This window comes from Haemorhous mexicanus, chromosome 30, assembly GCF_027477595.1.
Source record: "Haemorhous mexicanus isolate bHaeMex1 chromosome 30, bHaeMex1.pri, whole genome shotgun sequence".
NCBI lineage: Eukaryota > Metazoa > Chordata > Aves > Passeriformes > Fringillidae > Haemorhous > Haemorhous mexicanus.
In genome coordinates this window covers 322,404-465,491 of record NC_082370.1, presented here as the reverse complement: position 1 = coordinate 465,491, position 143,088 = coordinate 322,404, and the positions used below count along the sequence as shown (strand labels likewise).

The window sequence follows — 143,088 nt, the reverse complement described above, 5'->3', positions numbered from 1 at the left end:
CAGAGCTGGATTTTTCAGCTTCAGCTTTGCAAAGTCAGAATTAAAGCCGTGTAGTGTGTGAGGGCTGGCCAGAGCTGAAGCAGTTCTCAGATATTTTTTGCAAAGAATGGGACATAAAAATCTCTTTGTACTTGCAAGACTTTTAGGTGCTGCGAGTTAGTTGGGTTTGAAGTTGTGTGCTTGGAGTACAACAGTCTCCTTTAGGATTCTCCCAGAGAGCCTGGCTGCTCACCTCTCACATGAGGAGGCTGCAGCACTACCAGGAGGCACCCCAGACTTGCTCCCACAATGTGCCAATTGCCATTTCATTTCAGAGTGAGAAGCAGCAGACAATGATAGCTGCTGCTTTCAGAGCACTGTCTGACAGGTAGAAGAGATCTCTGGGGTTTCAACAAATTGCTTTAATAGCTTCAGCTCATAAACAGCTTTATGTGCCCATTTCCTGGTAGACAGCAGCTGCAGTGAGGATCTCTGGTGTAAACAGGGCGTACTTGCAAGCACTGCAGTTTGCCCCAGTCTGATGCTGGGCCTTGTTTCTGTATGCTAAAAATTAGGCCTTGTATAGTTAAGTTCACAGGTATCCAGGGAAAGGCAGAACACAGAATCACTGAGGTTGGAAAAGCCCTCCAAGAGTATCCAGTCCCAGCTGTGCCCGATGCCCACCTTGTCCCCAGCCAAGAGCACTGAGTGCCACCTCCAGCCCTTCCTGGGACACCTCCAGAGCTGGGGGCTTCAAACCTCCCTGGGCAGCTCTTGCCAAGGCCTGAGCACCCTTTCCAGGAGGAAATTCCTGCTGCCGTCCACCCTGACCCTCCCCTGGCACAGCTCAAGGCTATTGAACCCCACCTTTAAATTCTCTGTTGTCTTTTCACAGCGCTGCAGGCCCGGTTGGGCTCTCTGGCTGGAGCTGAATTGCTTTTACCGCATTTGGGATAGAAACCCAAAGTCTGTAGGCTGCATTGTTATAACAACGAGTTAAAAGCGCCAGTGACTAGGAGGAGGAAGGTTCTTCCTCCCACTGAAATCCCTGAACAGAAGTAGGACTCCCCAGCAGCAACAGCGGCAGGAAGCTCTGATGTGAATCACTTCCTGCAGTCTGATGCTCAGAGCGGGGTTTTGCTGTGCAGGGCTCTTCTGCCTCGGCTGTGCTCGGTGAGCCAGTGTACGAGCACTCAGCTGGAGCGGCGAGGGGAGAGAGGGGAGGAGTGGCAAGATAAGCATCGACAAAACAGGATTGAGTCTTTCCCGTGTGGAACATTCTCCTATAGGCTCCTGTGCTAGGTGAGAGGGACGGCAGCGAGAGAGCCCTCCCCAATTGGCTGCTCCCGCGGTGGCACCATCGCTGATGTCACCCTGGCAGCCTCCACACCAGACTCTCTTTGGGGGCTTTTCTTTCCCGGCAGAACGCGCTGAGAGAGAAAAAGAGAAAAGAGTGATGCTGAAAGTGCTGCCTTCCATCCCCTTCTGTGAGAGCCGCTGATAAATCTCCAGAGCTCCTCCCAGCAGTGCAGTCGGAGCGAAGTTAATGCGAAATTAGTGTGGGGGGGGGGGGGGGGGGGGGGATTAATTAGATTTCAGCGCTTGTGCACGAGAGTGACGGGTTTGTGAGGAGTGGGCGGGGAGAGCTGCCGCACATCCTTGCGCTGCTGAGTTCATGAGGAAGGGAGATGCAGTGGCACGGGGAGGATTGGGTCAGTCGGGAGCATTTGGAAATAGATAATAGGATAAATGTAAGAAAAAAAGGAGAAAAGGCAGAAAAGAAAAATTTTCCTCCCAGCCCGTGTCTGCCAGAACTCTCTGACTGGGGTTTGTGATACTGAATGCTTGAAACATGGGAACATGTGGGTTTTGCCCCAAAGCACTTGTACGTTGTTGCTGCTGTACGCACCCAGCTGAGCATCACATTTGCATAATTTGTATAATTGGCATAGCCACTGCCAGCAAAAACCACACAGACTGCACAACATCCCCTTTCTCTTACCAGTTTATTTTGCTCTCCACCCCTTTCTGCTGCATTTGATCTCCTCCAAGTGTTCGGGATTTTATTTTTTAATTGGGCTAGAAATGGGAATTGTGTTTTTGTTTTCCAGGATGAGTACTTGAAGCAGCAGGTGTCTTTATGTGGAAATATTAATGTGCTGTAGAAAGATGTTAATGACCTTAGTTAAAAGCAAAGGATTTCTATAATCCTTTCATGTAATGATTCCAAATACCAAGGATATTTTTTCCAAATTCTCAGCCAGTGGAGATAATTTTAGTGTCAGCCAATTGCATGCTAATGTGTGCTCTCTAACCTGTTCTGGTGTGATTTGTTTTGGATTATATGCTATGTCTGTCTTAGTTTATAAAACCAGCTTTAATGACCCATGAAGCAATTACTGAATTTATATTCCTATAGAAGAATATTCCTATGAGACTCAAATTTGTGTGGAGTTCCATGATTTCTGATGGGCTGGTTTTCTGGGCCATATCTTATGGCAGTAATGAGGTGATGGTCTTTAGTCTTAAATTACTGAACTGAATGCGTCAGCATGCTGAGTCAGTGAGCATATTTTTAATCTCTGTTTTTCATAAAATTAGTATTTCCCATTTATCTCTAGTACAACACTATGTTTATTCAGTGCGATCAGGCAATGGGAATGCTGCATGAGCTGTGCCATGAGGATAAGGATCTGAAAATCCATTGTGTCATTTCTGCAGTGAGTTGATATGGAGTCTCACTGGAGAGCAGTGGGTCTGTGATATCAACTTGTTGGTGTGACCCAAACTGGGATTGTGCCAAATTCTGCTGCGCAGGGGAGGTGGAGCCTTGGACATCTCTGTGCACGGGGTGTGAGTGATTCCAAGTGGGATGAGTGATGCTGCCATGTTCTGATGCTTTCTCAGTGCACACACAGAGCCTGGGATAAAATCTGTCCCTCAACATTCTTATCAGCAAGGAAATGTACATTGTTTTCCAGGCAAAATCCCTTGGCCTTCCCAGGCCTCCCATGGAGAGCAATGAAAACCTTGCTGGTAAGCCCCACATGCTTTTATCGCATGCAGCGGGGCAGTGAGCCAGAAACTCAGTGATGATCTCTGGAGGTCAGGCAGAGCCATTAGAATATGGGTTGGACAGGATCATTTAAACCTCCTGAAGGCTTTTCTCCAACACACCAGTAAATACCTTCATGTTTTGACTTGAAAAGAAATGGGGCTTGATTAACATTCACATGCACTGGGCTGCTTTCTTCCTTAGAGCTTCCATTATATTCAAACAGCAGCTGCTTTTCCTTTTTCCTGAAGGAGTTTCTATGGGTTTTTGGTCAGCCTTTTAAAATCTGCCTAAATATTTGCTTTTCCCATCTCTTCCTGGATTTGCTGACAGCCTGGCACACCAGCTTTTGGATGGATGAGTTGCCTCACGCAGGAGAGCTGAACTTTCACATGTGTTGGCTGTGACATCACTGTGCTCCCTGGGCTCCTTGTGACAATGTCCTCAAGCTGGGTCACATTCCAGGCTCCTCTGAGGGTCCTGAAGGAGCAGTGGATGCTTTCCAGCATCAGCATCTGTCAGAGGACAACCGGTTTAAAGCATGAGGAAGAGAAGCTGACTCTTGTGGACAGGCTGGGTTAGAGTCCCAGTAAGCCCAGTTTGTGCTACACCTCACCCTTCACTGGGAGTTGCAAATTCAGCAGCACCAAGCAAAGGCTTCTTTCTGTAGGAGGTGTGTGTGAAATATCAGCAGCTGGACTGATAAGGGACATGGCTCAGGTTCCCCGTGCACAGTCTGTCCTTTGTGGAACCTGAGGCTGCCCAGGCCAGCTCTCTGGACCTCAGTCAGAGCCTGCTGAAGCACACAGCGAGCTCTCCTCTGTCCCCAATGACCTCTGGGGCTGCCATGGCCATGCAGAGCCTGGAGCAGGGCCAGGGGGAGCTCCCACTGTCCCAGTGCAGGCGTTGGAGTGAGGGACAGAGCACTCACAGGGAGGGACAGAGCCCTGGAGGCTGAACTGGCAGCTGTTGTTCCTCCTGTGTCTTGCTTGTGCTCCGCAGCTCCAGCCTGGAGTGGGCTTTGCTGCATCTGGCACAGGGAGCTTTCAGTCCAGCTCTGCCTGCAGGTAATCTCAAAATCATGGAATATCCTCAGCTGGAAGGACCCACAGGGACCATTGAGTTCAGTCCTGGCCCTGCACATGCTCAGGGTCATGGCCCTCCCTGGTTCCTGCTGCACCCTACCACTGCATCCCTAGCCAGCCCTAATCCAGAGATGGAGATTTCCTGCCCCAAGCACACATTTGCCTTTTGTTCCTTGAACCTCTATCCCCTAGCAACTGCTCACAGGGATTTTCCCCCACCCCATGTGTGTTCTGACAGATAATTAACCTTTCAGAAGCTTGATTAACCAGGAGCTGCAGCAGCCCTTCCTGATAAAGCTGCAACTTCCCTGGAAAACCACAATTTCTCTCATCCCAGCTTGATTTTTAAAAGAAAGCGTCAATCAATCAACACTGATTCTTCATCATATGACCTTTGCATGTGTTGATTCTGGGTAACATGAAGAAAAGACAACATTTGGCTTGTGACTAGTGGCAATTTATTGTTTTTAAAAGCTTTTTTTTTTTTTTTTTTAAATCACCTATAACTTGGGTAAAACTGACACTGTATTTTTTCAGAGCTGTGGAGATATTTTAGTGCTCCTATTTGGAATGGTTCAAGGGAAGTCTGCAATTCTAGTGGTGATTTTTCCTTTTTCCTGAGATGGGGGATACTTTGAGATAAAAGAAAATTTCCCTCAGTGCATAGACTATATTGTGTTTCACTTTGAGGATAAGAACAAGGAGATTTAGCTCAAGATGAAGGGGCATAAAATGAGTAAAGTCTCTATCTCTTTGCATGGTTGTTGGAGTAAAGAAGAAGGTGTGATACACATTTGTAGCATTAGGCTCAGACAGGGAAATAAGAAATAGGATTTGGCCTAAAGATGCTTCTGTAAAGCATTTGATCACAGCAGCCTGGACAGCCTTGTGTCATTAGGTCCTGGTTTTTCTCGCTGTATTTTTCCTCTGTAAACACTGTAGGGTGGGATAACACAGACTTTTATAAGGCCATTTATACATAAATTGGATATAAAGTTTGTCACAGCTGTCTGTGCTGAGCTTTAGTCTCTTGCAGGGTGCTGGTAGATGCTTAAATATTCTGACCTATGTTCTGACCTTTGATTTTCCCTGGCCAGGAGCAATCACCCAAAGTGTTTGCATTGCCAAAAGTATCACTGTTGCTTTCCCTGGGCTGCAGCTGTATTTATCCTCCCACCTCTGCCACTCCAAGCTTTGTTCCAAGAGGGATGTGGAGTCCCCTGGCTTTAACCAATGAGCAGCTTCTTGTGTTTGTGCTTTCCCAGGTGCTCTCCTAGCCTCAGCAGCATCTCCCAGCTCCTCAGAGTCCTGAGGCTTGCCCTGAGCTTGCCATGGGCTGTTCTTTCACTGGCTGACTGCTAAAATAGCTCTGCTTCAGAAAGGTCATTTTCCAAGGATTTAAAGGGAAAATTGCAGCTATATTCTGATAGGTTAGAATCTGTTATGCCCCAGGTTTGCTGAGGAAGGTGAACTCCTTGAGGTGGCTGTAGCAGAGCCATGCCAGCCCTTGAGCTTCTGTGCTCTCAGTTTCAGCAGATCAATGCAGGCTTTACCCCCCCTGCCTGAGGGTCTCTCAGGGCTTTAAAGTTCCTGCAGCTGAGCCCCCTCTTTAGTGGCTTATTCTTCTCTCTATCAGGGTCTGTCTGACAAATCATAGAACGTTTTAGGTTGGAAGAGACCTTAAAGATCATCCAGAGCCACCCCCTGCCATGGGCAGGGACACCTTCCACTATCCCAGAGTGCTCCAAGCCCCACCCAACTTGGCCTTGGGCACTTCCAGGGATCCAGGGGCAGCCACAGCTTCTCTGGGCAACTTGTGCAAGGGCCTCATCACCCTCACGGGAAGCAATTTCTTCCCAATATCCCATCTAACCCTTCCCTCTGGCAGTGGGAAGCCATTCCTCCTTGTCCTGGCACTCCATTCCTCATAAATTGTCTCTCTCCATTTTCTTGTCAGTCCCTTTAGGTACTGGAACAGCCCAATTAGATCACCCTGAAGCTTCTCTTCTCCAGGCTGGACAATCCCAATTCTCTCAACCTTTCCTCACAGCAGAGCGGCTCCATCCCTCCAATAGGAGGATGAGGAAACAAAGAAAAATTAAAAAGCAAAGCCTTCTTGCCCTGGATCACACCTCTGTTTCCTTGCCATGGAACAGGTCTCCATTCCCATGTGCCAGGAAATTGGATGCACAGCCTGCTGGAGGCAGGCACACCAAGAATTTGGGCCTCTGTAAGATGTCTCAAGTTGGGAATCTTAATTGCTAAGCCCTTTTGAAACCCTTGCTGTAAACACTTCAGGGTTTTTCCTGTCAGGAGGGGCGTCTGGCCAGTGGATTTCTATTGTGCCCCCTCCCTTTAACATCAGGACCTTCAGAAGAGCCCTTCCTGACAGTGGTGGTGAGTGCTGGGCTTCTCTCAGCTGTTATTTCTAGGATCAGCTGCCAGATTTGCTGATGCAGAAATCCCAGGATAAACAAGCAGGCTGGCTGGAAGGTGCTGCCCTCCAGCCCTGCAGCCGGACTATCAGAGCCAGTATTTCCAAACGTCAGGGGGATCCACCCAGTCTGGAATGTGAGGCTGTTTGCTCTGGCTTGCTGCTCCCTGACCAGACTTGTGTCTGGGGCTGGGCTCCTCTTGAGTTTATCTGTGCTTAGGTGTTAATTCAGGGGTAAAGGATTATTTTGTTCAGAATCCAATGGAATTTTCAAGACCTGAAGGTTTCAGAGCCTCCCAGTCTCCTGATGGGGCTGAGCTGACAGGACTGGTCCAGCTCAGAGCCTCTGCTCTGTGTCTGTGAGCAAGTGGAAGGAGGGCACTGCAGAATGACTCAGTCTGGATGAATTGTTCTGGCAGGGCCTGACCCTGATGTATTCAGGTTTATCCAGGCATAGCTGAATGAAATGGAATGGTCTGGAGTCCTATGATGATCTTTGCCCAAATTACAGTGAGGTTTCTTTCAGTGGAAGTCTGATATTTAAGTCCCTTCTATTACCTTACTTTATCCAAGGCTTATTCCCTTCCTTTCTCCCAATTTTTAAGGTTGGAGGGCCATACAGGTGCTGCTTTATCTTTCCACCAATAAAAAAGAAATAAAAAATTAAAACATAGAAGAAACCAGCATGTTTTCAGCATCCACAAAATCCCAGGCAAAACATGTGTACCTTCAGCTGTTCACTGTGGAGTTCAGTAGAGAGCATCAACCCCCCCAAAGTGTTTTGGAAATAAATATGTTGTGAGGTGTATAGAAGCCTTGGGAAGATGATTTCAGAGATTGCTTAGGATTTCTCCTTTTCTTTCTGCACTAGAAATGAAATAACATTTGTCACTAAGGTGGAAGGAATCCTTCTTTCCTCACAGACAGGCTCCTGCAGGAGCATTAGTTCTCTTTTTTTGTTCTGCAATAAAGGAAGATACTTTTTTCCTCAGCTGTGAGGAGTGAATAGCAAAGTATGGCTGTTTGCAGTAGTTCCTCTTTTGGGATGACTTCCAAGGGTTTTACTGCTGTGCTGCCATGAGAGAGGGGCAGCCTAAGTTAAAGAGGGAACATAAAAGAAGGTCAGAAGCTTCAGTGGACTAAAATAGGAATAGAGACTTGGCATCTGTCAAGGTCAGCACAGCAGCAGGAGACAGTCTGAGGAAAGCACCGTGTGGGGACAGCAGGCACTACCAGAGCTCTGTCAGCAGTGGCTGTTCCATCAGTTGGGGCTCATGATGTTTTAAGGGGTGTGTTTGGAGCAGGCTCAGCCTGACTGTGGGACTGTCACCCCCCATGCCACGGGTTTGCACTTCCCATGGAGAGTACAAGCAGCTGCAATGAAAGTGTGAATATCAAACTGGTGGTAGCACAGAGAACTCAGCAGGGCCTAGTTTTGGTGGAGAAGATATGTCCTCAGTCAGTGTAGATGAGTAATTGTGGGGAGGCCGTTGCACAAGTTGCCCAGAGGAGCTGTGGCTGCCCCTGGATCCCTGGAAGTGTCCAAGGCCAGGTGGATGGAGCTTGGAGCACCCTGGGATAGTGGAAGGTGTCCTTGCCCATGGCAGGGGGTGCCACTGGATAATTTTAAGGTCTCTTCCCATCCAAACAAGGCTGTGATTCCATGATAACTGCGTTCTCCACTGTGGTCCTGGCTAGAGACTTGAGAGCAGCTGGGCAAGGCACAAGTGGCAGCAAGGCCAAGTGTTTGTCCACATAGCAGGGACAAGCGTGGCCAGCAGCCCATGTTACCCCCTCCAGAGGGGCCCCTCATTGTGTCTAGGACGTCATCACAAAGGGGAGGTTTGTGACACTGAGGAGGATGGGGAAAGGACCCTGCTGCTGTGATAAGTGCATAAGAACGATCAAAAGCTGGCCCTTCTGGATAATTGATTAATTACTCTCATTTTATTAGGCAATGTATTAAGTAGGGTTCAGTGCACTAAAAACTCATTAACAGGGGCAATCAGGGACAAGCACAAGGAACACATGCAATTTGATTTTCCCAAGGGTTGCAAAATACCCTCACATACACAAAAAACGCCTTTGAAGTCCCAAGGCATCCTATCCTGCAACCTGGAGGAGCAGCACAGCTAAACTGCTCCACCTAGGTCTGGCTGCCCTGCAGAAGGGCTGTCAGGACCCTGCCTTGGGAATTATTGGGATTTTACTCTGGCATTGGGATGATCACAAATAAAAGATACTTGTAAAGTTTGCTTTAAAGCTGTGGGAAGAGTTGGGAGTCCTCTCCACAGCCCCCTGAAGGAGCAGGTGTTGTAGAGAGTCCAGAGAAGGCACCAGGATGATCAGAGGGATGAAGCAGCTCTGCTGGAAGGAAAGGCTGAGAGAGCTGGGATTGTTCAGCCTGGAGAAAAGATGCTTTGGGTTGGCCTCATTGTGGCCTTCCAGTGACTGGAGGAACATAAAAGAAAGATGGAGAAGGAGTTTCCAATGGCCTGGAGTGCCAGGACAAGAGGGAATGTCTTCCCACTGCCAGAGAGAAAGTTTAGATGGGATATTGGGAAGGAATTCCTCCCTCTGAGGGTAGGGAGGGGCAGGGGTGGAATTCCCAGAGAAGCTGTGGCTGCCCCTGGATCCTTGGAAGTGTCCAAGGCCTGGCTGGAGCACCCTGGGATAGTGGAAAGCATCCTTACCCTAGGCAGGGGGTGGAATGGGTTGATCTTTAATGTCCTTTCCAATCCAAACCATCCTGTGACTCCATGGTGGGAATGGACACAAGTCCTTAGCCCAGGCTTGGAATATAGTTCTGCCAAACTTAATTTGGGTAGGAGGTTCTGACAGGGTCTGGGTAATACCATAGTGCAATAACTCCCTAAGAAAGCCACCCTAATCCCCATCCTCCCAACTCATCTTCATGCCCACCAGAGCACTGCCTGCTGCAGCACAGACCAAATGGGAGCTGGATCGCAAATCCTCTTGGCAAATCTTTGTCTGGCTTGTCAGGAATTGGGGTTGGCAGCCTGTTGTCAACCGCAAATATTCTGTAGAGACTGGGACCATTCCTGATGGAACTGATGAGCTGCAGGTTGTTTGAGTATGCAGGGTGGGCTCTTCCCCCATCGACATCCGTGCTCTGCAGTGGAGAACCATTGACTTAATGCAGTGCTGAAAGGTAATTTTGCTGTTCAAGGTGATGGATACAGCTCAGGAACAAGGGTAGAAAATGGTGTATATTTATAGGCCTCTCATCAAGCTATATGAACTATAGAATGAAATGTTTTCCCAGCAAAAAAGCTGAGTGTGAGAACTGCTGGCAGATTGGAGCAGGGCCTGTGCTGGGGCATGGAGAGGCAGCAAAGATGGATACAGCAATTATGATGAAGGCAAAATTGGCTGACAAATTGGCTGGTTCCCCTTTTTCCTCTCAGTTAGGAGTGACAAATGGTTTCATTTGTATTACTTCCTACATTAAACAACGACATGGCTGAATGCCTGAAGATCCATCTATGAATGGATTTTAATGTGTTTTCTTTTGAGAGGTTCCCAGTGAATTTTGCCTTTGGTTCTAGTCTGTTAGATCCCTGTAATGTGGCATTTGCAAGAAGGAAGGATTGCAGTGCAATTAAAATTCCTTGTTCTTTTTCTTTCTCCTTACTGGAACTCCTATGTGAGAAGTGGATTGTTTCTGTTTGGAAGATCCAATTAAGATTCAACACTGAAAACCTTAGAGGTGGCCTTTACAAATCAATATTGGTGGAGCAAGAGTGCTGCAGGATATCTTATTTATTTCACATTCTTAAAGAATTTTCACTTGATATGACAATTAGAAATATCATAAATATATATAGGAATAATCCTTTGGTTTACAGTGCTGAAAATGTTGCCAGTACTTTCCGAAAATGGGATTAACCAAATATAACTTGCTCTCTACACAGAAGGATGCAGAGATTTTTCTCAGTAAATATTAACATTTTAGTGAGCTCTGATTCAATTCTCGCAGACAGTGTTGAAAATTTTAATCAGGTGTTATTTTTAACTGTGGCTACAGAAAATAGCTAATTTCTAGGAACAGGAGGATAGTGAACAGAAACTGTGAGCACTGCTTTTGTTGGATTTGGCTTTGTCTTCTTCTTTGGATTTACCCACTGACACATCCAAGTTTTTCTCAATGTGTCTGTTTATCAAAAGCAGCCCATGATGAATCTCCGTGAGTAATTTTGGTCTGTACTGTGTTGATGAGTGTTCAGCACCCTGAACCCACCCTGGTGTGAGTCCCTGCGCCAAACACTCCCCATCCCTTTCTGGAGACCTGCTTGTAACCCTAAAATCTGACAATCATGAATATCCTGCTCTCCTCCCTCTGTAAAATCGGCACAAAGGGATTTTTTTCCTCCCTTGCCTTCTTTGGACTGTGGAGATTTGGGCTTTGGGGCAGGGGCAGTCAAGGGCTTTGGGCACAGGCAGCACCAGTGACGGCCTAGTTTCAGTTCTGTCTCACCACCAATGGACAGCAGAGTTGTGTCAGCTCCAGCTCCTCAGGAAGGGGACACGGGCTGAGCCTAGAGTGCTCTGAACCTCCTTTGTGGCCACACTGATACAGCAGTGCATCCTCTGATGCTGGTTTTGTTGTTTCTGACAAGGATTTGTACAAGACTTCACAAATGGTGCACATCCAAGGGCATTCCCCTCAGGTTTTTCATTTATTTAATTGATTCATGTAAGACCAGCTCTCTGAGAGCCGAAATTCCTCAGTAACACAGAAAACAGAAGCAATGCAAGGCAAAGGCCGATTTCGGGAGAGGCTTGGCAATGGGTAACCAAGGCAACGTGGCCTGCTTGGAAATCAGTGCTTGCAGCAGCCCCCCATTTTGTGTGCAGAATGGTCAGCAGCCCCCCATTTTGTGTGCAGATGGTCACCTTGTCTTCCCTAATTAAAAATTAGGGAAGACAAGGTGAGACATCTGAGGCAGACAAAATCATCAGGCAGGGTGTCAGCGGTGCTGTGTGGGAGCTGGACAAGGTAGGGATAGATGGTCATTGCTGGTGGAGTCATTGCTTCACAAGTGGTGAAAGAGTCTGGTTCTGCTAATCCAGAAATGAAAACAGAGATTGCAAGATTTTTGGCTAAAGTGGTCCCAGTCTGCTCTGTTTTTACAATGTGAATCTTTGGCAGAACTCAGACAGCAACTGTTTATTAACAGAGGGTGGAAATGCAGCCCAAAGCCTTCCCTGAATGGGAAAATTCCTCTGGGTCTGATTTGAATAGCTCAATTGGACATGGAGATAAACAGGAGGGAGACACAAGGAGTGTTTTAAGCCATTTTTGTATTCCCATCATCTGTTAAAAGCCCTGGGGGTAACAGGTATTGTGGCTGCTTTAATTTACATTCACACTGTGATGTTCTTTGGCTGATCATGTATTTCTTATCTCTGAATTTCCCTTCAGCATCTCTCCTGGTCAATACAGAAGTTGTGATTTTAGGCTTATAGGGAATGATCTGTGGAGTAGGGAGATTATCTTGTATGGATGTATCTGAACCAGACCTTAGCTTTGGGGTTTCCTACAATTGCAGGGGGTTCCTCTCTGGCCCAGCCAGTCCTTCTGAATCAGCATTTCCCAGGGCTTTCCCATGTTTATGTGGGGACAATCAGATCTCCTGGGAGATGGGCTTAGCTTTGCAGCAGCACATATGGAAACTGTGACCCCTGGAGCTGACCCAACAACGCTGAATTCATTTCACACGAGCCCCATCCAGGTGCTGCTGAAGTTGTGTCAAACCCAGGCCCAGGGGCCGAGTCAGAGACCAAGTACAGCTCTGTAAGTACCTCATGGCCAGGTTGAGCTGGTCCTGGACACCTGAGAATCCCTTGTCACACCTTTGTCACACTGCTGGCCAGTGGAATAACATGCCACCAACAGCACAGCTTTAGCCTGCTGGAAGTGGATAAACAACTGATAAACTGCCTGGAAAAAGGCATTAGGGGAGGAGTCTGTAGCCATGGATGGTTTTATTGCCCAGTGCTTTTGTCACATAAATTGAGCCCAATCTTTCATTGTGCAGGAATGGGTAACTTTGGCTGCTTCAGCACCTGGAGAGCGAAGGGGTGGATGGTTGTGCTTTGTCTTCAGCTGGGCCTCGTTTCAGTGAGGTTTAAGCTAAAATTCAGTGATCTACAGTGAGAATTGCATGGAGAGGAGGGTGTGTTGGTGCAGTGGAGCTGATGGGAGCTCACAGCCTGCAGGATGGCGACACTGAGCCCCGATGGCTGCAGGAGCTCTCTAGCCTCTGAAGAACTGCATTCTGCTGCCATTGCTATAGTAATTTTCTGCCTCCTGATTTTGTTATGAATGGCAGTGGGAAAGCCTCCGTGCCGGCTCCAGCTGATGCCCTGCTGTTCCAAACATCCTCACAGCTCGCTTTCCTTTTTAACCCCTGAGTGCCCGGCGCTTTTTAGCCGGGGCTTCCTTTGTGAGCTTGTGCTTTCTCCCTTTGTCTCCGCGCACTCCACAATGAACCATATGTGCACGGCACCCAAAGAAGGGAAATTTGGGGGCTTTGTACAGTTGGATCTTTGCAGGAGGGAATGCTGGTGGGCATTCTGGGGAGGCAGCAGCTTACAGTGGTGTTTTTGCAGGATGAACTAGAGCCAGTAGGTTCAGCAGCTGCCAGTGCTCTGAAGATCGACTTTGTGCTCCTTCATCACTGTGCAGACCTCCCCGCTCCAGGCACAATGCAGCTCTTTTCCTTCTGCCAGCACTGCTCTTCCTCTGGGAGCTTCTGCTGCTGCCATGCAAAACATTAGAGATCAGGGATGTGGGTCCTGTAACCGGTGGGAGCAGAGGGTCGATGTCATCTGTGCCATTTAACAGACGTGTCCCACCGAAGGGATGAGGCTTGTTCAAGTTAAAGGAGGAGAGACTCCTCCAGAACTGGGGAAGGAGCTCAGAAATTGGCCCTTGCTGTCACATTAATGGCCTTTGTTTAGGACAGAACTCAAATAACCTTGAAAATGACCCAGTGCTAAAGGCTGCACACACGCAGGGACTCCCAAAGAACCGTGATGGGAGAGAAAGTCACAGGTGAGAGAGACTGAATCATCTCCAAGGAGGGGACAGGTTTCCAGTGACCACGTTCCTTGTGTTCTCATAAGGAATCAAGCCCAGCCTCCCAATTTAATTATTCTTAGAGATAGTGGTGACTGTTTCTTCCCAGTACCCTGTAATTTATCCTCAGTCAGAGCATCTTTTCTATCAGACCTGATCATTTATTCCCCCCAGGTACTGGTGAAACGTTCTTCAGTATTTGCCTTAACTTGGTTTCTGCTGCTGTTTATTAAAGTTAGAGAGTGGGAATATATTTTGGGCTCAGGGAATGTGTCCTGCCTTGAGTTGAACAAGAGAGATACACTGAAAAATTATGTGCTTTAAAATCCTGCTCCACCAAATTGACTGGACTTTCATGGATTTTCTGATGGTGATGATATTTCAGGTAACTTCATTGGTGCTGAGTTGTGTACGTGTTCTTATTAGTAAATAACTGCTTGTCTTAGCACTAATATTCTTAAATCTGATTTTTGAGGTGCTGACTAATTAGTGCCTAATGCAGTAAACATCTTAAGTAATTAATTTTGTTATTGTGTCTTTTTGTCTTTAATCCCCACATCTAATTTTCTAACCACTAAAGAATTAATGGATTAAAAGATTGATGTATCAATTTAGTCAAGTTATCCAAATATTTATAAAATATTTATTCAAAATATCTTTCCAGGTAATTAAGTGATTCTTAAACTGCAGCTCTTAATTTTGAAGTAAGAACTTTCTCTGCAAACATTTTCTTTGATCCTACAAAAGTACAATTCAACCTGCTTGGCCTCCAGAGGAGATGATCCCTATCAGATGTAAACCTGAAACTTTACATTTTGATTCACTCAATTTTATGTAACAAATTGTTTAGGGTTGACCTCAGATCTTGAAAACAAAATCCCAGCACACCAGGTCAGGAAAGGCTGTTTTGCCCAAAATGTAACAGAAATTCTGCATCTCCTGGTACTGCTCCCCTCCAAGAGTTAGTGATATCCCCTGTTTTCATTTCAACAGGGGTTTTGGGTGATTTCAAACAAATATTTCCATGTATAAAGCACGTATTGAGGGGAATATACAAGCAACTTGTACTCTTTTTGAAACACTGCTACCAAGTTTATGGGATACTAAGGCAGCATCTGGATACTCCCATCCTCTCTGTGGCCCATTCCAAGTGCTCCAACTCGGCAGCAATGGAATCACAGGGATGTCTGGTTTGTCAGGAGTGCTCTCTGCAAGGTTATGGAGAGGAAAAGCAGAGCCCAGGCAGGAGTTAACTCTCTGGGTGATCTGGGAGGCAAACAGATTTATGAAATAAAAGCTTGTAATGCAGTTTAATAAGATTAAATTTATTTAATAAGTGCAACATGAGGACGCTGGTTCATTGCAGCAGCAACAGCAATGCCCCAGGCTTTATGCAGAGCAGCACAAAGAGATCTGAGGCTTCAGGGCTGTTAGTCTGTTTAGTCCCTTTTCTTACCAGAGCAGTGGTGGAGGAGGATCCCCAAACAGGGCTGGCTGCACACAACAGGAGCCTGGCCCAGTGTCTTGCTCTGTCCCAGGCTGTTGCTGTGGTTGGAGGTGAATTTGAATTTCTATGCCTGATTTCCCATGTGTACAGTGAGGCCAATAATGCTGCCTTTGTCTGTGGGACTGTTTAAAATGTAATGAGATGAGATTTTCAGCAATGACAAATGGTTTTTGGGGCTGTGTGCAGGTCTGGGATGAAGGCTTTGCAGAGGGGCCTGGGCTCTCCTGCTGGGCAGTGTGGCCTGATTGAATGTTCAAGCTGTGTCAGCAAAATGAAGAACCTGAGCAGTGCAGAGACAGCCCAGGGCACATCACTGCTTGAAACTGAAGCTTGAAGCTTCTTCTTAGCTTTACATCAAAATTCAGCAACACTAAGGTATCTTTCCAGTTAGCACTGGCTCTCCCAGACATCACATGTGGAGAGGAGAGAAATCTTTGTGAAACAAGAGAGAGAAGGGAAGTTTTCCTTTTATGGGGTTTAATGACTTGGTTGATTTTTGCTTTGATATTTACAGTACAAAATTTTCAGCATTAAATTTTCAGCATGAAGTTTTTGTTTAACTGTTTGTCATCCCTGTTCTTCTTTCTGATATTGAACCAAATCCCAGTTCCCTGGGAACACTGATCATCAAGAAAATCTTTGATTGAGACCTTTGGAAAAGGCTACTGCTTCTTTGTATGTTTATAATATTACACAGCTCATGACCTGCTGCAATAATAATCTGAAGCATATATGAAGTTTTAATTCTTTCTGTTTCACTTGAAAACGTTGCAATGCTTGAAAATGCTTTGTGTAGTTATTTCCCATTTTTTCCAGTTGAAAAAAAATATATCTATCTGGCACTATGGCCCAGTTTAGCTACAGCCATTGGATTTCCAGTGTAGCAGTTCTTTCTTCTCTATTACTGCCTCTGGTTGGCAGTAATTTTTATTGCAGAATAGAGCAGAACAGTCTGTTTACTTCTATTGACGGAGTCAAGACATTTTTCCTCTCCTTCACCTAGGTTCACCAGGTCAGTGATTGTGTGCATGTAAGCTGGCAGGGCATCCAGTGCTGTTTTTCAGAGCCTACCTGTGCAGACAGGTGCCCTGTGTTTAAAATAGGCTCTAAGCCATCCCCAAACACAGGTGAAGCTGCTTAATGCAGCTTAATGGTAAGATGCTTTTGCACTATGAACTGGTAGAGATTCCAACCAGTGAAGCTGATAAACAGAACCATGAGCACAAGAAACACTTTCTGAACTCACCTGGGCATTTTCATCCCTTCCTCCCCTGGGACCTGATGGGCCCACCCCCTCTTTTCTTTCAACTTGCAGAGCTTAGATATGCACAATGAATTCCTTACAAGAGAGAGGGGAAGGATTTCTGTGCTGGTGGGATGTGCCTGTGTGAATGTGGGATGAATATTCTCAGCTCTGAACCAAGTGTTGATTCTGTCGCTGCCTCTGCGTGCTCAAAACTGGCTCCAGTGCCCAAGGAAGCCTTCCCTGAGCCCAGCATCCTGTAATGTTACTATCACATGGCAGGTGATGTCCCAGGATATCATTCTGTTATATTTAAGTATTTTTGTTCCAATAAAAGGTGAGGTGATTTCACTGAATGGGAAGTGCTGCTCTAGAATTGAGAGGGAAGAGCAGGGACAGGAGAGAGTAATTCTAGAGCAGCTGAAAGGAAAGCTGAAGCTGGGCTTCACCCCTGATGAAATTACAGTGTGTTAATCCAAGAAGAAGTTGTTTTTCATGAGCCTGGGCTCCTTCTCCTGTTTAATTTACATCTGATTTTTTTTTTTAGTGCTGTTGTGCCCTGTCTCAGAAGAACCCAGGGAGCTGCCAGCACTCAGAGTCAAGCAGGTGAATCACAGGCCAAGCTGTGCTTTATGACCCTTGCTAATATTTTTGACATCATTATTTATTAACTTGGAAGGTGTGTGAAGTCACATGCATCATAGCTCTGGCATGACTGCAATGGGAAGACCTTATCGGGGAGATGGGGAGCAGTCGGGAGACCCCAGTTACAGGACATAGACTGATATTCACTCACTCCTCTTTGCTTTTTGGCCAGAGCTCCCTGTCTTGGAAGGTCAGATTTTAAGCCATGTTCCAATAGTAAAGGTTGTCATTATCAATTCTGGGTTCTTTTGACACAATGGTGGAAAAACTTCAGATAATTTCCATGCCCGAAATCAATGGCTATTTCTTGCCCAGTACCAGCTCCACACAAATGTCAGTGATGGTGAACCAGAAGCTGTCATATTCTAAAAGAGGAGTTTAGAGGAAATGTTAATATTTAATGTTGCCTTTTTGTGGTTAGATGGGTGAGTTCTCTTAATGACACTGTCTGGAAGAAGCATATCTCAGTCATAGGCTGTAATTCAGCTGTGGTGAAAATGCCACAGGACATTCATGGATCTCAAGGAAATCAACACTTTTGGAAATTCTGTCTTAAATACTGAACACTTCTGAGAGATTCCTCTTTCTTCTGTCCATGATCATCCTGGGAATAGCAAAGAAAAATCTGATTTTAGGGTGAGCTGGTGCCTTTCACATGCTGGATTAGTGAGGAGAGATTTTGACAGCAATGAGGCTCTCCACTCCCTCTGGAAGTCACTGAGAATTGTGGGCATCATTTCCATTTGGGCCTTTGGAAAATCCTCTGGTAATTGTCTCCATATTTGTACTATTGCATGGACCAAAACTGTTTGCATGGACTAAAACCCACTGGCAACAAAATCTGAGTGGGAGAAATTTGCCAGGGCTATTTTATGTTAGCTGAGGTCGCTAACATAAAGGAAAAGTGAGGCATAGGATAAACAGAAATAAAAAGGACCGTGGAAAAAAGAGATCTTTGTCTCAGCATTTGAATGGACTGTATTCATTTATCAAAAGACTTTCTGCTGGTCTTTAATGTTCCTGAAATAATGTGTCTCGTCTTTGAGTGCTTACTGCCAAGAAAAGCTGTCAGCCACTCCAGCAATTATCATATCCCAAAGGGAAGTTGGTTAATGATTTCTCTGTGGACAACTTGGTCTTTCAGATTTTATGCTCTGCCAGAACAATTTCCAATCCAATGAAGCATTTTAGGATTTGGTTGGATTTTTAATACGCGAGAAATATTCTGGAAATGGCAGTTATTCAGTGCCACGTCTTGATCATGAGCCTGTGCCTTAGAAAATTCAATTTCAGGGTGGGATGTGGGGAGCAGCAGTGGGTGAAGCAACACTCAGAAAGAGGGAAGGTGGCTTTCCCAGTTTCTGGCCAGGCAGGGGAATTATTATTGCAATGGCACATGCAACAAATTGATGCTTTTAAGGGCTCCATAATTTTGTACACAGTGCTGGTTGCAGAGTTCAGCACAGCCTAAAACAGATCCTTGCTCTGAGCATTGCTAAAATGTTCATTTACATTCAAGCTTTGTTGAGCTTCTCTTTGAGAATCAGAGTGGTTTGGGTTGGAAGAGACCTTACAGATCATCCCCTACAGAGATCCAGGCTGGAACTCTCTAAGCCATCCCTCAAACTGCCACAGTGGCTTGTGCCAGGCTTTCTTTGTACATTTTCACTGGAGAATTGACTCAGTGGAGTTCTGTTACAGAGTTCTGCTTCTGCAAATACCCAAATTTCACTGGGATCCTGCTCTGCATGATAAATCTTGCACCCACTGGAAGCATTAATAATTAATTATTTGCAATAGGAAGAGCCCCAGATTTGGAAGTAGTTGCTGTAATTTAGTTTAATAATGGCAATTTAATGGTGGAATTTACTACTGTAATTTCTGTCTGGGTTCTTAGTTGTTAAATAATGAAGAAAATTCTGGATTTGCAGCAATTATCTCACCTAAGGATGGAAGACAAATAAAGCAACACAGAGCTTATGTTGCCTTGTTTCTTATTCAAATCAAGTTTGATTGTTCAGCCTTGGAAGTAACTGTGAGAATGAAATGGAATAAAGCACCATTAGACATTTCATTCATGAGGAGTGGAATCAGAGAATCCCAGAATAGTTTGGGTGGGAAGGGACCTTAAATCTCACCCAATCCTACCCCCTGCCATAGGCAGGGACACCTTCCACTGTCCCAGGTTACTCCAGACCCTGTCCAGCTTGGCCTTGAACACTTTCAGGGATCCAGGGGCAGCCACAGCTGCTCTGGAATTCTGTCCACTCCCTCACCACCCTCACAGAAAAGAATTTTTTTCCTAATATCCAATCTAAAACTGCTCTCTGTCAGTTTAAAGCCGCCTCCCTTCTCCTGTCACTCCAGGCTCTTGTAAAAGCTGGGATTTCTTTGGAAGATGGAACAGGAGATGAGAAATCGATGATCACCCTTGGTGTGACACAGGGATCAGTCCTGTGCTCCTGAGTTTTTCCAGTCAGATTCCAGGGCTCTGTGCATGAAGGAAGTCTCAGTATGAGAGTGAAGAGACAATTTTCCCCTTGTTTGACAAGGAGCCAGCTCAATGTCTATCTTTGTGCTCACATTTCCTTTCTCTCAGTGTAAAGTTATTTTTGCAAAAGAAAATTGTGCAACCCAGGCTTTTCATGCCATCCTTCTCCTTGTCTCTGCCAAGGCAAATCCCCAGAGAGGGATTGTCTCCTCTCATGGGGTGCTGAGTGCTGAAGGCAGGGAGTACTTATGGCACTCAGGACTTTTGTGCAGGAGCATAAAAGGGTCTTAAATTAGGCCAATTCTGCCACTCTCCTCTGCAGTTTCAGGTAAGCGCTCTATTCATCACTTTTCTGGGGTGTTGTTCGTGATGGAAGTCACTTGCTCCAGGGTGTGCGGAGTTTTAGGATGTTAACAAAATCTCAAGATATGTTTCCACTTCATTTCCCTCTTTTGTTCCTTTTTCCAATTAATATATCCACATACCATATTATAAATTTAAACCATTTTCATGTGTTGTTAAATGGTTTATCTGCAAATAAGCATTCAGCTGATTGTGCTCTGCACACCCCTGTGACTGATATAGCAAGAACTAATTAATGCTCATAACAGGAGCAGAATAAAAAGCTGCTGTATGGAGACTGAAGCTACCAGTGTGATTCCAACTGCCCTGATTAATTTCTAAGGTTTTGTTTAGGTTTCGCCAGTGTTTCCCCACCTTTGTGGGGCCAAGTATGAGCAGTTTTCTGAGGAATTTTCATATTGACGCCAGGTTTATGAAATTCAAATGAGGGTCAGTGTAATTCTCAAAGTAATTTATGTGGTTCTCAGTGAAAATAGAAACCCTATGGGATTATTAAACACATGGATTATCAGCTCCCAGTAATTTTTCAGTAAAATGTTGTTATTTCCATGCTTAGAGCATGGGCATATCAAGTTGCTGGTTTAATATGTTACTACTCAGGAATTGTTCTGTGTTATGTAGCTGCGAACTCAAATTGAAAAATAAATTCTATCATCCCATATTTTCTTTATGATAACAAAGTTGATGGAAATCTGATAATACCTGACTGGGAATTTTGGAATCTTAAACGAGGCTTGGGTGTCAGGCATCATAGAGGTTTAATGGGACTCATGTAGGCAATAATTTCAAGTCTGGTCCCAAACCCAGAGCGATTTTGGGGGTCTGAGTTCTCACTGCACTGGTTGGTGCATCTTTACTCATGTTAAGACTTTTCCTGGAGCAAGAAATATTTGAGGAAGAAAGCTGTAGAATCATGTAGACACATTTAAGTGTTTCAGTTCAAGTGTAACAGAATAAATAGAATTTGCTACAGTTGGGGGTTTTGCAAGATCTGATACTTGGGTTTCATAGGTGGAAATAAAAATTTGTTTATGGATTCGCATCCAGCTGGGACTTTTGCCTCAGCAGCATTTACAGAAGGGATCAGCCTGATGCCATGGGAAACAGGATGCTGAGGGGGTACACCTAGCCAGGTCAGAGTGAGAAGAGAGGAGTCATGGGAGCCACGATAGAACTATCCTGTATTGGGTCAGGCTTCTGGTTCTTGTTCTCAGCTGGTTCTGGTAGATATAAAGTAGAGTTCTGAGCTGGTGATTGGAGCCTGCCCTCAAAGATCCCTACACCTGGTTGTGTTTGCCATGCCCCTGGCTCTTTGGATCTTGCCCTCAGATGATGCATTTTCTGCATTTGTTATTTGCCATTAAAGATCTTTATTTTTGGGCAAGTTCATTGTACCCCTTCCTGTATTTTATGCCACGCTTCCCCCAGCCGAGCCAGATTAGGGATCACAGCGAGCTGGACTGTGTTACTTTTTTTCATTGTTTCCTTTTTTTCCCCAGCGTCCATGAAAGGACGATAAAAACAGAATTAGTAGACAGACACTGTGAAATACCCAAAGAGGAGAAGAAAGCCAAAGGAGGATGTATTTTAGCAGTTCAGTAATTTTTTAGAATGCCTGAATTTCCTCTGGGTGATTGAAATCATCTTTGGTTTGATATGAGAGACCAGCCAGAGTCTCAGCAGATCAGCAGACATGGGTGAGTTACCATAAGCCAAGCTGGAAATACAAACCCTAAATAACTGAAATTCTGCTGAGTGTGTCCTCAAGTGCCTGTGGAAAGGGGAAGCACTTGGAGATGGATATTCAGTGTGAGGTTATCTCTATGTGGTAGGGTTATTGTAAAAGTGACTTTTACCAGCTCTGAGACATTTGGAGGTTTAGTCCTGTCTGCAGGATTTCATTCCTGTCTGGATCCCTGCACAGCCTCTGGCTTTCCTGACAGATCCTTCCCACCCTTCCACAGAGCCTGTGCCTGTGGCCATCTGAACATCTTCCAGGGCTGTGCCAAAGGATGAATGAGCTGGATTCCAGGCTGTCCCTGAAAGCCACTGCCTTCATCTCAGCAAATTGCAGAATGTGTCAACACAATCACTCCAAGGCTTTCCTCTTCTGGAGCCTCCACCAACACTTGCCACAGCTCCGGTGCTGCTTGATCAGCAGTGCTGTGGCAATTAATATTTATAAACCTTGAATAAAGCATCACTTGTGTGTACCTGAGAGACCATCTGTTGGGCTCCAGTCCCCAAGCAAGCACCTGAGATCAGCATGGCTGTAACCCTGCTGGCTCCTTGGGGATGATCCCAGGAGAGGAAGGAGGTGGGGCTGTTTCCCTGGAGAGCCCCTGTCTTTGGACTCCCCCCTCCTTCATTAGTTACCAGAGCACATCATCCTCATCCTTCAGGGCCAAACTGCAGGCTTTTTTTTTTTTTTTCCTTTTAGTCTGGAGTCTTTTATCACTGCACTGTGCATTTATTACTGGGCTTTGCTCAGCTGTGACCTTGGCTTTGGTGGTTTTCCACCTTTTGGATACAAATGCCTTGATTTGGGTGTGGTTTGCAGGGAGAGCTGGCTCTGGGATTATTATTTTTAAAATATACCTCAATTTATTTCTTTTAGTGTTTTTTTGGGTTGTTTTTTTTAATCATGCAAAGGTGCTTGGTAGCCATTTGGACACAGATGCCTCTCAATTACCAGTTAATGCATGCATATGCAAAGATGCCTATCAATGAATAATGCATGGGAGTAAGGAGCCCCGCCATTGGGTTTGGCCTGCACAAATATCACATATGGATTATCCTGAGGGCCCCAAATCACACATGAAAAACGTATTATCAGGTGGAGACGGCCACGTTCGACCTATTGTGTGCTGCACTTCTTACCTTTGTAAGCAGACCGGCTCTGCTCCCACATCCCCAGAGTCTCCCAGGCTCACAGGGTCTGGTGGACTCTGCTCGAACCAGCCCTTTGGGAATGACCCCAGACCTCCATCCACCTTGCCGGCCCTGGAGCGGCTCGTTTAGGTACAAACCCCGGGAATAAGTCCCAGATGATGCCAGACTTGCGTAGCAGGCGCTGCGTTGGAGCCCAGCAGCGAAGGGGCTGCGCCGGGCAGCGAGGGTCCGGCGGGCTCTGACCCGCACCGCGCCGGGCGCGGGTGGTGCTGAAGGGACAGCGCCTGGGGCCGAGCCGGGAGCAGCCGGGGCCCGCGTCTCTTCCTTGACTTCAACCCCTCTCCCTTGCCGCTATCTTCCCTCTTCCCCATCTCCTCTGCGCTGCATCTCTCCTCGCTCTCTATCTCCGCTCTGCTCCCCACTCTCGCTCTGCCCTCATCTGCTCTCCATCCCCCATTTTCCCTTTGCCTCCATCTCCTCTCTGCCCCCACCTCTCCTTGCCCCCATCTCCCCTTTGCCCATCCCCCCTGGCCCCATCTTCTCTCTACCCCATCTCTCCTTTCCTCCTCATCGTTCCTCTGCTCCCATCTCCCTTCTGCCCCCATCTCCCCTTTGCCTCCCTGCCCTCTGCCCCCATGTCCCCTTTATCTCCATCTCCCCCACCTCCCCTCGTCCCTGTCGCAGGGTCACTGTCGCCACGGGCAGGAGCGCGCGGGGCTGCTCTGTCTCCTCCTCTAGAAACCTGCCCTCAGCCCTAGCCGCCTTTGGCTGCCTCCTCTGATCTCCCACAGGGAGGAACCGGGGTCTCCTGGCACTGCAGAGGCTTAACTGACTCGCAAGGTCAATAATTTTGGCTACCGGAGGTAAGTCCCGGTTACCAGCTCGTTTTCCTCTCTCCCCCGGTTCCCACATCCCTCTCCCATTTGTGTCTGTTTCATCCTCTCTTCAGTGCCATCCATCAGCCCTTTTCCCCCCTGAAGAGGGTCTGCACCAGCGACGCCCGAAAGCCCAAGAAGCTGAGTCAGCGTTCTGCTCCGGAGCCCCACTGACCCAGCTGCGATCCCAGCTGCTCCCGCCCTCCGGCTCCGCGGCGCTGGGAAAAGTGAGGAACAATGGGATTCCCGGAGCACTCCACCATTGCTGGGCTGGGGGAGGCAGGGAACAGGCTGGTGGGAGGAAGGGAGGCACAGAGGCAGAGCCCCTTTCTGCCCTGCCCGGGCAAGGGGAGCAGCCGGAGGGGAGGAGGTGCCCGGTCCCCATCAGCCTCCTGGAACAGCGAGATCTGCACGCCGGGGAAGGGGAGGGGGAGAGGGTGGGTGTGAAGGGGGTTGTTGCTCCAACCTGATCGAGTCCATTTGCCAGTTCACCATTCGCATCACTTCCGGAGCAGTCCTCAGTTTCTGCTGCAGAGTGAGCTTTTTTTTTTTTTTTCCTTCTCTCTCTCTCTCTCTCTCCTTTTCCCTCCCTCCTCATCTGGATGCTGGGAACTTGAAGCCTCCTCCCTTTATTGCAGCAGGATCTGCCCCATCCTTGCTTCAACTTTGAGCTGCATCAAAGAGAGAGAGAGCGAGCCGCAGGCTGGCTGGTGCCGATGGGGGCAGGGGACCTGCCGGGCACAGCCCTTTGCAGTTGATGTTGCCGTATCTCTAGGACCCAGATCTGACTCTTTCCTTTAGCTTTCCTTTTTCCCCCTCCCCACCTCTTCTCTTCTTGTGTGTGTGTGTGTGTGTGCAGGATCCTCCTGGTTACCGCTGTTGTTATTCCCCCTTAGCAGGGAGACCACCCCAGCCATGGCTGAGAGGAAGCAGAACGGGCGGCAGGGAGAGGAAGAAGAAGTGCCAGCCTTCTTTAAAAACCTGGGCTCGGGCAGTCCCAAGCCCCGGCAGAAATTCTGTGGCATGTTCTGCCCGGTGGAAGGCTCCCTGGAGAACAAGACCATCGACTTCGACTCGCTCTCAGTGGGCCGCGGATGTAACAAAGTCGTTGCAAAGCAGAAGGATGTTGCCCACCTGGGTCCGGATGCTCAGTCCGTCTATTCCAAGCATAGCGGGAAGGGAGGGGAACCATCTGTTGAATTCGGGAGGAAGGTGGAGATCAGGAGTGCCACGGGGAAGGAGGCGCTGCAGAACCTGAATGACAAGGTGGGTGCATATATATATAGAGATATATATATATATATATATATATATATGTATATTGTGTGGGGTGAACTCGGGCACGTGATAGGCTGCAGAGAGGACGGATCCTCTCCACCTGCAGCCGCTGGCTTTTATGTCCCCTGCATCCGTGTGGCAGGCCGTGTCTTCCCCTGGGCAGCAGCATCTCTCACAGAGCCTTCACTCCAGAGCTCGAACGCTGTCCGTGTGCTCTCTGCAGGTGTACGAGAGGGGGGCACAAGAAGAAAGAAGGATCCCGCTCCCCCCCCCCCCCCCCCCCCCACCCGCACTCACAAACACCCCGCCCTGCCCTCCTGTCTGGGGAGAAACAGAGACTTTTTTCTTTCTTAGGCGATTCCCCCAGCACGGAGGTAGGGAAATGCCCCACCCAGGCAGGGAATGCAGCTCACGGAACAGAAGCGCGATTGTGAGCAAAAGAACATCAATGAGCCTCCTCCTACCGGGATCAAATCCCTGCAGGCTTCTTCTAGGGGAGACTCCTACCCCTGCTCCCAGGGGAGGACAGGCGCCGGAGCGACCCCGGGGAGCTGCATTTCAATGCCAATTTTCATCAGGGCTGCTGGCTACAGTGGGAATTTTTGACTTGGGAAAATCTGGGACTTTCACAGGAATGTAGGATCCTCATAGCAACCCAGAACTCCTCCCAGGATTTTGACTGCTGCAGATATTTCTCATTCTCTGGATTTGTCAGGGTGTAATAAAGCCCATCTTCTTCCAGAGGCAAAACCCACTGAACCTATAGATCTGCCTGACCATGCCCATCTGCTTTCCTCAATAGATCGACTTAAACCAGCTTTACTCAGCTGTGAGCCATGAAAAACTCAGTGCACACCTCTGACAGTGCTGGCAGAGGTTGGAAGAGCAGAAAGGAATGAATGAAGTACCCACCAGCAGCCTGATAAACTCCTGGCATAGGGCAGGAGTTTCTCTGAGTAGTCTCCCAGTGGGTATAGAGCAGCCCTTTCTTCTGGAAGCTGCTCCTAGGATGTGCCTTCTGGTTTTTAAATCTGATTTGGATTGTGTATGATGGGCAGGAATACAGAATATGGGCTAGTTCACCACTTTCTCCTGCTTTCAGAAATGTGAAGTATTGCTGGAGGTAATATAAAAATATAAATTAATCAAATGTGTTACTTATAAAAGATGAACTAGAGGCTTATCCTCCCCAAATCAGGCCCCGCTGCAGTGACCTAAGGGCTCCATCCAGCCATATTTCCACATGTGAACCACTGGTGTCACAAAGAGCTTACAAAGGCAGGCACAGATTTTTAGAATTCCCACACACCAGACCCAGTGAAGGGGAGGATATGCTCCACACTGCTCCAAACCTGGTTTCCCAAACCCAGACAAAAATTTGCCACTACAGATGCCTAAAGTTTACTCTGATCATGCTGAAGTGTCTACTAATGGAGTAACTTTGCATGATTAATTAGTCTTGTTGGACCAATCAAGGTGTATTTCAAGAATAAAGGGCTTTTTCATTTTGGGGAGTCAAAGGTTCTGCAATTCATGACATTTTAAGAGCTAATTTTGGACAATCTGATGTCCTGTGGAACATAAGTATAAGCAGGATATACATTAACTCTGAAAAGATAAATTATTTTCTGATTAAATGATACCAGTATAACAAAAATTTAAGTATGACATTGTGCAAAATCAGAATCCATGAAGAATATTAATAATATTTTAAAGTGTTTTTTTGGTTCTACTTTAAAGATTATTGTCTAAATGTTAACTGAGAGGATGAAATAATGGGATAGTACAAAACATTTGAGTTGTTTCTCATTACCTTTACTTAAAACTGATGCCAATGGATCGTGGTGTGAGGGGTGGTAGGCATTGGGGTAAGTGAAGTCTCTTGGGATAAATGTCATGCTATGCATTGGGAATTTATTGCAAGCTTTTATAGCTTTGGTTTTCCAGCTGACTGCACCCATAGCTTGAATCAATGGTTAAATCCTCAGCAAGTAAAATTGGTTTTATGGGTTTAAAACTCAGTCATCCCTTTTGTCACATTTAGAAAGATCTTGTCTTAAACCCCTTTGAAATAGTTAACAAAGCAATACGGACAAGCTATTTTTTATATTTTTCTCTGAGGTCTCAGCTGTCAAGAGGATAAAAAAGGCCATGTAATTATTCCACATTAAATTGCAATATATTGTTTTTTGGGGCAAGATAAGGGCAATCAAATCTCTCTGTGTCTCACTTGCCTGGGACATTCTGTAGCCATCTATCATGTGTTGCCCCTGGGCTGTGCTGTCTCATAATTCAGGGTTAAGATCATCTCTGGAGGCACCAGGAAGGCTCAGCCTCAGTTCCAGCAGCATTTGCAGCTCCATCTCTGGTGGCCAATTCAACAGGTCTGCAGCTCAGCTCGGAGCCAAGCTCTGCTGCTTGCAGCTGCCAGGCCTTGGAGAACTGACTGTGCTTCTGTTTCCCATCTGAACTTTCTCATCTTCCCTGTTTGGGCTGTTCCTGTTTCTGGAGCTGCTGGTTCAGTGTCGGGGCCCTGCTCAGTGCTCTGAGGTCCTGACCCCAACACTGGGATGTGCCAAGAACATAATCTTCAGATGTGGGATTCCTTAAATGAGGCAAGAGGTCCTTGGCCTGGCTCTCAGGAGCTGCTGTGCACCTGCAAGATCAATTTCTGCAGTGGGATTTACCCACAGGATAATCCAGGTTGGAAAAGCCGTCCAAGACCACCAGGTCTGACCTTCCCCAATGGCCACCCTGTCCCCAGCCCAGAGCTCTGAGTGTCATGTCCAGGCTTACTTTGGACACCTCCAGGGATGGGCACTGCAAACCTCCCTGGGCAGTTCCAAGCCCTGAGCACCCTTTCCATGGGGAAACTCCTGCTGTGTCCCCCCTGAGCCTGCCCTGGCCCAGCCTGAGGCCATTCCCTCTCCTCCTGTCCCTGTTCCCTCCTGGCAGGAGCTGTGCAGAACCACAAGGGCCCCCCTGAGCCTCCTTTTCTCCAGGCTGAGCCCCTTTCCAGCTCTCTCAGCCTCTCCTGGGGCTCCAGACCCTTCCCCAGTTCTGTTGCCTCTCAGCTCTGCTTTGTAGTCAGTGCAGAAGCTGGAAGGTTCCTGGTCCCAGAGCAAGGACTGCTGGAATGGCATCCCAGGACAATATTCCCCTTTTCCTTACATGACAAGTCTTAAATGAGGGGCATTCATCTGGGTTTTAAAAAACTTTGGCCATTGATTGAGCTGGGTCATTTCTCCTAGTGTATTTCTCAGATTTCCCATATCTGTAATTGCTATTCCTTCTGTCTTGATTTAATTGCAAGAAAGATCACAAGGGCTTTAATCTGGTTTGCAGAGAGAGCCTGAGTAGCTGCTCAGACCTTACAACACCAGTACAAGACCTGGGATTCTGGATCTCTCCTTCATTTGCCATCTCATTGTTACTCCAGTGGTTCAGGTTTTTCCCCTGTGCACTTTTACATTCCTTTTTTGCCTCCCTTAAAACAGTTCCTGGTCCTTTGGGAAGCACAGAGCACTGTGTATAAACTGCTGGTCTAAACCAACAAAGCCTGTTGTAACAAATAACGACAATGAATAAACAGACAGTAGGAAAATATTTTTAGTTTGGAATTGATAGGAGAGGACTCACTTGCAAAACACTGCCATGAAGCTTGCGACACAACTGGACTTTTCCCTAAAACCTCAAAGCTCTCAGGATCATGGTTGTTCATTCCTGGAGAGAAATAATGAGTAACAGGATGTTGTTGAGAGCTCAAATAATCACAGACTCTGGAACATTAATGGAACTGTTGTCTAAAACAAAGGAGCTGTTTCCAGACAGCTGGAAATGCAGTCCTGAGTTTAATTTGTTACAATGCCTGCAATTTTTCTAGCCTTGTTTCGACAATCATTGCTTGCAAAATAATCATAAGGAAGGATGACTTGCATGTTCTTCCAATGGGTCAGGATTATTTGTGGAAAAAAACCCCAAACCAACAGTGAGGAGCAAAAATGCCAAGATCCTCTTAACTTTTTCTAAAAGCCATCATTCAGCACAGCTGCTGTTCTATACATCCAATGGGTGTCCTGTGGAGTGGTTTCATATGCAGAATTTACTAATACCACACTTCCATGCAGGAATGAACAAGAGATTTTTATACAGGGTCAATGGATTATTTGGGGTAAAGATCTGATGGAAAATTTAAACACTTGGAGCCAGATCTCCCTGCTTGGCTTGGAGCTGATGCAGGCTGCATCCCAAGGGATAAATGCAATCACTGGCACATGGGAGTGGCAGTTTGGTGTGCCACCCTTAGGCCACCTCCCTGGACACCATTTAACAGGCCCCATCTGGTTTTAGTAGGTGCTGAGCAGTCATTTAGGGTCTGCCTGAGATTTTCTACCTGCAGGGCCGTGTCCGACTTCCTGTATCACACCTCTGTCTCGTGGCACATCAAATCTGGGTGTATCTCCCAGATATGTTGTGAAGTTGGAAAATGATGTTGTTAACAAAGTTCAGGTGGGGGCATGTGTCCTCATGAACTCTCTTAGCTTATAAAACAACAGCATTTGGGAGCAGAAAACCACCAAAAGCCAAATCTCTTTGCACTTCTGTGTGGTTATGAATGTCCTGTCCTGTGATCCCCTCCCAAAGAGCAGGAATGACTCAGGGTAGGAGAATAAAGGTCAAAATTCCATTTTTTCCAAGTCATGATCATCCTGCACCTCAGAGGAAGGCAAAGCTGGCTGACACAAGCAGGGACAGCAATGGTTGAGAGCCTGGTGCTTTGCCCTGTAGGTTTTTGGGGAAGGAGAAGAGATTATAATCTTAAGAAACTGTACAATCACCGAAAGCAGCCATTTCTTAGCACCTACCCATGCTTCCCATAGGCCTGGGGGAGAGGATGAAAGGGAGAGGCAGCGACAGTGAGGCCTGACTGTCCCATGCCTTTGTTCCAGAAATTCTACATTTAGCTGTGGTGCAGGTCAGGGCAGGATGTGGCTGTGAGCGGTTTGGAGAGAATAGCACATTTTTTCTGTGAATTGTATAACCCCTGACAGAACAATCCCTGTCTAGAACCCTGAAGAGAGCCTGGCTTGTTCCCGGCTACATGATGGGGAATTGTTTAATTGCTGAGATTGTTTAAGGATAATTCACATCATGGTACTCAGGACATTTCCACTAAGAAACACACTCCAACACTAACAGCCTTCTTAAAATGCTATTTTTGAGCCTCCTGAAGGGTTCTCTGGATATTCAAAGGAAGAAAATCAATTGGAAGGTTAATTTTAATTTGCAAATCGAATGAACATTTTGATTGACCTGTTTGTGTGGCTAGAAAGTGAATCTTATCCTCAAAAAAGGAGATGGTCTGTATGCAAAAAAATATCAAGCTGTTTCTCTGAGAGGCTGTATGATTTTTACCTCCTCATAGTAACATTTTACCCCCATGGTCATTTCTATGCTGTGACTCTTAATTTTAATTTTCTCCTCTAAGATAATGAAGCAAGAAATGCCCATTGTCAAGTACAACTCCCCTCAGTAATTTAATTTACAGTAATTAATAAAGAACAGTTCTTTCATAATCTTTTGGGAAGGACAGATGTAACTCCTCCTAGCATGTATCAGCCTGGATTTAATTCTCCCTACACTTCCTAGGATGCAGGACATTCCTGGATCCATGGAAAACTCCTTTAAAATCATTGAGAGTTGGAGCTGATGCAACAATTGGCATTGGCAGGATCATGATAGAAAATTAGGGCCTGATGGGTGAACTCCTGAAAGCTCTTTTGGCCCAGTTTATTTAAATCCATCTCTGATCCCTCTTTTCATTAAGTTTTAAAATGGATATTTCCATTTGCAGTTTTTTTAATTTCATGGCAAAATGCCATTGTGGACACACCTTTAAATATTCAGTAGGAGTAGAAGCAATCTGGATATTGCAGAAATTCTGTGGGTTTTGTTGCCATTACACTAAAATTCCACACAGGAAGAAACTCTTTTTAATAATTCTTTCCCAAATCATCGAGTAACTCCACAGTGGGAATAAAATTCTTCTCCAAGTGCTTTATGGTAGTTCACAGAATCTCAGAGTTAAGATTCAGAGCTGATGTAAATTGATTTCCTCTGATGCCTGTGCTGATTTATTTCAGCATAGATTTATTTTGATGATTTTAGTATAGATTATCACTGCATAAAGATTCTCATATTCCTGTGCCATTTTCCCTCTAGACCTTTGCAGGATATAAATTTAGACATATATATGCTCCTTTAACATGAAATAAGTTTTTGCTGCCAAGAGCCTCCCAAGTGCTGCAGCAGCTGGGCAGGAAGGGCTGCTGATGATCCTGGCCAATATTCCCCCAAATACCTGAGGATGGGTCAGGGACACTCTTGTCCTTCCCTTTATTAGCATTGATTCGACAGTGCTCATTAATGTGACACCTTTAATTTTATCCTGTTCAGCCCCCTGTGTGCATCAAGAGACCTGTGGAAGACAAAGAGCATCAGCATTATCCAGATATCCCATCACTTCTCAAAATATCCTGGCACTGCTATAGGACTGCTACATCCAGCCCTGCCGGGATGTAACAAGGAAGTTCAATTCTCTTCTTTTAACAGAGGACCCAACTCCTGCCTCTGATGTTTCATAAATAGTTACTTTTCTTCATTTAACTTGTGGGGGAATTTATGCAGGAACTAGAGATTTACCAGAGGAATTACTCAGAGAATCATGGAATGGTTTGGGTTGGAAAGAGCCTTAAAGCTCATCCAGTTCCAACCCCCTGCCCTGGGCAGGGGCATCTTCCACTGGACCAGATTGCTCCAAGCCCTATCAGAACCAACCAAAAAGATGCACTTAAGTAATTCCAGGCTGTTCCCCACTTGTTCTCATCCCAACATTGTCCATTAGCTCCACCCCTCCCCTCCCCTCATGTGAGATTATGCCATAGGCAATTACTTAGCTTTTTTAAGCCAGGCTAAATAAGCCAGTTTGCAACGACACTAATTTAAAAATTACGTATTTTGACAACGTTTTAGCTCATTGTTAAAAGCAAAGAGAATTGGGGCACGTTGGTGTGCTGTAATGGAGCTAGGAGACATGTTTGGGAGCTCATTTCTTGTCCTAAATAATGGAAGTTTTAAAAATTTGGTGCTGTGTAAATGTTGCATCTCCAACAACTGTGGTTTTCCAACCCTTTAATCTCTGAATTTATTTCATTCTGTATTACTTAGGTTCTTGCAACAAAGTGATGAGAAAGACAAGCTAAGTCACCTGAAGATTGGTTATTGCTTTCTGACCCTAGTCACTGCTGGATCCAAGTTATGGAATATATGATTATGGAATACTTAACATTCAAGAACTGCTGCCCTGAATTAAGCCCATGTGCAGTAGGAAGCCTTTTTAAATCAAAAAAAGAGAAATTGTAATAGGTATGTTTGGGCAGCTGACATGGGCTCTAGATGTGTTGGTGATCCACTGCCCAAGGCCTGGGTGCCAGCTCCCAACCTTGGGCAGTGTGTGATTTCTCTCTGATACTCTCCTACCTTCAAATAAAAGGCATGGAACCGTTCAGATATTAAACTGAGGAGGAAAGCAAGCATCAAAGAGAAAAAAAAAGGAACAGTTGCACTGTCTAAATTTAGAGATGTGGTGTAGATTCCTGGTGCCATGTTCTGAGCAAAAATATGCTAAGGTTTCAAAACTTCTTCAAGCACACATCAGAGGCTCAGGATAAGTCATTCAGGGTTGTCTATTCTAATCATTAAATCAAAATAAACCCTACAGGCTGACAAATTAATCATTTTGTCACTCTCGTAATGAGCCACTTTTTCATTTGTTGCTAGTTGAATATTAACAGATTGACATATCAGCTCCTTAAGTGTTGTGTGATATCCTACCTATACCCAGGAAAAAACACTTCCCTATATTCCTTAGAACTTCCTGTGAAGAAGTGAACATAAAAGGTCCTGATAGGAGTCTGTTTGAACAGATGCTGTTTTTATAATGATTTATTACTCTCCTAGACCAAAGGTTTCATTTCTTACTGGCTGTGCATGGTGCATTTGGGTATGTAGAGATCACAATTTTGAGGCAGGCAAATATGCAGTTTATGTGATGTGGAATTCATCGTGAGTGAGGGAAGAAGGTAAGTCTTTGATCGTTAATTATTAGTTATAATCTTCAAGCAGAAGTGAGTTTGTGGTATTGAGTTCTCCAAAATTTGTGTTGTACCTGACCGCAGCACAGCTGATGTCAGAGGAACCTGCTTGGCCACGGATTCCACCTCCTTTCCCTGCACTGGGACAAGTGCATTGAAAACAATGAGGAGATATTTATGCCATTTAATGCATTTCTTTCCTTGAAGTACCAGCTTATGGAGTTCAGGGACTGAGAAATTTGACTCCAAGTGTGACTGAAACATGGAACACGGAGTTGGCAGCACTGGAGTAGTAAGGAATGGCCCGAGGGACGATGGAGAGGACCCCCACGCCCGGGTGCGTAGCTCTGAGTCCACATTTTCCTGGCACTAAGGTTTCAGGTTAGTGACCATAGGTGTCTGTGGGGGGTTGGATCCGGGCTGGATTTTCTGGACGAGGTGTGGGAGAAGGCAGACTGGGAAAACAAAGCGTCGGGAGTGGCTTCAGATCTTCATTCCCTTCCCTCCCCCCCGCCCCCCCAATTTGCTAATTGGGAGGGCCAGGAAGGGTGGGGTAGGACAAAGAAGATCGAAAGCAGCGAGGTCCCCACCGGGCATCCTCTGCTCTTTTCGTGCGGGGGCTCGGATGGGGGCTGTCCGCAGCCCTGGGAATGGGGGATGGCTCCCGCTCTTCCCGGGATGGGGTACAGCCTCAGCGGGGGCTGCATGGGGGTGTCCGCACGCCCGGGAATAGTGGGGTCGTTCCCGCTCCTCCCGGGGATCTCGCAGCCCCGGCGGGGAATAAAACGGGGCGTTCGCATCCCCCGAAGGGCTCATTTCGCAGAGCCCCGCGGCTGCCCCGCCCAGCGCTGCAGCTTCACTAACCCGGGGCCCCGGGAAGCGTTTCGGGGGGGGGGGGGGGGCGGGGGGCGGGCGGGCAGTGCCTGGCGTGTCCTGATGGATTCCGGTCCGTGTATCCCGAGATATCCCGATATATGCCGAGATTCATCCCGATATAGCCCGAGATATCCCAACACCTTCAAGGTCCGCATCCCTGCTCCCACGCCCTGTCGCCGGGACCGAGCAGCCCCTCCTACCGCTCATTTGCATTCCGGTGCGTTCCCCGCTCTCCCATTGGGCGGAGGCCGCTGTTGATTTGCATCCCCGCGGGCACTCAGCCAATGGCGCGGCGCGCTGGGAGGACGGGACCCGGGAGCGGCGGGGGCCGCATGCGCGGTTCCCGCCCCGCCGCTGCTCGGGGCTGGGCCGGGCTTGGCTGGGGCTGGGCCGGGCCGGGCTGGGCTCCGGGCACTGGGAAGAAAGAGAGGCGCGCAGGGTTGGCTGCATCTCCCGTTCCTGCCATTGCGGAGAGCGCCGATCACCTCTCGTGCCGCGCCCCCCCCGCCCCCCCGCTCCCCTTCCGTGAGATCGCAGTGATTTGGCCTCGGGGAATTTATTTTTTGTTCTGTTTTTTTTTTTTTTTTTTTTTTTTGGGGGGGGTTTTTTTGGTTTTTCTTTTCTTGATCTACATACTGGTGAAGGGGAGGTTGCGGAGCAGTTGCTGCGCGGGAGACAATAGCGGTGTAGCAGCCGCCGCGCTTCTCTTTAAAAAACGTATAACATTACTGAATAAATACATCGGGGGTTGATTTCTCAAGATGTCTTATCAGGGGAAGAAAAATATTCCGCGGATCACGGTGAGTGGAGCGCAGGGGAATAGCGTTGGGGAAGGGGGAGGGGTGCGCGGGGATGGAGCCCTTTGTGTGCCGGAGCGATGCGGGGCTGGGGCAGGATAATGGGATCAGGGATAATGCGGCGCTTCCTGTGCTGCAGCGCCGGGGGGGCCGGGGTCGGCGGAGCTGAGCCCGGCCGGTGGCGGATTCAGCGGCATGGCCCCGCAGCAGCGCAGCGCCGGCCCCGGGACAACACCGGGGACCCCCGCCCGGGCGCTCGGCGCCCTCGGGTTGTGCCCGGGGAGGGGTCCCTGCCCTCGGGCTGTGCCCGGAGGGGCTCTCCCCGCCCTCGGGCTGTGCCTAGGAGGGTCTCGGTGCCTTCCCGGAGGCTCCATCCCCGCCCGCCCCAGCCTGGCGAAGGGCGGCTCCGGCTCCGGCATCAGCTCGAGACTCCAATCCCCGCCGGGCTGGCGCTGGGGATTTTCCAGGATAGTCTTTTCTTCGCCAGGAAGCTTCTGGCAAGGCGCAGGTTTCGGTGCGGTCCTGGGGGAGCAGGGAAGGAGCCGTTATATAAACTCCTCCCTCGGTCTCCTTGTTGTAGGAGCCGATTTAGGGCAGGTATTGCAGATCCAAGGGTACCAACTTTAGGTTACGTAAGATATCCTCGACTAACGGGCTGCTGGAGCTGCTTGTTTTTTTGGACACAGGAGTTTTTCATCCTTGGCAGCGGTTCCTCACCTTCCCCACGGACACACCCTTCCCCGTCCTCCTTCCTCATCCTCGGGGGCAGGAAAAGGAGCTCTGAAACGGGGCTTTGACGTGTCGGGTTTGGGCAGGAGTCGCTGGATTGTACAATTGCAGTGCTTAAGGAAGGCAGGGGATGTGCAAAATGGTTATTGCTAAATGGTGCATTCTCATTTTTTTAAATTATTTTTTCTCTGGAACGGGGAGTCAGTTTCCCTCCAAGAGTCCAATGGTAAAGAGTTTAAAAAGCTGTCTCTGTTTAAAGGGCGATGGAGGTTCCTGCTGAATCCCTGTCACGGGCCAGGAGTAGCATGACGCATTTTTCTTCTGGCTGAACGCTCTGATTTATGTTCTGTGCACACAATCCTCCTGCAAAGAAGTAGGAAAAATGAGATTCTGCTTCTGTTTACTGTTGTGCAAACCTGGGATTATCAGCCGAGGCTAACACTGGAAAAAGGAGGATAATGGATGTGTGGCTGCCCTGATTTTGCAGCTGAATAGACACAGATTTGGTGGCAGGCCCTCGCAGGGGTGTGAGCTGCGTGTGCTTTTGTCTCCAAGGTGATTGAGATGAGCAAGAGGATTTGTCCTGATCTCAGAGCCCTCTCAAGAGCCCAGCAGCAGCCCTGGTTACTGCCAGAAGCATCATTAAAATGTTCCAGGCTTCGTTTTTGTGGTCACTTTACATATATTTTTTCCCTTCTTCCCTAATTGATGCCCAGTGTATGAAGACTTGGGCTGTTGGTGACATCCATGGCTAGGCTTTCCCATTTTAAAGGCACGAGGAGTCTGCAGTGGAGGTGGGCATCAACACTGCAGTATTTCTGGAAATGGTAAACATGTAGGACAGTTTGCTGGAGAGGCTGGTTATTGAAAGACAAGTGGGTTTTTCACACCCCACATTAATTCACTCAGGCTTATTGGCATTTGCAGCAGCTCCTAAATTTAAATTTTGGGGGTTTCTTTGTGTTTGAAATCAGTGGCATTATCCAGGGGAACTCTCCATTGCAGCAGGAGGAGGAAGGAGAAGCAGAGAAGGAGGGAGATGGACTTAACATCTCCTGGATGTTAAGCAGTGATACAAAAGATGGATCTAATGGTATAAATCGGTGTCTGATGCAATTCTTGGAGCCCTTTTGGTGTTAAAAGAGCCGTGTCAGTTGAGAATTGGGTGCTGCAACTCTTCAGTTTTATTATGAGGAATTTGGGAAAATGCCTGATTGTTCGTTCTTTCAACGAGTGGAGTTGGCGCTTCAGAATCAGGGCCCTGAGCACCCCTGCCGCTGTTTTATATGTATTTTTCTATAAATTCTTACATATATTTTCTCTAAGTCCATGGCACCTCTAATTTAAAAGTCCAGCTTTTGATTTCCCCAGCCTTTGGCTGTGCTGGTATTGCTTTGTTCTCTTCCAAAGGTGTTTCTGTGAGAAGGGAAAAAAGAATCAGAGTAGGTACAAGCACAGATCTGAGGGCCAAAGGTGTGGTTTAAACCAAAGATTCAGAGCATGTATGTGCTTTGCTTTAAATATTCATCTGCTGTAAAAAGGCATCTGTAATGTGGGGAATGAAGGAACCATGGGGATGTAGCAGCTACTTTTTAACTCTCCTCCCCATCAGGAGCTCTGCAATGGGTTTCACGCTTGTTTATGACTACTATGCAAAAAAAAAAAAAAAAAAAAAAAAACACCAAAAAACCACCACAAAACCACAAAAGCCAACATTTGTTTTTGACCAAAAATCTTGCAGAAGCAAGCTGTAACCTGGGCTGGGATAAAATTGTGCTGCCTGATAGCTGCCTTTTTGTAATTACCTTCCTGTTCCTGCCAAACTGTCTTCTAATTTAAGGAGATTTTAATAACTGTTTTGTATATCCTTCCCTTAACCCTAATTTGCTAAATACGTGCACATTTCCATCTGGTTCTGCAGTTCTGCTCGGATCCACTGCAATGAAACATCGCTGAAGTGGACCAAAGGAGTTTGTTTGTGTTGTGTAACCCCTGGCAACAGACTTTTGGGCCATTTCCCTGACAGCAGTTGTCTCACGTTAAGCCAAGCAGTGAATCCGCTGTGTGGATGCATATAGGAAATTTTGTATGACCAAGGCAGAAGGAAATAAGAGATGTGGTTCTAATGCATCCCTCCAAGTGCTATTTAGTGCTGCTGCTGCAGGTGATGGTGGCAGGCTTCAGGTAGGAGTGAAGCTGCCAGAGTAGATAAGATCACTGGAATCCACCTCTTTCCTCGTTCTGATTTTGGATTTTTTTTGCATCATCAGTGATGAAAACCCTTGCAGATGAAATAAAGCATTTTATCTTTCCAGTTGAAAGTGCAGCAGTTGACTTGTGTTTTGATGTGTGCTGGTGAATAATGCAGAGGTTCTTGCCTTCCCTCCTCTTTCATCTCTGGAGTGACACTGCAGACTGTCAGCTCTCCCATTGAATAATTGTGTCTTGTGCTGTGCTTCTTTTGTTGTAGAGCGATCGTCTTTTGATCAAAGGTGGTAAAATAGTTAATGACGACCAGTCCTTCTATGCAGACATTTACATGGAGGATGGGTTGATAAAGTAAGTGAAGCCTCATGGTGGTATTGGGTATGTACAGAAATGCACTGCAGATTGGCTGGAATAGCTTAATCTCGGAGAGATCTATTAAATTACATTGAAAAATGAATATTTCCACGTCTATCTTGGTGTTTAATGAAGGAGCTTTAAAAGCAAGGTATTGAATAAATAAACAACCGGGCCCAAACCCTGCTGTCTCCAAGGAGGTACTTACATGCGCTTAATTTTAGCCATGAGAGCAGCCCCATGCTGAGATGACACATGTGTTTGAAGTTATCTGTGCTGTAAAGTTTCACTGAGTTATGACTTCAGATATTTTGAATTCAGAGTTCAGCATCCTAACACAATTCTCTTTTAGACTTGGAGGCTGGACTTAGGTGACCTCTGGAAGTCTCTTGCAGTGCTGACTTCTCTGGGTCTGTGATGCAGAGATCACTCCAACCCCCCTTCAAGTAAAAAAGGATCCTGTAGTAGAGGAGGTTCAGATCTCTTTCTGTGTTTTCAGGCCTGGAACATGTGTTTCTGGCACGTTAAATGTGTTACAGATTTCTTTGGAAAATTACTCCTTGGAAAAAACAGACAAGCCAGAGGTTACAAACAAGGAATTTTCCTATTCTGGCTAAACAGCCAGCACATGTGCTTTTTCAATCAAGGTTAAAAGTTAAAGGAGCCAGCCAGAGACAGCTAATTAATTGCATCCACTACTGCGCTGCTAAAAATAGGTCTGTGAAGAGCTGGACTGGAGAGACCTCTGAGGGTCTCACCAGGAATTTGGTAACCAATATCTGCTTGAATTTGTTTGTGTAGGGACTCTGTAATGCTTACATATTGGGTAGAAAATAAGGAAGCAAAAATTCTTTCAGTGTTCCCAAACCAATTTGCTGTTAGAGAGCTGGAATCAAGTGTTGAGCTGCTGCTTTAAAAAGTCCAGCCCCTGAAAAGCTATGTAGGGTGCAGTGATCATCCGTGACCTGCACAGCCCCTTCCAGAGGGGCTCCTTCTTTTTCTTCCTTTAATGTTATCCCAAAGTCCTGAAGGAGTTGCACACTTAACTCACCGTTAGGCAGCTGCTTCCACGGGAGGAATAAACCACCCTCAGCCCTATGTGCGCTGCTCCTGTGCCCTGCTTTATATGGAAAAAGACAACTGCAGCTAGGCTAAGTAGCACAGGGGTGTTTGTTTACAGGCTGCTTACCTGCGTGTGCCTGACCTGCTCCTCAAAACCTTTTTCTCCAGGCAAATAGGGGAGAACCTGATTGTGCCAGGGGGAGTGAAAACTATCGAGGCCCACGGCAGGATGGTGATTCCTGGAGGGATCGACGTCCACACCCGGTTCCAGATGCCAGAGCAGGGAATGACATCTGCTGATGATTTCTTCCAAGGGACCAAGGCGGCATTGGCTGGGGGCACCACCATGATCAGTAAGTACCTGCTTTCCTCTTCCAGCAAAGCTGGGCTTTTCTCTTTCCCAGATAAGAGCAGGAGCTGTGGGAGCCACCATGTTCTGAACCAGTGGGTGATGCCTGGCCAGGTTGCCGGGAAAACTTGTGGGAGTAGGGGTGGAAAAGCAGGACCCCAGGATTTCCCCATCTTGCAGTTTTCACTCATTTCATTTGTTTTCCCTTGCTGGTGGTGTGACTTCAGCAGGCTTTTGGGTCTGCTCCTGCTGGAACCAGTCTCTCTGTGACCTCTGGCTCCAGAGTGAGGAGCAGATCCCCCATTCCTGTGCCTTGGTCCCTTGTCTGTGGAGAGATATCTGTTGTGTTTCTCACACCCAGAAGCCTGATGCCAATGTTCAGTGTGTCTTTGAAAACTGGACCACTTATGTCAGGATCTGCTTTAGCCACCAGGATTTTTTAGTGTAGCTCCACTTGGGCTCATCTCCTCCTTTGGAGAAAGAGAGGAATTGTGAAGTAAAAATACCTCAAAATAAAAAAGGCAGACTGTTGTGCTTCCAGCAGGATTAGATACTTTTGGTATCTAATCTAATCCCTTCTGCCTCTAAAATGCCTCAGGAATGACTTCCAGGCTCTCTGTCCCTGCTTATGTTGGCCACAGGATCTTAAAACTCCACAAGCAAGTCATAGTCATAACCTTGTAGCTTTGTTTGAACCAGAGGAAAAAAACAAACCCCTCTATTGCAGGGCAGCTGATCAGGTGTAAAAATCTGCCATGGTGTCCCAGGCTGTGTTGCTGCATGTAGGAATGAGGAATAAAGGTGTGAAGTGATCCAAAAGTGATCTGAGCATCTCACAGTCTTTCATGTACTCTCAGGTGCTGCCATTCCACAGGAGGAGGGTTCAGATACAGAGTGATAAAAGAAGCTGTTTCAGAACATGTGTCTGTGTCTCTTGTCCAGTCTGTGGGTATAAGGAGATCTTAGGCACAGCCAGGAACCAGCTTAACTCTCCTCAGTTCCAACCAAGCTCTGCATGGACTGGAACATCCTCATCCCCCAGAGCGTGGCTGTGAGCAGTCCTTGATCCCTCGCCTGGTGGGTGGACTTGGATGGATTGACAGGAGGCTGGAAGTAGGTCTTAGTCGGATGCTTCAAAGAAATAATCTTAAAATAACTCGGGAAATTATTTTTCGTAACATTTTCACTTCAGAGTGTGAGGTTTGGGTCTGAAGATAACCTCACCCGCACAGAGATGTGGCTGTGGATGGTCCCTTTGTGCACACTAATACCCAATTCTCCTTCAAATCTTTGCTGTCAATTTAAATCCATAGCACTGAAATGGTTTTTTATTTTCAGCCTCAGTTCATTGACTTTGTTTCACTGGTTGTTCCTTTGTTAGAGTACCTGGTTCACACTTGAATTATCATTTTGTTCTTCCTTGTTAAGTTGAATTAGATCAAAATAACATTCTGTCATCTACATGTGACCTTTCAGCAGCACTGTTCCCCTCAGTGGCACTTTTTGAAAGTAGAAATTGGTTTGGCAAATTTTTTATGGAGTAGCCCTTTACTTTGGGTGCCTAATTTTACCTCGGCAGAGCCTCCTGTTTCAGAAATCTTTTATGTGTGTAAATATTTATGGCCTTTATGCCTGTAGTACCCAAATACTTCACTAATGATAATGTAATGCTTTTCTGAGTTAGGGAGGTGGGGGGAGAATACTCCATTTTACAATTTCTCCTTTTACAGCTGTGAAAATGAGCATAATTTGGATTATGACCATGAGCAAACCATTTAGAGGAGGCTAGGGATTAAACTAGATCCTGAGTATCTCAGATAAAGACACCAAAATACAAAATCATCTCTGAACAACAAAAAAATCTTCCCGAGACTGCAGCAAGGACTAATTGGACTAAATAGGATGATGGAGAGATGTTTCTGGTAGGTGGGAATCAGGAACTGGACCAGCAGAAAGCAGGATGAATGATCCTGATGAGTAGACTTCAAAGCTTTGTAGCCTCTGCCCTGTGTCAGCTCAGCTGTTTCTCTGAGCAAAATTACAGCATTTGGAAAAGTTCTTCCACAGTGAAGCTCTGGTCAACACTCTCTTGGTGGGTGGCCCTTGGGCTTCCCCAGAGCAGGTGGGAGTTGTGGTGGATGGCAACATTTTTTCTCTTATGATTAAGAGGACAATATTTAGTGAACTGGATTCACAATATCACAAATTGCAGCCTGAAAATGACACTCTTATCTCATTGTGTGTTTTAAATGCTGAGATTTTGCAAAGAGAATCTGCTCCTCTTGTGGACTTCTATCCATCTGTGTCTCTGTTCTTCAATCTTTTTTAGGAAAAATCACCTCTTTTTGGATATGAGATCTGTGGAAAAAACCACCCAATTTCCTTATTAGTGCTTTAAGCAAACTATGTATGATTTATTTACAAATACCTTTACTCCATCTGTTTCTCTGCTCTATGCATAACCCTCACTTTGGGCACACAAACCGCTTCCTTAGCTTCATGCTTCAATTTATTTCACATTTTTGTGCTGGAGGGCACTTTAAAGCTGTTAACTTTGCAATCATTTCAGGGAAATATTTATTTTGCATGTGGTTTTCAGTAAAATTGAACTGAGAGCCTTGGGTAGGTTTCCGCTGATGGTTGGTTTATAAAAATTGTGGGTCAATTTCTGACTTAGGTGAGTTTTTGCATCGATCTGCAGTGCCAGGAATTCATCTGGAGGATGTGCTTTGGTGAACCTCATTTTCAGCTCAGATCAAATTCAATGTTGCCCCTTGAATTCTCATGGCAGACACGTTCAAGGAATGCACAAGAATGTAACCTGCTTTTTCCAAGCCCTGTCCTCATTTGCTTGTTCCCCCCCTCTAAATTCATCCCTGCAGCATCAGGGAGGGGGAATCAGATGGGTCCTGGTGTCAAATGGAACAATTGTGTGTTTTTTGTGGCACAGGGGACATTTATCCTGGTGGGAAGCAGATCTGGCTCCAATCCAGGGCTTCCCAGCTGAACAGGGAAAAGGGGCTGGGGGTGAGGATCCAAGTCTGCCCTTTTGTCTCTCTGTCTCTTGCTTTCCTGAGCCCTCCCTAGGTTGCTTCACTTAGGAGTCAGGGCTGATTTCTTTTTCTGCTGGCTCCCCTGAGGCCATCTGAGCAGGAATTCCAGCTATGATCCTTCTGTCTCTCCCCTCTGCAGTGCCAGAGGCAAGGCTCCAGCTGACTTTGCTAACAGAGGAACAAACAGAGTTGGTTTTGCCTGAAATGACGTATTGTGATATCTTTGTTTTTCTGCAGTGACAATTTGCACAGTCCTTTTCTTGGTCCCCACCTTAGAAAAATACTGGTGTGGGTATGTTAGCTGAAAAGCTGTCCCTCTGGGTTTTAGGATAACATTGCTCTGGGAAAAAAACTTGGATTCTCGCCCTTCTGAAATGTCAGAATGCAATGTTTAGGCATTAAGTTGAAAGGAGAATTCCGGAATGCTCCACAGAGAATTTTGATGGAGAGAAGAGTATTAGATACGCTCCAACCTGTTCTAGTTGCTTCCCTAAACTTTCCTGAGTTCCATGGAAAGAGACCAGTCCTTCCAGAGTTTTGGAAAAGGACTCTGTCTGAAGTTGCCCTTTACAAGAGGCTAAAGTTTTGTGAGCTAAAAATGGCATTTTTCATAGACTCACAAACCATCCTGAATTGCAGGGGATGGTCCCCAAGGATCACCAAAGCCCAGTGCCTGGCTTTGCACAAGACACACCTATTTTTGAGTCCCTGTTTTCCCAACCTGAGCTAGGTAAATACTCCGGTATACAACCCAATCCCGGGAGCTGTTGGAGGAGGAAGAATCCCTGCTAGGAACAGGGTGGCCTCCTGGAGCCTGTTGATGATTTGGTTGCTGATTAACTGTGATGGGTGAAATCCCCATCAAAATCAGTTGAAGAGCTCCCCCTGATTTGAGCAAGGGCAGGATTGCCTCTCTGCTCCCAGCCCTGCAGAAAGGATGAAAAAGTTAAGCTCTGTATATTTACTGGCTCTGTGATCCCTGAGCCTGTTTAATGTCCCAGTGAGAATTCCATCCATCCAGGCCAGCTCCCACACACATTTGAGCCCCTCCTCCCAGACTCTGCTTCTTCTCTGGTATCTGCTGTCCTTGGGTGAAATCTCTTGCTGACATTGCCTCTCTTGACTCAGTCAACCACTGTTATAATCATACAGAGAAATTACAGTGGGAGAAATGATAGCTTTTTCTGGCCTGGTGGCTTGGAAGCCAGCAGCCTTTTGAACTTGAGCAGCAGTTATCCTAATGACATGGGGAGGGAAGGCTGGGGAGGGGAGCCTGTGTATCTTGGGAAGTTCAGGAAATGAAGGGGAGCCTCGCATGGGCTGCTGTTGGCTCCCTAATTCCTGACCCTGCTATTAAAGAGCTCCTGTGGGCTGCATGGCAGGGATTTGAGCAGAGTTTGAGCTGCCCAGCCACAATCCAACTCAAAGTGAGGTGACACCAGGTCTCCCAGGTCATTCTGAAGATCACCACCTTGCTGGAAGGAGATGTTTCTAGTCAGGAATGATTCCTCACTGCTTGGGTTTTGATCTAAGTGTGACAGAGAATGCCCCAAAGGAGATCAGACTCTGTGATAGTCTCAGCTTAAAGTGGGGTTTAGACAGGATGAGGGTGTGGGGTGGTATTTAAACCCAGCAGTGGAGATTAAATTCTATTCTACCTGACTTGGTGCATTTATTTGTATTATTAGGGTTAGTCCTGTGCTGCTCTATAGTCTAAATGGTGAGAGGAGGAGGAGGGAAGCAGAGACAGAAGGAGGTGACAGCAATGGTCAGGCAGGGACTTGTGGCTGAGCTGGCATTATAAAACCAAGTATTTTGCATCCAAGAGCAGCGACCACAGAGCTGCAGTGTCTCTCCAGGTCCCTGGCTGTGTGTACACAGCACTGCATTGTTCCACGGGCACCAGCCCCAGTTATGTTTCTCTTTGCACCCAGAGATGAAAGAGGAACTGTGCACTGGGAGCAGCCCTGCAGATGGGCTGCCCTGACTCTGGAACTCGTTTCTCTTTCTGGCAGCACTTCTTCTGCCCCAAAGCAATGTTTAATTCTCTAGAAATGTAGTGAAAATGTCTACACATTATTGGGGATTTCTGTGAGTGGGAATCCTTGCTCTCTGTGACTGGAATAATGACATCGCCACACAGAGGTGCAGAGTCCCTCCTGCCCTGTCCCTCCTGTCTCCAGCTCCCCTTGGTCCTTTTTACACCTCCAAAACCAACCTTGGCCCCGATTCACCCTAAATCTCTTTGCTTCACCAGCTCCCAGCTTCCTGCTGCTGTGTTTGTATCTTTCATTCAGGGCAACCTTAAAATCCTTAATGAGAAAGTGGGGCTGTAAGCAGAGCTGGGCAGTTCTCTGGTGTGAGCTTCTCTTCCCGAGCTTTTAAACCCCTCTAAGTCCATTAGGCTCTGCCTGCAGTGGATTGTGCAGCCTCTGTCCAGGGTTTGCTCTGCTCCCAGCATCCCAGCAGTGCTGGATGGGATCCCCCATTGTTCTGGTGGGGATTCCAGCGGGGGCTCATGGGGATCTGCCAAGTCCTTGATGTCCCTTGCCAGAGAGCACAGGAGGAAACAGCTGTGCAGACCTCAGATGTGTTATGTGTTTCCGTGTGTGCTGAGGGGGCATTTTTTGACCCTTTGGGCTGGAGCTATTGTTTGCCACCTCTCTGTGCTGTGAGGAACAGGATCCTGTGAGGAGCACACAGGGACTCGGGGACTGTATGGCTGTGTCTGGGATGATGCAGGAGACCTGTGGTGTGGTGAGTGTTTAATGCTGGCTGTCACATACTCAGCTGGGACATCATCCCCCCTCAGTGCTGAAAGGTGAAATCATTCTTCCTGGTGTTGGGCTGTAGTCCTGTGAAACCTCTGCAGTCTAGGCTGGCTTGTTTTTGAGTCAATCAGGAGATTTTTCCCTATTTTCCCATCTTTTCCTTCCCTAGAGCTGCTGGGGATCCTGCCCCTTGCTCCTCTCCATCCTTCTGCCTCTTGGTAGCAGTGACTTTTTTAAAAAGCAGGTGAGGGGTCCCTTTGTTTCTTTTGACCCATTCTGCTCCAGCCTCTCTCTGTGCAGGAAGGAGGGGATGGAATCAATTCCACACGTGCTGGAGTTTGGTTTAGTTTGGAACTCACGAGTGCCAGAGTGGCAGCAGTTCTGACAGTGCAGATGTGACTGACCTAGATTTTTTCATGCATCCAAAAAGAGATTTATTTCAGGAGAAGTTAACCTGTATTGTCTGTTGATGCAATAGCACTTAATGCCTCCTATTCCATTTAATGCTGGGGATCAATGACGCTGCCTTCCCACTGTGGGGGAAGAGTTCTTTTGCTTGAAGAGCTGCTTTGAAGTGCTTTTCTTACAGAATCACTGAATGGTTTGGGTTGGAAGGGACCTTAAAGATCATCTTGTTCTACCCCTTGCCATGGGCAGGGTACCATCCTCTACCCAGATGGTTCCAAGCCCTGTCCAGCCTGTTCTTAAACACTTCCAGGGATGGGGAACCTGAGCCAGGGCCTCACCACCCTATAATAAAGAATTTATAAAATAATAAAGAATTTCTTCCTAATACGTCATTTAAACCTGCCCTTCTCCTGCTTAAGACCACCTCCCTTGCCCTATGAGTACATGCCCTTGTGAAAAGTTCCAAAAATCCCCAAATTCTTGCTTTCTTTGTCCAGTGCTCTCCTCCCCAAGTTGCAGGCCTTAGAGATGACACAGAAGAGCCAGTGGCTCTCTCTGATGTGCTGTGTCTCACCCAGCCACTTACATCAATGGAAAATGTACATGATGTTTTCATGGGGCCTGGTGTAAAAGTTGGCTCCTCCAGGTCTGCTGTGGATGGAAAAAAAAATCTTAAAAAATAAAATGAAATTATCCACCTTGCTTCTTATATCATTAACTGCTTGTGATAGGTTTTCAGAGCATGTGTGTTAGGCCTTGCTAGAAGTCTTAATCACCTTTGAGTCTTGACAAGATCTTCAAAGAAGCAGCAGGAAGTGGTACTTCCAGCGCTTTTCTTGGCCTGTTTTTCTGGGCAGGGAATTTTCACCTCCCCACCAGTGTTCAACACCTTGGCTGCTTTTGCCTTCCTGTGGGCTTGACTCAGCAGAAAATGCCCTGGTCAGGCAGGACCTTTCAGCTCTCCACGTTGGAAATTAGCTCTGTGTGCCATGGGAGGGAAGCAAGTGGAGCCTGAAAGAAGCAAAGGCTGTAACCAACTGCAGGATTCCCCTCTTGGGATGGATTTGGAGTGCTGCCTGTGGAGTGGGATTTGATGTCTTTGATCAGCAGAGCCTTTTTTCCCCCCTCTTTCCTTCAGCCCCAGTGCCTTTAGAGTTCGTAGATCCCATCTGTTTCTTAGAAACTGGATTTCTTTTTTTGATCTTTCTGGTGAGAGGGAGAATTGTTTGAGGAATACAAATGAGCTCCTCCTGTCTGGCACACTTTAATCACACTCAGGGACTGCCAGTTGTTAGCAGCTTGGGGCTGTGCCTGCATCTTTTCACAGCCCTCACTCCCATGGAAGCCCTGTGCATTTACAAGGAATGCAGGGATGGACATTTACAAGTTATGGCTTCTGGGAGAACTCTTTTCTTCCCTTGATACCCTGCAGTTGGTGTTGGGACCTCCTCTGTGACAATGGGAATGTCGTTCCATTTCTCCATGCTGGTTGCTGCCTGTCTATAATGGGAGGTGGCTTTGTTGCTGAGGGGTTGTGGTTTTAATTCAAATTAATTAAGCTCACCTAGAGCCTCATATCATAAGTAAAAAGAGATTATTTTTGTGAAGAGCTATCTGAGGAGCTGGTGTGGGCAGCACTGGAAGTAAGGAGATGATCCCTGTCCTTCCCACTTGACATCTGTAGATCCAGAGGAGAGTGCTTTTGGTTCCTATTGTAGGTAAAAGAAGGAACTTGTAAATATCACATGCAAATGTGAGCTGGGAGTTGCTTTGGTTGGTTTTCAGAGCTCAGCAAAAAGGGCTCAGCTTTCAGAAGCCTCCCTTTCAGCCACTTGTCCGAGTGTGTTTCCAGCACATTGCTTTTGTCCCTAGAAGCAGCTACATATGTACAGTGTGGATATTTTTGGAATCTGGGGGACTCAATGGGGGTGTTTTACATATGAATGAAATTCCCTTGCACAGCCTCCAAGCAGCAGGAACTGGGGAAGGAGTTCCTGGAGAACCCTCCCAAATTATCGCACAGCACTGAGTTGGTGCAGGGAAGGGGGAGGGCTCCTAAACTGCAACAGCCTGAGTGGTTTGTGCCTCCAAACTGGGGCTCTTCATGGGCCTGGCAAGATTCCAGACTCCTTGAAAAGCCAGGCAAGGCCAGTTCAGCAGCCAGGGGCTTTGTCACAGGATTCTCTATTCAAATATTCCAATATTCAAAAAAATCTCGTTCCAGAGTCACTGTCAGTTAATGATACTTTCCAGCAGGCTTTTCTTTACTTCAGATAAGATTTCTGAGGATTAGTATCAGTGTCCCAAGAGAAGAGTTCGGCTACTGATGGGCTACAAAGGACTTTTCTGCCTGATGGGTAGAGACTCTTTTCACTGTGAATGGAAAGAGTTCTGGAAAGCCTTTGTAGCGCAGCTGAGAAAACACACTTCTGCAGCGTGTTCTTAGAAGCAGAATTGGGCCATGGAACCAGGACCAGAGCTGAGGACTCTGAACCAGTCAGTCCTTCTGCAATGCAAACACTGTCATAAAGGGAAAAGTGGCAGCTCTATGGAGCAACTCCCACTGAGCCATCCTGCCCAGATCCAGGGGCAATTCTGGCTGTCCATGGAATCCCAGAATGTTTTGGGTTGGAATGGACTTTAAAGTCCATCCAGTCCCACTCCCTGCCATGGGCAGAGACACTCCCACTATCCCAGGTTGCTCCAACCCCTGTCCAGCCTGGCCTTGGACAGGAATGGGGCAGCCACAGCTTTTCTGGACAACTTGTGCCAAGGCCTCCCCACCCTTATAGTAAAGAATTTCCTTCTAATACCACATTTGAGACAGGAAATTAAGCCGAGGTGTAGAAAGTAAGAGTTGCCCCTAAAGGCTTGGTGCATGCATAAAACAAAAGTTAGATCTTGTGTGTAGGAGTTTCCCAAACCAGTTTGCCACAGGATGGGTGTCTCTCTTTGGGTGGGCAGCTCGTGTGCTGCCTAGGAGTGACGCTCTGTGCCCCAAACCTTGGACTCTTTGCAGATCTGGGAGGACACCAGCCAGCTTGTGAGGCCAGGCTGGGCTGGCTCAGAGCTGGAAGGGGAAATTCAGCAGCTTGGGGAACATGCCACAGGAGTCTCTGTTTAAACAGGGGATAACCTAGTTAGGACCTCCCACAGGTTAATGATTTCAGCAAGCACAAGAGCTGATTTGCAGGCAATATTAGTGCCACAGAGTGGAGAGAACACCTGCAGATGGGCAGGTGTGGTCAGGAAATGGCTGTGTGAGGGGCAGATGTGCTGCTTGATCCTTGTCCTTCGGTGGAAACCAGGTTTTGCTGCACCTCCCACCAGGTTTTCTCCATAAACATTTAGGTCTGATTCAGCCCTCACTTCCCTGCCTGCAGTTGTGTGTGAGAGTGGTTTGAGTGGGAACAGGACGGGGACTGCTGGTATTGTAGCAGAAGGGGCTGTGGTTTGATGGTGGTGGGTGACAACTTCCTCCGTGGAACATGATGTCACCTTGTTACAGTCATGAGGAGAGGAAGTGTCTGGTTCTCATCCGGGCAGGGGAGATGTTTATTTGACAAATACAGGGGTTTTATTTTCCCCATTTCTCTCACAAGCTGTATTAATAAAAAGTGCTTGTGTAGAATCAGAGCTCTTCACATTGAGTCTATTTTTGGGGGGGAAAACCACCAACTTTTCCAATCCCAAACACACAAAGCCCTCTCAGGACCACTACAAATTTCCATTGTAAAAACTGGCATCCCACAGTCATGTTCATCTTCATCTCCAACACCCCTGAGACAACCCTGGGCCATGAAATGAAGGTGAGAATCCAAAACTTAGTGAGAAAATTGCAAATCCAGAACTGTTCCAGCTTCCCAGTGAGTGGAAAAAGCCTAAGGGGCAGGACACATCTCCAGTGACCTGAGAGGGACAGGGCTGGATCATGGCACGTGATCTTTTGCCCTCCTGTGTCTGACCAGCTCTTGCCCCTTGGATGTGTTATTAATTCTTGTGTTTTGTGTTGACTTGAAAGTCATGGCTACAAACCGAGGTTTTTTTCCATCTCGGTCCCTCAAGGTTTACAGACCAACTCATATGGAAGCCTTTGAAGTTCTGTGTGCTCTTTTCATGGCCTTCAAGTGTGGAGTAATGCCTGAAAGAAAGGATAAATCTTGGAACCACTTTCATTTCTCTTTTGAACTTGGTTCCCCTCCTTCTCTGCCATGGTGACCTCCTGAGATACAATAAATACACAATGAATATGTACTGGGAAGAGATGGAGCCTTTTTTTTGATCTGACCTTAATATGCTGCCATGCCACCTGCAGGGGAGGGTTATTAATTATTGTGTGAGTTCTTTATGTTTGTGTCCAGCTGGCCTCAAATTCTTAATTGTATTTTGGATGTAATCAGCCAAAAGGGCAAGTGAAATATCTGTATGACATCAGTGAGGGAATAAGGGAATGTTGCAGTCTGAAAATGTAATCAGTGGAGCACGGATGTGTCTGATTCTTCTGAGCCTGGTCCAGCTTCTGATTTCTGTGCATCAGGTCTTATAAGCTGGATCTGAACTGACAGAAAACAACATGTGATGTCATTTAGGCTGCCTTTACTATGAGTTTGGCAGGCGTGTACAGGAGACCATCCTTGGGTAGTTGTATTAGCACCATAAATGCTGTTCTGTGCAGGGCTGTAACTCTTCAGAATAATCTCTTTATTCCAATATCTTTTCTTGGGGAAGGGGGGCAGGGGGAGGGGAACAAGAATAAAACATTGTGCGAATAAATCCCCACAAATACACAGCAGGAAATCTGGTTGCTGGAGCCAGGGTGTGAAGAAAATCCTTAATTTGATTTCTCTTTAGCTGAGGTGCATCAGGTCCATGGAGCAGTTTCCTTCAAAGTGATTTTGTCACTGTCCTTCCTTTTCCCAGATCAAACCCACCACCCAGAGTGTGGTTTAGAGGAAGAATTGGGATGGAATCAGAAAAAAGGAGGTGTGAGGCTCTTCTGGATTGCTCGATTTGGGATTTTTGAGCTCGGAGAAGGGCTGTGGTCTCTGGATGGGTGCAGGGCTGCTTAGCTGGAAATTGGGGTTTAATACTTAAATCAGAATTTTTGCTGTTGAAAAGAGCTATTTTTACTGGATGAGACAGCTTTTGGTAGCTCAATTCATTGACACATAGAAGGGCCATGATGCATAAAGGTAGAAGAAATTGTGATATTTTACCAGCTGAGAATTTGAAGCCCCTGGATGAAATAAGGTCTGTGATTATGGGATAATCTATGGGTCAGTCAAGGGCCTGATTTTCAGGTCACAGAGATTGATTTTATTCCTCTTGCTTTCACAGAATTACTCCCACTTCACATCAGTGCCAGGAGAATATTCCTGCAGCCGCAGCCTGACAACTCCAGACTTCTAAGTAGGGACCTGTGCAATTACCAGGGCTGAATTTAATTACAGCCTCTCAATAAAATGGCTTGTGACAGAATGTACAACTCAATAAATTCACCAGATTTCATCACACGCAGTTGCTGTGGGGATTAAGTAGTATTAAAAAGGCAGATGTGTTTATAGTGATCAAGCTGCTATTTAAAGTTTTGGGTAGGGGAGATCTGCCTGCTAACAGTTAAGCTTAAATGTTAAGGATTTTCACCTTATAAACCCCTCTTAAACAATAGGCACATTTAGTGCTGGTAGGAGCAAGAAATAATGTGTAAAACTGCTGTCCGTAATAGCAACTGGAGCCCTGAATACATGGTTTTTATTACATACACAATTTTGGTAACATCTGACCCTAACTCATGTTTATTTTGTCCATTTCAAACAGTTTTTCTCCTTTCTGGTAGTGGCATTCATGAGCTGAAGCCCCAGAAAATTTTCATGCGTGCTTTGGATGACAATTAAACCAGTTGAAAAAAATCCTTTCCAGTGGAAAGCTGGAAGCATGGGCTATTAATAGAAGCTCCAGGAATGGGTTGTTTGCAAGCCAAGGCTTGCTCAACTGAGGCAGGTTGCAAAAAAGAAAAAAAAAAATGCACATGCCACAATGCCAGGAAGCTATAAAAGCCATTAATCCCCACCCATGAGCACATCCATCCCAAAAGCAGAGTTTTGTTTTCAAGGCAAGGCAAAGAGCTAGATCCAGCTCTCTCGCTGAAGCAATAAATTCACTGGAGTTTAGCAAGGGGTCAAAAATATAAAGGCATTGCTCTTCATTTTTTTTTTAATTTGAGAGAGATTCCAAGTGCCAAAAAGAGATCATATGAGGATTTTTCTGACTCTGATCTCAGAGCATCCTGCAGGCTGTTGGGTAATTCCCCTGCCTTCTGTGCTGGATTCCTCTTGCCCATCTCCCTTCTTGCTCAGGGTGCAGGTACCACTCTGCTCCAGGAAAGCTCTTCAGGAGCAGAAAGCCCCTGAGTTTGGAAAAGGGAGCCAAGATGTGATGCAGCATTTACTAAAGCCACTGTTTAAAGCTGAGATTGGCACCGTTTTCAGTGGGCTGTGGAAGTGATTTTAAAGTCTGGGAGCAGCTGGATGAAGACAAGGAGGTGTTTCAGGCCAACCTTAACTGTAGTTCAGCTTTTAGGCTGCCCTTTCTGGAATCACTTGTTGGATTTGATCTGTGTGGGTCCCTTCCAGCTCAGGGTATTCAATGATTCTGTGAATTGGGCAAAAATGCAGTAGGAGCGATCTGAACTTCAAAATGGGATTGTGCTGGGATCTGATTTAAGTAAGGTTTTATGTTAATACATGATAAGGATGTGTTAATAATGGGTGATGCTAGCACTTTATATAAAGTGCTGCTAGCACTTCTAACCTTTTTTCCATTATTTTTCCTTGCTTATATTAAAACAACACTGCTTTATTTTCCCCATCCTTGGAGCATTTCATCCGTTCCCCTAAGTTTTTGCTTCCCTTTTCATTTCACACCCAATTATCTCCCCACCAGCATCTAACCAGTTTGGCCCATGAGATACAGAATATTCCAGCGTGGCTGGGTGACTGCTTTGGTGCAGAAGAGCCACATGGATCACCCAGTGTTGTTGTCTCACTTCAGCTCATTGTCTGCCTTTAATCCTGAGCTGATTAATCTGCCCGAGGAGGAGTGAAGGACCCTGAGCTGAGCGGGGCAGGCAAGAAAACAGCCCTGGCTGGTGGTGGGTGGGAGCTGGAACACTGGGAAGCAGGAGCAGGTGCACCTTGTAAGCCTGCTGTATAATGACAGGAGAGCCAAACCAGGAATGGGAAGGGTAATTTAGAGTCTGGATGATTAGGGCTGGAGCATTTGTGTTCACAGGTGCTCAAATCCCACTGCCCTCAGAGGGAGGTTAGAGCTTGGATTGTCTGAGAGAAAGACTGTCCAGGTATTTTGGAGTCCTGCCAGTGTTTAACAAGGAAAAAATTAGAATATTTGTAATGTATAAAATAGTTTTTCTAATTTTTTTAAGGAAGTTCCTTTGCTGGTGTAACAGCCTTGTTTGCCCTCAGCCATGGGCTGCTGCATTTTGGGCTCTGCAGCTCAAAAGGTTAAAAGATAATCTACAGAATGTTTTCTGCTCTTAGCTGAGAAACCAGTGTAACCCTGAGCTTGGCTTTGCCCTGTGCCTTGCTGAGAGTGTGTTAAATAAAGAGAAACATTAGGGTTAGACCTGAATTTCACTCAGATTCAGGGACCCCCTACAAGGCCCACAAAGCTATTTAATTTCTTCTTTGAAGATTTCAGCACTGGTGAAGTGATTCTTACATGATCTTTTCTTTTTGGTTTTTTTTTTTTTCCCTCTCCGTTTTGTTTCTGTTTTTGGAACAAGCTTTTAGTTTAAAAATGAGCTGGCAACTTCCTTCTCAGACCTCAAGTAACTGAATTAATTTGCACAGCACAAAAAATCAACAACAGGAAGAAAATATCTGGGCTGGGAAGCACACCAAATCAAGGCTGTGGTGGTGGAGGGAATAAAGGGGTGACAACAGCCTGTGTCACTGCAGTTTGTCCTAAGTGTGCCCTGCAGGCGTGGGGTCACCCAGGGATTGAACATTCCTGGTTCCTGAGGTGATGGAAGGAAAGATGGGGCAGTGGGATGGGGTTCCCAGGGAGAAGGAGCACTGTGGGGTCAGGACAGCGCTGCTTTTCCCATGGGAAGCCTCCTGGGAATTTTCCAGGAGGGAGATTTGCTGTGAGCTGGGGTAGGTCAGCCCTTTGTCCATGGTCCTGGGACAGATCATCCCCAGGGGTCATCCTGGAAGCCTGGGGCTGTGGGAACGTGGTGGGATGGAGCCTCCATCAGCTTCTTGTGCTGCTCTGGAGCACAGGGACCTGAAAGAAAAAGCTTTTTGTTTTGCTCTGAGCTCTTGAGGGCAGGAAGAAGCTTCTCTGAGCTGCATTTCCATCTGGCCATCGCAACAGGCAGAAGCAGTTTCAGAGCTCAGTCCTTTCAAGAGCAGATAAGGAGTCAACCTTGACTACTCTCCTTTCCAGGATCTGGGCTCATTTTTATTTATTTGGTTTCCCCCAAAGCCCACCCTTGCATGGAGGGATGTAGGCCATGATCTTGCAATGTGTTGGCCCCTCCCATTGCACAGAGGATGAAGAATCTAGGAGACTGCCATTCATGTCTGAGTTTCCTCCAGACCAGGGTTTGGTATTACATCCATTTTCTCCATGCCTTTTGTGCAGCATCCGCTGCTCCTGCTTGCTCTGCTGTGGCAGCATAGCTTCCCTCCTGCCCCAGGGTCAGGTACAGGACCCCAGCTCTTGGGCCCCTCTCCAGGGATGTCCCTGTCACCATGGCTGTCTCTTGGTGTGCTCTGCTGGGTCCTTCCCCTGAGTCTCTTCAGACCAATTCAGTCCCAGGGTGCAAAGGCTGTCGTTTACCTTGCACTCTCAGGCTGCTTTCCTGCTGAGTTCTTCCATGTGGATGGAAGTGGTTGTTCACTGAAGTTTGCCTGGCAGAGCTACTGTAGAGAAAAAGTGTGCTGTGTTTTGAAGGGGCTAGAGAGTGATTTGGCTGTCAGGGAGCTCAGAGGTGCTGCCACAGGAGATATTCCCAACCCCTGGAGCTGACTTTCCTGCACACTTGCACCAGCACTTCCATGCCTGACTCTTATTGCCACCAGCTGTGGTTTGGCTTTGTCAGAGAGCTGACAGAGCTCCCTTACCCCTGGTTCCACTGCCTCCAGAATATCCCATTTGTCATCCTTGGGCAGTGCATGAAGTGAGGTGGTGATAAAGCTCTGATCCCTGACAGCACAGTCATTCCTGGGAGCTCCAGAGCACTCCCAGGGGCTCAGTGCTGGGCTTTGAGGACTCTGTATTAACCCCTTGGTGCCTTCAGGCACGATTTCCCAATGCCCACAACCCGTCCATCATCTTGGGGCTGACAGAGCTCTGAGGGCACCTCTAGTCTCAAGTGGAGATGGATTTATTCCTGTGATGTGTTAGAGATTAAATGGACTTTTTTTTTTTTTTGCTTTTTAATTAGACATTTGTGTAAACCTGGGCTTTCTCCACATCCCATTGGAAAAGCAAAGGGAATGTTATTTTTCTCCTTGTTGTTCATTCTACTTAAGGAAAAGATTAACTTTGACAGAGCAACAAGGGCTCTGTACTGGCCAAGAAACAATTCAGGCTGGAAGTTAGTGTAAGGTTTCTGACCACTGGGGTGGAGCAGATAATGGAACAGAAATTGGATGATTTTTTTAAAAACAGGTCAGTTTGTTGTCTGCTTATATTTAGGCTGTTTTTTGCAGTGGTGGTGAAAAGCACATCCTTGGTGTGGTGCCAGAAAAGAGGCAAATTTCCAAGTTTTCACTCACAGCACGGATTTCTGTGATGGGTATGGGGGGAACGAAGACAGAGACCCCCAGCCACTCCTGCAGACCTGAGCTGATGGAAGCTGCAGCTGCCAAGGCAGTAAGGATGTGCATATTGTGTCCTTGCCTTGCTGTGATTCTTCCAGGGGAAAAGCCTCTTAGAAAGCAGAAATATTCTAAGCTGTCTCCCTTTGCAAAAGGGAGAGGGTGGGCAGAGTTCTGCAGCAGGGATGTTGTTTTGGGTGAGCTCTTGGCTTTCTGCAGTGTGTGCGCAGCTCAGGCAGCTGAGAGGTCTCTGCTGACTTTGGTGACTGAGGCTCGTGGCTGCTCAGGAGAGCTGGGCTGCCTTTCCCAGTGTGAATCTGGTTCTTTAGGCAGTGCAAAACCAGTAAATCTTGGCTGCTGTGTCTGTGTGGGGGTAAAGCAAAGCTTTGTTTTGCCCTGGGGGTGAGTGGAACCCAGGGGCTCTGTCTCTCATCCCAGCTGTGACTTAGAGCAGCTCTGATCGTCACCATAAAGTTAAAAAAAAAAAGCTGCTGGGATTTCTCTGCTGATAATTGAAGCAACTTTTTATTTTTCTATGTATTTTAATGTAGAATCAGGCCGGGCCCTCTCCTCCCCAGCAGTGCTTCCCAGTTTGTGACCCCCGAAATCCCACAGGCTTTTCCTATTCTCTCAGTTCGGTACTGGAGATGCTGACTTGCTTTTTCTTATTTCACTGTGTCTTTTGAGGATCTCCGAGACTCCATGTGCTCAAATAAAAACCAGGAACACTGAGCCTTCAGATCCAGGTCCCTTGCATCACCTATTGAGGCTGTCCTGCAGCTGCCTGTGAATCCAGTTGCTGCTGGATTTGTTGTGAGGATCAAACTAAGCAAGTGCCAGAGGCAGCAGGACCTTCTCAGTGTCAGAGAGATCTCTGCAGCCACAAATTGTTGGTCCTGCTTCCTCCCGTCCTCTGGAAGGTGCTCCTGGTTGGGATGTGTAGCACCACCAGCTGTAGTAAACAGGCTGTAATAACAACTCATTTTCCTTCAGCTGCTGCTCCATAATCGACTTCCGTGGCTGCATTCTCCAGAAACCACTGAGAAATGGCAAACTTAGAACTATTTTAAGGGGAAAGAGGATGCCTTGATTTTGCAGCAGCCTCTCTACAGCTGTGCTTGCTGTCCTGGGCACCCAGGAAAGCTTCTGCACCAGAAATTTACCAGTGCTTTGGTTGTCGTTCCCAGTTGACCACGTGGTTCCCGAGCCCGGGACAAGTTTGCTGACGGCGTTTGACCAGTGGCGAGAGTGGGCAGACAGCAAATCCTGCTGTGACTACTCCCTGCACGTGGACATCACTGAGTGGCATAAAGGTGTTCAGGAGGAGATGGAAGCGCTAGTTAAAGATCATGGTAAGCTCAGGGAAGCCTTGCCCCTCCTTGTTTTTCAGGATCCCCTATTATTTAGGGCTGTCTCTCATGCAGTATTTTACTTTTATATCCCAATAAAGCTGTTTTAGGCCCATTCTGGCTCCTTGAGAAGGCTTGGGCAGTTGGGATTGCAGAGGGCTCAGGGGTTGGGGTACACTGGTGTTGCAGCACTGATTTTCCAGAGGTGAATCTCCTGCTTTTCCCATGCAGAGCAGCTTCTGTGTTCAGTGAAGGTCCTTTGGGTTCATCAGTGCCCTTGATGATACCTGGAGCCATTAAAGTGCTGTAAACAAGGGAAATAGGAGCCCCAGGAGGACCAATCCAGCTCTGGATGCTAAAAGTGAAGAGCTGAGTAAAACGACCTCATAAGTTTTCCCTCTCTTTATTTACCCTTAGCATTTCATCCTCAGGCTGGAGTAATTTTCCATCCTGTTTGTAGTTTCAAAACCCAGCATTTTCTGCCATAATGGGAACTTCCCACACGTGCTGGTTGAGAGCTTTTAGTGGTTCCAAAGGCTGGAGAGGAAAAGCCAGCTTAGGATCAGTCAGGGTCAGTTTGGACACGTCACAGACACAGATTTCCCATTGTTCTCCCTGGAGGGTGAGGGGGATCAGCCAAGCAGGCCCAGTCTCTGTTTTTGTGTGAGGTCCATTTTTGCTTTTATTTTGTTGCTCAACCTCCTACAGTGAATTCATGGAATTATTGATGGGGGCTGATTTAGGGATTGTAGTTCATGGCTTTACTGCAATGTGCTCTCTTTCCCCCAGGTGTGAATTCCTTCTTGGTGTACATGGCTTTCAAAGATCGCTTTCAGCTCAGTGATTCTCAGGTAGAAAGGAAGGCTTTGTGTTTAATTTGTCACAAATTAGTGTTTAAATTCAATATCCTGGGATCTGACACTCTATCCTGGTTCCAATCTTTATGTATGTAACAGTACCTGAGATTGGCAGCAGCACCCATAGCTCTGCTGTGAAGAATATATTTTTAATTAAAACTAAAATGTAACCAACAGCAAACCCTGAAAGGCTTGGCTGAAGGAAGCCATGGTAAAACTCTCATTTTGAGAGGTCAGAGGTTTTTTTCTCAGCTCCTTTGGGGTAGAAGCAGTGGCAGTTCTATGAATTGCTGCTTTATGCCTCTGCACAGGGCAGGACAGGGAGATCTCTGGGCTAATTATAATTATTCTGTTTAGAAGCTAAAACTTATCCTGGTCCAGAGGTGTGTTTTTGGTGGTAGAATCACTAGGACCTCAGAAAGGAATTAATTGCCCTCCTGTTTGCTGTTCTGGTGGGCACATTTGGGCACATTTAGCTGTTCAGAGGAGCAGTTTATGTTTTTGAAGGTGTGGGAGGAGAGGAATGCCTGGGAGTGTTGGTGTGTGAGTTATCTCTGAGGGCTCTGGAAACATTTTGATGAGGGAACATTGATGGCGCCAGTTGGGGGTTACTGGACCTGAGCCCTCTCAGACTGGTTGCTGGAGTGGGAAATCACACTGCTCCTACCTCCAGATACTGGATTTCCATGGAGAACATGCCCCCACCATTCAGATATAAGGGATGTTTTTCGTGCCAGGCACCAGTAAATGAGACATCAAACAGGTACAGCTCTGCAAGTCCTTTAAAATCATCCAGCTGTGGGGCTTGAGTTGTTGCTGTTTCTTCCTCCCATACTCCAAGCCTGCCGCTGGATAATCCTTCTTTGCCACATCAGCAGCATCCAGCTATAGAATTGGGAAATTCAGTGATAGGCATGAAAATGGTTTGCGCCTCTCCAGCAAACCGCATCTTATATTGCTTAGTGCTTCTCTTTCTCTTTTCTCCTCTGCAAAATTCTGTTTTCTCTGGGGATCTGGGGTGTGGCCTTCCCAACAGGTGTGTTCCTGTTGTGATGTGTGTTATCTGTCCCCCAGATTTACGAGGTCCTCAGTGTGATTCGGGACATTGGCGCCACAGCCCAAGTGCATGCTGAGAACGGTGACATCATTGCTGAGGTATGGCCTGTTTGTTCTCTGAGTTATTGGCTTCAAATGCTGGCAGGGGTTTAAATTCTGACTCCTTCTTTGCAAACTGAGAGCCACCCGAGCTTTTGAGAGTGTGGCATGGCTGTATCAAGGGCGTAAGTGGGGCTGTGCAGCAGTTTTTAACCCCTTTGACGCTGATAAAATAGGTTTTTGTGGCAGCTTACTGTTTGGGGTGGATATTGGGCATCTCTGCCTCTCTCCTCAAAAGTGAAAAGCTGGGTGTGACTGTCACTGTGTGGAACAAATTGTTCTGCAGGAAATAAGAAGGGGGGAGTGGGAAGGGATGTAGCTTCATACAGTACATGGGGGTGCTGATGTTTGGGGTCTGTTTATCCTTCAAACAGCAGCAAGGGAGAAATGTTAATAATGTATTCAGTTTAATCTTATCTCCAGCTCATTTTGTACACTGTGTCTCAAGCACCCAGAGGATTTCTGTATTCTTTGGCTGGGCAAGAACCCACCCCAGTCCTTGAGCCCAGTTGCAGGACAATCTTTTACATGAGTTATCATTTTGCCACATCTTAAAGATGATTTTATAGACGCAAATGAGTGCTGAAAGTCGAGGGGCTATGAGCCCAGTGTTAAGTGAATCCAAATAAAAGGTTTCCTTGGCCTCCTGTGAACAAATCAGCAAGGTTTTGTGAGCTCTGGTTATTCTCAGCAAGGGGAGTTGGACAGGACTTTCTTGCAGGGCCCTTATGCAAAGCCCCATGTGATTTTTAGCCAGCACAGATGCTCAGGATCTCACTCATGCCCCTTTCCAATAGCTGTGTGTACTGCGAGAAAAATTCCCTGTTGCTTTAAATCTCATCCATGCTCTTTTTTCTTTTCTGCTTTAGGAGCAGCAAAGGATCCTGGAGCTGGGGATCACAGGCCCTGAAGGGCATGTGTTGAGCAGACCTGAAGAGGTGAGAACTCCCCTGCCTTTGCATTTACTCCCCTCCCCAATTTGTAACATCTCTGCATTGCCATTAAGTACTTCAGGTTGGGATGAATGTGGCTGGAAACAGGATTTTTCTGCATTTAGGGTTATGTTGGTGGAATTTTGCTACTGTCCTTTCTAGGTCTACTGTCTTGGGCTTCTCTCTTGGTCATTATTTTGTCAGACTTCCAGTGAATTAGCAGAATTTTTTAATACATGCCCAAATCCTAACATTGTTTTAGGTACTTCCATAACTTCCATTACTGTGCTATTTGATATTCTGATGAAATTTTACCAGTGGGGTGGGGGTTTTTACAGCAATGGATGAAGTGGTTTGCTGAAGGCACAGAAAATGTGTACCAGAGAGAGGAGGTCATGCTCAGGCCTTAGTGCAGCACTTTAATCTAGTTACCCTTCATATTTCCCCATGGATTTCTCTAGGGATGAGCACTCCAATCCCTCTAAGCCTTGGAAATAAATCCCAGAAGTTTTAAAAAGCCTTAAAACTTTGCCTTTGAGGTTGGTTCCCATTGCATTCTTCACTCACAGTCCTTCACTGTCTCTAAGCTGGACACCTCACCGTGGCATTCCAGGTTTGTGGGGTTCATCTGTTCTGTACAAGCAGCCCTTTTTGTTCCTCCAAGATCCTGGGACTTTGCTGCCTTCCAGATGTGACAGCTGGGAGCTGGAGCTGTGAGATCATCCACACATGCCCCTCATGCTTACTCTGCATTTCCTCCCCTGGATTCTGACAAACAGCATCCAGAGGCAGTTCAGTAGGAACATAAATCATTCTGTTGCCTGGGGGGGAAAAAAAAAGCTCCACTTATAAGTGAATCCCCACAGAACACAGAATCTGTGTGTGGCTCCCAGAGCTGGAATCTTTTGCTTCCTGAAATTGTGAGCAAACACTTTTGCACTGAGCTTTCCAGTCACTCATCCAATTTGTGGTTTTTTAACATATTTTTTGGCCTGCATCAGGGGAATGGGAACAGATGTTGGTGCAACACTTCGTGGAGTTCAATTTGTTTTCAAAGGAATGCTGCTCTTACCTTAAAGGGTCTGGACATCAAACCAGCCAAGTTGTGTCTGGCTGTTTAAGAGCTCATCCTTCATGGAGCAGGAGCTTTAAAGTGTGAGTTGTGTGGTTCCCAGGCGTGGATGGATTGTTAATCTGTGCAGGACTGTGCTCTGCCTCAGTGCAGGGAGGAAAAAGGCAGCCTGAGGACATGTGGCTGCTGCAGATAAGGCTCAGTGAAGCCTCTCCCTGATGTCATATGGGGCAGTCTCTGTGCAGCTGAACTCAGCTGTGCTCTGCCCAGGCTTGGGAAGCATTTGGTCCAACATTCTCTGCCTTGAAAGTCATAAGAAACAGAGCAGGAAACGATGTCATCTGCTTCCCTCCTCCCCCTTTCTGCAGCGTGGGAGTGACTATGTGCTTTTAAAAACATCCAGCTCCCCTTGAGCTGGCTGCTGATAGAGGCCAAATTCCAAGGGTGGCAGCAGATCCCTAATTCCTGTTGACTTCAGCAAAATGGATTTTTGTTGTATCTCTCTGGGGTGCTGTTGACACTAGAATTGTCTTTTCCTGCTGTCCTTCAGGGAATGCAAAGCCTGTCCTAAGGATGGTTGGCATCTGACTGGACAGCTCTGTCATTCAGAACTCCATCTACAGCAAACCAGCAGGAGTTGCTGAGCAAATCTAAAACATTTATTAACTCAAAACTCCTACTCCTATTTCAGGTAGAATACATCAGAGTGAAGCATTCAGGGGCTGGCCACATGTACTTGTGTCTTGGAGTGCACACATCTGAATTCCCGGCTGGCAGGAGGCTCAGATTGAGGCTTAAGTTTCACTGCTGACTCAGGGGTTTAGCTTTGCTCACCTGAGTGTTCAGCACATTATTCCAGCCAGAAAACAGGGCCTGGGTTAAGACAGCACCATCCCAAGTCAGCCTTACCCATCACTTTCTGGAAAACTATCCCCCTCACAGCTCTGTTCATTCTGTGATGACTTTTCAGAGCAATCCATCATTTTTTTGTTTTTATTTCAGCCACAAAAATGCTGGAAGCACAAGCAGTTGAAATGCTCCAGGAAATGTCATTTTGTTTTGGTTTTTTTCCACGAGAACTGCTGTGTTAGGGCTTCTAATGCATCTTGATAATTGCAAACATTCCTCTTTGGACTACTTGTTGGGTTATTGTTATATGCCTGTCACCATAGCATCTGGGCACAAGGCAGCCTTGTTCAGAAAATATTCTCCTGCTGCTTCACAGCTGCTCAAACGCCTTCTGCCCAAAAGTCTGGAGGTGTGTGTTGTTTCATCTCTGCCTGAAGGGAAACTGAGGCATGGAGTGGAAATGTGGTTCCTAGGTGCTGCAGAGGCAGAGCTGTGCACAGACCCACTCTAGTGAGGAGTTTGCAAAGGGAGGCCATGGCCTGGAAGCTCTGGCCTGTCTGAGTCCTCCCCTTGTCTCTCAGGAGGGACAACTGGGCTTTTCTTGGCTCCTCCTTTCAGCCTTTGTGAGTGCTGCTGGCTGTGACACTTCGGGTCTAGCATCCTGGACAAAACCCTCCCTCACAGCCTTTCCCATATGTCTGGGGCATCTGGGTGAGAAAATACCCCCTTGTGAGCATCCATTACTTGGGGCTGTAACCCTTTGGGTCCCAGAGAGAACCCCACTGACTCTGGGGGGCTGGTTTGCTGTAAAAACTCCTGGCTGTTGTTTTCCTTGAGCATTTTGGCTGCAAAGAGGGCATGGGTGCAAGTGGTGGCATTGCTGGCATGAGCAGAGCTGTTCAGGACACTTGGACATCAGCCTGGCCATGGTTCCCTAAGGTTCTTTTCCTCCAAGCACAGTGTTGAGAGCCAGCAGTCACAGAATCCCAGAGGGATTTGGGTTGGAAAGGACCTCAAAGCCCACTCAGTCCCACTCCTGCCAGGGGCAGGGACACCTTCCACTATTCCAGGATGCTCCAAGCCTCATCCAGCCTGGCCTTGGACACTTCCAGGAATGAGACACAACCTGCCTGGGCAATGTATTCTGGGACAGGTGATGATGATTTGAGGCACTTAGGCTGTGATCAGTCACTGCAGAGCAGATTTTCACAAGTGCTGAGTGTGTGCCAACGCCACCAGAGTCCATAGGAGAGGTTCTGGGAGCCTCTTGCATTGGGGAATCTGGTGGGGATTGCTCTGGGTTTGTTTCCTCTGTTGTTCACTTGGAAAATGTCTGTGGCATTGCTGGCAGCAGGCACAGTAAGCATCACCCAGCTGCTCAATCTGTCTCTGGATCCTTTGATTAGGACGTGTGATCCATAAAATCAGAGCGATGCCCATCACCCTGAGGCTGCAGTTACAACCTGACCCTCAGCTTGGCTGAGGTTAATTCTCTGTACACATGCAAGGAAAAGCAGTTCATTTATGGGGTAGTTCACACTCTCTCAGATCCCAAGCCGGAGATTGTAGTGGAGGATACAGTTTAGGAGGCTTGTTTGCAAACGTGGTCTACCAGAGTATGTGGTGCAGCATCTCCCTTCTGCGTGGGCTGGAGGAGGAGCAGGTCTGTTGAGTCAACATTTAGTTGCTTATTTTTGTCTAGGTTAAAGAAGGGGCTGAATCATTCTGACCCTGAGCACCTGGAGTGTTGTTTTAGTTCAGGCAGAGGCCTCTGAAGAGGCGTGGGAGAAAAGGTGGTAATGAGAGGGAACTGCAGCTTGATGTCATTTAAGTGCTGTGATTACACTGTGCCTTTTCAGGCACAGAGGTGGGAAATGCCTTGTTGCTCCTTGTTTTCTGGGAGAGCAGGGTCTGTGATTTCTGAGGATGAGTGGGGTGCTGTTGGATGTCCCTGACCTGCTGCTGCCTCTGTTTCTCAGGTGGAGGCAGAGGCTGTGAACCGGGCAATAACCATTGCCAACCAGACCAACTGCCCCCTGTACATCACCAAGGTGATGAGCAAAAGTGCTGCTGATGTCATTGCTCAAGCCAGGAAAAAGGGTAAGTTATTTCCTCCTTAGCTCATGCACTTTAGCTCCTGCCAACATCAGCTTCATCCCTACAGGAAAGGTTTCTTTTTCATTTCCAACACACAAGGATTTGGTGGTTGGGTCAGAGCCAGGAGCTGCTTGTTTTGCTCAGTCCTGAACCTGTCTATTCACACTCATCCTCCCCCACCAAGCCATGTGCCTTCATGATATCACAGAGTCATTCCATGCTCTCTCCATGTAGTGAATTCCCCTGGAGACTGCAACTGGGTCCTCGTTCCAGCTGCTTTGGTTTTCCCTTGGTGCTTTCTGCCGCGCTTCCTGGGGTCAGCACTGATTCCTGACGGAGTTCCTGACTCACAAGCCCTGTTGTATTTAGCTGGAGTAGCCAAAAAGGCTCACCGGTTCCAGCTGCCTGCTGTGCTTCTTGCTAGTGGAATAGATGCTTTCCATGTGGTGTAACTCATAGCCTGACATCTGTGCAGGGATGAGAATCAGCAGGCTGGGTTAGGTTAGGGAATTGTGACTGCCTCTGATAACTCTGCCTGGGGAGACTGCAGGAAGCAGATCTGCTGTGGATGCTGCTGCTCGTGTCTCTCCTCTCTGACTGAGGCTTGTGAGGGAGCTGAACTGCTCTGAGGGATGAAGGAGCTTCCCCCAAGCCCTGCCCCTGTTGCCTGGCCCTCAAGGAGTCAGGATTGCCCACAGCGTGAGTGCTGTCTGCTGCTTTATCCTGTGACTAAACCTTTCACTTCTATTTAAAGCTGCTTAGGTTGGGTGAGTAACCAGGAGGGATGATTTACCCCCTTCTTTCGTCACAAGGCTTGGATTTAATTTTCTGCAGCCTAAATAAGCCTGGATGGGTATACAAATGACATCACTTTCTGTCTGGGTGTTTGATGTGAGAGGAGCTGATTTCCAGCAAACAGGTTGGTGTTTGTGCATCAGCTTGGGAGTATTTTGGTCCTGTGATTCCTGTAAAAGGAATTGATGAGGAGGACTGATTTTCAAGGCTGTCTGTGAAAGCAGCTCAAGCCATTTGGAATAAATCTTTCTCTCCCAGCTCCGTCGGAGGGGATCATCCTGTAGGAAGATGCATTGACCTAGCAATGTGGCTGCATGCTGCATCCCCCCAGGAAAGAACTTGATGTCGTAGTGCAGTTGTATCCTGAGAGCCAGGGAAGTCTTTCTTCTCTTTTCCAGATAAAAATATTGAAGGCATGTGCCTCACAAAGTTGGAGCACCAATAGAAACACCTTCTTACTATACTCAGTGTCCTGAGACCACCAGTTGCAAGTGGAGTGAGGCTTTGGGATGAGGGACCGCACACCTGGATCACAGAAAGCCATAAAACACAACTTGGCTTGGGTGGATGTTACCCTGCCTGTGAAAGGTGCTGGGATTGTCTCAGATGAACGATCCACAGGCATCACTTCAGTCAGTCTCCTGAGCGAGCCAAAACACGCAGTTTTCATTCAAAATGTGTTTTCTCCTTATAAAGAGAATTTGGGGTATAAATGGTGCCCCATCCTCTGTTCCTTTATTCAAATAACTCAAGTTAAATGCTGTGCAGTAACTGAGAAGGGCCACATGCACTGGCTCTTGCCCTCCCAAACAATAGAGGAAACATAACTGAAGACTATCCAAGGCAAAAACAATCAATCCAAGGATTGATTTGCTAAATGGCAAAGAACAGACATTATTTAAAGCCAGATGTTCCCAGTGGCTTTTGTATGGTGAAGATTCCCTGCAGACTCTGTTGCTGGCAGATCTGGGACTCGAAAACATCACTCCTTGCAGAACAATATCCCCAACGTGCTGGACCACAAGAGGCCTCCCATTAATAGCCAGCATGTGTTTGGCCTTGTTTTGATTTCAGAACCCTATTTGTGGCCAGTGATGTCAGGGAGCTTCTTCCTCTGCTCCTGGAAACTCTCTAGGAAAGGCTGTTCCTGGACTTCCTGCATCAGCAGGGTCCTGGTAACAGCATGGAGCCAGTTAATCATTGTTCTGCCTCAGCTAGTAGGCTCTTCCCGAGCTGTCTTGAGACCCCAGAGATGTAACAGTAGCTTTGGCCATATAGTGAAAGAAATATCCTGTCTTTTTACTCTGCATGGTGAGGTGTGTGACCCTGCTGACCAGCTCTGGTTGTCCCTCTGCCCATATTTCCTGACTGAAGTATTTAGGGTTGGCATCTCAGCTGCCCACATCTTTGGTAGGCAGATCCAAACCCATGAAGTGCTTGGGGAGGCAGGTGGGTGGGCACAGAGCAGCTTTTGGCAAGGTTGCATTTGGTAAGCAGATCCCTGGGACTGCTGCTCATGCTGCTTTTGAAGTTGCAGCATCTGCTTGGAGTGCAGATGGTGCTGGTACGTCCAGCTTGCAGAGTATCCTGGCCTTAAGCATCTGCTGATCCTTCATGTGGTTCCAAAAATGTTAATGAGGAGGAAGCATGCACTGGTGGTAGGCACACTGGACAGAGTCAGGAGATGCAGTTCCATTTCCCAGTTCTGCCACAGATTTGCTGCGTGCCTTGCGGGGATCACAGAGTTCCCTTGCATTGTGTTTGTGAACGAGCAACTCTGATATTTCCCCTGTGATGGGTTTTCTTTGTATGCAGAAAAACTTTCCTGCTAGGAGTTTTCTCCCAACTGGTCTATGCACAGACCCTACTCCAAGAAATCTGGCCTTGTTAGAAGGTCTTTTAATTCATACTATAATTTATAAAAACTCTTTTTAAAATTCTTTTTCTTGCACATCTCTTCTAGATCACACTCCTCACTCCCTTACAGTTGCTCTCAGGTTCTTCCAAAGTTCTTGGCTCAGGATAAATAAATAAATAATAAAATGAATATAGACAATAAAATGAATCTTTACAGTAACCATTTCAAGAACAATTAATCATGCCAACCTCTGCAGTTGTGTAAAGGGTTGTACACATTTTGCTGCTCCCAGCTCTGGTCAGTAGCAATATCTTTATTTAATGCTTCAGAAGAAGTACCAGGCAGCCCTGCTGCACGTGTCCTTTCCCAGGAGGATGCTTTCTGCCAGGAAGCCAGGCTGGAAGTGCACCTTCCTTGGTGTTCACAGAAGGTTTATGTGTGTCCCTGTCCCACAGGCACCGTGGTGTATGGAGAGCCCATCACAGCCAGCCTGGGCACTGATGGATCCCATTACTGGAGCAAGAACTGGGCAAAGGCAGCAGCTTTTGTTACATCCCCACCACTGAGTCCTGACCCGACCACTCCTGATTTTCTCAACTCACTACTGTCCTGGTGAGTAGAGCTTTCTGTGTTCAAACAACATGTGATTCATCATGAGGAAATGGATGATAAAGTAAGGGATGTTGCTGCCACAAGCAAAAAGCTATTTTACCTTCAGGAGCATTCCTGTTAAGTAAAATATCTTGAATACCTTTTGTTTTTCTTCCAGTGGAGACCTCCAAGTGACTGGCAGTGCCCACTGCACCTTCAACACTGCTCAGAAAGCTGTTGGGAAGGACAACTTCACCCTGATCCCTGAAGGAACCAATGGCACTGAGGAGAGGATGTCCATCATCTGGGATAAGGCTGTGGTAGGTCACACCTGTCATGGGTTTACATTTCAGCTGGACATTGAGTGTGGAAGGAGCTGCAGGAATGTGTTATTTTCTTGTCATGGTCCTTCCACTTGGCATTTTTACCCCTGTGGAGATCCTTGGGAATCTGCTGCACTGCCAGCTCTTAGCTGGCTCATGCATTTACTCCTGTGGTGTCCCCCCAGGTGACTGGCAAGATGGACGAGAACCAGTTTGTGGCTGTGACCAGCACAAATGCAGCCAAAATCTTCAACCTGTACCCGCGGAAGGGCCGTATCGCTGTGGGCTCTGACGCTGACCTGGTCATCTGGGATCCTGACAGCGTCAAGACAATCTCTGCCAAGACTCACAACATAGTAAGGATGTTCCCTACCATTCCCCACTTCCTTTCCTCCTCTCTTCCTCAGTGGCAGGCTGTGCTGCCAGCCACGGGAGCTTGTGACAACTCAGGGCTCATTTTCACTGTGCCTGAAGCCCTCTCTGGTCTCACTCTGGAGCTCAGTTGTGTGACCAGGACAAGTCCATCTGAAATCACGTGGATTCCCCCTGGAACAGGGAGCACGTCTGCTCTTCCTGAGTGTTGGGTGCATAAATCTGAGCCCACAGAAAGCTCTTTAAATCCTCTAAAATATGCAAAGGCCTCTTAGGACAATGTGTTGTTTATGACATCCAGGCTTGCCAGTGGTGGGAATGGGAACTGCCCCTTTTCACTGAAGTGTTATCAGTTCATGAACAGTTTTTCTGGAAATCTGGCCCAGATCCAGGGTCTGAGTGGATTTATACCACCTGCTGATCTGGCACATGTGTGTGGAGTCAGGATTTTTCTGGTGGTCACTCCCACATTAGTTGGCAAAGGGCAGTACCCAAAACCACCAGACCTTCCCCTAAGCTCTTCTTCAGCTTGTCGCTGTTAGCTTCTGCAGTGATGGCACTCCTAGGGATACCTCTGCTGAGTCCCATGCCTTACACCTGGCCCCTGCAGTTACCAAGCTGTCACAGCCTATGGGAATCTGCAGAATGGTTCCAGTGCAGGGGCCTGGCTAGAGTCTTCCTGTGACATTCAAGCCCTGTCTCAGAGAAAGCAGCCACTGTTTGCATTTGTTGACAACTTGTTTCGCTGCTGATCATGAACCTATGGAATCTTTCCCTGGGAAAAAAAAACCTGCTTGTTCTTTTTCCCCATGAATGCTTTCATTCACTCTGGAGCTGAAGGAGGAAAATTTTCTTCCACACTTGGATCCCCGGGCACATTCACAAAGGAAACATCATTTTTTTTAAAGGTTTGGTTCACTTCCCTGTGACTTAACTCTTTGTCAGAATTGGTCACAGATGGTTACACTTCATCTTACCTCTGCTTAGGTTTCTGACAGAGGAATTCCAGGAGTCTGGTCACTTCAGTCACCTTAGAGGTGCTTCCAGACTCCTTCCAATCTGGAGAGGAATGACTTAAGAAGAGGGAACCCAGGGACTCGCTGCTTTTAGGTGCCAGAATTCATGGTCTGAACCTGGGCTTGTACTTATGAATAGCTCAGAGAGCTGGAAGTAGTTTGGGTGGAGTGCTTGAAAGTCATTTCTATTTAGTGGCTGTTGTCTTTGGGAAATGAACTTGGCTCATTCAGTTTCCTGACACAGAACTCATAGACTTTCTCTTTTGTGGATATGCCCAAGTGCAGTCAGGATTGCTTCCATGATTTTGCCATGGATCTGGGCAAGACGAAGGAAAACAAGCTCCATTCAGAAGTATTTTTGTCTGCTGAGAGCTGCAGATCCCCCAAAACCCTGACTGTGTGTCAGAGGCCCCAGCATTCAGCTGTGGCTAAAGGCTGCACCCTTAAGCTGTGCCAAGAGCATTGAGGATGAAGGGCTCTCATTCCCAAGAGTTTGGAAAGCTGAGCAATCACAGCTTGTTTGCTTACAAACACATCTCTGACCTCGTCCCCTGTCATTGCTTTGCCTGTTGTACCTGGCGTCACACCTAAAGCTACATCAGGAGGAATTTCTCCGTGAAAGAGTGATTAGACATTGGAAGAGGCTGTCCAGGGAGGTTTGGAGTCCTTGTTCCTGGAGGTGTCCAAGGAAGGCAGTCTGGACACGACACTCAGTGCTCTGGGCCACTGACAAGGTGGGAATCAGGCACAGCTTGGACTCAGTGACCTTGGAGCTCTTTTCCAACCTTAATGATTCTGAAAGTCTGTAATTTTTTGGGTCTCACGATGCCTTGTGTTAGAGGAGAAAGTGATACAAGTGATGCCCTTGGAGTCCAGATATCCTGGTTTGGCCAAGCAGAAAACAAAAGGCCCCTTGACAGTCATGCACAGGAACACCCTCTGATTATGTGGCCTTGGACGATTGCTCCTTTTTGAAATGTTCAAGCAACTTACGGATATTTTCCAAGAATTTGCAGTGCTCTTGCCACTCTCTGGCAAGGAAACATCAGGAGCTGGAGAGGGAGGTAGTGTTGTTCTTGGAAGTAGCCTAATCCATAAGCTCCTGACCCAGCCTCCTCCTTTACCACCCCAGTTTTTTTCAGGCTGGACTTGGTTCAGACTCGGTTTAACCACTGGTCTGGCTAATTGCAAAGCTGCACTCAGGCCTGCCCATACTTACAACACACTTCAAGGGCAAACTCCATCATTAACTCAGTAAAAAAGACCTGCATTTGACTCAGAGATGGTCACTAGAGTAACAGTCCCCAAATAACATGGTTACAGTGTATCTCATTCCAGGATGTTTCACATTTGCAGTGATTTCTTTCAAACTTGCCTTTTTTCCATGGTGTGATGTTTCCAATCCATTTAATTGAGGATGAGTAATCCCATTAAAATAAAATAAGATTGTCCTGGTCCCTGACCCATTGACCAAAACACTGGTTTAAAATACAGATTTTTCAGAATTATTCTTTTTAGTAGGAAACTCACATAAAGCTTTCTGTGGCTCCTAAATCTGCCCCCAGCTCCACACACATAGGTGCCTAAATATACTTAAACAGGGACGCTCTCATTTGAAATTGTTTTTTTCTCTTCCTCAGAGAAGCTGTGGCTGCTCCATCCTTGGAAGTGTCAAAGGCCAGGTTGGATGCAGCTTGGAGCAACTGGATCTAGTGGAAAGTGTCCCAACCCATGGCAGGGGGTGGAATGGGATAAACTTAAGGTCCCTTACAGCCCAAACCATTCTGGGATTCTTTATGAACCTTATTTCAATGGAAATTTTGCATTAAAAAACCCCTAAAGTTAGACTGATAATTAAGAGCAGCCTTTATTAAATCACAGCAAATACAGCTCAGGCAGACACTGTTGAGTTTGCTTCCATCTGTCCTTAAAATTTTGGCAATTAGCATAGTCAGTGATTGCTAATTAAAGCTCAGCGAGCTCTGCTGGGTGAATATGTTTACCTTATGTGCTGATTTTCTCATTGCAGTCTCTGGAGTACAATATCTTCGAGGGCATGGAGTGCCGTGGGTCTCCCCTGGTGGTGATCAGCCAGGGCAAGATCGTGCTGGAGGATGGGAATCTCCACGTCACGGAGGGCTCTGGGAGGTACATCCCCAGGAAACCCTTCCCTGACTTTGTGTACAAGCGAATCAAAGCAAGGAGCAGGGTGAGTGTCAATGCTTGGCTGCACATTTGTTCTCTCCCTCTGACAACACGGAGTTAAAGTGGCTGGAAAACAGATGCTGTCCCCTGGCTCAGGCCACACTGCTGTTCCCTGGATGGGAGCCACATTTGTCTCATTCCTCTTTCATTTTTGCTGTTCACTCAAGTCATTACAGGAATATTCTTTGGATTGAGCTTGGGTTTTCTGCAGGTTTTAATTTTTCTCTGTCTGAGGACAGCCAAACTGAAAATGTGTCCAGGAACCCTTGAATTTTGCCATGAGTCAAACTACCCAGAACCCACCAGGTTTCTCCTGTCACAGAGGTCCAGAGGTCCCAGGAGAAGTTATCATTATCATTTATATATCAAAACTCTCAGCAGCAATTTAGAATTGTAATTTTTTGTTACACAAATGTTATGCTGCTTTCCCTTCTGCCAGATACGATCAGATGCTCTTGTCTGGTGACTAGTGAGTCACAGGCACAACCTACAGACTGCTTAAAAGGAACATTGTTCTATTTTTAAGAGGCTAAAATAGTTGGAAAGTGATTCTGTAAAATGCACCCATTCAAAACTGAACCTGTCTTTTGATATGCCTGAATTTGCCTGACAGGGGAGATGACCCTGAACTCAGTTGCTGAGAATTGAAGGAGTTTATTTATAGATGAAATAATTTCTGGGGAGAAATTATTTTGCTGTTTGAAGTGTTGTCCTCTCCTGGACAACTTTTGTTGGTTTTGCTGGCCGCAAGTGATCCTCCTACTCCTTGAAAATCGTCTTTCTTTGATTGTTCTTTTGAAGAAATTGCAAGTTATCAAAATTACAACCTGGCAAAATTTAGCCCCATGGAGAACAGATCCCAGGTTTCTGCTATGTCCTCCCACAGAAATACATGTCTGACCTATAAATCCAATTGGGCAGCATCTCAACTGGAATAATTGCATTTACCGCAATCTGCAGCTCCAGGGCTGGCCATTGAAGCCAGCCTGGCTCCTCTGGGCTGCCCTGCTAGTCTCAGCACTGCTTGGCTTTTTGGGGATGAGTAATAAGGTGCATTTGAGACCCGTCAGGAGCCTTTAATCCAGTGGCAGGTAGGTTGGGATCATTAAAGGACAGCACCTTTGGGGCAGGGGACAGACTGGCTGGAGCCACAGCACATTCCATGTCACATACTAATTAGTAGGCATCTTGTCCTGCACAAAAATCTAGAGCCAGAATAGGAACGTATGCGGTTGCCAACTCACAGTACTGCACAGCAAGGATGATCCAAAAGTGGGGGTTTTTGAGAGTGCAGAGCAGCCAAGTCCATATTGCCAAGGAGCCTTTGGGTGCCTACGGACTCAGAGCACCTCAACTTTCCATCATGGAAGGTGTTGAGCTGCACAAACATTGGTTTTAGCTTGTAGGAAAATAGTTGTTTGCTGCAAAACTGTTTGGCTTGGACAAAGACACAGATATGTTTTATATTGATAGATTTATATAGATATGGATATAAAAGAGGAATAGATGTAGATGCAATACAGATATAGATATAAACATATAGATATGATATAATAGAGATATAAAATGGATATAGATATAATACAGATATAGAGCTAGGTATTAAATAGAAATAGACGTGATATAGATGTAGATATAATACAGATATAAAGATATAGATATATAGATATGGATATAATATAGATGTAAAATAGATATAGATAAAATCTAGATATAGATACAAAATAAATATAGATAGAGAGCAGCTCCCCAGGGATGAGTACAGAGGAGATGCTGTGTGCTTTCAAATTCTCTTACCAGCAACCAATCCTGAAATGTGTGTCACTGGCTGAGCCGCATCTGGGCAGCTGTTGGGCTGTATTGTGGCTGTGTTTAAGGTTGTGCTGTAGCTGTGTTTTGAGGCAGTGTTGCCCTCTCTCCCTGCAGCTGGCTGAGCTGCGGGGGGTGCCCCGAGGCCTCTACGACGGCCCAGTCTGTGAGGTGTCGGTGACACCCAAAACGGTCACACCAGCATCCTCAGCCAAGACCTCTCCTGCCAAACAGCAGGCACCGCCCGTGAGGAACCTGCACCAGTCTGGGTTCAGCTTGTCTGGTATGTGATTTTGGGAATGATTTACTGCTGAGTGATTTATTGCACTGAAATCGCGGCTGGTTTGTGCTCTCATGCTCTGAGTTCATTCTGCTGGGATAGGGATGGAATGAGAGAGGCTGTGGGGGGATTTTAGCTGTGAGCTTTTCCCTTTAGGGAGGAGGAAGAGTAGTACAAGAGCTGTCCCAAATTCCTGCTTCTTCTCATGATGTCACCTGAATGCTGAGCACTCCAATGTATTCTGGGCTCAGTCCTCGGCTGGCTGTCTAGAGAGGGCAGATCACAGAATCCTGGAATAGTCTGGGTGGGAAGAGACTTTAAAGCCCATTCATTCCCACCCCCTGCCATGGGCAGGGACATCTTCCACTATCCCAGGTTGCTCCAAGCTGCATCCAACCTGGTCTTTGACACTTCCAGGCATGGAGCAGCCACAATCCTTCTGCGAATTTCACCCCAGCCCCTTCACACCTTCACAGGGAGGAATTTCTTCCCAGTATCTCATCTAAGTCTGCCCTTCTTCAGCTTGAGACCATTCAAGCTATGTTTAGAAATGGGAATTTTCTGGTTTTAAGATGCTATAGCAAAAACCCCTTTTTTTTTAAGATAACACAAACTTCAGGAGAACTTTGCCAGCTGAGAGCCGTGGATCTGGGATGTGGAAGATTTGATTTCTCAGCTGGTGCTCCAGTTGCAGGAAGGGTGGACTATAGAATGGAATAGGAAAGCTGGCTAAGGGATAATCATTCATCCAACTCTTACCTTTGCAGGGCTGGGTACTTCAGGTGCTCAGGGCAGAACAGGTTTCAGCAGAATTAAGGCAGTGCAGGCCAGTGAAGGCTTTTCCTCCAAATCAGAATCACAGAATGGTTTAGGCTGGAAAAGCCTTCTAAGAGCAAATCCAACCATTAAGGCAGCATCAAAGTGCCACACCCACATGGATTTTAAACGCTGGCAGAGTTCGTGACTCCTCCTCTCTCTCCCACAGGGGCACAGATTGATGACAACATCCCACGCCGCACGACCCAGCGCATTGTGGCCCCGCCAGGTGGCCGTGCCAACATCACCAGCTTGGGCTAAGGACCAAACCCTCCTGTGCCCACCAGGTACACCCTGGGGGGACCGGGGCACCTGGAGACCCTTTTTGATTCTTTTAGAGCCTGTGACAGTTACTGCGGGCACCCAGTGTGGGGAGGGGCTGAAGTAAAAGCACCTCTTTCAGTCCCCTCAGGTTCCTTCCTCATCTTCACCAACCCTTCGCACTTACCCCCCCCCACCCCAGCCCCTTACACATTTAAAGAAATAAACCGTGTTTTGACACCTCTGACATGAAAGAGTAAATGTAAAGAGAGTATTTGAGATACATGGTCTCTGTCCTATTCAGCATCTTTCTTTTAGTAAAGGAAGGATAAAGTGAATTTCCCAGGAGCTGCCTTCAAGACACACACACACACACAAAAAGAAAGATATAAACATAAATGCATAGAAAAAGCTTTTTTTTTTTTTTGATGTCAAGCAGAAGAGTAGTTCAAAGGTTTTAAACTGGATATTCTGTAGGATTCTATGTTCCAACAGAATTAGCTAGGCAAGCACTAAGGGACAGGAATCCCAGCCTGTCTGTGGCCATTTTTCACCACCAGCGCTGAGGTCACTGGATGCTGCCAGGAGAGAGAAACAGGACCCAGCACTAGGAATTGCAGAGAACATCACCCCAGCTAGTGGCTGAGCCAGAATCCTTGGGGACTTCCATTCTGTTCAGTTGGTTTTTCCTTGGTTTCTTTTTTCTTCTGGATTTTGCTGCAAATTAGGTCCTTGAGGAAACTTTTTTTTTAATGTTTGTGTGTGTGTTTTCAATATGTCTGTGTCATTGTGTTTACGAAGCCTTATCTGAGAACTGGGACTCTCCCTGTTCTTCCCAAACCTCATCCAAGTCACAGACTCCCGCCAGTGTCACTGCCACTGCCACCCTGGTACTTCAGGTGTCCCTTAGTTGCATTTTTCAGCCATTTCTTGTCACGTAGCTGCAGTAAGGGCATGGAGCAGGTCCATAGGATCTTGAGTCCATCAGGTCTTGAGCTGGTGCAAACAGAGGAGCTGGACACCATCTAAACTGCTGGGATGGAGTATCTGGAAGAGTTTGTAGCAGTTAGTTTTTCTTCTGTTCCTGAAGGTGGGTGTGGATGGACAGGGAGCTGTGGGCAAAGAGCAACACATTGCTTTAAAGGTTTTTGTAGCAGAAACTCCCTCCCTGGCCATCAAGGAGAGCTTATTTAAAGCTTTGAGAGTTTATCTTTAGCTCTCAAAGGGCAGTCGGGGAGTGTTTGCTGAGCACCTGTGGCAATTCCAGTCCAGGCCCAGCTGCTGTAACTGGGAGCTGGCTGGGTTCTCAGCAGCTGAGAATCTCTTGTACGAATGTCACAGCTACCCAGCCCTGCAGAAATCCTGCACATCCCCATGGGAAGGCTTGGCTGTTCCCCACCCAGCCTCACATGCCTAGGATTTGAGACACCATCAGTGGTCCTTAAAGGAATGCCTCAGCTTTGGGGCAGCCAGCAGGGTCTGGGTGTTTAACCACCCTCTTGAATTGAAGGTCTGGTAGTCCTGGGACTGGAGGCTTCTTGGTTTTGGGACATGGAGGATAAACCTGCACCATCAGATTCCCCACTTAGGCAGAGCTGGAGGGCTCAGCAGTCCCGAGGACTTGTCTTAGCACAGAGAGCTTTTATTACCACAGTGTTGCCTCCACTGTCTGCCTGCCCTGGTGCTTGGCTGATCTTCTGCTCCGTCTTCTCTTTGTGCTTTGCCACCTCCATCGACCTTGTTTTTCCATAGTTGTATTTTCTTAAATGGTGTTTACAGGTTCTTTTAGGAAAAAACCTATATATATATATATATATATATATATATATATATATATATATATATATATATGAAGGCTTTCAAGAAATGAGTACCAAATTTGTTGTTATGAGGTGTCAATGCTGGGATTTGCAAAGTGTCTGGAAGCTACTTAGCTACCCAAACCCTCCCAGCTGCAGCACCTAAACTCCTTAGGCCCCTTTGAACATGAAAGTTAAGAAAAACTTTGCCATATTCCTCCACGCATTTTGCATTTAGGTTCAACTCCTGGGTTTTCTAGTTTTGCATAAAGAGTTTGCACTTTGTTTTGTTAAGTAATCCATGAACTTAATATATATATTGCAGCTATTTTCATTTTTAAATTTTTTTCTTTGTCACCTGTATGTTAAAATCAATTTGAACGAGTTGGGGAAAAAAAAAAAAGAATTGTGGATCCGTTTCAATTCTACGAAACACTTGCGGCTCTTCAGTATTCACTTAAGTCTTCCTTTTTTTTTTCCTTCACTGACTCATGATAACTTGTTAAATTTTAATTTGTTCTTGAAAAGGAAAGAAAAAAAATCACAAAAAAAAGTTTTTTGCAGGCTATGTAAGCATGTTTTTTCTGTGAGAGCTCGTCCGCTTTGTGTCTGTTTAATGAATGTCATATGTAAATGCTTAAAAAAAAAGATGATGACTTAATTAATTAATTAACCGCAGTGACTTGAAGCTCTAAAAATAATAAAAGAAAAAAGTAGGATTTAATACTAGCTGGATTTAACCCTTGGATTTGTGATTGTGAACCATGAGTGGAGGAGCTGTAAGTGCTAAAGCTGATCATGTGTGTAGACAAAGAGGAGTACTGATATTTGACCATTGTCTCAATGGCAAAACCAACCCCCATCCCAATCCCAAGTCTTGTGTTTTATTCCTTAAGACCTCTGTGTTATATTACCATGGGAACTCCTAATAAAGACAAAATGTTGTTGTTTCAGTTGGTGCACCTGTGTCTCAAGGTGCTGCATGTTGTGTGTCTCTGCGTTCTGGGCTGTTGCTTTCAGCAGGGACAAACAGCCCTGAAAACCAGGCCGGGGTGGGCTGATGTGGAGATGAGCAGAGGCAGAGCTGGAGAGGACCTCCCATGGTGATGGTAAAGATGAATTGATGGGTCACGGAGTCATTTCCTCTGGAGAAAGTGAGCTGCAACTGAGGGCACTTTGTTTAAAACAGCATTTGGCAAAGCAGAGACAGTTGCCTGAAAAATCCTGGCTCTGCATTGCATGGATCACTGCTGGAATGTGAGCAAAAGCCCCTAAAAGTATCGGCATAGCTCTCAGCCCTCCAGTGAGGATCTGCTTGGACCTTCTGCCAGCCAAGGAATGGGGAGAAAAGCACAGTCGTAAATGGCAGCTGAGAGGGGAGAGTTGGAGCTGGCTGGAACAACTTCAGTGGAACTTGGGGTGGTGGTGCTTGGGATTTACAGAAAATACACCAGTGGAACTTGGGGTGGTGGTGCTTGGATTTCACTGTCACAGGGACAAGCATCCCTGTCAGCTGCTCAGAATGTTGGATGCTGCATTCCTACACCCACCAGCTCAGCACTCTGGGGGATCTTCCCCCAAATCTGAGCACAGCTGAAGTTTGTGACTGACTTTGTTCCTCATCTGAACAAATGCAAGCGTTGGGGCACTCTGTGAAATGCATTTAGCTTCCTCCACACAACTTTTAACCTGGCACCCCAGAGCGTGGCTTTTCCTTATTCTGTGAAGGGGTCAGTGGTCATCCCCTGGTAAGGAGTCTTCTGGTTAACATGAGGATCCTGCCTCTGGCAGCAGTGACATGCTGCTATTTGGCTACTGGCATCATAAATTAAATATTACTATCTGTGCAATCAGGTCCCATGGAGCAGTGTTGGTGGGTAGCTGCATGTAAGATTCATCAGCTAATCCCAACCATAATATCCCTGTGAAAGATGTGTTCATCTGGTACTCGGTTAACACACACATGCAGAGCCTCCATTTGGTTTTATTCTATCATTAATTGTTTCCTCCAGCACCTGAACTGGAATGAAAGAAACCTCCTCCTGAGGAAATAAATGTCAGGGACTCAGGGAAGCTGTTGGAACTGGCAGAGTAAGTAGAGAAGGTTTTGAGGTCAGGAAGAATTGCCAGCAGCCAGATCTAAATCCAACATGTGCTGTGGCACCGAGGCAGGGAGCAAGCTCTGGAGGCTATTCGGGTCAGCGGGGCAGCCCTGATTTGGTGCTGCACGGGAGCACAGGAATAGTTGTATTTGGTCAGCCCCTTAATCCCGGTAATTCCCGATCTGGCAGCCCACAATGTGTTAATAGATGCTAATTTGGTTCTCTGCTGGCCCATTGTGTAAAGCCCAAATTAGATTTTATCTGACCTTAACATCGGTGGAGTATTCTGTGGCTGAGAGGAGAAGAAATAAAATAGATGATGAATGTGACTCTGACCTGGAACAACAACTGTCAGTTATCAGAGATGGGGACAATGCAGCCTGATTTATCCCTTGATGGCGGAGCAATAAATGTCACTGTACTATAGAAGCTTTAGGATCTGTTTTGCTCAGCGCCATCAGGTGGCACCAGGACATAGAGAAAGGAAAAGGCACATGAATCATCTCGGGAGTGATCTAGGGTGTAATAAATGTGGAACATGCACAGGGCTTATGATTACTGTGACATGACACACACATACATCCTGTCAGTTATATTAATGTATTGGAGGGTATTTCAATGTTAAAGAGAGATGAATCACCTGAGTGTGTTCTCTTCTTGTTAAAGCCTCACAGGACACTTGTCTCAAATCAGATACAGAGCAAGTGATAAACTTTACCCATCAATTTATTACATCAAAGAACCCTTAGACTTTCAAGAGATCTGGAGAAGAACTTTTGACAAGGGCCTGGAGTGACAGGACAAGGGGGAATGGCTTCCCACTGCCAGAGGTAGGGTAGATGGAATATTGGGAAGAAATTCCTCGCTGTGAGGGTGGTGAGGGGTGGGATGGAATTCCTAGAGAAGTTGTGATTGCCCCATCCCTGGAAGTGTCCAAGGCCGGGCTGGACAGGGCTTGAAGCAACCTGGGACAAGGGCAGGTGTCCTTGCCCATGGCAAGGGGTGGGACAAAGTTCCTTTCATTAAAGAGATAAAGTAAGCAATTAGAGGAAATTATTTTTTCTCTTCTATAACCGAGGCCAGAGGAGGTGCCCTCTGCTAATTCCTGTCAACTGTGACTGACTTCCAGCTCTGGCACTCCAGCTGTGGATTTACCACTCCATGCTTGAATGTGTTCTTTCCACAAGTATTTTTTTGACCATTAACTACTAAAACTTGGCGAGTGCCTTCCAGTGTTGACTTGAGAAGCCTCAAATGGTAGGAAATCCCATAGTAGTTTATTCCACAGATTAATCTTCATTGCTCATTTTTCTCTGCTTCTGATCTGAACTGGCCTGCTTTACATCTCTTGCCATCAGTTCTTGTTCTGCATTCCCACAATAAAAGGAAGACCCCCGCCCTGAGATTTGTGGGGCTGTTCTGTGAGATCTCTTAGAACCTGGGGGCTCATCTCCAGAGCCATCCTTCCCCCACCTCCTGGGGCTGTCTTCCATGGAATGATGAGAACAACTCATACCAAGGAATTATGGACTGGGTTTGGGCTGGCAGGACCCTCAAAACTCACCCAATCCCACCCTCTACCGTGGGCCAGGACACCTACCACTATCCCAGATTGCTCAAACCTGGCCTTGGACACTTCCAGGGATCCAGGGGCAGCCACAGCCTCTCTGGGAAATCCATCCTTGCCCCTCACCATCCTCACAGGGAACAATTTCTTCCTAAAATCCCACCTAACCCTGCCCTCTGGCAGTGGGAAGCCATTCCCTGTGTCCTTTCCCTCCATGTCTTTTCCTAAGTCCCATCTCTCCTGGAGCCCCTTCAGGCACTGAAAGGGGCTCTGAGTTCTCCCTGTATCCTTCTCCTCTTCAGATAAACACCCCCAGCTCTTCCAGCCTGGCTCCAGAGCAGAGAAGGATCTGCTCATTAAATTCACCCGGTATTTGCTCCTCTCATTCCCACAGGAGGGCACCAGATACCCGTGTTTAAATACAGTTTCTATGCCTTTCCTGAGGCTCTCGTTTTCCCTCCTGTTCACATCACGTCCTTCCCAAAGCATAGGAGCCTTGGCATTTTTGTATGATGCTTTTCAACACCAAAATCCACCATATTTCACGTTATTCTGGATTTGATAAATGTTGGTTCATGCATATCTGAAAAAACCTCTTTCACCCCCCTTGCCCCAACTCCCCCGTCAAGTTTGGCTGTAAGAATAATAGGGAATGCTATTTATCACAGGATTTTTTAATTTATACACAGAATTCTGCAGCAAGTTTTACAAGTGATTGTCCCTATCAGAGCCACCCCCACAGGATTTTATACAGACTCTTGCATGATTTTTTTTTACAAAACAGTCCAAACAAGGTGAAAGCAGCTGCGCCCCTCTCCCTCACTGACATCAAGCAAGTAGGAAAGGATCCTGGTTTGCTAATAAATATTCAGGTGGCTTTTTTTTTTTTTTTTCTGCAGGAAAAGACAAATGTACAATGGGAGAGGTAGAGAGAGGAGGTGGATGTCACCTGGGTGTTTCTGAAACAGGGAGGACAGGCCAGGTGCCAGCTCAAACAGCAACAGGGACCTGGACTGGGACTGAATGACATTTAACTGTCACAGCTCTAGACAGCACTCAGGCTCCTAGTTCTGAATTCCTGGCAATTCCCGGGAATGGCTTGTTTTGGGTGATACCTGAAAGAGCAGGCACATCATGGGGTGTAAAGTGTCCTCCCTTTCCAGGCCACATTGCCCCTTGGTTAAGGGAAATGATCCCAGGGGCATAGCATGGCTGAGACCAAAATTATCCAGGGATTGACCAAAGCTCTTCAGAAACTGCTGTGGTTTGCTCCCCTCTGATTCCCTGCCCTCCCTAAAGCCTGGCTGGTGGTAGGATCAAGCTTTCCCAGGCTCTGGGCCAGTGGTGTAATGAAATAATATCCCACATGTGTGCTTTAATTCAGTTTTATTTTGTCTTTTCCTGTGACAACTCAGAGCAGCCTCACTGCTTGGGTGCAGGGGGGACCCCATGGGGGATGTGACCAGGGTTTACCAGTCCATTTAAAATCTCCTGGGAATTTTAAGAAACAGAGTGAAAAAACTCTCACAAATCAGGCATGGGGATGAGCCCTTCTAGCACAAGAGGCTTGGAGGGATCACCATCAATTTTCCAACCTCCCTCCTCTAATTAGGGACACCTTCCACTACCCCAGGGTACTTCAAACCCCATCCAACCTGGCCTTGGACACTTCCAGGGATCCAGGGGCAGCCACAGCTTCTCGGGGAATTCCAGCCCAGCCCCTCCTCACCCTTCTAGTGTTCCCAAGGTTGTGTCCCTGCAGGTGACATCCTTCCTCCTTCCAGTGTGCCAGGGAGGGATCTGTTTTTTTGCAGCAGACTATTTTTACAGCACCTGAATTCATCAGTCTCTCCCAAAATAACATTGGAGGCACATGAATAAAAATATTCCAGCTTGTGATAGATAGGACTCAGCACCCCAGTGAGAACTTTATTCACTTGTGTTTTTCTGGCAAAAATCCTCAACCAATGCCAGCAGCAAAGTTTTTCTGGAAGGGGGAGAGTAGGAACCTCCTTTCCCTGAGCTACCCTTGATTTGCTGCGATGAGAGTTTTAATCAAGCCCTTCTTCCTTTAAGCTGTAAATTCTTGGAGCAGACCAGGAACTGCTCAAGTCTTTCTGAGGACTTGCTGACAGAAATTCTGAGTTTTCGGGATTATTACTCAAAAATGGGGTCTTTAAGAAGGGTTTTTGGGGGTTGGGATCTCTATTTTATTTTTTGCAGGTACCACTCAACTGCTAAATAATGTCGGACAGTGGAGGACAATGTGAACCCCCCCTGAGATGTATAAAGAACAGCTATAAGCATGCCTCATAAATTACTCCAAGGGTTATGATCTCCCTCCTTTGTGTTCAAATTTAATTTTACTTATCTGGTTCTGTCTGTGCTGTGTGAGAACCTTGGGTAGAAATCAAGGATGGGACAAGGGTGCCACTCTGCAAGGAAGTTTTCCACCACAACAGGCACAAAGAAGTGCTGCAGAGAAACTCCCAAACTAATGCCAGAGCTGTTCCACTTGGAATATCCCCCCAAGATACCTCTCAATCCACTAACTGGCTGGGTTTTGTACCTGAAATAAAACACAAACCATGATGGGCCTGAGCCATGCTTTGTGGAGGAAACCCATGGCCAGGTTATTTTTCTCCCCTGAATGATGGATTGGTTTTTTTTTAAGATGCTGGAAGGAAGGGATGTTTCAGGCTCAGGCTTTTAAGAAGGACAGAAGGTTGAAGACAAGCAAAACCGTGACAATGGAGAGGAAAGTTTCTTCCTGGCATCCCAAAATAACTGTGGAACAACCAGAAGTACAGAGGGACTGTTTGTCACTGAGTGTTGATTCAAGAGGCACAAACCAGCCCAAAAGGAGGGGCAGGATTCAGATGGTGGGTGCTGTGTGGGTCTCTCTGCATGTGTGAACACACAGCTTCTTGTAAAGCTTAAAAATTTGGCCACCTTTTAAAAATTAAAGCTTAAAATTTTGGCCACACCTGCCTCAGCCAAAGCAACAAATGGCACAGCCCTGTTGGCTTGGAGGGGTCTCTGCTTGTGTATAAACATGGCCATGCCTAAAAATGATGAACTGACACAGTAGAAATGTGATCCTGTTATGAACAAAAAAAGAGTTACCCATTTTTTTCCAAAGGTTGTAGAATTACAAGTTAACCAGTTCTGGCTGAGGGGAGTGCTTTGTATGTTGTAATCACCTGTTAAGTATCAGGTCATTAACCATCTATTGTTGAGAATTCACTCCATTGTATCAGCATCACCTCATAACAATGATGATGATGTGTAATCTTAGCGGAACTGGATTTAAATTACAAAGCCAAACAAAAATGCAAATTTTTATTTAAAAATTCTTTTATCTGACAGCAAATGTGGTGGTCACAAGGGCATTCTAACACTCCAAGTTATTCCTTAGAGTTGCAAGAGGTTTTGTGGCCAACTGTAAGTTCAGGAGGGAATTTTTTAGAGCAAGGTCTGTGTCTATCAAAGACTAAATCATGCCCTTCACTGAAGCTCCCAGACTCTACTGCAGCACAAAATTATTCAGGATAAATGCACATTTTAATCCAGAAAGAGAACAGACCTGTGGAAGAAGCAGGAGTGTGTTATGAAGAAAAAAAGGGTTACCCATTTTTTTCCCGAAGGTTGTAGAATTATAAGTTTAACCAGTTCTGGCTGAGGGGAGTGCTTTGTATGTTGTAATCACCTGTTAAGTATCAGGTCGTTAACCATCTATTGTTGAGAATTCACTCCATTGTATCAGCATCACCCTGCTTGTGGCCAGGTGAGAGAATGGCATCCTCCGCCTGGAAAGGAGGGGACCAGGAGTTGATAAGCAAATAAGGCAGGCCCCCACCAACCACAGTTAACAAACCCCTAAACCAGCGAGCCAATATGGAATTTAGAGATCAAAGTAGTGTCTGGACATGAGGGGTGAGGTCAGAAGCCAGCAGAGATGCTGAAAACCTTAGTTGTCCCTCGCCCTAACTAAGAAGATCTTAGCTGGGATCAGTACCTTAGATGGAAAACTCAGAAGTCAGGATCCAGGGGTATATAACCCCGCCTGCTTTTGTGAGGACCGCTCCCCAGCTCTGCCCCCTGGTGGACAAAGCTGCATTTGCCTTCTCCTCCGAGTCACTCCTGGGAGCTGCGACGGCCGAACCGCGGATCTCTTGAACCTCCCAACCTTGAGCTGATCGCTTTTAATAAAGGCATTTAAAGGAGAAAGATCGCCTGCCCTGTTTATTTCAGACCCTAACAGATATTTATTGTTCTGTATAAAGAAGGATGAGCCTGGATGAGAATTTACAGCTCCAGTGCCCTGGTTTAGGGCAAATTTGGGAGAAACTTCCAAAGGGTGTCCTCTAGAAAGCAGATTCAAGTGCCCCCCCCCCCCCCCCCCCCCCCCCGCACCCCCAGCTGGATCAGGAAAATATTTCCTTGAAGAAAAGTGGAAAAAAAAACCCCTATTTATATAACAGGAAATGCATTTACCTGCAAAAAGAAATGAACAATATCAAACAAAAAAACCTCTGGCCACTCCGAAGAGATGACAAACTCACAAAGTCCCTCCATGGGCTGCAGCTCAGCTCACTCAGTCTCTCATCAGTTCCTCTGGTGCTGGAAATGCTGCGGGCCAGGCCCTGCCTGGTGGCCCCAGGTATGAGCTGCCAGGTATTCAGTCCAGAGCAGGTTTAAACAGTTCCAATTAAAAGTGAAACCACAGTCCAGGGAACTTGTCTGCCTCAGCTAGCTAAAAACTAACTAAAAGCAAAGGAGAGCTCTGTCCCACTCTCTGTCCGTGCTGCAGACAATGCAGTCCAGGAGCTGGAATGTGGAGGAGTGAGTGCAGTGTCTGGTAACAAACCATGCGCTTCTTCTCTCCCCAGTTTGGCTCTCAGAATGGGTCTTAAAGGTGCAGAACTTATTTCTGGGCTAAACAGTCAAATGGAGATCCAAACATCATAAAGTCACCCCAGGACACCCAGCCTGGCTTTTTTTAGGATTTACAGCCCTAGCCTGGCTACTGCCATGGTACAACAGGCTCTGATGGAGAATGATGATAATGCTGCATCTGGGTAAATCATCTCCATCACCTCTGGATGTCAATGCCTCTGGAGATGGGAACTTCTGTGCAGCTGTTGCCTCTGACTGAAATTCAAGTGGAGAAGGATGGAGAAGAAAAATTCAGGGGACAAACAGAGCTGAAGAGTCAAGAGCCTCCAAAGGACAGGGGTTGCAAGGCACCTGTTCAGCTCCTAAGAGAGAGAGAAGGTGCTGGGCTCAGGTACCCTAACAGCAGCAATTTAGGATGGGAATCCCTGTCCCCCTTTCCCAGCAGGAAGTCTGGGTTAAGGAAGAGCACCTGCCATGAGGATTTTGCACCTGGAATACCATAGGAATGGTAAACACAGAGTGCCTTGCCCTAGACACCACCTGTCCCTCACAGAACCAGTGTTAAAATTCTGGGTTTTTGTTATCTTTTACAAAAGTGGCCAGGTTGAGTTACTAACTTTAAAATTATTTAAAATACTTTATTTTAATGTAATATATATTATTGCTAAATATATGTTGTATTTAAATGTATTACAGTTAAATATATTATTGCTAAATATATTAAATTTAAATATATTATATCAATATATATTATATACACTGTATAGTACATAAAATAAATAGAAATAAATATAATATGAATAATTTGAAACGTTAAAAAATCATAGGCTTAAAAGAAACTGAAAATTAAAAGATCCATTTTCACCTCCCTTCTCACAGTCCAGTGGTGATTTCAACAACACAGACCGTGTCTTTGATGGCCAAATTGCTCTGGCTTTCAGCAGAGTTAAAAAATCAAGGAGTAGAGTATCTCTCTTCTCACCCTGACCAGCAAACCCAGGAGGAACCCAGCTCCTCCACAGACCTTTTGCGGTTTTTGGGATCTCCAGGCAATCAGTCCTTATAAAAAATCATTTTTGTGGTGCTGCAGAGTTGGGCAGGGTCTTCTGAGCTGGTGAATAACAGAGGATTCATCAGTGCAGCCCTGAAAAATCTCCCACTTAGTGTAGCTTAACGGGTCAGAATCTGGGAACAACAGAGAAGGAAAAGTAGGGGGAAAAAAAATAGTTCTTGCCCTTTTTGCCCTGGGGGAGCTCCTCTAATGTTACCAGACACATCCTCTGTCACTGCAGGCTCACCTTCCCAGCACTCTGAGACTGACTGGTGGGTTTTTTTCCTAATCCAGCTCTAGAGCAGTTTTTCCTGATACTTGATTTCACAACAGCCACCAGAGGGCAAGAATCCTTCATCCCTGGCTGGAGACATCTCCCTGTGCATCCATCCTGGACACGCTCACCCAAACTACTTATATCAATGAGAGGATTTCCATCAATTTCAGCGCTTTTTGGATTCGGTCCTCGAGTTCTTTAAAAACCACAAAGCACAGCCAGAAAGATGTTTTATATAAACTTAGAAACAAGGTTTTATAAACTGCAAAAAGCCCTTGGCATTTATATGTTTTGGGTTTTGCTGTAACCTGTCACTTGGCTATGAAATGGGCCTTTTTATTTATAAAAAATTTATTTTCTAAATACCCAACGTGTTATGAACCAACCACGGCAACAGAGGGGACATAATCCAAACCCCTGCAATTTTTGTTTTAAATCTTCTTTGAAGAGCTGTGTCAGCCTGGCGCTGTAATGGGTCTGGCAAAGCTCATTAATGCTCCCATCCAAAGGCAAGTGCCTGCAAGACAGCTTTAGGACATAATTTAGGGGAATGCGTTGGCTTGTGCTGGGTTTTAGGCATGGAAGCAGCTCCCTGCCTGCAAAGTGACAAAGGATGGAGCCTTAGTGTTGAAATCCCAGAGGAAAAACCCCTCTCCTGATCACAGAATCATGGAATGGTTTGTGTTGGAAAGGACCTTAAAGCTCATCCCTGCCATGGACAGCGACATCCTCCACTAGACCAGAGTCTAAGTCCATCCAACCTGGCCTTGGACAGTTCCAGGGATGGAGCAGCCAGAGCTCCTCTGGGCAAATCCCACCCCCAGCCCTGTTTGCCTGCCAGCTCCCATCACCAGCCCCAAAGACCTGCAGAAGGAATGATGGACATGACCCATGACACAGCATTCCCACTGTACACAGCAGAACCTTTATTTTCCAAAAAAGTGGAAAAACTACAGGTTACCCTGAGCACCCTTAGTTCTGTGTCGAGATTCTTTCAGTCTTTAGGGCTGCCAAAACTTGCACTAAACCCACTTTGGTTGGGCATCTTTGCTTGGGAAAAAGCTAAGGAACATCTAAGCAGGTAATATTGGGACATATCCCAGTTTGGAAGGGCAGTTTGCTCCCCACCATCATGGGACGGGGGAAACTCCTATTTTGAGAAAAACCTCCTGCCTTCAGGCCTGTCCCGTGAGTTTACAAATCAAGTGAAGTGCATATGCCACAGGTCTGTGTGTGCTCTGGGAGGGAAATCAATTACCCCTGGCTTTATGCAGGGTGAAAGTATTCCCAAAGACAAGCACTAGTGGGGGAAAGATGTGACAATGACCAGCCTGACATCCAAAAAAAGGAGAAAATAATCCAAAGCCCTGGGAGAAAAAGGGAAGTTTTTCCTTTCTGGCTTGGAGATGAGAGTGAACTGAGACAACATGGCTTGACTGGAGAACCTTCAGTGAAGGCAGCAGGGAGATAGCCCAGGAAATCTCCCTTCTTGTGTTGTCTTCCTTCTCCAAAGAGATTTAATTCATCAGGGACCAGTAATGAATTGTCAGGGCACATCCAGTCCTGTTGCTGCTGTTTGCTGCACTTCTCTCTGGAATAAGCTGTGGTTTAAGGATAAAAAGAAATACAAAATGCTGTGGCAGCAGCTCTCTGGACACAGAGAGCAACAGACGAACTTCCCAGGCATTTTCCTGGGAAAAGCAATGAGAAAGCTCAGAGGAAAGAATGAGAAACAATTCTTATCTCCACTCGCTGCACCTGTTGTTGTGCACATGTGGACTGTGTTATAGAGATTGTTTAGCAAAGGGTGATTTCTTAATTCGACACTGGATGGTTGTCCTAGGGTGACGTTAGGATGCTGTTATCCCCATTTGTGTGTGTGTAATTTATGCTAGATATTATGTTCTGTGCCTTTAAGACTGGCAGAGTGAAAATTTTGTTTTGGGCCTCTTATCAGCCACTTGGTGGGACATACAGATAGCACAGTACATAGTGCTGCTTTTTTGCTTTTTGCCCTGCTTTTTGCTTTTGCTTTTGCTTCTGCTTTGCATTTGCTTGCTCTTGCTTTTTTTTTACCCCCTTCTCATTAGTTAATTTAGCTAAACAGTCCAAATTCCTTCCTGGACTGTTTCCCCTCTCTTGTTTGGACCTGCCAACTGCTCTGGACTGGGACCTGGAAACACCGAGAGAGAATTTGCATCTTGTGGCTGCAGCAGCTGCCCCAGTGCTGGAGGGACTGATAACAGCGACCACCCCCAGGAGAGATTTTCTGAATTTGTCATCTTTTTTCAGAGCGGTGAAAGAATGCTGTCATCCGGTATTGTGTTGGGGGGCGCTGTGCTTGTCAAATAAACGGGTTCTTTCCACTTCTCTCCGAGGAATTCTTCCCGAACCAGTTGCGGGGAGGGGCCGTGTGGGTTTGTTTTCTGGAGAAGCCCTTTTTGGGGATTCTCTCCCAAATTTGCCCTAAACCAGGACAGTGGTGTTTGGATTGATTGACCAATTGGGTCAAAGCTGTATTGGATGGTCTTAATAAATATAGTAGAATATAGTACGAGATAGATAATAAAGCAATTGATCAGCCTTCTGCAATCGTGGAGTCAATGCTAATTATTACCCGGCTGGGGGCCTGCGCTGACAAAATGCTTCTTCTCATTAGAAGAAAAAGCCTCAAATAATGAAATATCTGCCTGAAAAAAATGATCTGTGTTTTGTGCACTTTGAAAGGAGAAAAATATTTCCAGTTTTGTAGCTGTCAAAGATGTTTGGATTCCTAAATGTTTAGCATTTTTTTATAATTTATGGTTCTTCGGTTAATTCCCTGATTTGTTCTGACCCCAGGCCCAAGATTTTGAGCCTGAGCTGTCATATTCTTTAGACACTCATCTAGTTTCATTAAAAGACTTTTGGAGATTGTGTTAATTTGGCACAGACCAGTTTTTGGAAGGGGGTGAGGGCAAAAAAGGTGGCTTTTCTGAGAAGCTTCAAAGCTTTGATCATGACCAACAGAACAAGTCTTTGATGGCTCTGGAAGTGGACATGCTACTGAGCCAATTAAAGAGGTTGGTAAAACCCTTGTGATGACTTATTTAAGAAGAAAATCAAAACAGCCCACGTGCAGTTTTTTCTGGGGCTGGTGAGGCACCGCCGCCAGGGCCATCCCTGGAGCCACTATGGCCACCTCCACCTCGGTGCAGCCTGTGGCAAGCCTTGCCTGCCTGGCTGCCTCTAGCCAGCTGTGCCACGGGCAGAAGGGGAGGGCAGAAAAGGACAGGGCAGCAGAAGGGCAGGGCAGCTTCTCCTTCCCGGCGCCCTTAAGAGGAGAGGCGTTAAACAGCGCCATGGTGGCCGCTGCTGCCCAGGCAATGGCAGCGGGGCTGCCTGGCCGGAAGCAGAAGCATGACGAGCGATTCCCTCACACAGAACCTAGATGAGATCAACCTCTAATCACTGTGAGATCTTGCAAGAATCTTTACATTAATGGAACTTATACCTACAAGCAGCAATTTTTCTTCTAGTCAGAGAAGAGGAGGAAGTGTGGACATGTGAGGAAAAACAACATGGTGGCCTCAAGGTCAGTAGGAAAAGAGGGGGAGGAGATGCTCCAAGCGTCAGAGCTGAGATTCCTCTACAAGCTGTGGTGAGGACTATAATGAAACAAACTGCCCCCTGTAATGAATGAAGCCCACGGGGGATGCAGAGAACCACTTGCAGCCCATGGGAAAAGTGCTTACACTGGAGCAGATAGATACTAGAAAAAGCTGATCGAGTGGGAGACCCGAATAGAGAGACAGGGCCCTTGCTTCCGGATATAGAGAAAGAGAACTCTTGCTTTCAAACTAGAGCAGCCTATCCTTAGAGGACTGCACCCCGTGGACTAGGAGCCCACACCACAGTAGTTTTGGGAAGACTGCCCATTGGAGGGATCCCATGGCACAGCAGAGACAAGACTCCTCTCTCTGAGCAAACAAAAGAAGATCCTGAGTGATGAACTGACCAGAACTCCCACACCCTGTTTCCCTGCACTGTCCATGGGAAAGAGGATGGGGCTGGCGGGGGGCGGGGAGGAAGTGTTTTAAAGGCTCATTTTACACTGGGATCAATGGGGTGGAGTGGATGGTATGGGATGGCATCAATGTCATCAATGAGATGGAATGGGATCAATGGGAACAATGGGATCAATAGGATTATCCTCCTCTGACTTTGTTAAGAATAAATTTACCTTATAGCTTTAAATTTAGTCTTGTTTTGCCCTTAGAGTCGAAGTTCTTATCTCAACTCATGAGCCCTTTTTAAAATTTTTGCCCTCTCTTCTGCCCAGCTGTGACAAATGAAGGTAAGCAAACAACTTTCATGGGTGCCTGGCATTTGGCCAGTGTCGAACAATGACAAGAGGAAGAATTTGTCATGGCTCTTGGCAATCTGTTTTGCTCTCCCCAATAAACAAAATACCTCTCATTTCTAATTTTCCTTTCAAACATGGACTTTTTTTAAAATGAAGCAAAAAGTTAAAAATATTCTGGTTTTTTAGAGAAATCTGAGTGGTTGCAAAGAGAATAGAAATCCCATTGCTGTGGTTTGCTGCTTGTCCTGAGCTGGTCTCAACTTGCAGGAAGGTGCTGAGTCATGTCACCAATACAGATCCCAAAGAGGCAGATTCCTTTTACTTTTATCATCTTAAAAAAATATTTCTGGGGGGTTTTCAAATTATTTTTCCCCCCTGTGGCTTGATTCCTTTGTCTTTGCATCATTCCTGCCTTCCCATTTACCTAGGAGTTCTCTCTTCTAAATTTAGACCAGGCTGTTATTCCCTTTCATAAGGGACTGTATCTCTTAGGAATATCTCTTAGGTGAAGAATAATTAGAAGGGAGAGCAGGAAAACAAACCCAGCTTAATTTTGGTTTCCTAATTTCCACATGTCCACATTACCCCTTCACAGCAACTGAGCTTGGACCCCACTGAAAAGCCTCTCTAAAGATAATCTTCCTCTCCCTCAGAAGAATTCCCTCTGTTTGAATAAACAAAATTAATCCCAAAACAATTGCAGAACCTTGGTTGTTTAAAACAGTGAGAAGAAGATACACTATTAACTCACTGCAGTAATCAGTTTCATGGGAAGGGCTCATTTTCTGCGTCAGTCTCAACATTCCCTTGGTCTCCTCAGTTAATTTCAAGCATTTTCTGCTGATGTTTCTGATACTGAAGCTCTCCAAACCTGCCTCCCTCCCTGCCTCTGCTCTGGCATCTCCCAAGCTGCTGTGACCTCTTCGCAGAGCCAACACTCCATGTTCCTGTTTGGGATGAGCTCATGGATGCCTGGACCAGCCTGCACATCCCTTGCAGGAAGGGAGATTTTCCTCCCTGGCTGTAGCCATTGCTCAGCAGCAGTGGGACCAAAAATGAAATCCTCAAAGTTCAGTGTCAGGCATAAATTGGTTGTGCAGTGCATGGAGCACAACCTGGTGTAAAATGGAATCAGGGTAAAGTGGGAAGGTAAACTGGTGAGGGAAATTCTCTGCCTTCCCTGACTTTTTCCCCATTTGCCTTAGTTCCTGTAGCACCACTTTCTCCTCCCAGATCCTTTTGCCCCAGCTTTGCTTCCAGATCACCATGAGATGGCAAAACTGCCCAAGACATTCCAGAGGGTACAGTATATGTAGACTGGCCCATTTGCTAGTCTTTGACAGGTTTACCACCTGTCTCCATAGACCCCAAATTGTATTTTATACCTGGCTTTCAGCAAAACAAATATCCCCAGGGAGGTGAACATGGATTGTGGGGTGTTTAGGCATCCTCTCTTGGCAGCACTAGGGGCATATCATTCTCAGGAATCATCAGAAGCCTTGCAATATGTCCAGATCCATATAGAAATATAGCTTGGGATGAGATTTATATTCAGATATTTCCGGGGTAGAAAAAACAGGCATGTCACAAATGAAACAACATCCCAGCCAAGTCTTGTAATTTAATTTAACTGCCTCTCTTTGGGCCATGTGTCGTGCATTCAGAATCAGGCAGCTGAATTCCCAATCAAATGTTCCATGGATATACCATCAGAGTGTAAGCCATAGAAGTGCCTGAAAACAGCTTGCTAACAACCCCATGGAACCTGTTCTTTGGCAAAAGGAGGAGTCAATTTATGGGTCTGGGCTCAGTGCTCATAAATAAATACATTTTCCTTTTCCTCTGCATTGGCAGGGGTTTGGCTGTTCAGATTCTCTGTAATTTCTCATACATGCTATAAATTCTCATACAACTCATCAGGCAGCTGATGGGAATGCACAGACTTTTTGGGGATGTGAATTTATCCTGTTTGAACTGGCATGAGTTCTCTGTGTGTACCTTGTGAGGAAATTCTTCCTGCGCTGAGTACTCCAAATCCACTTCTGCTTCACCAGCCTGAGCCCAGACAAGCTGCTTGTTTTACTGGACATGCTTGAAATATTGTTTTCTATAAAGGAAACAGCAACAAGCAAAAATTTTAGCTCCTTGCCTTCATATTTTGTGATATCTGGTAGCAGCAAAAGGCCTTTTCGAAGTAGATAAGCAGTAATGGAGTAACTGAAGTAGATAAATAGTCTGGAGTGGAGAAAAAAGAGAAAAACAGCAGAAACACTTTGAGTTTGGCAGTTAAATTCAGCTGCCTCAGTGCAGACCACTAGGCAGCAGTGCCTGAACTAAGTACTAAAAAAAACAGAATGAAAAGTTCTTTTTCTCTGTGATTATTCTGTGATGGGGCTCTGACAGAGTAACACTGAAAACAAAAAAGAGTCAGTTTTCTAAAAGTGTAGAGAAATGTAAGGCCAAGGGAATAGGAAGAAGAATAATAGCAATAATAATGGTAATGATCACAGAATCATAGAATGGTTAATGTTGTGAGGGGTCACTAGTGGTATCACAATAGTAATAATAATAGTAACAGTAATAGTAATTTTAATAATAATCCCCAAATAGACCACGTTTATCTCTGAAATGGATCTCTTCCTGGATTTTTGAGAAAAGCATGTTTCTTGCAGGTCAGCTGACACACTGGATAATTAAATACATAAGGAAAAGACAGGTTTTTCTAAAAAATCCTCCACATGTTAAAAAGTCAGCAATGAATTGTGAGAACATCAAAGCTTGATTGCACACAAAATCTTGGAAGTTTGCAAGTATTTTAGGGATAGGCTGCTCATTGCAGTGCTGTCTGTGCTCTCCCTGCACACCAGGACATCTCTTTCAGAAATACCTGTTTTCCTAAGGGCAACAGCTCGCCCTGAGATCCCTTTTTCACGATTCCATTGGAGTTCAGGGATGGGATACTGCTGGACTGGGCATCCTCAAACTATAAAAAAGCCAGTGCAAGAAGTTCTCTTTTCCAAAATAGCTGTTTTCCTCTACTTTTTAGAATTAAAACTAAATTAAAAAAATATTAACAGGGGTTTGGTGTCTTTTGCTTTTGGGGGTTTAATTAGTGATCCCTGACTTTAACAATAATTAAGTTTGTCCTTCATTTTCCAAGTGCTCAAGGAAGGACATGCTTTTAAACCCTGACAGTGCTCCTCCCTCATGCCCCCTCCTGCACCACAGCTCCGGATATAGCACCATTAGTTTGAGATTTTTATGGCTCTCAGGGGAAACAGAACATTCCTGAAACTGAAGTTGCATTTTGGAGTCCCTGAACTTGAGTTCAGCCTCTTTCAAGGATAAATCATGGGAGCTGCCAACAGAGGGGATACTTGGTTTAGGTGGCAAGGAGTCAATAAACACCAATACTCTTCCTTGAGTCATTAACAAGTACTAAATGTTTCACCTCAAAATAGCTCAGAGTGATTTCCAGCAGTGAATTGATGATAAAGAATCATCACAACTGGAGGGAGGGAGTGGTGGCAAAGAACTCATTTGTCAAGAAGGCTTTGCTTGATGTTATGAACAAAAAAAGGGTTACCCATTTTTTCCCAAAAGTTGTAGAATTACAAGTTTAACCAGTTCTGGCAGAGGAGTGCTTTAGATAGCTGCTTGTTGTAATCACCTGTTAAGTGTCAGGTCGTTAGCCATCTGTGGTTGAGAATTCACTCTATTGTATCAGCTTCACCCTGCTTGTGGCCAGGTGGGAGGATGGCATCCCCCCCCAGATGGTGGAGGGGAGGGGACCAGGAGTTGATATGCAGATAAGTTTAGAGCCAAAATGCAATGGGGCAAGCCCCCATTCCAAACGCAATTAATAAACCCCTAAACCAGCGAGCCAATATGGAATTCAGAGATCAAAGTGGTCTCTAGACATTAGGGGTGAGGTGAAAAGCCAGCAGAGACTCTGAAAAACCTTAGTGGCCCCTCATCACAACTTCAGAAGATGTTGGTTGGAGCCAGGACCCGAGACTGCCACCTCAAATTTGTGATCCCGGGAGAGTGTAACCCAACTTGTTCTCGTGAGGCTGGACTCGCAATTCTGTCCCCTGGTGGCAAAAGCTGCATTTGACTTCTCCTCCGAGTCACTCCAGGGAGCTGTGACGGTGAACCCGCAGGTCCTTCGGGCCTCTCAACCTTGAGCTAATGACTTTTAATAAAGACATCAAAAAGGAGAGTTGTCTCCTGCCCTGTTTATTTCACGAATGATAATGTGATGCTGAGTTGGCCTCACTCTTTCTACATAACCACTGAAATGGTTACCTAATTGCTGGTAATTTTTTTTGAGATTGTGTTCTCATTAATGAGGAATTCTCCAGCTTCATGTTGAGGACCCAGAGGTAATTCCACTGCAAACTGTCATGCAGCTCCTTGTGACTGACTTCTCAATATGGATAAGGAATGCTGGATCTGTTTCAATAAGTATTTTTAATTGGGTTGAGGGGAAACAGAATCAGCCCTTCATTATTTTCATTATGGGAGGCATTAATATTTTTCCTGTTTTTTTTTTTTTTCTCTTTCTCTATTTTGCCAAAATATGTCAGGAAGAAAATGCCAAAGAAAAAGAAAACATACCCAGAAAGCTTCTATCCATCATATACTGTGTTCTCCTGAAAACATAACAGAGCATTTCAGTTATAACAAACTGTAAAAGCTGAAAGATGTGGTGTGGAAGTATATTTGGGAACAATCCCCAGCTGAAATTAAATCCCTCTCCTTATTTTTCTACCTCTCTTTTCAAGATTTCAATTAAATACTTAGAAATGTTTATGTAGAATTTCTTTCCCATCTCCCTGATGCAAATTATGCAGGATCTCCTTGCTTTGTGAGATGGGTTATTAGAATAAAGGAGCATTTCTAATTGTATCTGGAATCTTTCCCTGTTGGAGCTAATCATTATAGTGAGAAACCAAACTAGCAGTGCCACATCACTGGTGGCCTGTCCATGAAGCTGCTCCAAATCTATTTGTTTCATACAAAAGATCAGTGGTATTCCCCAGCCAAAACTGGGGAATCTTGGTGTTAATGTTGATATCAGGGAGAAAAAAAAAACCCCAAAATTTTTCCATGGTTACTCTGACATTTCTACAGCTTCTGATAAAAATCAGGGTCTGGTAATTGTCTGCTATTTCATTATGTGAACCAGTGGGTTTAAACAAATCCAGTTTCAACAGAAATTTACTGCAAAAACTTCAGCAGCATTAGGCCATTAAGCAGCTGAAGGAAAAACTGGTTGTTTACTTCTCCTGTAATTGCCAGCAGTCACTTGTGTTGTTAGAAGTGTTTGAATCTCAATAAAACTCCCGACTGCTTTGACCTTTGCCTGCAGCTTGATTAGCAAAACAAAAGATAAGATTTTTATCTTGCAGGGGCCATGATTAGAACTGTCATAGAATTTCTCTTGAGGTCTGAATCTTGATTAAAAAAACCTTAATAATAATCTAATAGACTTGAGAGCAGAATCTGTCTGGGAAATGAAGCAGTGACATCATCACCAGCTGCCCATGGGTGGGCAAAGTATCAAAGAAACATGAGGAGCCATAAAGGGGTAAACCAATGGCAAAAAAGCACAAGCAGAATTTGATTAATTCATGTCCTTGTAGTGAAATTAAACAAATACACCACGATGTTTTGGTTTTCTCTCTGACATATGTCAGTTTTTCAAAATCACTGATGGTGTTTTATGAGACTGGGCATTTCTGGGCCAGCTGGGATAAATTACACCCATTACACAGAAGGGAATTTTGGACACTGAAGAAGTGGTGACTCATGTAAGATCAAAAATTCACTACCCTGTTAGGAAAATTGAATCCTTATCCAAAATGCCAGAAAATGTGACTCCTTCCCCTACTTACCTGGCAGGATCCGGCAAGGTAGGGTAACCTGTAATACAAGGAAGGACCTACAGCCCCATTACCAAGACTGATGATGATGATTGAAATAAACAGGGCAGGAGATCTTTCTCCTTTTTAATGCCTGTATTAAAAGTGATCAGCTCAGGGTAGGGGGGTTGACAGGTCCGCAGTTCCCTGCTGCCACTCCCAGAGAGTGACTCGGAAGAGGAGGAGTGTGCAGTTCTGTCCCTTAGAGAGCAGAGCCGGGAGTCCCATCCTCGCGAAGGCAATGGGGGTATACCCCGGCTTCAGTTTGGTTTGCCGGTTCAGGAGTCCTGGACCCGACTGATTTCTCTAACTGGGGTGAGTGGTGACCGAGGTTTTCAGCTCTCTGCCAGCTTCGGACCTCGCCCCTGCTGTCCAAGCACTAATTTGACCTCTCAATTCTGTTTTGACTCGTTTCTTTTGGGGTATTTCCCGGGATTTGGTGGGGGTCCCGTCCCGTTGCAGTCTGGGTTGAGACTATATTTACATGTCTCCTGAGATCTCCTCGCCACCCACTGTCCGGAGGGGGTTTTCATCCTCTTGGCAGCAGGCAAGTGTGGTACTGAAAAAAGAATTCTCTACAATAGAGAGTTACCGACTTGATACTCAACAGGTCATTACAATATTTAGCCAACAAAAGAACTCTCCAGGCCAGTGATCAGTTCCCAGCTTAACTTTAAACTCAGCAACCCCTTAATAAGTAACTCTTTTTTTACTCATAACAATGATGATGATGTGTAATCTTAGCGGAACTGGATTTAAATTACAAAGCCAAACAAAAATGCAAATTTTTATTTAAAAATTCTTTTATCTGACAGCAAATGTGGTGGTCACAAGGGCATTCTAACACTCCAAGTTATTCCTTAGAGTTGCAAGAGGTTTTGTGGCCAACTGTAAGTTCAGGAGGGAATTTTTTAGAGCAAGGTCTGTGTCTATTAAAGACTAAATCATGGCCCTTCACTGAAGCTCCCAGACTCTACTGCAGCACAAAATTATTCAGGATAAATGCACATTTTAATCCAGAAAGAGAACAGACCTGTGGAAGAAGCAGGAGTGTGTTATGAAGAAAAAAAGGGTTACCCATTTTTTTCCCGAAGGTTGTAGAATTATAAGTTTAACCAGTTCTGGCTGAGGGGAGTGCTTTGTATGTTGTAATCACCTGTTAAGTATCAGGTCGTTAACCATCTATTGTTGAGAATTCATTCCATTGTATCAGCATCACCCTGCTTGTGGCCAGGTGAGAGAATGGCATCCTCCGCCTGGAAAGGAGGGAACCAGGAGTTGATAAGCAAATAAGGCAGGCCCCCACCAACCACAGTTAACAAACCCCTAAACCAGCGAGCCAATATGGAATTTAGAGATCAAAGTAGTGTCTGGACATGAGGGGTGAGGTCAGAAGCTAGCAGAGACGCTGAAAACCTTAGTTGTCCCTCGCCCTAACTAAGAAGATCTTAGCTGGGATCAGTACCTTAGATGGAAAACTCAAAAGTCAGGATCCAGGGGTATATAACCCCGCCTGCTTTTGTGAGGACCGCTCCCCAGCTCTGCCCCCTGGTGGACAAAGCTGCATTTGCCTACTCTCTCCTGGGAGCTGCGACGGTGAAGCCGCAGACCCGTCGGGCCTCCCAACCTTGAGCTGATCGCTTTTAATAAAGGCATTTAAAGGAGAAAGATCGCCTGCCCTGTTTATTTCAGAGGGCAACTGAGGTTTGATTTTGGTTTGTTTTTTTTCATTTAAAGTCTATTCCAGAGTTTCCCTGTATGAAATTTCCCAAGGTACAGTCAGGGCTTTCGAGGTTCCTGGGGCATCAGCTGTTTTTGAAATCTGTCTTTTCCTTCCCTGTGTCTCTGTTCTCCCTTTATAAATCAGGAAATAATAACTCAGCACTTGTCTTTCCCATTTACATTCTTGGGTGGATGACGATTGTTCTGCTGGTGTTTGTTTATAACAAATACAGCAAAATTAGCTGGATTTCATCTGGAACCTGATGTTTTACTGTAAGCAAACTGAAAGAGCAGAGTGAGGACCTGGGGCCCAAATGAAGTTGTTCAAAATTTTTTTAAGAACTTCAACTTTTTACAGTAGAAATATAATTCCTTTATTTGCTTTGCACCTTGCTCCTACTAAACCCAACTAAGATCAGAAGCATTGGGAAGAATCTCTACCTGATCCTCTGTCTGAAATGTTTGTTGAAAGGGAGAAGACAAATCTGTATGAATAATTTGGAGGAAAAAACCAACAAACCAGACTTACATCTCACATATCCCAAAGTACACATTCCCCCCAATAATTTATTTGTTCACCTTAGCAAGATTTCATATACATTCAGTATTTTGTTCAGGGAAATGACCAGCATGAACTGTTCAAACATGATAAATCTGGAAAACAACATGCAGAAAATTCAATGACACAGGAATACCCCATTCATGAAATGCAGTGCCTGTTTCAGGAGAAATCTTTTAAAACCAGCCAAACTTGTACAACATGCAGGCAAAAAGCAGCAGGCAGAAGAGAAAAAAACCATTTTTTTGCAACCAAAGACTGGCAAAAAAAAAAAAAAAAAAAAAAAATTGCACAGAGTTACTGTCAGGAAGAATTGAGTATTCAATGAAATTATGAAATTCAGGGAGGTTTTCCATCATTGGCTGAGTGGACTTGCTTTCAAAGTGGGAATATGCTGAAATGCTAGGCAGGTTTTTGTTTTCCTACTTCAGAAAACAGTTTACTTGGGCTGGATTTTGGCTCCTAATAAGAAATTTGGATTAATGCAAGAAAGTCTCATTCTTTGGATGAGATGTTGTGCACTGTAAAAACATGTTTATTTTTACTATTAACATGTGGAGGTTTTTGACTCTGAAAAAGACCTTGATGTTACCATGATGATAAAGGAGAGGCTGTTACTCATCCTGGGTTTGAACCAGTGTTGCACTGAAAGAGAAATGTTCATTAAGTGGAGCTTTGAGCCTGTTGTGGGACTGACAGATGTGTTATTTCTCACGTGATGGTTGCCATCCATAGCTCTTCTCCTCAGCAATTCATTTCCCCTTAAGCTCACATTTGCTATTTTCTCCTTCTCTGTCAACATGAGAAATATGCAGTGTGCTCTGCAGAGAAGGAATGACTTTTCACTCCAATCCTTGGGACAAATGCTCCATCTCCTCCTGGGAAATCAGAGACTCAATTACATCTGTCAAGCTGGGGGGAAGATCTTTATTTTAAAGCACCACAGTCTACCTCTTTAGTGTCTTGTGGTTTTTGTAGCAGTCATATATGAAATACCTTCACAAATATTTGAGTGTGTGAGAGGTGTGGACAGAGAGCAGATGCTGCTGTGAGAGCAGCTGGCTCATAACCTGTTGGATTTTTTCTGGCAAAGGATAACACTGGTGCAGGTCCCAGATTTGCCTGGAGCTAAGTGCAACACTTTGAAGACCAACTGGCTTTTCTCTTTGGCTCTGCTGTCAGAAGAGATCATTCAGGAAAAATTGGTGTCAACAGCCTGTCCCTTCGAGTTTGTTTTCAACATTGTCTTGCTTATCCAAACCATATTAAGACAGGAAAGAGGATCAAGGTATCTCTGGGTAGGATGTGGAGTTAATTACCCAGTATGGATTCAGCCTGGGACAGCTGAAACCTTTCTGGATGGATCACTGAGTTGCTCTGTGCCTCAGTAGCTTTATTTTAAGATGTAGTGCCTAATAAAACCCCACTGAGCAACAGTAGCTCAAGGCCGACAGGCCCATCTAGAACTGGGCACTTCCACTTCAGCAAAGCAATAAGAGCTTTTTAAACTGACTTCTACCAGTATAAGATGTTGAAGCCTGTCAGTGTTGCCTTTCAGAAAATTGAAAAAGTCAGGCAGGGAAATTTTGTAAAGAAGCTTTGTGAAATCCATTTTTGCTTACTCCAAGTAGAGAAGCAAGAATATTCCTGCCTTAATCTTTCTTCTTTTCAGTGCTATGGATTTCCAGTACATTAAGGCCTGGCAAAGGAGAATATTCTTTTACGCAATGCACAATTTAACCTTGGAGTTGGCAGAGAGAAATAAAGAATATAGAAATGAGAAGTCATTTATTTGGATGGCAGGCAGAACTTAAATATTTTGGATTTGAAAAATCTTGTGAAGTACACAAAGCCTCAAAAACATCAGATAGTGTATCTGAATTGACTGTGGAAACTGGACTTTCCTTGCCCTGGGATAAAGAGGGGTTGGTGATCTCCTTCACCTCAGGCTGTGAAAGTTAGGAGTCATCTCTGTGATGCTCCAGCTCTCAACCCTTTACAGCAGAGATGGTGCTTCACCCAACATGGGAATCTTGGCTGTCACTCCCAACAGAAAACCCTGACCTGAGAGGATGGTGGGATGTCAGAGCCATCCTTCAGAGGTTTCAGGCAGGACACATCCACTGCCAGGTCAGTGTGGATCCTGGATGTGGCTTTGAGGGGAACTCCTGGCATTCCACTGTTCCCACTTCCCATCTGGCCACTCTCTGATCTCTGCTCTGTGCTCCTGCAAGGTTTCACATGACAGAATCCTTATGCTGGAAAGGTTTTACAAGTGGTGATTGATGTCCAGCCTCTGGGAAAACTTCTTATCCTGTTCATGCTTTAAGACAAACAGATACATTCAGCCTCTGTGACTGCAGCTCTTTCACCAGTGCCAAGTTCACTTTGAATAACAGAAAAAAATGGGCTGCTTAAATCTGCACTCTTTTTTTTTCCTGTTTCCTAGAGCTCCTTCTATGTTTTTTGGGACTTCCCAGTCTAAATATCCACCAAAATGACAAGTGCCAATGACCCTTCTTGCAACAAGGGAACAGGGCAGTTGTCCTGCAGAAATTCTCCGAGGGAGCCAAACAAATTATGTGTTTGTTGTTGCTGGCAAACCTGGCAGCCAAACCAGAGGTGTGGCTGGGACCAGGCTCACCTGATGCTGAGGACTTGGAGATTTCAGAGTAACTGGACACAGAGACATTCTTTAGAATCCATTTGGTGACAGAAAAAAAGGATGAAGACGAGACCAAGACTTCATTATTCCAACCTCTGTCTCTGCCACGCAGGAGAACTGTGCTACATCCATGTCCATCCTGACACTGCCAGCAGCAGGTTGACTTATTTATCTTCATCTTACAGGGTCAGATTATATTGCTGCATCAGAATTGCTCTGGATTCAAATGAATCCAGTTGTGGAAACCTCCATGTGTACCTCCACAACAACTCCTTGCCTGACACCGTGAAACCTCAATAAACCTGGAATTACTGCAGCAACCCTGTGTAAATCTCCCAACTCCAAAGAATATATGTCAAAAAGGGTCTTACTGGTCATAAAACAAGTATTGGTTGTAAAATAAGACAGGGTTGGGCACCAAGAGTGTGCAGTGAATATTTTAAATCTTGCCAGTCTTGCTCAATTTAAGGATTGTTTTTTTCAAAATTCAGGTTTTGTCCAAATACACATCCCACATATCTGAACCCTGTGAGACTGGAAACCTTGGCTATGAGTCTCATGTGACTTTCTTATGAGATTTCCAGCTTTTCTCCTTTTGCTCTTGGCTTGAAGTACCATGAGAATATTTTCTTATATGGTATTTCCACACTTTTAGCTTCAAATTCTAGGCCTGAAGAATCTTAAGTGTGAGGTGGATTTCTTATTTAAGCTAAAACTGGGATCATGCGACAGATTTGTGTTCTGTGAGTGCATAAATAAAAGACACAGGAGACAAATTCTCTTTACATTGGGGACTTAATACTGAGTGAGAGATAAATAAAAAATGATTTCTCATCAACACCACCAAGGTGTTGTTTCAAGAACCTGTCCTGTGATAACGAACCTTATCTTGAGCCGTTTCCCTTTTCAAGGCAGTGGATCTTCAGCACAGCATCTGACACAGACAACAGTAGGGGCTCATGTGCTGTTTCAAGGAGCTGAATTCTTACTTGGCAGGCTCAGGAGGAGTTATGTCAAGAGCGGCTTATTTCTAATATTGTACAGAGAATTCCTCCCACTATTTCTTCCAGATGCTGGCCGTCTCATTTATTTATTTATTTGGATTAGCTGTATTAAAATATAACATGCTTCCAAATACTTTGCTCCCAAATTCCCAAGGGATGGTCCTTTCTCATGGGGATGGACATTCTTAAGCCTTTTAACATGTTTAACTCCCCCTGCTTAGAACAAGGAGAAAATTCCTGACTCCAGAGTACCAGGATCTCATAGACAGCTTTGAACACTTGGTCACTTCCTGACTTGAAGGAGTCAGGAAGAGGAATGTAGCAAAACACTGGGCAGGGAGACAGGAAATATCTGTAGTTTTTCCAGTGACTGTGGCGCTGATCTGGCTATCAAGTACCTGAGCAAAGAATTACTGAGCCTTTCAGCAGGTTCCTGATGGACTCAGAAGATGAAAACCAAAAGGATAAATGCAAATGAGTTCTTTGAGCCTTGTTTGATAAGGACTTACCTAGTTTTGAGTTTTATTATATCTGCATCACAGCACATGGATTGCCTGAACATACCAGGTACACATGCAAATTTTCATTTGGTATGGTGTGGAGATCAGGGAGGCTGATTGTACAAAAAGGAAAAGTTCTCCTTGGTCTCTGAAGCTTGGTGAAGCGCAGTCACTTGGATCAAGTTTTCCTTGGCAATGGAGTTGACTGAAATCCACAGGTGAGGTTTGGCTTTATGGGGAGGGGTGGAATCACAAAATGGCTCTGAAGGTGGAGCTGCCAGAGAGTGTTGAGGCTGAAATCAGCATAGGGTCTTTGTGGTTCTCCCTTTCTCCTCCACTGCCTAAATGAGAGCAGTGGGAACTTTAAAGGAGGAGAATAAAGGGATAAAGCTTTTAATTGCCAAGGAAACACCTGGCAGATGCTGGACTCTCAGAATAACATCCACTGAAGCCATGCACTATCTTTGAGGGGCTCCATTCATGCTCCCAGCACTTACAGACATCATTCCTCTAAAGATTTGGCCTTGCTTCACCTGTTCATACCTGGATCCTTTCAACGATCATGCCTATTCCTACTTCCCCATAGAAAGAGTGACATCCCATGACGTCCCCAAGCTGCCAGCCTGGTGCACCCACCTGGTTATACATCCTCCCCACTCTCGCTCAGGGAGATTGAGTGGATTTTAATGGTTGGCACTTTGCAGTTCTCATGGACAAAACTCCCTGAAGTGCCTGTGCAGCAGCATTCCTGCAGGAACCCTTTGCTCTTGGCTTTGGCAGCTGTGCAGTCTTTGGAAACAGCATTTTTGGTGGGCATGCCCTGCATGGCGAAGATCTTCCACTCGCAGACCCCGTCTGACTTGGAGATCTTGTAGAAGGTTTCTCCTGATCCCACAGGGATCCTGACCACCCCTTTGCCACTCTCCATGCTCTGGCCTACAGGATGATTGAGGTTGAAGCTGGGGGTTTGTTTCATTGCTGACTGCTTCCTCAGGAGGCACTGAGCTCTCAGGACATTATGGAACGCTTTCTTGAACTCTTGACTTGAGCAAGGATAGATGATGGGGTTGATGCAGCTGTTTAAATATCCCAGCCAAAATGTTATTTTAAAAAGTGTGTCCGGGGGTTTGATTGCAGGAAAGAAAGAGCCTAAAATGGAAAATACACAGAGTGTTAGGGCAGAGGCAGTGAGGAATTGCAGGTAACCAGAGAAACTAAAACACTGGAAAAAATAAATAGGATTCTGTTCTGTCTTGAAAAAATTATGGTTAGAAACACAATTCCTGCAGGAACGAGTGTTTCAGGATCTGTGGTGTCATACAATTACATAGATGTTCCATCAGAAACCATGTCAAGAGAGCTATTTTATAATTAGAAGAATTATATTCCCATTTACAGCTAGAGAGGCAGCCAGAGGGCTGATTCCAAGGATAGAGAAAAATTCCTTCCTCAGGGACTCCTAATTCAAGATTAATTACCCAAATGACAGCAATATCTTGGAGGTCATCACAAGGGGCTTCAGATGGCAAGAAAAGGCCACCATTTCAGAAGGGTTAGAGAAAAAAGGGATTAGAGTTGACTGTACTACAGCTAAAAGTCTTTGATATTAGGAAATATTAGGTACTGATATTCCCTGAAACCTGCAGAAAATCTAACTATCCACATCCTGCCTCATGGAATGCATCTAAAATTGGGAGAAATGAAAGGAAAATTTCCTTCTCATATCAAGGGACACTGGGGAGGGTCTCATAGGCAGACATGAGATGTGTGTATATATTTTAAAATTTTAATTTTAATTTTTTTTAAAAAATTATTTTTATTTATTTATATACACACATATTCTGATATATATTTGCAATGTTACCTTCAAAAGATGATTCAAAGAGCAAGAACTTTCTTTACTGCTTTCTTAGTAAATAAATTACTTAGGCATTTCTTTTTCTATAGAATGATGAGTTATCTGCTGATATAAAATCTTGCAAACATTTTTCCTAATGACAAATCTTTGGTTTTATAAAAAACAACCAAAAAACAAAACCCAAAAAACCATCCAGAAACAAAATTTACTTGTTTTGAAATTTATACTCAAATTTGTAATAAACGGGACTTTTAGCACTGACAAATGCCTGTCTTCATGCTTCCCCTGGAAAAACTGTAAGCATGTGGAAAGAAATACTGTGGAAGCTTCAGACATCAATACATCCATCATCCTCTGCAGTTTAACCATATCTGGGAGCAGCTTCTAAGCTTTGCAGGGCTTGATCTGTTGCCTGGACCCCTCGTGGCAGAAGAAGAGCTGTTAATGCCCTCTGAGGATGCTCTGAAATCTGAGAGCTGCTCAACTGCTCCGCCCTTTTTCCTCAGTCTTTGTCAAACAAAGCTGCAGCACTTCAGCAAATGCTTTCGAGTGGCCGAACAATTCTTAGGGTGGTTTAGCCTGTGCGGGAATGCATTAAAATCCTGCCTGGGCCAGAGACACTCCTGGTGCAGAGTGATTAAACCTGTTCATCCCGCTGAACACGGGATCTGCGGGGTAACGTGGAGCAATCTTGTGGTGGCAGCAGCTTCTGCGCCCTGAGCAGAGCCCATGGCCCAGGGACACTGCTGCCAGGGAGGCGACAGGACATGGGACAAGGTGAGAAGCCTTGCAGGGGTTTCTGACCTCGGACCAGGTGGTGTGTGCGTGCTACAGCAGCAGAGAAGTGACACCAAGCCAGGATCATCGCAGTTTGGTTTGGGTTGGGAGGGGCCTTAAAACCCATCCAGTGCCACCCCCTGCCATGGGTAGGGACACTGTCCACTACCCCAGGGTGCTCCAAGTCCTGTCCAGCCTGGCCTTGGACACTTCCAGCGATCCAGGGGCAGCCACAGTTGCTCTAGGAATTCTATCCCAGCCCCTCTCCACTATCACAGAGAAATTCCTTCCCAATATCCCCTCCATCCCTCCCCTCTGTCAGTTTGAAGCCATTCCCCCTTGCCCTGCCCCTCCAGGACTTGTCCCAAGTCCCTCTCCAGCTCTCTTGGAGCCTCTTTAGGGACACTAAGCCTTTCCCAAATCTGTCACTTCCCCATGCAGTGCAGAACATGCCACAGGAGCTCTGTCTCTGTACTGGGGCAGCTGAACCTTTGATTGCAGCCTCAGATATGACCTTGGCACCAAGCATGGGTCTCACTGCCTCTGTGGTAGCTTCTGGTTGCTCCATGCTGGCCCAGGTAGAGCAGTTTCATTATTACTTTCAATATCAACCAGATTTTAAGACCAAAAAGATTTTGCTAAAGAAAACAAATGCTGTTTTGCAGTGAAGCACAAGCAAGCACACATATCCACAACCTAAATTTTTTCTCAGCAAATTAATGCTTCTCTCCTTTAGTGAAAAACAACTAAATAACATTCTCAAAGAACTTTTTGGCTGAAGTCATTGGCAGACGAAAAATAATGAAAAGTTTCTAAATGCCCAAATCATGCTCAATTTTTTGGTTTGTTTCCTCATTTAAATGCTGGGTATCTGCTGCTTTCCCATTTTGTGGTGTGAGAAAAGGTGAACCAAATCCCAGAATCAGCAGTGTGAGGCCAAGTGTAAAAATGGGTAAACAATAACAATTTCTGTTTGCTGCAACTCCTTGTGCTCTCCAGATGGAATGCAAGGGCTGTGCCAAAGTCTGATAAAAATAGAAAACAGCCAGTGTCAGAGTCTGTCCCTCGCTCTTTTTGTGGGGTGGGATCTGCATGTTAATTTATTAATGTAGCCTTTTTTGGTTCATCAGTGGAGACACTCGTTGTTGCCTTGGAATAACACACAGTGAAAGAAAATGAAGGAGCTTTAACAGCACAGAGACTTTGCTATCTACAGATCCCACTGCACACTGGCTTTCAGATAATCATGGAACAGTTTGGATTGGAAGCGAAATGAAAGATCATCTAATTCCAGCCCTCTGCCATGGGCAGGGACATCTTCCACTATTCCAGGATGCTCCAACCTGCTCATGGACACTTCCAGGGATGCAGCAGCCACAGCTTCTGTGGGAAATCCATCCCAGTCCCTCACCACCCTCACAGGGAGGAATTTCTTCCCACTATCTAATCCAAGTGTACCCTCCTTCACCCCAAAGCCATGCACTGTGTTATCAGTGCATGCCCTGGTAAAAACTCTCCCTCCAGCCTCCCTGTAGGGTGTGTTTGACATTCAGGGGCCACCAAAATCTTTGTCTTTCTATTGCAGCCACACAGTTGCCTCTGTAGCTCAGAAATATTCCCTAACCTTTCCTGTTGGCTACCTGAGTATCTAGGAAAAGGGGAAAAATATCTTATTTTCCAAATCCTTGAGGAATGTTGTTCCTCCCCACAAAATCCCAAGAATGTGTCCCTTTCTTGCAAACCTTTAATATTCACTGATGTTGTTGTGATCAATCTCAGTGGCTGATGGATCTGGTAATAAGCAGGAGGCATTTTCAAACCTGGTGACAAAGTAGTTTGTTCAGTGCTGAGCTCTCAGAATGGACTGCTCAGGTCAGACGAACTCAAAGGAGAAATAAAACAGAGATTTTGTGGGATTTTTTTTAAACAATGACCATAATTAATCATGAGATTAAACAAGCATGTTGAATTATGTATTTTTTAGGGTGTATGGTACACGTTCCGTACAAAGCAGTGAGCACTGGGAAAGCAGGTGGAGCTGGGATGAACATTTCCATTCAATCCTTTACCATTTGGTGACTGCCGTTCATGTCAGTTAAAGTTTGGACACCTGGACACCATCAGCCAGGGCTGAGAAAACAGAAGTTTTGCACCTAATTCTCAGAGCAAATTTTTCCAGTCCTCTCACGTCAGACCAGGTGGAATCACAGGTGCCATCCAGGTGTCCTCTAGGAGAGCTGGAGGGTGAGCAGCAGCTAATATATTACGTTTTCACCCTTGAAATTAATTCTCTGTGCTATTCACTGGCCTTAATATCTTCCTTTGCCTACTGTCAGGAATTAAGTTGTAAGTAGCAGCAAACCTGATTAAAGTTTAAAGGCTTCACCTTATGCTGTCCCTCTGCAGTCTGTGCTGGAGGAACAGTAAAGAAAGCTTCAAGGGGTCTTTTAATGCATTTTGAATCATGGATTGAGTAAATGACTCTGCAATTCCTGCTTTGTTTTCAAAATATTGAGGAGACTCAAGTGTCAGTAGCACAATACAATTGCTTCTTGTAAAAGTAAATAAAATAAAATGTACTATGAGCCTCCCGAGATCTTTTGCCATTAAGTATTTCATCACTCATCCCTGGAAATGTCAGGATTGCATTTTGTTCCCACATCTTTTGTTTTCCAGTTTTTCAGCTGGAAATTTCTTCAGCTCTGAGAGGTAAGTTTGCCACATCCCTCCTGGTGAGTAAGTGCTAATTCATTCTCAAAACTGTTATTTGACTTTGTCATTTGTCACAAGAGCTGCCTGATTATGGGTTGTTTAAAAACCAGCCCTGATGTCATGCATCATTTCACTGATGGACAGCAGACTGGGTTTTGGAATCTGCCAGACTGTAAAAACATGTGTTATTTACTCTGCATCATTGCTGCCAGCACCATAGGAATCAGATCCCATATATTTGTGTGACCCATGAACCCTTTGTGGTGTTGAAAATGATCTCAGCTACAAACCCATCTGTACTACAAATCCATCTCAGCTATAAATCCATCTCTACTACAAATCCATTTCTGCTACTGAATCTTGCAGCTCTGTTTAGGTTTGCTGCTTTTTTCCCCTCTTTTTATTTTGTGTAGCTTAAATATGGTGACTGAGACAGAACACAGAGGTCAGATGGGGGTGATGCTGCTTCAGTGCATGGGGGAGGTCAGGGTTGTGTCCATAGAGAATCCCAGAATGGTTTGGAAAGGACCTTAACTATCCAGCGCCATCCCCTGCCATGGGCAGGGACACCTTCCACCATCCCAGGGTGCTCCAAGCCCTGTCCAACCTGGCCTTGGGCACTGCCAGGGATCTGGGGCAGCCACAGCTTCTTTGGGAATTCCCTCCCAGACCCTCGCCACCTCCCAGGGAACCATCCAATATCCCATCTAACCCTACCCTCTGGCATCGGGAAGCCATTTCCACTTATTTTGTAATTCCCTTGTCCCAAGTCCCTCTCCAGCTCTTGAAGCCCCTTCAGGCTGGGAACAGGAAGAGTGCTCTGGTTACAGGGAAACAAAGCTCAAAACTCAGGTCCTGGGATCTGCCTTGAAGCAGTCATTCCAGAGGGCATCACGTCTTCCAGAGCCATAAAGACCCAGAGGATGAAGCACAGAGGAGGAATGATATTTCAAAGGGAATTAACTGTGTACCACGGCCTCCCTAATCTCTCATGGCTCTACAAACATTGATAAATATGCTACATTTTGTATTCCCAAGCCCAGTGTTAGCTCTAAACTTTATTACCTAAGTGTTCTATACTGCATCTCAGGCTATGATTCAATCCACCCTCTGGAAAGTGTACTTATAAAAATAAGTATACCTAAGTATATATAAGATACACACACACACACACACACACACATATATATATATATATGTTGCTGCAGAGATTGAAAGCTGCCCCCTCTACAAACATGACCTCTCCTATATGCTCTCATTGTTCCCTTGTGGGAAGTATTTTTTATGGAACAAAAAGTGGTGTCAAGGAACCGTTGTACAGTAGGAAATGATCCAATTAACATAACCAGTACAAAAAAAAAGTGGTGATGCGAGGAAGTCTTGCACTTTCCAGCTGTGCCTCCCCAGGGCCTAGAATATGGTGGCTACTCCTGAGGGAAAATGAGAGGGACTTCGTGCTTGGCTGTTGCTGATGCATAATAAACAGACATAGAAGGAGGAGCGAGTTGGTTTTCCCTCCCAAAGCCCTAAATTCAGCTCTCTGTGGCACCATGAGGGTGTCTGGGCACAGGTGAGAGGTGAAAAGGTCAGGCAGCAGGAATGGGTCAGTCTGGGAACACTGCTCTGACAATTTGGATTATTTCAGACCTAATTTATGCTCTGTTTCATATTGTGCCCACTTAGGATGGATGATATTTCTGGGAAATGTCTCAGCAAGCAACTATTTCCAGATTTGTTGTGGGCAGCTGCAGATTTAGAAAGCTGATAAAAAACCATGGGAAGGTAAACTGAGGTTTTGTTACCCATGTGAACCCAAACAATCACATTGTTTCACAAATCAATGTAATTGTCACTCCAGTTCCAGTTCCCAAGCTCTTACTGCAGTGGAATGGGTCTGGATCCCATTGCTGACATTTTGGAGATATTTGATATTTGATATTTGCCCTGAAGCCCTCACTCTTGAAGTCATTTACTTAAAATAAAGCAATAATTTTCCTTTAAAAATTAAATAAAAAACAACCAGAGAATAGTTTGAGAATCTGAGTCAGTCTCAGGCTGCCTCATGAGTTTGTTGTCTGTCATGATTTTGGAATCCTTGGAGTCAGAAACAAGAAATTATCTCCTTCAGCAAGAGCCAAGTACCTCTCCCATTATCCAAATTGCAGACAAATCCTGACGTTCGCTCAGTGGGGTGGGAGCATCACTCACCACAGCCTTTCCATCACTCCTCAACCCTGAATTGTGATGTGGCATTTGAGAGCAAGTGGAAAATTACACTCCTGCTTCCTTCACTCTGGGGACTTGAAGGTGGTGGCTGCATGAGGAGGGAAATTCTGAGACAAGGATGAGGCTCCTGTGAAAGGTGACACACACAGGAGAGCCACGGGAGTGGCTCTCAAAGCAGAGCACAGCTGACTGACCTTCCTTCCATTGTTTTTAGTATAAATTTGTTTTAATATTGATTCCTCCCCTCCTTTGTTTTCAGTCACTGGGATACATTTCAGGATTTGGGAATGGTAGAGAAATGTTAGCCCAGGGATGTCCATGGGATCTTTGTCATTACCTGAATTATTGACCCAGACCAACAGTGCCTTTCCAGTCTGTGATTATGAAAAATGCCCCTTGTGATCAGCAAAAAACGTAAAGAAACCCTTGCCATGGAAATGTCTTGTCTGTTTATCTTCATGGCTGAAATTCTCCCCATTCAATGGTTTAACTCACACACACACTTGTGCTCTGTGACTCAAGGAGTGCAAGCATTCTTCCTCTCCCTGAGCTGGTATCCAGAGAAAGAGCTGGGGCTTTATTCTGAGGGTTTTCTTCCACTTTTATATCTTTTTTTTTCTCTCTAACTGAGAGAACACAGAAATATTAATGTGGGGAGTCTATGTTGATGTGTGTTGCTACTCTGAACCTTGTGACCCTCTGAGAGGTCATGTTGTGTCAACAGCAGAGACGGAAAAATGCACTTTATTTTTCTGGTTTATGTCTAATGAAAGGAGAGTGGTCCTCTTTGACTCTGTTAAAAAAAAAATACCACAAAATAGTAAATAGAAACCATCTGCAGACTGGATTAGAGGATTCCCTCGACAGTGTTTGTGTCAGTTCACAAGACTAATTTACTTCTAGACCACAAACACAGACACCCTCCAGCAGATCCTCTTTTTTTCTTTCTTAATCACAAGAATGATTGACAAATGCTAAAACCCTTCCTCTCCCTTGCACAGTTTCAGATTTTTTCCCCTGTGGCCTCCTAGCTCAGACTCTCCCTTTTTATTTCTTCCAGCTTTGGAAAGCAACACCTGCAAGTTGGTCCACAGAAAATAGACCACAAGCAAAGCTCTGAGAACTTGTTCTCTTCTGAGAATTTGTTAAGATAAATCATTAGTCCCAGGCCAGGACCGTTTTTGCAACACCCCCAACCCTTTTTTCCATCCATTCTGTGCATTTTTCCCTTCAAAACAACCTCCAAGCACTGTCTTTTATCTTGCTGAAAGGAAACCTTTTGAAGAATTCCCAGAACAACATATAAATGTCTTCCAGTTACAAGACAAGGTCTGTTCTATCACTTGTAACATGAAAACTTTCCATCACTGGGGGCTTTCACTGATTTCTGGGCTCTTCCATCTCTGAGTCTTTCTACCTCTGTCCATCTATCTACATATATCCTATATCCCTTTCTAGAAATTGCAAGAGAAGAACAAAAAGCCAAAAATGCCGCTTGTGATTAGGCATGCCAGAGGCCAACAAGCCCTGACTGCCCAGATGAGGCTGCCTCTGAGCCTCTCCCCACAAACCCCCTGCCCCTCGGCCCAGGAGCTGCAGGTAAGCTCAGGCTCTTCTCCATAACCCCCTCTAAGAGATGCAGACAGGCTCAAAGCTGCTTTTTCCTGTCTCTGTTTTGTTATTTTGTGTTTGTCTGGTGGTCACTGAACTGTTAATTGAAGCTGTCACTGATGTCAGCTCTGCTTGGTTCTGCTCGCAGGAATGAAAACCTGACTTCTACCAGTGGAAACCAAAGCTCTGACAACCTTGTGTGTTACAGAAGTTTTGAAAAGCAAATCTTGGCCTCACTTATATTCCTGCAACAGGATTATAATTTCCTGTTTTTTCCCACAAACTTCAAGCCAAGTGAGAAGGTGTGTTGGATTATTGGGCTGAAGGATTTTGCACAGAACCTTTGAAATGAAACTTAATCCAAGATCCTAAGAGAAAAAAACATTCCTTACACTGACTGCAACTGGTACCTTTACACTCCAGTTTCAATTAAAATAATTTCTTATGGCAGGGATACTCCAATTGTTTCTCCAGTTATTTTCAGCAACATCAGCCAACATGGATATTGTGTTTTTCTTGATATCTTTCCATCCCTCTTGCCCTTCCCATACCTACACCTCAAAGGCTTCCACCCCGCTTTATGATGCACTTCCATAAACCTAATGTTTCTTGCTTGGAAGCAGTTCTTGGCTGGTAGGGTGGATAGCAATAGATGTGGAAATCTTGAAGGTGCTGTAGATTACAATGAAATTAATCTAGGTTTGGGGAAGTTGTGCTGCATGGAATGATGAGCACAGTTGTCTGAAGAAGTTTCTTTAGCAGTTTAAGAATGTCTGTCTTGTGGGCGACCTGCATTGGGAGTGGTCTGGCTGATGAAATCATGGAATCATAGGCATTTAGGTTGGAAAAGATATCTTGGATCATTGAGTCCAGCCTTCCAAGTCCACCTATAAATGATGTCCCTGCACAGCACCTCCACATCAGTCAAATCCCTCCAGAACTGGTTGATGGGACCATGTTTTGGTCTGTCCCATGGCCACAAAGCTGCAGAGCTGGTCAAATTCTGGTTGCCCATCTGTGTATGCTATGAGCCTCCGCCAGGGTTTCAACAGGGAGGATTTTATACATCTGTAAAGTCAGATCCTGACAGAACCCCAAGACACTGTCAGGATCACTTCCCTATACCAATTGGGCCTGGGTAAAGGACAGACCTGAAATTGGTTCTTATCTTTTGCAAAGTGCCCAGCCTCAAAATGAGTCCTTGGCTTTTTTGAGGACTTTTTTAGTGCCACTCATCTATTTAATAATTTTTTTTGTCCTTAAACAAAAGCAGCAAATAGGTTTTGAAAGCCCTATAATATATACTTTAAAAAGACCCTGTAACCTCCCAAAAATAGAGAAAAAAAACCCCTCCAGAGTTTCTTTACAAGGGATCAAAGGAGGATACAAAGCTGGAGCCCAGAAGATTTCTTAAATGCAAAGCAAATTAATTAACAACAGTTCTGTGTGGACAATCACATTTGCAGATGAAAAGTGTGTTTAATGCATTCTCTCAAACCCTTTTTGAGTATGTTTCAGTCATCTTGGCAAGCAGCATTTCATCATGCTGACATCCTGGCCAGCATGAGCTAGGCCCTTGAAGGCTTCTCCTTAGGAAACAGTTCCAATCCAGCACTTCCCAGTACTGATCAAGAGGAAAAAATTCTGAATTTTTGGTTTTTTTCACATTAGCAACAGGTTTTTGCGTGTCTTGATAAATCTTGGTAAAGCCAGTAGGGGTTAATTAATTGAAAAAGTACAGTTATTTATTAAAGTTTGAAAAAACAGAATTAAAAAAAAAAAAAAGGAAAATAAAATCCCCAAATCTTTATTTTCATGTTTAGGTAAGACTGTTTTACCTTTTCTGAATTGTCCATATTGTTGTCTTACTAAGTAAAGCTTCCATAGAACCTTACTTTATTTTTCCTGTACAGCATAAACCCTTTCCATAAGAGAAGTCCTGAAATTGAGCAAGTCACAGATTTTAGTTTCCATGTTTGAAAAACCTAATATTTAATGGCAGAGCCCAGCCCAGTGTGATGAGCCATGTCCCTCACCCTCAGCTATAGGTATGGAATTAGTATTCTGCTTTTCCATGCTGCAACTGCATCAAAGGTAACTGAGCAAGGTGTAATTAAAATTCTAATTACTTCTTTATATTTCAGCAAAGCAGAACAAATCCCCAGCTTTGCTCCACTTTGGAATGACAACTGGAGAATAAATATTCACCTCCAGCATGGTGGCTGAGCCAGTGTTTGGCCAGTGGGCTCAATGAGTTCCCAGAAAAGCTGCAATCCAGAGCAGTATAAAATTAGTTGGAAGGACCCTCACTGATGTCTCCTGACTGGTCATATGAAAAATTGGATTAAAATATTAACTTTGCTTGGAGTTATGGTATCTCACAGGATGAATTTCCTGATAAGAAGCAGATATTTTTTCCTTAGAATGGGAATCATCAATGCTGAGTGCTTCAGGAGATCTGTGAACAGCTACTTCAACCCTGAATGTATTTATATTATGACCTTTTACACGTTTAAGTCACCTGGCTGCAAATATAAACACACAAACCCCTAAAGATCCTGTTCCTATAGCAGAGATGGTCACAAATATCTGCTCTAGTTCACAAAAGAGAATTTTCTACGTGGAAAAAGTACAAGATTGCTTCCCTAGTTTTCAGAATTTTGTTTCTCATCACCAGAGACCAGATTTTGTCTAATTTAACACTTGCGTTTTTTTCACGGTCCCTGCTTTGTGCTGGTGAGTGTTTTATTTTTTTGACAGCTTTGCAGTACAAAATTGTTCCCTCAGAGCTTTTCTGATCAGCGTTACGCCACCCAGCCACAAGCACAACCCTCCCTGCCCAGAAGGTGCTGGAACACCCACAGGGATTAGCTCTACTTACCAAGAGGCATTACTACAAAAAATGGGAGCCAGCAGAGAACGAAGCATCCCACAACTATTCCCAGGGTCTTGGCAGCTTTCTTTTCCCTGGAGAACTTGAGCAGGCGCACAGAGAAGTGGTGCTTGCTCTTGGGGTTGGGTGCAGAGCCTCTTGCACCAGGCATGTTTTTGCGGTGGATGCGGAGGGTCACCTCCTCGGAATGGGATTTCTCTGTCTTCAGCCCAGAGGTCAGCCCTTTGTTTTCCCTTTTGGCCACCACATAGACCCGGCAGTACATCACCAGGATGATGATCAGGGGGAGATAGAAGGAGCCCAGCGCTGAGAACAAGACGTAGCCAGGCTCCTCGGTGATCTGGCAGATAGTCTCATCCTCCGGGGCTGGCTCCTTCCAGCCGAAAAGGGGCCCAATAGAGATGACCAGGGACAGTGCCCAGACACACAGCAGGGCCAGGAGGCCCCTCCTCTCTGTCACTATGCTGGGGTACCTCAGTGGGTAGCTCACCCCGATGTATCGGTCGATGGAGATGATGCAGAGGCTCATGATGGAAGCAGTACAGCAAAGCACATCAACAGCTGCCCAGATGTTGCAGAAGATCCTCCCAAAGACCCAGTAGCCCAAAATCTCCATGGTAGCTGAGAAGGGCAGGACGGTAGAAGTCAGGAGGAGGTCAGCTACAGCCAGGTTGATGATGTAATAGTGGGTGACACTCTGGAGGTGTCTGTGGCAGGCTACGGACAGGATAACCAGGATATTACCCAAAACCCCAAAAACAATCAGCCCCCCTAGAATAACACCCAGTAAGATGGCCTTGGAAATGTTCACAGGCTCCACAGAGTGGGTGCAGTTGGAGCACGCGGAGGAGTTTCCAGGAAGGAAAGCCATGGCTGGTAATGTCCATGTGAGTCTGCTGAACTTCACCCCCTTTCCAGGCAGGAACAGTGACAAGATCAGGAAGGTCCTATAGGCAACATTTCCTTAGCCTTGCTGGGGAAAAGAGTTTTGAAGAATGTTTTAGAACTGCAGCACCAGCAGCAATGAGAAAGATCCAGAAACATATTAGGAAACCTACCCTTGCTCCTAAGCTTTCACCAGAATAACATGGTTGATACTTACCAGTTCCAAGTCAAATTTAACTCCTGCATTTTCCTTGGGGTGCACAAGTGGGGCTACAAAAACCTGAGGCTGTTTGTCCCACTTTCCAGGGCTATGTGATAAGAAATACTGGAGCTACAGGTTCAAATAATTTCTGTCTTTTGGGGAAGGTTCTGTATTTAAGGAAAGTAAATATTCCAAAGGGTCTTCAATTTAGCTTCTCCTGAGAGGAAATCACTGATGCTTTTAATTGCCTGGTGTTAGTCCTGATTCTGCCTTAAAATTGTCTTAGAAACCTGACTGGGTGGAGGTTGCTGCTGTGTCTGCTCAGCAATTTTGTTTGAGATGCCCATCACGCCCCATCCAGGGTTTAGGCTGTCAGTCAGAGCTTTCCATATGTGGAGCACTCATCAGTCGAGGTCCTGGGCTGCAAATTAAAGTTCATATACATCAGCTCCTGGCTTGCTCTGAGGGGAAGAGTGGAGTTTGCCGTGTGCACAGGGCCATGGTCTCGTGCTCTCTGCAGATCCTCAACCCCCTGGAGAAGACAAAAACAGGAACAATGCGATTCCCAGAAGCCACACTCGCTGCTAGGGTTCCCATATATGAATAGAGCAGGAGGCTATTTTAGGGTGCTTTCCTCAGGCTGGCTCCAGCCAGTGGAACCAACCTTTTCCAGCCCAGCACTGTTTAACAGCAACTGAGAGATCCAAGTGTGTTTTCCTGCCTGAATTTTCCCTTCTTTATGGGGCTTATTATCACCCACAGAGACCAGTTCTAGGAGAGACAGAAGCCTGCAGGACACAATTCAGGACTATACAAACTGTGCAGCAGATTTAGAAGCCCAGAATTTAATCTCAGGTTTCTTTAGTAAGCGAGACTTTTCCCCACTAAAGCGTTAGTCCAGCTGAGCTGCCAATTTTGAAAATCTATAAGGAAAAGCAGCTCCAAAGCCAAGCAGAAGACGTTGCAAGGAGCAAGCCTCATAGTGAGTGACACAACATTTCAGGGTATCTGGAAGCCAAGCTCAGCCTTTGCTGACTAAATATGGAGAAAAGGTACCTCAGATGGAAAAGTGAGGATTAGCCTGGGAACCGAGACCTGAGGGGCACAGAGAGGAGAGCTGCAAGCGGGAGCTGCAAAACCTTTCCCAACATCTCCATGTGGATATAGAATTTCCATCCCAATTATTAATCAGAGGTGGAAAACCACCACTAATACTGTGGGTGTAAAACCCCAGATGAGGAAGGACTCTCTAAGTGTCCTTTGGGATGAGTCCCTCAGATTGCGCTTTAAGCAGCAACAACTGTCCCATTTCCAAACCTTCATGCTGAACTTTCCCTTAGGCAAAAGCATTTCAAATTCTGAAGCCCCAAAATTCCAAGTTCACAGGCAGGGAGGAGGGGGGAAGGGGGAGATGGGTAGGTATCACACTGTGGGTATTTTACTTCAGTACACTAAAATGAAATTGGATCTTATTTTCTTTCCCATCAGATAAAACAAGTTGAGGAATAATCCCAAGGAAGAAAAGGACAGATTATCTAAGCACATACATGAAAAGGGAGTGTTGCACTGAGCATCTCTGAGCATTATAATTGTGATCATTACCAAATAATGCCCAGCCTGTGGAAATAGCTGGTGCTGGGAAGAGCAGACCCCAAGCTGCTGTGTCTGCCCCACACCCACCTCTTCAGTCTTCAGAAGGCAGCACAGTTCCTGTGAGCATCTGGGAAGGAGATTCTCAGCACAGCAGGCTCCTCTTTCATGCGGGGATGGGGCTCCGTGCCTGGAAATCCTCTGCTTTGCTCCCTTTACTGCCCCGCTGGTATTTCAGCAGCTGGCAGTGGGGCTGATTCCCTGCATCCCGCGGCTGTGAGGGGCTGGTTCCAGGCTCCCTGGAGGGATCCGTGCCTCATTCCGTGCTCAGCTCCACACTGCCAAGGAGCAGCAGGAACTTTGCTGCTCTGCTATGTAGCAGAGCAGTAGTCATACCATTACCGTAATTCACTGCCACTCCCGTATTGCCCAGAAAGAAAGAGCACCCTGAAGTGTGGTTTAAAATATTTTCTTTTTTTTTTTTTTTTCACTCGAACTCCTGCAGAGACCAGAGAGTGGAAGGCAGATAACAAACTGCTCATGAGTTAACACAACATTTTTAGGATCTAAAAAGACAATTTCCTGCAGGACAAACAGAACGAGGAGAAGAAGGCAGGACATACTGTCTGGGGATTCTACATGGTGGGACAAAGCACAGCTGACTGGAGATCGGGGTTTAAGGAGGAAATTCATCCAGCAGAATGTGCTGTTGAAGGGAGATTGATTTTTCACGTGGCTTTTAATTGCGGTTAAAAAAAAAAACAAACTTGTCCAAAGTCGCAAATGAAGAACAGATACAAAAGTGATGTCCTGAAGTGAAGGGGGCACAGAGCGGGATTTCATAGCCAAAGGCCAGCAAACCCTGTAGCCACAAGAGAGAAGATGAACTATGTGCCTATTCTTGCATGACAGACTCTCCATCTCCTCCTCCTGGGCAGTAACTTTGAGAGGGAAAGTTTGGGGTTTTGGGTTCAAGAGTTTCACAGACAGAGGTAAATTTGAGAGATGCTCAGATTCCCCCAGGAGAGTGCTGAAAGCAGATCTGCGCTTGTCAGCAGCCCTGATCACTGGTCCAACAAATTCAGAGTGCCTGCTTGCTTCTGTGATATCCATTGCTACTGGAGGAAAAATTTAAAAAGCAGCTCCCAGGAATGTGCAATTTGTGCAGGCTGGGCAAAGAGTTTGGGACAGTGTAGTCACCCTTATGGCAGCTCCAGCTACACCATTTGCTGTCTGTTAGAGAGTAAAAAACCCCATGAGAAGAAACGGCAAAGTGAAGGGACAAAAAAAAAAAAAAAAAAAAAAAAAGAAAAGAATTCAAACTGATTTTGAGGAACTTGCAAACTACAAAAATGAGGTGCTTTCTAAATGTTCAACTGCTGTTTCTCCACAGTTTTCTTGCCACATGCAGTGCCTGTTCTGTTGTACATATACAGAAGGTAGATGGCTTTTGGAGGTTGCTTGGAGGTCTCGTCCTTCTCTGGGTAACAAAGAGTGCTGGAAGAGAGCAAACCCTAAATGGATGAAGGGAATCCCGAGTTACTAAAGATGCTTAAAGGCTGTGATTCAGCAGGTTTATTTTAGATGCCTATCTTCAGATGAGGGAACTCTGTTTCCATCGATTCATTGGGAAATGAGTCTAAATGACTGAGGGGAGGGAAAGGAGCTGGACCCCACTCCCGAGTTACTAAAGATGCTTAAAGGCTGTGATTCAGCAGGTTTATTTTAGATGCCTATCTTCAGATGAGGGAACTCTGTTTCCATCGATTCATTGGGAAATGAGTCTAAATGACTGAGGGGAGGGAAAGGAGCTGGACCCCACTCTGGGTTTTGTTTCTGCAGGTACATAGACCTTGCCATACTGGTAGCTTATTCCAGGCTCTTAAATGCACCATGGAAATAAATACATTTATATTCATGACTTTAGTCATTAATATACTCAATATACCAGCTCATCTGTGAGCAATACCCTTATTATGGGACAGGACTCCAGAGTGGAGGGAAGCAGAAGGAAGCGACACCAGATTTTGTCCTAAAATCTTCAGAGAAAAATGAATTTATGGCAGTGAAGAGCTCATATACCTGAAGACCACCAAGAACCTGAGGTCAGGAGGGTCATTAAACACAGCGCAGAGTGTCCCCAGGCAGGGACAGACAGGTCAGGTTAATGTCATATCAATCTTGGTGAAGCAATCTTTGCACTTGGCTGTGGCAAGATGTGCTGGCATTGTCTGTGTCCAGTGTAAAAGCTTTGGATTAATCAAAGTTTGGGAGAAAGCAGTGAGAGGGATGCAAGTCTAGAAAACAAAAGAAAGAGGCTACTTAAACTCAAACTTTGCACCTCTAAAGACAGATGAAAGCTTGTCCATGGGGTTCTGAATGTTCACCACTGGAATTTTGTAAGAACATATTAGGCAAGGATCCATGACAGGGTTTTACTCGGCTTTCATCCTCTGTTGAGAAAGGATGAACTGTCCCCTGGTGTTCACAGTGTCACTTAATGGTTTGGGTTGGAAGGGGCATTTAAAATATTCTAATTCCAACACTAAGTTTTGTGCCACCCAAAATGATTTTCCAGACAGAGGCAGGTCTCTGAGCCATGTAAGGAAGTAACAAAGTCCTGGATGAGCTCCTCATTCTATCTTGAATCTTTGGCAGGTCCATTTCTGGATGTATCTTTATCTGCGACATGGAGAAAATAATGCTTTTGTCCTCTTTCTCTTATTCATTTGGATTTAAATCCTTCTGAGTAACGTTTGTACCTGACTCTGCCCAGTTAGCATCCACAAACCAGACCCTGTTGTTTATACTCATTAGCCCGATAGGGTCCCTAGAGAGAGCTCCTGGCAATCCACAGCTGCTCAGCTGTTTCTGAACTAAAAAATGTTAAAATTAGAGCCTTAAACCCCAAATTCTGGGCAGCAATTGTGTTTTCATTACAAATATACCATCAAAAGGGCTGAATCCCACTGTTTCTGTGTCTGAAGGCATTTGATGAAGTGTCATCGGTAATCTGCTCAGCTCAGTGCCAGACCATGCAGGCAGCTGGACCAGGAGTGGAGGAACTTCTCTGAGGTGCCCCAGGCCTTGAAATGACTATTTACTTGCCCCAAAAGAAGCGAAAAAGGTTGTTTTGATGAATCATCTCTCAGATTTTAGCGAGGGTTTGACTTCTGTTTGAATAAGAAAGAAGACCCACCCAAAGGCAAGAGATGTTAAATGTTGTCTATTAAACTTGAAGCTGGACTCATTCCACTGTATTTCAGGACTAGGATAGCCTGAAGCTTTTAGCATGGCTGAGTTGAAGATAAACTGGAAAATTCTGAGTGTTTAGAAAAGAAAAAACCCAACCTAGCACAGGGACTCAAGACTGAACTTGCAAAATGTGGATTTAAAAATTTTTGGAAATAAAAAAAGGCCTACATTTTCAAACAATGTAGATCTGTCTGTGATCTCATACTTAATTATAAGACGTCCAAGTATTAAAGGTTCCTTTGTCTTGGGATCATAGGGACTTTTCACCATGTTCCTAAATCACTTAAGCACAGGCTGGCTAAACAAGATCCATGCTTTTGCATAAATCAAGGCAGTCTCATTAAAACCTCGGGATACCTTCTTAATTCTCCACAGACGAAGATTTGGGCCACTGAATTTTTTGTACAGCTGCAGGTCTGAGAGGAGCTGTTAAATGTTTATTTCTATGTTACTCACAACAAATTTCCTGGTTTGATTTATTACCTGGATGATCTGATAAAATCTGACCACATATGGAGGACAGGGCTCTTCTGTATCCTCAGAAAGACTGATTTTACCTAGTGCTGAAATAAATCTACCCAGAGATGAGTGCTTGCCTCAGTTTTTATCCCTCCTATGTCTTGAGGCATTCTTTACTATCCCGGCACTGCTGCTTCCCTTGGGTGAGAGTTCATAGCACTTTTCTGAGCTTTAGCTCAACATTCATCTTTAATATGTAAAATAGTTGGGGGAAATTTAAGATGTGTCTAAATCATGCTTTCTTGGACTCATTTAAATCCTTCCTTCACTCTTTTATCTGCTGCCTGCCCACCTGTGAGAAGCCACAAGATCCAATGCACTGGAACACCTCCTTAATCCCACTGACTTGATTTCATCACTAAAGCATCTCTCTTCATCTCCCTTTCCCATTACAACTTTTGACAAGGCTGAGCCCCCCTTAGGGATGGAGCTCTGACTGTGTGTCCCGTGTGGCACATCCAGTTTTTTGGGCAGTGGAGTTCACAATCCATATAACAGAAATAAACCCAGAGTTCTGCTTTATCTTTTCTGAATCTGAGCTAGATTGAGGTCTGGTCCTGTGCCTCAGAACTCACCACAGGCCTGTAAGATTTTCTTGCCATCCAGGGCACACAGTGCAGTAAATCTTTTAGGGAAACATGCCTCTGAAAAATCCCAGGGAAGAAATTCCATCTTTATTCTTATTCCAGAGGGGCTGGGAGCCACTGTGAGTGTGTTGTGCCCTGCTTTGGCTGATTGTCCAGGCTCAGACCTCTCTTGCCATACGACTTTGTGTTTAATTCTGTCATCTCTGCTGAGCCTCCAACTCCCTCTTGTGCTCCAGCTGCAGCTTGTGTTTAAAACACCCTCGAGGCAGCTCGGCCCATAGTGATGCCAGATAGATGTTTGATAGATGGAGCCTCTCATCTCCAAGGAGCTGTGGTACTTGGGGACTATAAATGCAGAGCCCATGTCACCCACTGCCATCCCCGGGCATCAACTGTTTGAAAAAAAATGTTTAGGGAAAGGATGGGAAAGAACGTGCTTTTAGTGATGTATCAGTCTTTCCATAGGCACATATTTACCCATTATTTGCTTATCACCACATCTTGTCTGAGATCCCCTTGGAAGGAAAGGGGCCCAGGCTGATGACAGCAGAAGTCAGCAGCTTGGAAAAGAATGTGGCAGCAGAGTCCTCTTGGCTGTGTGTTCCAAGGAGCAGCACTGGCATGGGCAGGGAGGAGATCCAAAGCCCCCCAAAATCAGAGTCAGCAGCTGGAGCTCCAGAAATGTGTCTGCTGAGCTCACTGTGCCCTGTCTTTCTCATGGATAGACACTGCCATGCCAGGACAAATCAGGCTAATTTAGGAGCCTGTCACACAGCGGGAAGCACAGGATGTTCCAGACCAAGACACATTTGTAGAACAAGCTCACAAATCAACAGAAGACCAGACAATCAACATTGTACCTGGGCAAGACCACTGGAACTGCTGCTTTAACCTTTCCTAGGTCAACGTGTTGCCCTAGCAGCCTCCTCAGCTGACCAGTTTGGCCAGATAGAGGACAAGCCATGTCATTCCTGTCTCCTGCTGCACCCTCTGCTCCTTCACCCATCTGCTCTGTTGTGTCTTAAGCGCAACTCCTTTTAGCCCAGCCCTGAACAGAACAGAGCACTCTTTGTTTCTAATTAAGATATTAAGGTATTGCCATAACGACAACAAAGAGCTGGGCTTTATTCTTTCTCATCTGATGGCTCTTTCCCTCAAGAACCTCAAATCATGAAAGGAGTCAGCAGCTTCCATGCACCTTGTACTTTAACCAAAACCATTGTCCATTTCTTCCTTAATTTGCACCAATTGACCTAAATTAGGGCTGTCTGTAGAAGTGTACACAGTTTGTATAGTTGATGGGATGCCAGCAGACATAGGTGCTGGAGAGACACCAGACAGATTTCATACAGATTTTTATTCCCTTAAAGGAACAAGCTGGAGCTTTCTGCCAGAGGACGTGAGCATTTTAATGATATGTTTTCTTCTGTCTCTTTTTTTTTTTTTTTTTTCTTTCTTTCATGACTGTCTGATGGTTGTTACTAAAATACACACACCAATAATTCCCTTCCTCTGAGCCAGGCTCTCATGACTGCAGAATGCAATTAAACAAATTAGCATCTCATGAAAAATGAAGAGGCAACAAAAAGCTCAAAAAACCCAAACAAACCCTCCCAGCTGCTTGGGACTCTCTTTAAAACTCTGCTGAAAACACCAAACAGGCAAGGGTGGTAATGAGATTTGCAAAGCAAAATGGTCTACGTGTTAAAGACTTTAATTGAACACCACCAGGGGAAGGGATTCTCCTGCTCTGCCCTGTTCAGGTAAGACATCACCTGCAGAGCTGCCTCCAGAACTGACGTCCAGCATCAGGTGGATGTGGAGTGTGGAGTGCTGGAGTCCAGAGGAGGTCACAGAGATGCTTCAAGGGCTGGAGCCAGGCTGGGAGAGCTGAGAATGCTCACCTGGGGAAGGGAAGGATCAAGGGAGAACTCAGAGCCCCTCCCAGGGCCTAAAGGGGCTCCAGGAGAGCTGCAGAGGGACTGGGGACAAGGCATGGAGGGACAGGACACAGGGAATGGCTCCCCACTGCCAGAGGGTAGGGATATTGGGAAGGAATTCTTCTCTTTGAGGATAGTTATGAATACTAATTGAAAATGGGAAAGGGCATCACAGACTGTTCCATGTGTATGGACGGGTTTCTGTCTAGACGAACAGAGGGTTTCGTGGCTGGGCCAGTAGTGTTCAGGTTCTGATTTCCTGGCAATGGAGACTCAGCCTCAGGAGTTGTCTTCTGGGTTCTGTTCCCGGTTCCCCAGCTGACATTTATGTTGCCTGTGTTTTAAGATAGAATTTATTGTTAATGAAAACACTTTTTCTTAGCATTTCATGGTTGTCATTGTTCAGTAAATGCCTCTTTATTTTAGAGTTGTAAGATGTCAGTAATTTCCTTGATACCTTTTACTCTCTCTCCATAGCCTCTGGTATTTTTCACAGCCCTTATATGTGTGGGGGTTTGTTTTTTGTTTTTGTTTTTGTGGGGTTTTTAGTTTTGGTTTGGTTTGGTTTTTGTTGGTTTGGTTTTTTTTAATAAAGTGGTCTCTGAGTGCAGTGAGGAACTCATTTGGGCCTGTGGCAAAGTGATTTGTAGAAATGTTCCATGGTCCTTTGTTAGCTGACACATGGTTGTTGATGTTCACACAGGACTGGGCTTTGCATTAGGTGCTCTTGATCACTCTTGGAAAGATGACTAAAATACCAAGAGTCTTTGTCAAAGTTGGGTTGGAGCCTTTTCCCTGGCTTATACTGGTCACTAGACAGGGCCACTTCAAAGGCAGATGAGTCCTAATCATATCCTTGTGTCAGAAAATCCTCCTTCCCTGGAGTTTCAAAAACAACACTTGTGGAAATATGGATTTCTCAGGCTGTTTTGTACCTTGAAACTCTCCCCACAAATGCTTCCAGTCTGGCTGGGGTCAGTGTTTTGGTCTTTATATATCAAAGAATGGACCAAAACCAAAGATTTACTCCCCAAAAATTATTCAGAATTTCTGTGACTCAACTTGAGAGAAACCCATCTCAAATGCTAGGTTTTGAAAATAAATCTTGTCCTAAAGTCAGTGCAACACAAGGAAGGGAAGGAAGCGGTCACTTCTCTTATTTTTAATGCCTGGTTCTAGGCACAGTAACTAAGTAACTGGAGGAAAGGACCAACTGCTGGCTTATTTAAGTTCTTGTCTCATAAGCAAAAAATCCCTTGCCAAGGGCAGTGATCCAGCAGAGGTTTGACTTTACAAAGTGTCTGTGTGGATTTTCTGAGCCTGTCTGGGGAGTGTTGCTCCTTTTGCTGCTTATTTGACTGTTGGTTGATCAGGCTGAGGAGATGAAAAATATCCCTCTTGCCTAATATTTGAGCCTGGTTTGATTAGGATTAATACTACTACTGCTGCTGCTACTGCTACTACTACTACTACTAGTACTACCACTAGTACTACTACTACTACAATAGAGTTCCCAATATCTAGGGACACACCTTTTCTAAACCTTTTCTCCAAAATCTGGGGCTCAAATGCTGACTTATTTTAGCAAAGAGATACAGAGAAGAAAGTGGAAGCAGTTAAATAAACAAACAAATGAATGAATGAATTAACTAATTAATTGGTAAGCTTGTTCATTCATTCACTTAATCAGATAAAGCACCTGTGATATCTCTCTATGTGCTTTTCTACATCTGAACTTCCTTACAAAACAGATACTCAGGATAATAAAAAAGACCATGCTGATTTCCCATTGTGAGCACCGACCAAGTAGTATTGCCCTGGGAAACATAAAAACTCATGTTAAATAATCTGATTTCAAATTAAAAGAGCTATATAACTGTATTTTTCTCCTTTTGTTCAGTATGATGAGGGAGATCATCTCAGTGAAGTGAGTTTTAAACATTTTGGTGATGGAGGAATCAGAAATCAATTGTTGTTCAGTGCATTTTTCCTTCCCACTGAGCATGCCAGGATAGAAAAGTCCCAAGTCATCAAACCTGGCCAGAAGTGCAGCAGTCTTCTCAGAAACTGGGTGTCTGCAATGATGCATGGTCTGGAGGAAAAACTTTTTTTAAAAAATCAAATAAAGGAACACCAGGCAGCAAATACAAATTTTTCTGCAATTCCAAGCCTGCATGAAGGGTAATGTAAGACATTTCAGAGACAAGGAAGAGAAGCAGGAAGCCCTTAAGAACTTATTGAACTGGAAAGATGGGCAGCATCCTTATGTTCCTTCCAGGGAAATTCAGCTAGGAAAGCTCTCGCTGGAGTGAGTTTACCTCAGTGAGTCAGGGCCAGAGAAACCCCCGTTTCCATTAGTGCAGTGCCATCACTCATAGGAGGGAAGCTACTCACTACCTGTGCTGCCTTCCAGCACCTTCTTTTGTTCTAAAGGAGTGTTCTGGATTATTGAAAGCTTTGTGTTGGCACCCGGCCATTCCTAAGACATTGCTGGAGAAGCAGGAATTCTCTCTTTAGAGACCTCAAATTGGCCTGTGTGTCCTTCCTGACCTCTGGAAAAATATTCTTATTAAAATCACAGAATCACTGAGGGTTGAAAAGACCTCTGGGATTATTGAGTCAAACCTGTGACCAAACCCCACCTTGTTGCCAGCCCAGAGTATGAAATGCCACATCTAGGCCTTCCTTGGACACCTCCAGGGATGAGGATTCCAAACCTCCCAGGACAGCCCTTTCCAAGAGCCCTTTCCTACTGAGGGAGGATAAATCCTCTTTTTTATAACCACTGAACTCCCAGATTTCATCTTCACCCCGCATAAGAGCAGAAGGAAAAGCTGTCTCCAAAAGAGAAACACATCAATCCTCTGACTTTGGGATTTCACCAATGTTCCCATGCAGGCCGAGCCTTGCCTTAACTCCAGGTCCAGAAACACAAACCCAAAAAGCTCTGGACAAAAGTTTCTGCTTGATAAAAACTGTTCAAACAAGCATATCACTGCGTAGGAATTCACTTTCCATATTTCATTGAGTTGAAAATGTTCTGAGAGCTGTAATTCACTCCCTACTTCCATTCCCCTTTGGAGCATCACTGTCACACAGTGCACTGCATGAACTCAGGACTAATTCTAAGCAGAATGACCTGATTTCAGTTGCTTCTTTTTTTTTTTCCTTTTTTTTCTTTTCTTTTTTTTTTTTTTTTTCCCTGTCAGCTCCTCCATTTCAGTGCCAGCAAGAAAGCCAGACACACTGGAAAACTTCCTCCTTTCACTTCTATACAAGGCAAACCACCAAACCATTTCTGCTGGGGCATCTCTTTTTTGGCCCCTGTAAACTAAATGGATGCTTTCAACCAACAGCACAGCCGTAATTTTAGGTCAGTGTTCAACTGGTTCCCAAGCTTTTCTGCTGTCTCTCATTGAGCAACCAGTGGATTCCATGCTGAAAAAAGGTTTTCTGGCACTCACTGCTTTCTGTAGGATTGAGCTCTTAAGGGCAGACAAGTCTGGAAGTTCCTACTCCACTGAGCTGAGAAGTCAAAGCACAGACAGCAGAGTGAATCCAAACATTTGTGTTGGAAGGAAGGTTTTCTAGGGAAATTGCCAGGTTAGACATATTAAAACAATAATGCCAGCAAAATCAATGTGGAGAAGTTTCAAAGTGGAGAAGAACAAGCTTATTTCAAACTGCTTGGGCTGCAGAGAAGTTAACATGGCTGAAATAAAAATAAAACTTTTTATACAATTAAAGGAAATGTTTCAGGTTGTACGGCTCATTTTTGTCTATGATTGACTCCTTAAAACTCTTTCAATTTGGGGGTTTTTTTGGTCACCTGTCTCTGGGGTTTGTGATGTGCAAGTTCCACACAATGAGGAAGAACAAACACCTCCTACTGCTCCCTGCATTGAGGGCAGAAGGGGGTACAGCTGCCACCAAAGCATTGCATCCTTGACACCACCCCTTTTCCCTTCTTGAGATGTCTGTATTAAGGACACCTCTGCTGCATCATGGTTTGAATTACTTTAATTTTCTGAGTGTGGTATAAGCACAGAAACCCGCTCCTTTAGCCTAGAGAACATATCCTGCTCTTTGGGCTGGAATTTTCCATTTGTGCCCCAGCAGCAGGATAGGAGTGCAATTAGCCCAAACCTGCTGGGCTTTCAGTGCTCACTTGTTTATGCTCAAATACTCTCGATTCATTGTTCTTCTTTGCAGGACTTGCAGAGTTTCTGGAATAACTCTTGGAAGCCTCTGCTTTTTTGGGGGGTTAAAGATCCAGGGAACTGATGCTGAAATGCACAGTTGCTTTAATTTTAGCTTATATTTTGAAACTGTAAAAATCACACCCATCACTCATCTCTCTTGTGCCTTGCAGGAAAATAACAGAAGTCATAAAACACTGGAGGCAGCTCCAGATTTGGATTATCAGAGACTCCTCAATATTAAGATAAACAGCCCCTATGAAATAAAATTTGACTGGGGAGTGGGGGAAACCTGAGATGCAGAGATTTAATAATGTCTTCCATGAGCACCAAATTGACCCCAGACTTATTGATCCCAAATAACCTCCTGCTCTGCCCTCTTGGCTTTTCTGTTCTTGTTGGTGCCGCATATCTGAGCCAGCTGTAAAACTTCCACTGCTTTGGGCTCTCATCAAGAGAGACTCAGAGCTGGTCTGTCCAGAATAATGACTCTGTCACAGACAAACGTGGTGCCTTTAAATTCAGTGCTGGGGACTCCTGGCAAGATACAAGGAACACTTGCCGCTGGAATTACTCCTTGGATATGTTCCTGTATTTGTTTCTCCCCATATGCATATTTCACAAATATGACATTTATTTGAGATCAAGTAAAAACAGTGCAGGAGTATGGGAAGAAAAAGAATAATCATAAAATGAATCGTGGAGTGGTTTGGGTAGGAAACAACCTTCAGGATGATCTATTCCTACCCCCATGTCATGGGCAGGGACACCTTCCCCTATCCCAGGTTGCCCCAAGTCCCATCCAACCTGGCCTTCGACACTTCCAGGAATCCAGGGGCAGCCACAGCTTCTCGGGGAATTCCATCCCAGTCCCTCACCACCCCCACAGGGAGGAATTTCTTCCCAATATCCCTCTATCTCTGCCCTCTGGCAGTGGGGAACTCCTTGTTCTCTAATTCTCTTGTCCCCAGTCCCTCTCCAGATCTCCTGGAACTCCTTTAGGCACTCCAGGAGAGGAAGGGGCAGGTTCTGTGAGTGTTCACTCAGGCTGAGGATTTGCTGACTTATTCCATGTAGTGTGGTATATTGGGAATGTCTTTGTTTTAAACAAAGTTGCTGCCTTGCATTTAGCTCCATTCCAAGTCTTTAAAACCAGCTGCTCAATTGTGGTCAGTATAAATTTCACTGTAACTCCATTAGGAAAAGAAAAAAAAGCACAGAATAAGAAATAATTAAAACCCTTCTCTAATGTGTTAAAGGAGGGTGTGTGAGGGGGAGTGGAATATCAGTGCAATCTCTTCCAGGTTTCAGATTAACTTTATTGATTGGTGCAAGTGAGAAGCCTATCTTTAACAAATTCATTAGAGGTCCTGGTGATCCCTGAATTCCCTTGTGGTGGTGTGGCTGCACTGCCTGGCTGTGGGAAACAATGAGCTCCGATTCCTCAGGTGTTCCCCACTGCCTGCAAGCCATCCAAAGCCCATAGAAAGCAACAGCAGCATAAGAAAATCAGGTTTTTTTTTGTCCAAAGCATAATCCTGATGGGCACATCATCAGAAACAGTACAGCTGCTGTTTTATTCATAAAAACCTCAGATGGAGAACATCTCCCAGCTCTGTTTGCAGCATTATTCCCTTTGGCTTAATCTTGATTTTGCTGATGTTTATAAAGCATTGCAAGAGGCAAGAGTTCAATTACTCCCATCTGAAATATGACATTTCTCTTTATTCCCAGCTAGAAATATTCCCAACTTCCTGGGAACGCAGCCTGCACACCAAGGTAGCACATCTGACAACAAATCTCTTTCTCAGGAAGGCTGCCTCCTTTCCTGATGCTCCAGAAGATTGTATTTCATCTGCAGGAGGTCTGGAAGCAGCATTTGGATATTACAGTAAATATTTCTGTGGTTGGAAAACACAACCAAAGAAAAATTTTTCCCTGTCTGCAGTCAAGCAGGGACTGGATTCATTAATTTACCTGATATTGCTCTGGTTTTATAATGCAGGTTTTGCTGCAGAAAAGAGATAAAATGATATCCATGAGGCACATAGAAGAGAAAAGTAATGTACACATTTTACATTTTCATGGATTTATTGCTAGTTAAAGATGCTCTCAGGGTGCTGGTGTACTGGGGAATTATGGTTTTTCTGGTTAGCAGCCAGGCACAGCAGTGAACTCGGATCAGCCTGGCTTACCAGGGAGGCAGACTTTCATGATTATTTCCATTTTTTGTTCTGCATTCATAGATATTTCCCCACACCAACTCATCAGACTGGGAAGATGTCCAGGACTCCAAACATAAACGTCAGGAAAGCACATGATAAAGATGCTTGTCAAGACCTCCTGCCTGAGATGGATTTGGCCAGGAACCCCCTAAATAAAGCAGTAAGATCTCATGAAATGAGAATAATTTCTACCTGCTCAGGCCTGGCTCACACCTTGTGGACTCAAAGTGGGTTCTGCTGATTGGCCAAGGGAGAGGGGGTGGGCAAAGCACTGCAGTTACAGATCTTCAGACCTGAGGGAAAAAATCTGGTTCCAAAGTTAACTGAGAGATCCATCCCTGACCTGACTTTATCTCACCCCAAGGACTCTTCCCTTGGATGGGGCACGGAGTGGATCAGTTTTTATTAAAGTGAAACAATAGGAAGGGATAGCAGGGCTCAGGGGGCAGCAGGGACTGTTGAGTTGGCAACTTGAGGAATTTTGAAAAACCTGGGGTTCAACCGAGATGAATTGACATTTTCTGAGTAATCTTCAAAGGCAAAGCTTGTTGCCATGCAGCAGCAATGCTTCCAAATCCCAGTCTTCCACAAGTACCAGTGACTGCTGCCCAGCTCTGCCTCAGCCAGACCCTCCAGGCTGCACCAAGACAAGGAGCAGAGCCTTGTTTTGGGAGAAAATCTGGAAATCCAGACAGCCTTGAAAATCCTGGGGGAGAGGATCAGGCTCCATTGCAAAGAAAGGAGCAATCTGTAGAAAATAACTATGGATTTCTACAGGAACACTGCTTATTTCTCTTGTCCAAACCATGGGTTTAAGAGCTACTGTGAAGGGAAAGGGAGCTGTGAAAGCCTAAAGCTTTCTGCCTGCAGCAAATTTATCCAGAGGATATATTATATCCAGGGTTTCTTCCTTCAGATAATTTGTTGGCAAAGCAAATGCAGCTTCAGCAACCTTGGACTTTTGTTCTCAGTAAAATAACTTGGCTGGCAGATCAGCCTTTGACTGTAAGTGTTCCTGTCACCCCTCAAAATATTTGAAATAAAAGGATGCTGGATCATGCTTTTAGAGTTGGGTCCAACAACCAGCTCCAAACCTGAGCTCTCAAGCAAAGGCCTGGCTCAGTCACACCTCAGATCTTTAAATCTTTCTGGGGCTGACTTGGTTTTTCCCTGGTTGCTCCATGTGCTGGTGCCAGCCAGGGAATTGTATTTCTGTGAATGGTGATGTGCTTTTGGTTGTAGACCCCAGTCCAGGGAGTTTTTACTGCAACAAAACCTTTTCACACAGTTTTTCCCAGGGAAAGGAAAATCTTCTTGAGCTCCAGAAGAGGGAAATGACATGGACAGTAACAGTCAGTGACATGGACAAAGCCTGAAAAAGATTAAACCACACTGTGTTAACATGAATTGACAGTATTTTTAAGAGGAGGATGGGAAAGAATTATCTATTTTGAGGAAGGAATTATAAAAATACTTGGAAAAAGGGAGAAAGGGCATGGGTTGGACTTGATGATCTTTGAAGTCTCTTCCAACCTAGTAATTCTGTGAATTCTGTGAATTCTGTGAATTCTGTGAATTCTGTGAAAGTGTTTAATTGTATGTGCAATGTATGCAAAGGTGCCCGTGACACCAGAAATCAGGTGAAGGAGAAACTGCACTTTCTTGAAACTCATAGGAATCCTGCTCTTGGAACTTCCCTGATCCACTGAAAAATAGGCTGGGCTTGGAGGAGCACAGGAGAGAACAACAAAACCCATTAAAATTCTGTGTCACTGATTTCTGTTGGGCTCTGAAACGTATCAATTGATCCACCACACCCTGATTCGGAAAAAGACGAACTGACAACAGTTGAAAACAAAACCCAGTCATTTGGTATTGTGCTTAGTAATAGGATTTCTGGAATGGGCAACCTTGAGAGGGTCAAGATTAGGAACCTGCTCCCGTGTAATTAAGCTGTAAAAGATCCCTTTTTTCAGGACCGAAGGGATGTTCCTTCCAAATCAACCTGCACTAAGATCCTCTACAGCCCATCCCTCTCTGTCCCATCTTGATGGGATCTGATCCCAGATCCCCATTTACTGCTAGGGCAAATCTTTATAACCTAATTGTTATGCTGTCAAACAATTTCATTAATTAGTACTCCTCACCCTCCTACCCTGTGTTCCTGGTAGATTTCCACCGATACTTTCAGCCCAATGTGTAATGAAGTAAAAAAGGCAGCTCTGAGACAGAGAACAAGTCCCATTGAGCACAGATTACATTTGCTGTAGATTTTTCTTTCCCAAACTGTCAGATATCTGCAAACTGTTCATATTCAGGTTTTAATGAATAGTACAGCTCAGCTTTTAAAATGGCTGCATGATGATTTCAACCAACCTATACAAGGTGGGATCCCCCTTAAAAATTGGCCAAAGTTTCAAACAATTTTTAAGAGCAACTTCCTTTCAGTAAGCAAAGAGAACTAGGTTTCTTCCAAACTCTTTCCATCAGTAGATATTGATCACTTAACCAAGCCAGTCTTTAAGCTGTGAAAGGCCTTTGATTAAAATTTCCCTTGGCAGTGCCTTGGGTTAGATATTTCATCATCATCATGAAAACTAAGCTCCCATAATGTAAAAAAAGGAAATTAAATGAGGAGCAGTAACCTTATGAAAGCAGTGGAAAATTGTGTATTAAATGCCAGACACACTCTTAGATACTCCTGGCCCACTTTACATATTGTACAGTCAGTTAAAAGAAAATCTCAGGGCTGAAAATTTCTATTTAATTTCAGCATTCTGAGTAGCACCTATAAATCTTACTGAGTTTGTTAAGAGGCTGCAGATTTTCTGCTGTGTTCTTGTGGTAATTGAAATTCTCTCTGTGCCTCAAAAAACTGGGAGTGTTTGAAAAGTGTCAGCTTTTTCCTTGTTTTTACCAGAAAACTCCCCACCACATTGGTAGAGAGCTGGTATTCCAGATAAATTTCACTGCAGATGAGTCAGCTGCAGAGTAGGGAAACACTGCTCAAGTGTCTTTCTATAGAAAGAAAAAAAATCTCTTTCAGGATTTGACAAAAAGGCAGAAGGCAGCACTTTATTTAGCAGGGAGGCAGCAGTGATGATCAGACATGACAAAGGACAATGGGGTTTTTTGTGTTATAACCAGGAAAACATTGTATCTATTGCAAAGTATCCATTCTGGCCCTGAGAAAGTCTATCAGTGGCTGGTTTAACACTTTTTTATGGTGTTCTTTAATCTGTTTCAGCAAGGAATTCTTTGGAGAGCAATCCCACTAATGCCACAGTGGGTTTGATTTTGTGTTTCTCCAAAACAACAACCATTTTTAAGTCAATGATGCAGAGTTGCAGCCACAGTCATTCAGAGAAAATGAAAGAGGAAGAGCAGCAGTCCTAAGACCAGGTGGTTTCAAATCCATGAGATTTAATGCTGATTTATGCATCGCCCTTGGCAGCAATAAGAAGCCAACAGCTGACTCAGAGTTTCTTGCTAAACAGGATTTGAGTGCCTAATTCTTATATCTGTGGATAAAACTTTGTTGTAAAAGAAGAGGTCAAGAGATGCATGCACCAGAATTTCCTATTTAATTCCACTGTAAGGTAAGCTTTAATTAGAACTATGTCTGCAGAATGACTGTGCCTAAGGGCAGGGTATTTTTGAATCCCACTCCTAGCAAAATTACTCTCAGTGGGTTTTCAAGACAGATGGATGGAGAGCTGTGCTGGCATAACTACACCCCTGAAAGGTTAAACCTGTCAGAATGCAACCTGAAACACAGAGCATTCGCTCTGCCATTTATTGAGGTAAATATTTATTTGCCCCTGCAACAGTAACCTGCCCAGGGGGCTCCCATATTCCTGCAGAAGATGTGGAAGCAGCAACAACTGCAGGAGCAGAAGCTGCCCAGACTTTCATTGGTTCCTTTCCTCATTTGAGCTCCCAGTTTACAATGTCTTGATGATAGCCCAGCCACAAATAAGCTGGCTGCTCATCCAGTGTGAAATGATTTTTTGAATTCGTACCCATTATCTGAGGCAGAAAAAACCTCACTCTCCCTGTTTACTGTGCCAGCAAAGAGCTTCCAGTAACACCAGGATGATTGGAAAAGAAAGCTGGATCTGGCTTTGTTTTGCTAACTCTGTGGATCTGCTTTGCAGCTTCTTCAGTATGTTTGTTGGCCTCATTTTCTTTCAGCTAATTACTTAGGTGTCATGGTCATGCCTAAAGCATCAGATGAAAGAGTTTAGAACTTGTTAACAACTGACATTCAATTGGATTGTGATTCCTTAGCAGGAAAACCAGAGGTGCAGCAGGAAAGAGACAGTGGGGTTTTTCTATGCCTTTCAGACCTCAATATTCATTGAGGCAGCAGGGGATGCAATTCCTGCAGCCACATTCCAGCTGAAGACACAACTGGCAGGTACTTCCATGTTTTCCCATCCATCCTGAATGGATGAGGCTGGAAGGGACCACTGGTGGTTTGTAGTGCAACCCTCTGCTCCAGATCACATTTCTCAGGTTTGTCACAGGACTGTGGCACAGGACAAAGCCTGGGTAATGACGTCACACTGGTAGTTTTCACCTCAGATAAAAGAAATCTTTATACAAGGAATTGACCTTTCAAAAAAGTTCTTCAATTATATTCTCTTCTATTTAATTGTTGCTTGCACACAGATGAACTTTTGGTTAATTCTTAGTCCTGATGATGGCAGTTGAATAATTGTCCCCCTTTGTGTGTGTGTGTGGAGACTTGTCCTTTGAGGTTAAAGCATATCAATGAGGCAACTATAACCAATTCTGTTTTAGTAGTTATTTTCAATTGTAAATGTAAAAACCCTCTTCTTCTATTGATAATTCACTTAATGGCAAGCCATAGGCAAACCCATTAATGCATATTGTAAATTGAAATAATTCTTTGATTTCCTTTGTTGGAAAAGGTTGATCTAAACATGATATTTTAATCTTATTTAGAACTATGGATGACTTGATCCTGCAATTAAATCCTCTTACAACCTCATAATCCATCAGTAACCCATCCACCATTGATTTGCTATAGACCAGGAAACACTGCAAAATGCCAGATGTTTGTGAAACTGCCAGAATCAGAAGGCATTATCAACCTTTAATAACAGAAATCTGGGAATCCCAGACACTTTGGGGTGCAAAGGGACCTTAAAGCCCATCCAGTGCCACTCCCTGCCATGGACAGAGACACCTTCCACTGTCCCAGGTTGCTCCAAGCCTCATCCAACCCGGCCTTGGACACTTCCAGGGATGGGGCAGCCACAACCTGTTCCAGTAGTTCCCCCTGGATGTTTGGGTTGTGGAACAGGTTCTTTCCTGAAGATGGAGAAACCTAGGTACAGCCTCAACTCTTCTGCAGCAAAGCAGGAAGGAAAGTAAACTTCATCCTCAGTGCCACATTCTGATTTCCACAGCATGCTGTTCCTCAGGATCTTCTGGGACCTCTCCTGGTGATATGAGAAAATGCTAGAGCCCAGATGGAAGTGTTGATTCCTTTCTGTGCTGACAATATTGAGATGAGCAATGCTTGTCCAGTATTTATAGGAAGGGCTTTCCCCAGAGCTCCTGTGGGACCAGCAGAAGCTTCTAAGCACTGAATGGCCACAGCTCTCCCATGCATGTCCCTGGATGCTGATCAGCCCCCACCACACTGGGACCTGCTGGACCTGCAGGGGCTGCTGCCTGATAAACCAGCAGAGCCCAAACTATTAATGTCCTCTGAGCTGCTACAGAACAAACACTGTCACCCACAGAGCCCTGCACCAACAAAAAAAGGGTTTTTTCAGAGGCAAAGGACATCTACTGTCGGTAGAGTGGGACACAGGTGGGACATATTGTACCCGGGCTGCCTGTCGCTGATTGCAGTGTGTGCTGTTCTCTTCACATCCAGATAAACTGCCTATTGGTGACAAATATTCAAGGCCTTTTTGAAGGCTCAGCACTTCCTTCTGTGGTTTTCACAGGGGTCCCACAAGCACAAAGTTCTGAAATAAGCAGGGTTCACCCTGGCTCTGAGCATCCTGTAGAGGTGAAGCCCAGAGTGACTCTGCAGGGAGCCAAAAATTCACAATTTACAATTATTTGAGATGGACTGCTTCTGCATTAGATATTTTAGCAATATGAGATAACAGTTCCCTGTTCTGGCAAGACTGAAACCTAAAGGAGAAGACAGATGTTAGTGCAGATTCCCATTATTTTTATTTTATTGTTATATTTCTAGAATTATTTTGTATTATTCTCACACCAGTCTCCGGATGCTTTGCAATGGGAGCTGCACCCTCTTTTTTCTACATTTTGTTCATAATATTCATTAAAATGAGAAAAAACATTGATTTAACTAAGTCACTTCCATCTGTTTCTCTGTACAGCTCCTCAAGGATATGCAATAAAACTTTTCCATTGCTCCCAGGATGGTGCAATGTTTCTGCTTTTCTACAAATTATTTGGAAAGTCTGAATGTAAACATACAAAGATGCTTTAATTATCTTCTCTGAAGCACCTTAGAGCCTGTCCTATTCCAGAGAGATGGAGGAAGACAATTTTGAGAACAGTAACAGAACCAATTAATTTGCAGCTTATACTTGTGGATCTTTGGGAACTGCAGTGTCTGGAAAATCCAGTGTCTCATACATAAAATTGGCAAGGAGATTTTCCTTGTTACTTAGAACAAATTGTTAACAAGATGAATATGAAAAAATCCATTAAATGATTCAAAACTAATTTGTTGTCTCACTTTTACCTCTGCACTTTGGTATGAGGCTAAAAACTTTCTGACATTGTTTAAGAGTCATGGCTTAATTGGAGGAAGATTGAAGTTGAAAATGGAATTATTTAACCGCAGACTTAAATTGGACAAAGTGGAGGAATCTTTCAAGTTGCAAAGAGAAAAAGAATGGAAGCAAATCCTGGCAAAAAACAAACAAACAAACAAACAAACAAACAAACAAACCAACCAAAACAAAAAACAAAAAACAAAACAAAAAACAACAAACTTTTGCGGTTGGGAGGGAGAGCAGGCAGTAATCCTTTCCAATAGTGTTTGCGGAGGGATGTGCTTATGGCAAAGTAACTTCAAGGCATCTCAAAAGACAATTACAGGAGCTATTTTTGTATCTCCCATTTCAAAATCTCCACCAAAGCACAACCCATTGATGTATATGGGTGGTGAAATGCTTTCAAAGTCCACCTCACTATGTTTCCCTGAAGTGCCTGAGTAGAGGTGCTGTGAATGCAGTGGATCAAGGCTCTGCTGTGGCGACTGAGAGAGATAAAAGGATGGGCTGGACTTCACTTGAGAGAGCAAAGAAAGAGCTCTTCAGCAGATATTTACAGCACACTGCCTTTTTAGTGGGAGGAGGTTTAAGTAAACATAAATGCACTTTATGATTCTTTAATGCTGCCAGTGTATAGAAAACGTGAAAGAGCTGCAGGGAGAGATTGAAGATGTTCAAACAGGGAGAAAAATTAGACAATTCCTTTTTCTCCCTACTCCATCAAACAAAAGTCACTCACCCATTCTGATCCAGTTTCCCATTTTGCTCTTAGACTGCAGCGTGTTCCTCCTCTGGCCTCCAACCCACCTCCAACCCCTTCTAGGGAGGCCTAATTTGGTTTTTTGCAGTCTGACCCAAAACAAGCCCAAGTTGAAATCTTTTCCCTTTGACTTCAGTAAGTGCTCCATGAGATCCTTCAAACCCAGCCCTGCTTGCAGTTCTTCTGCACTGATAGAAATTCATAGACTGCAGTGGAGTAGGGATAATGATGCTGTTGTAGAATAAGAACTAAATCAAGGCATCAGTGATGAAACTGAAAAAATAAACTTTGGTTTCAAAGTCCACTTCAGCCAGGGGTTGTGCAAACATTCTCACAAAAAGCAAAGCAATAAGGGAACAAGGAAAATAAACTCTCTAGCAGTTGTTCCAGCAGTTTCAGGCACTGGATCCTGTGATTCCATGAATGACAGAGAGCCAAAAATATTTACTCATCTCATTTTGAAGTATTTAATTATGTTCAGCTGTGATTTAAAAAGAACACACTGTCATGTAATTTCTCGTGGAGAGAAAAATCTACTCTTTATGTCACCAGCAGGTATTTTATTTTACTTCCCTGAGCCCCATGTCAGGAGCACGAAGGCATTTCTGATCCATAGAAATTCCCAGGAGGAGTTAGTGACACAAACAGTGGGAGCCTGGGCAGCAGCAGGAGCGGGAGAGCAGCGTGCTCTTCCCACGTTCCACTGGTGGCTCTGATGACAAGTCTTTGGCATCCTGGGATACTCATTGGAGCCAAGAGACCATGGGCAAACTTCACCATTTCTATTTCTGTGATCTGTAGTGTTTTGGGGCTTTTTTTTTTTTTTAACAATTTCATGGTCCTTTTTCTGATGGAGCAAAGTTTTGGTTTTTTTCTAGTCAGACTTTCCTTGTCTGTTTTCTGGAACCTGACCTGGCTCAGGCAGATCCAAGTGCTTACAATGTGAGCTCCATTATTTACCATAAAACAAGAGGAAAAGCACATCTGACATCCCCATTCCCATGGCTGTTCTGGCATCAAGGGAACCACAGATAAATTATCAGCCCTCCTGACTGCCTGACAGTAAAGTTCTAAAGAATTACCTTCTCCAATAAATTATTGAAATGTGAATTTTATTTGCTATTATCTCAGAATGCCTTGGCATTGCAATATAAAGTTTAATAGTAATTCCTTGCACTTTCTGTTCTGTGGAGGAGATGCTTTGTAAATATAAAAGGACATTTATTTCCAAAGATCTGCATGTGATGAGTGCAAGGCACCTCTCAGGCTGGAGGGCCCTAGATGCACATTTCTTTTCCTTCTGTGGCAAATATATTTTCAGATTCTCCTATGTCTTTGTTTGAAAGAGAGGTGTCTGCCATGGAAGGCAGGAACCTCCTCTGGAATGGAAAATGTGACCCCCCCCCTTCCCTCCAAATTATTATAACTCTGAAATTAAGGGGCTTTCAGGCAAAGACATGGGAAAAGGAATAAGTGTTCTATACTAATACATATATGTATAACAAGGCAAAAAAACAGCTATGGCATTAACACCAAACAGAGCACACACCCAGCACCAGCTGTGTTCATTCTGTTCATTAACACCTAACAGAGCACACACCCAGCACAGCCCTCTCCCGGCAGCAGGCACTTTCCCCTTTGGTGCAGTTCCAGGCACAGCTGCCAGGGGGGCTGGCGGCTCCTGGCCATGAAGGGTGGTGTGATGATTCCCCCACCACTGCAGGGGGTGATGTGGCACGGCTGCCACTCTGCCTGTGGGTAATGGTGGGCAGGACTGTGAGAGAGATGGAGAAGGAGCTTCCTTTACAAACCCACCTGGGCAGCTGGTCCCAGTACCCCTCTGGATGGTGAGATGGGCTGTAGTAAGAACATCAGAGCAGCGGCTGGAACAGCAGAGGCAGTGTGAAAAACGTCAATCACTTGTTTTTAAAATTTTAAAAGTTTAATAGTAATAAAATGGTTATAAAAAGAGTAATATAATTAGAGTAATAATAATTTGGACAATTTGGATTAGGACAATATGAGACAATAGAAACAAAGAGTTAAGGACGTCTGGGTACCTTTTTCTGGGCAAAATAAGCCCGAAAAAGGATACACGTTTGCAGAGAATTAACCCTTAAAAACAACAGCCTGTTGCATATTCATACACCTCATATATGATACATAAATTCCATTCAAACAAAGGAGTCTGTCTGGTCAGTGTCAGCTTCTTCCTCTTAATCCTGACGGCATCTTCAGGGCTGAGGAGGCAGGAAGAAGTTAGTTTCTTCTCATAATGAGGCAATAAATTCTCTTTCTCTGAAAGATTTAGGTGTCCTGTGGCTGCTATCTCATTGCGAGTCCTCTCTTAAAAGTATTTTACATAGCATAGTTTCTACTTTAACATTATGTTATAACCTAAAACTATATTTAACACATTACTTAAAAAAATTAATACAGCATAACTTTCTAACATCACACATATAAAATTCATTTTAATATTTGTGAAAAGCCAATCACAGGCAGGCACACCCAGGACAGCAACCAAGTGTAGCAAGGACTCCAGAGCGGTGCCAGAAGCCGCTGGGACTCTGGCAGACAGGGGTTGTGGAGTTAAGTGTAGCAAAAAGCTCAGAAGCAGCGGCAGAAAACAGTGGGGCTGGGCAGGGGATGGCTCCTTTGGACAGCCCACCAAATGGGCAATGGCTGTTCCCAGGGCAGGCCCCTGCACAGAGGGGAGCACTCCAGGCACAGCACACACCGGTTGTGTGGCCAATGGCCAGGGATGACTTATTCAAGGATGGGCTCTGACCACAGAAATTCAAAGTAGGTGCAATTCTTAAAAATCCAAGCCCATACTGAATCATTTGAAAAGAGCTGAGGGAGCTGCAGGACCCACAAACAGCTCACCCAGTGCTCCAAGAGCCTTTTCCACATTATGCAGCTGGACAAAGGAAGAACATGAAGACAAAAGGATTTATGTACAACCCCCTTTCCCCCCCCCACCAGATGCATAAAGAGATTACCCCCACCAACAACTGGATGGTAAGATACATTGAATTCTAAGTTATATTATTTCTTCGCTAGCTGTAACATTAACAGGTATCTTTAACCTCGCGCTATAACATTAACAGGTAACTTCTTTTGTCCTTTTTCCTGCAAAGTATTAGTTTGTTTTAAGTCTTATATCTGTTAATTTCCTGTCTATTAAATAAATAATTTAGTCTATAATAGACCAAATCAGGCATTATTAAAGAACTTGTGAATGAGGGTGGGTTTTGGTGGGCTGGCCACATCAACAAAGCTATTGCCTGCTGCCAGAGGCCTGGGCAAAAGGCAGGGCGTATCTAAACCCCACATCCATTCATAACAGATGTCCCTCTCACTAGGCATAATTTTTTTCCCTGTGATAGATTTCTCTGTTCATTTCCAGGTAATTTGAGCAATAAGACTCTTGAATCCCTTTGGGAATTCATGTGGGAAATGGATTTGTAGAGAATTCTCAAAGCTTGACAGAAGGCTTACATAGTATGCATCTGTATGCAAACTTTGAGATAAGAATTTATCTAACCATTCAGAGTCCATTCACAAACAACTCCAAAAACTGAAATATTTAACAAATCAAATTAAAACAGATGATAGATCATGGTTAGATAACTTATTTGAAGAACAGAGTTTTCACTGTCCTGGTTTAGGGCAAATTTAGTAGGAAACTTCCAAAGGGGCCCCTCCAGAAAGCAAACCCACACGGCCCCTCCCCCCAAATGGTTCGGGAAGGATTCCTCGGAGAGAAGTGGAAAGAACCTGTTTATTTAACAGCCACAGCACCCCCAGCACACAAAATGAACAATACCAGATGACACCACTCTTTCACTGCTCTGAAAAAGATGACAAAATCAGAAAGTCTCTCCTGGGGTGGTCGCTCTATTATCTGTCCCTCTGGCGCTGGGGCAGCTGCTGCAGCCACAAGGTGCAAATTCTCGGTGTTTGCCAGGTCCCAGTCTGGAGCAGGTTTGAGTGGTTCCAAAAAAGGGAAAGAAAAACAGTCCAGGGAAAATTCAGACTGCTTAGCTAAACTAACTAACAAGCAGAAGCAAAAGCAAGGGCAAAGCAGGAGCAAAGCAGAAGGAAGAGCAAGAGCAAAGTGAAAGCAAAGCAAAAAAGCAAAAGCCGCACTATGTACTGCCCCATCTCTGTGTCCCGCCAGCTGTGGGGGAGCAGGCTGATGAGAAAATAAAACAAAACATTCACTCTTCAGAGCCAGTCTTGAAGGTACAGGACATAATATCCAGCATAAACAGAACAACGACTGGGGATACATGGATCATGACGTCACCCTAGGACATTCACCTTGACTAAAAGAACTTTAAAAAATAGGTTTCTATGCATTGACTTTTATAGTGACAATGTTAGTGATAGTACCTTGTGTACTTCACTGTGCATGACAAACAATGAACAACGCCATAAAAGAAGTTTTTTCCATTCAAGAGAGAGGGAGAAATGTGGGAAATGGGAGAATTCTCAAAGCCTGATGGAAGGCTCACATAGTCTGCATCTGTACGCAAACTTTGAGATAACAAATGCTGACTTCAAAATGCCATGGAAGGGACAGATATTGTTGAGAGAGAAATGGAACTAGAAACAATTTCAAAAGATGGCCTTGCAAATAAGACTAGATACTTTAGAGAAATAGAACTATGAAAGATACATTGTAGTAGGACCCATGAGGGGTAATTTTAGATGATTGGCTTTAAAGCATTTACAGCATAGTGTAGCAAAAGCTGATAGGCCAAGAAATACTTAGAATGTATTGTAATTAGGAAATATTTGGCTTCTGATTGTGATGGTGCGAATTATAACATCTGTATTGTCTCACCCTTCACGTGAGGCTGAAAATAGAATAGAAGTTTTTAAAATACCTCTCAATTGCCCCATCTCTAGGTCAGAAAAGGGCATAATCCAGCAATTGTGAATACAGGGGACCTGACCATTAATTTATTTATTTATTATGGAAGAGTTCTGGTATTCCTTGAATGAGTGTTCAAATGTCCTTGTCTATGTGCCGCAGATTTTTTGTAGCAGGGATTTAATATTGGACCTCTTAATATGAAGAACAAGGTTTTATGTCTACAATAAAGACATTCTACAGCATCTCAAAGATTTCAGTCACTAGAGGGTAACAGAATCACTAGAGGTAACCTGCTCTTGGTCCTAAGTTGACTTAGCATTAGTAGAAAATGTTCACATCTTTATATTAACAGAGCAATTCCAGTGACAATGATTGAGCCAATCTGTTCAGCCCTGATAGTGAGAAATCTCTTCTCTGCCTCCAAAGGCAATTAGGGTACTTATACACATGTCAATTAAATGAGAGAAAGAATACATCAGTGTCAGTTCCCTAAACCACAGCCCATTTCTTCCATCATCATGAAGTAACTTTTTGTTTCAATGTCCTTTGCATT

The 143,088-nt window shown here is 45.2% G+C and overlaps 2 protein-coding genes across 3 annotated transcripts; one reads left to right on the top strand and one right to left on the bottom strand.

The window, feature by feature from the left end:
• Nucleotides 1-24,574: 24,574 nt before the first annotated feature.
• DPYSL2 (dihydropyrimidinase like 2) lies at nt 24,575-76,946 on the top strand. Of its 2 annotated transcripts, none has more exons than XM_059870390.1 (14): nt 24,575-24,940; nt 37,978-38,066; nt 39,300-39,484; nt 56,745-56,909; nt 57,696-57,757; nt 58,838-58,918; nt 59,788-59,856; nt 63,751-63,871; nt 66,977-67,133; nt 67,291-67,432; nt 67,621-67,791; nt 70,853-71,032; nt 72,955-73,120; nt 74,103-76,946. In XM_059870390.1, the coding sequence occupies exons 1-14, from the start codon at nt 24,590-24,592 to the stop codon at nt 74,192-74,194; spliced, it is 2,031 nt and encodes a 676-aa protein (XP_059726373.1). In that variant the 5' UTR covers nt 24,575-24,589; the 3' UTR covers nt 74,195-76,946. The 2 variants fall into 2 exon arrangements, with proteins under 2 accessions (XP_059726373.1, XP_059726374.1); XM_059870391.1 differs by lacking the exon at nt 24,575-24,940 and adding an exon at nt 34,563-34,781.
• Nucleotides 76,947-98,232: 21,286 nt separating this feature from the next.
• On the bottom strand, nt 98,233-117,727 carry ADRA1A (adrenoceptor alpha 1A). Its single transcript, XM_059870662.1, has 3 exons — nt 117,456-117,727; nt 114,677-116,307; nt 98,233-103,760 (listed from the first exon to the last, which is right to left on the bottom strand). The coding sequence occupies exons 2-3, from the start codon at nt 115,557-115,559 to the stop codon at nt 103,252-103,254; spliced, it is 1,392 nt and encodes a 463-aa protein (XP_059726645.1). The 5' UTR covers nt 115,560-116,307; nt 117,456-117,727; the 3' UTR covers nt 98,233-103,251.
• Between the last annotated feature and the right edge of the window lie 25,361 nt (nt 117,728-143,088).

Excerpts from the sequence above, each read along its gene's own strand:
- DPYSL2 (XM_059870390.1), top strand. The coding sequence starts at position 24,590 with ATGGCTGAGAGGAAGCAGAACGGGCGGCAGGGAGAGGAAGAAGAAGTG. Across the intron at positions 57,758-58,837 it reads TTCAGCTCAGTGATTCTCAG|ATTTACGAGGTCCTCAGTGT; the intron begins GTAGAAAGGAAG and ends TCTGTCCCCCAG. Across the intron at positions 67,134-67,290 it reads CTCAACTCACTACTGTCCTG|TGGAGACCTCCAAGTGACTG; the intron begins GTGAGTAGAGCT and ends TTTTTCTTCCAG.
- ADRA1A (XM_059870662.1), bottom strand. The coding sequence starts at position 115,559 with ATGGCTTTCCTTCCTGGAAACTCCTCCGCGTGCTCCAACTGCACCCAC. Across the intron at positions 103,761-114,676 it reads TTTTGTAGTAATGCCTCTTG|GCTCTTTCTTTCCTGCAATC; the intron begins GTAAGTAGAGCT and ends TTTCCATTTTAG.